Source organism: Rousettus aegyptiacus, unplaced genomic scaffold (assembly GCF_014176215.1).
Source record: "Rousettus aegyptiacus isolate mRouAeg1 unplaced genomic scaffold, mRouAeg1.p scaffold_m13_p_12, whole genome shotgun sequence".
Lineage (NCBI taxonomy): Eukaryota > Metazoa > Chordata > Mammalia > Chiroptera > Pteropodidae > Rousettus > Rousettus aegyptiacus.
In genome coordinates this window covers 70425187-70569365 of record NW_023416287.1, presented here as the reverse complement: position 1 = coordinate 70569365, position 144179 = coordinate 70425187, and positions in this window count along the sequence as shown.

Genomic DNA, 144179 nt, shown 5'->3' with positions numbered 1-144179 from the left:
CTGGGTATCTCCACGTATATTTTAGCCTCAGCACCATTAACAGATTGGGCACGAATACTTTTTAAACTTTTGATCATTTCAAGAGAGTAGGACGGGATAGGAGGAGTCTTTCATGCTGGAAATTCTTATGTCATTGTCCAATGTAATACATAACACACCTGTCATCTTCACAGGAAAAAGCCCAGTTGCCTTTTAAAAATTCAGCCCTAAGGGTCTCTCCTGTGATATGTGACCTAGAAGACAGATAACTAGGGGGATTCTTTGAGTAGAGGAATCCTGGGTTTTATTGCTTTTGGATGTAACCACCTCCAGAGCTGTGGAAGGAGTTGCTATTTAATTAGAGAGATTAAACCTGAAATGTACTTTTCTCCTAACAAAAGAAAAAGACTGAGGATCAGGGGAGTTCTGGGTGTCTATACCTTGCCCAGAAGAAAGGATTCACTTCTTAAAAATGACTCATCCATAGATCTGGATCTAGTCTCTCTATATTCACCTTGTTTTATTCATACTTATGAATAATGTTTCAGTATCCAGGAAACAGTGAGCACATTTACTGATCTGTCCTCAGTTATATAGTTCAGCTTATAATAAACATCTTCTAGATCACTCAGTAGAAAAACCATGATAGAAGTACTTGTTTATATAAACTAGGGTAGAAAAAAAATAACTACTTATTTTTGTGGGATGCAAGAAGAATTTCAATTTGCAAAATATATTTTCCCTTGATTCTTGTTTTTCCATCATTGAGAAGAGGAGTGATGAACAGATTTACGATTTACAGTGGCTGTAGGTGAGAATAAGACATAAAAAGTTTGAATGAGAACAGCTATGTAAAGGGGTTTGCAGTGTACTCAGCGGACTACAAAGACACTTTTGCACAAGAGATTGCCATACTTCAGCCTTTGTTTTTATAAAATAACAATGATACGATCTAAAGCAAAATATAATACAGTGGATCTGAGCATACTTCCATATCTTTAGTATATGAATGAGATCCTTATGCTGATTGAGAGTTTCATAATAGCCTAAATGGCAGCCAATATAGTTGCAAAGGCCACCATTTTACAAGATTAGACAAATTTAATCCCTATTCCTTGTGACTACAGCAGCTCCTAACCACGTATAAACTTTTCGACACTGTTTCAAATAAAAATCCAATGTTCATGATATTCGAGACCACTACCAGATAACCCCATCTTATTATCCCTTTAACCTCAGCTATTGCTCCTGCTCCTACTATATCTGATGGTCCAATTCTGATGAAATTTTTGCTGTTTTTTTAACTCACACGAATTTTTAAATTTCTAGGCCTTTGCACATGGCGTTCCCTTTGCTTAGAATTTCTTTTTTCCTCCTTCTTCTCTGATATCAAACTCCAACTTATCTTTAGGACACAGTTCAAATACTGCTTTCATTTTATTTTTATTTATTTAAATTAAATTTTTTAATTATAATTGACACACAATATTATATTAATTTTATGTGTATGTAGGGCCTCATTATTAGACATATATATATAACTTACATAGTGATCACCCCAATAAGTCTAGCACCCATCTGACACCATATATATAATCATTAACTGCTTCCATTTTAAAGAATACTTCTGACTCTCTCAATTAAGCTTAGTACTTCCACTTTTGCAAGGTCAGTTTGTGCCCCAATTTTAGCACTTCATTCATTTAACACATATTTGTTGAGCAACTACATGTGCCGGATACATTGTTATCAGTCACGATATCATGGTAAGCATGTTATAATACTCCAATTTTTTGGTATATAACCTCTTCACCAAACTTAGAATATCTTAATGATGGGCCTAATTATAATTATCTATATATCCCAAGGACCTAGCATAGTTCTTGTTTTTAATAAAGTGTTTAGTAGTTACCTGATTTATTGATTAATATGTATATTTTATATGAGCTTCCGATTATGAACACATTACCATCTTTTACATCCTTTAGTATCAAACTACTAACTTCTTAAGTACCTTACACTTCAGAAACTTTGTAAAATTATTCATTCATTGATGAAATAAACTGTGTACATAATCTAGATCTTTCCATTATTCTCTCATTTTCTCATAAAACTTTGCTTCTTCCTTGTCCTTTAGGGCTTGGCCATTTTCTTAGGGTTCAGCAAAAGTGAATAATTTTCCCCCCAGAGTATATGAAGTAGTAATAAGGGGTTAAAGAGGGCCTTTCAGAGATTACATATTTTTATTGTATTATGGAGCTATAAAAGGTGATGAATCATATGATAGGACATTTGTAGTTCAGGTTGGACTAATTGGAGTTTATAGAATTGAACAATTTTATATTTGAGGAGATTTTGCAGGTTACTTAATCCTACATCCTACCCACAGGCTTCTCTTTCATCCCTGATAAGGCTTCCAGGCTCTATTTGAATTCTTCCAACGAGAAAGACTGCACGGTGTCTTAAGGTACTTTAAACCATTTTAATGTTTTTAAAATTGTTTTTGTTGTTGTTTTATATCAATCCAAAGTCTGACTTCTTATAACTTCCTGGTGCTAGAAAGTCATTAGAAAAAGTAATAATTAACATGTCACAAGTTGCAAAATCTTTTAGGAAAATTCTTCCACTTTAGGAAAAGATCGTTGACGTGAACATCAAAGTAAAAGTGTCCAGGCTGGGCTCTTACCCAATTTTTGCTTCTCTGTGACCCAAGTAAAAGGCAAGGGCTAATAGTCCTTAAAGTAGTCAGTAACTGCAAGTTTCTTCTCTGTTGCATGACTAGAAGCTCTAACTCACCCCTTCTAGGTAGTTAACTTGCCTGTTGGATCTTGATCATTGTCACATTTTAGTTTCCTGGTTTGTGTCAGCTGATCAACACTTATAGAGTGCATACTGTGGCAGAACTTTGTTATAGGCTTAATGGAAACATTAACCAACAGTGGCCATGGCAGCCATGGCTCCTTTTTAGTAGGGGCTTGTATTAAAGAGAGAATATGGAACATAGCACTCTCAATTTATCATTCTTAGCCTTCTTTCTATTAACTCGGTGGAGCATCCTACTGAAGTCAACAGCATATCTCTTCTGTAAATCTCTAGGGCTTAGATTACAGATATTTTATTTAAGAATTCTTTATGATATAAGTATACTATTCTTTCCCATACTACACATGCTTATATGACTGAATGTTCTAGCTCTATAGAGAAAAAGCCAGATGTCTGACCATGTTGGCGTCAGACCCTGAATTTGTCACTCAGCATAGATCGGATCTGGCTGTATTGGAGTTCTTAAGCCAAGAACCACAGATCCATAGTGTGTCTGCAGTTGGGCTTTATGTTTTAACCTTCCCAGAAATTACATGCAAATTAGTGTATATAATTAACCTTTCAAGAGTAAGGGTGTCCGTGACTTTCATCAGAAAATAAATGCTAAGTAATATGAGCTACACAAAACCATGAGAAAAAGAAGATAAATATACATATACTCTATTTCCAATAATTCTTTATTTAGGTAACTAGTTCCTCCTTTTGTGGGTTTGTTTTCTCTCTAACCAAAATGCAGGAAACCAAAACAAGCAAAAAAAATTGAAAACAGCATAAACAACAAACATTTTTATAAAGCTACCTATTTAAAGTACTACAAAATATCAGAATCAAATAAAAAACAAAGTTATTCTGGTCTTTAATACATAAATAAATATTTATTTGAGATTAATTTCTAGATCACTATATATTGAGCATTGATCATGTGATGCCCTATCATTATTATTTACTAGTTGAATATAAATATAGATCTAAATGGAACAAAAAGTAGAAAAGAAAAAAAAAAGAGTCCTGGTTAAAGATAGTGACCAAATAGGTCAACTCTCAAAGCTTCGCTTGATAGATTTTTTTCTATGTTTCATTATTTCTGGGGCCTGTCAGTTGTTCTGAGGACAGAGAAACAGTGTGCTGTTATGAGTTTTCCTGAGGAGAAAAGGGGAAAAAAAAAAGCAGTTAAAAGGCTTTTTAAGTTCAACAAATGTGTCCTGAGAGCCAAATGGAACAGGGCGAAATCCTAACTAAAACCCGTGGGGAATAATTTGTTGTTAGCAGCATCTGGAAAGGAAGTGTGGCAACCGCTGCATAGTTTTGTTTAGAGAACAAATAGAAAAAAAAGGTGGCTTTAAAACTGTAGGTTTGAAAGCAGGAGTGGGAAGGGAGAAAGTGACAGAGGCCTTGAATGAGTTTGGGGATTTAGATGGGAGATTTAATAGGCTGAATAGCAGGTCACCGCTTAAGAAGTGAAAACCTGAGTGAGAGACATCAGTTAGAATGCATGGGCTGCGAACCTAAAAGCAAACTCTAATTAAATAGTTTATTATTCCTCCGGCTGTTACTACCAATATTGTGTTTTCCCTCAAGAACTGAATATTTTGAAAATCCATATTAATCATCAAGACCAGTGTTTGTACTTATCTGTGGGAAACGTATTGTCAAAGCTGACTTAATACTTGCCTCTTCTGCTTCTCCCAGTGAGCTGGAGAGAGACCGATGTCTGCGGGGCTGGACCAGTCCCAGGGGGCCTGCCTACCGCGACTGGTCAGTGACCACTGGGTTCATCCTGGGACAGACGTCACTGTTTTCATGGAGCCTGTTGCTATCATGTCCATTCATCTGGCTGGGTGGCACCCTGCCCTCAGTTCTTCTTTGCAGGACTAGGGGAATATAAAAGTCATAAATATCGAGCTAGAGAATTTTCTATTCTAAATCTAAATGGTGTAGTCCCACTGTTCCCAATTTATAGCCCTATTCAGAGCCTAAATTCTTACTAAATGTGTCCTGTAAAAAATGTGAACCTCTGAATGTTCAAAAGACAATTGGACAGTATGATATATTAAATGGTAGCTAAGCTTGTTGATGAATAAGGAAACCCAGAAGTTCTTGGACAAGGACATTCAAGACAATTTGATGAAACTTTGATACCGAATAAAAAGGGTACCATTATAGATTCAGAACCATGTTTTTTTCTTAATCTTCTGAAGCACCATTATCATCATTAGAGTCATGGACATCTTAACAATAACCTAATGAGTATTGCCCTTTATATATTTTTAAATAGCCTCGTTACAGTATCTAATTTCTCTTAATCTTTGAGACAATTAGTATTATTCCCATTTGAGACGTAAGGAAATTGAGACACAGAAAGGGTAAAGGACCTGTCAAACCTAGTGAAGATTTTGCCCTAATCTCTTGATGACTCACTCCATTTCCTTAACATTTATTTTGCTGCATTTCTGAGAAATACATACAATAACGACAACAACAACAACAACAACAGCAATAGCAGGCATTTCTCTCCCCTCTCTCTTCTACCAGTAACTCCTAGTTAGTGTCTGAGTTTTATAGTGCATATATATATAGGAGTCTGGGCAGAATAATAAAATAATAAAAATCTCCTTTAATTATTCTCATTTTTAATTTTAATGCTTTCATTTAGAAAATAGGCTTTGGTAATTACTCTGTACTAGCCAGAGTTTATTTACAGAAATGAATAGATATGACAGACATGGCCTCTGATCTCTAGGACTTGAAAATCCATAAGTAAAATACATGGAGGTACAAATCACAACGATACAATATTGTAATGGAGATGGTAAGCAGGCCTATGGAACTGCTAAGGAGGAACATGAATTCCATCTCAAATCTAGGGAGCCTTTAGAGAGGAGAGGATGTTAGATCTAGGACTTGGGGAATTACTGGCAATTCATCAGACAGAGGAGGATGTAAGGGCATGTAGGTGACATTAACAATGTGTGCAAAGAAAGGCTTAGGTGCATGATCATTACTCAGGTTATCTCTCCTGATTAGAAAGAGTTCATTGATATTTGTATCTGGAGTCACAGCCAAATCTATGTATTCCATTCGATAAAATGAATTGAGAAGAGTACAGGCCTACATATCAAGGAAATATCCAGTTCTACATTCCTGACTAGCTACTAAATGACTATGTCGCCTTAGGGGAGTCACTTTACTTTTTAGGAACCTCTGTTTCCTCATCTTTAAAACAAGAGACTTGGTCTAAGTCCTATGAAATCTTTTAGTTTCAGTGTAAAATCCTCCAAACCATTTTTCCCCTACCAAATTCTGCAGGTGAACATATGATCATTGGACCCAGGTGTTTTTGTAATTTTAATAAATTAAACAAATACATATTGCTCAGAGGCCTTCGAAATTTATGCCACCTGTGTGGCAGGGTGCCCTTCTATTAGTGGTAGAAAAACCACCTAGCCACTATGCTGACCCACATCTATTGCCTTAGGTATTTTAGACTGTAGAATTTTGTGAAACTATAGTAGGCTAGTAGATTTCTCAGAATAGAGAGTATATTATGAGAAATTTATTGGCCTACTAATATATGTATAGTAAGAATTATACATCTTTATTTCCTGTGGAATAATTAATTGCTTTAGGGTAAGGAGGATGAGATTAAGAAACAGAACTAACTTGAAATTTGCACAGCCCCTGTGGTAAGAGAGTCACTCATGCCAAGTGAAGGAAGTGAAGAGCCTCTGCTAGTTGAGGCAAATGAGATACCAAGAAAAAGTGCACCAGAAATAATTACTTATTCCATCTTAAATAGTAGATGTTGTTGCAATAACTGGCTAATTCAGTTCGTGGTAATTTACTGTCATTCTTCAGGGCTTACTTATTTTTATTCTAGCCACAGAGGAAAATAAATAGGAGAGTTTATTCATTTATTTGGCAATTATTTGTTGAGCATTTAATCTACACCAGTCATATCTTTTCCCATTACAGAACGCTTGTCTCTCGAGGTTGTCATGAAATAAAAATAGAGCCTCTAGATGAACGCTGAAGATATTAGTTACTTTAGGACAATACTGTGATAGCAGAAAGCCCGAAGGAAAAAGAAGTTTACTTTGAACTATAAAACTTCTTTCTCCAATTCTTTCTTCCCCTTCACCTCCATACCATTGCCATCACTAACACCACCATCACTCCTGTTTTGGCAAGAGCACTGGAAGAGACACATGCACAGAGAGGATAAGTATAAACAAACAAATGTGTCTTTCTCTGGATATTTGACCTTTACTGCTTATTCAAGAGAACACTCCTTTTTTAATTAAGCTGGGTAGTCCTCAATTTCCAAAACTAGATCTAAGCACTTAAAAGTAGACTTAAAAGTCTATACTTCATAATCCCAACCAAAACCTATACCCACACTGGAAATTTTATGACTGCAGTTGAAGAAAGTTGCATGTAGTCCATACTCATGGAAGAAAACAATCTAGAAAAAAAAGAAAAAGACGAAGAGACTTTGTGTAGAGTAAAGGGTACATGGAGGGTAAAGTAAGAGCAAAAATAGTAGAAGCCCACAAAATTTTTGAGTGAGAAGGAACATACAGAGTTTCACACCATGAAGATTAATATGGGAGCAAAGTGTTAGAAGATTAGCACTAGGCAGTGGTTAGAAGTACAGCTACCAGTCAGGAAGCCACTGAGAGGGTACAGTAAAGAAGTCGTGAATGCTACTCAGGCAGTTAAAATGGAAAGCAGCCAGTGATAGGAAGATGTTTTAGGAAGGCTGAAACTATTGAATTAGAAAGAAAATCATTTTAATGGACATGGAGAAGAAAAAAATCAAAATGATACAAAGATGAGAGTTTAGATCTGAGCTCCTGAGAATAGTATTGAGTCATTATAAAGAAAGGGAATGCACAAGCAGAAAAGGCTTGCAGGTAAAAGTATATATTCTCTCTTAAATGCATTTAGTTAAAAAAAAAAGTCTGTAGAGCTCCCCATTAAAAGTTCCTGCGAAATGTTAGAAACATAGAAATGTAGTTCAAGATAGAGCTTAGGGTTGCAGCATTTCTCATAGAAGTGATTTTAAATTTATAAGGATGGATTATATTTTTTATATAGTCAGTACAGAAGGACAAAAAGAGAGGCGGACAAATCTTTGCAAAACATATGTGTTAAAGTATAGGAAGCAACAGAAAAGAAAAAGAATCAACTAGAAATAAGAAAGTATCTCAGAGAGAGAAAGAAAGAAAAAATGTTAAGTTGGTAGATATTGAATGATGCAGACAAATTGAGGATACTGGAGAATTAGAGGAAAAAGAAAAATATACTTCACATCTAAGAGTAGTGTAAGCTTCTATAAATGCAGTGTGTGCTTGAATAGTGAGGGGAAAAATAGATTGTGAGGCATTAAGAGATATTGGGTCAGTAATCAATGCAATGCTTGATTTGATCAGTCCCTCTGCCTGCAAAGGGGCTAACTAACAGTCTGGAGATGAGGAATCTCCTATCACCAGTGGTTTGTGATTTTGTCCACTTTGTGCATTTCATTCAAACTGAGTTTAGGCCCATATTTTTCTAAAGTGATGAACTATAGTAATACACGACTGATTCCTAAAATACTTAAAATCTTAACTAAAATAGCATGGGCCATAGAATATTATGTGCCACAGTCTCTATCTATAAGATAGAAACATAAGGTTGATCACTGCTATTAGAACTTTGTGTTAGTTTATAAAACAAGACATTTATTAAGTATTAATGAGATAAAAAGAGTTGATTTTTTAAAGACATTCTGTTTTCAAAATATATTGCTCTTTTTCTTGCATACCTTATTTCAACATCTGATTCCAGCCAAATGCCAGCATCTATAGAACATTAATTGCAGAGCAGAGGTGATGAGGATATTGATAGTGATGGTGATAAATGCTATAATTTCAGGGGCACCTATCATGGTTCAAGTAGTTGACAAGATGATTTATGCATGTTATTCTCATCTCCTACTTGGAGAGAAGAAAAGATGTTATACTTATTCTATAAAGCTTTTATTTGATGAGACCATCTCTCTCTGAACTCATTAGACTTCAACAAGCATGACATTATAGTAATACTATTTAGCATTTCTTATCTTCAAAGTACTTGGCCAATATTAGCTAATTAGTTCTTCAAACACTCATGAGAGTTTTCTAACAATGTATTATTGTTCTTATTGCCTTGTCAAAAATGGAGGCCAGATATCTACATAACTTATCGAAAAAAGTGGAGGACACTATTGGAAAAGCCAAAGAATATAACTAAGAAATATTTAAGTTTTGATGCTATCTTCTGGCCTCAGGAACATGTGTCTCACTTTCTATGGAAAACATTTACTAATATTATGTGTTAGTCATGTGAACTTTAAAAAGTCTATATGAAAAATAATAACATAACCTTAATTTATTTCATAGGCACTTACAAAGTCCCCCACCTTTATCATACCTCCAGCAAACAAAATGAAAATTATATGTTGTGTGGTGACTTTCTAATCTTACTGATGGTTAAGCATTACTAAGACCTCATGCAGAAGAATGATCTCCTCATAAGAGGCCTTTGATGGTTTCTTCTTACTGTCGTCTCCTTACTGACTAGGTCGTGTCTCCACCACGCTTTACCTAGTTTTGATTGAGTAAAGGACTCAAGAAAGGGAAAATTTATAGTGAAGGGTACTGATTCCCTATCACTAATGAGCCTGATTCACTTTGATTCCAAAAATACATACATCGGCTTTTATATAACTTTATTTAACTTTCAAGCTGTAGATCTTTCCTTCTTTTACATATCTGGTCAAAATTAACTGTCTTCATAAATGTTTTAAAATTTTCACCCCCTTGTTAATTTTTTAAGCTTCTTTCTCAGTTTTTTTTTTGTGTCTCTTAGTTTGACATTAACCTCAATTCTTAGCATGACAACCCTTCTTCTCAACTTTCCTCTGTCTATGGCTGCATCTTTCTCCTGGTTTGCATTAAAAATGCTTTACCATATATTATATATAGCCCAACTGGAATAAACCTATGTTATTTTAACAGATAGAGGTGGAAGTAAGCTAGAAAAGAGTAGAACTGACTGACTTTCTGTGGAAGCTAATAAAAACTTCATGGATTATGTCAACTGGCAACTCCTCAGCTTCCATCATCTCTCCTGTATTGGAGGGTATTTTGGTGAGTAGGTCCCTAATCCAGTGATAGAGACTCCTAAACTACAGATGTAAAATAAAAAAAAAGAATAATAAAATAACCCAAACAAGCCACCACCACCTCACCAGAAACAAAAACATGGAATCAAAAACATGGAAGCTGCTGTTTTAGAAAATTCCCTAGTGGTATATTAGCAGGATCCAGCTCCTGAGAAAGGGGATTCTCCAGAGTCAGGGAGAGATGACAGTGAGGTATCTACTTATTGTAAATGGGAGTGGGTAGCTGGTTTTTATTATCCTTTCCATTAAATTTATATTTTTTAATGTTTTAATTGGTGACTGTCATTTTTTTATTATTATTATTTTGTTTTGTTTTATTTAAGGTTTGTGTAATTTGTTTAAACTAGATTTCAACTATTATTTTGTTTTTTTTTTCACTAAAGAATCTGATTCCATTGTGAAGTCTTGGTAGACCAGTCTGTCTAAGGTAACTGAATCCTATTTTATCAAAGACCCCATTGGAATTGAGGATTAATGGTTATAGCATTAATTCTCATCTCTCCAGATACAGAGAAGTGCCTGAAACTTGGCCAGCTATTTACTCACATCAGAACATTTTTTTATTTTTCTTTTTATTTCTGTATTTCTTTCCTTTGTCAGCTTCTTGTTTATTGATATTTTGTTGTAAAACAGCTCCAAGGAGAAAACGGCAGTTATTTGGGCAATCTACTTACATTGGTTGCTTTCTTGTTAATAGGGTGGTTGTATGTGTATCCATAAGCCTTTTATGTATTGCCCACGCTCTTATATAGCTTTGTTCTACTTTATTAGTTCAGTGTCAGCCATTGGAGTGTATGTTCTTCAAGAATGACAAGTTAGTGCAGAATTTAGCATACCATTCACGGTAAATGGACCTGGACAACATTACAGATTAGTAATAAATTCTTATAAAATGAATATGTGTCATTGTAGAGAAATCCGTTTTGTAACCCTCAATTTCTGCCTACTCCTATCCCCAGGAATCATAATAAAAATAATATATCAAACAAGTTCTTGTATTTAAGGAATGTTTGGGGAGAAAGAGAATATATATGTATATATATATAGATAGATAGATAGATATAGATATAAATCTATATATATAGATAGATAGATAGATAGATATCTATCTATATCTATATCTATATCTATATCTATATATATATTGGAAAATGCTAAATAATGCCTGGAAAATATCTTGGTTCTGTACAGTAAACTATCTACCTGAGCAGTTAATGAATTTAGAATATAGGAAAGGTCAGCGTGAGTGTTTTAGAGAACAAAATTAAGAGGATCCGAATAAAACATATGACCTAGGACATTTAAATACAAGTCTATTTCTTCTTACTCCTCCTCCCTATGATTGCATCTCCATAATATTTTGTATCTTCATATTAATCAGTTCAATATCTTCATAGGCATCCTATTGTATTGCTATTATATGTAGATATGTGTGTTTATAAATAGGTTGTAAATTATAGTCATTTCTTTAATACTAACCTAGAAGCAAAAAGGGCTGCTGTTATTGTAGGTTATTATTTCTGCCTAAGAGATGACAGGAGAGGCAGAAACTATTTGGAGCTCTGTCTGAATTGCAGTTTTAAGCACATCTGATGTAGTACATGTCTGGAGGTGGCTTTTCTCACCTTTTTATCAACTGGGTTCCATGGATCAGAATAAATGATAACAATAGCTCACTGCCTTCTGCTGGACAGATTTGCTACTTGAAAAAATGATCAGGGCCCTATTAAGAGAAGCCACACTGCCCTAATGGGGAGCAGATCACAGGCCAGGTCTCTCTGCAGCTGTATCTCTCTGTGTGAGGGACATGACCTTTCCTGTCTTTTTCTCTGGGATCAGTTGAATGATAGACTTCTTTTCTTTCCCTGAATTGTTACAGCAAGAGGAGAGGAAGGATTGCTGATTTTTTTTTTTCCTTCAGAAAAGAGAATGGCCCATTTTAACATCCCATTATCTATGTGTCTGTCCACAAAAGATCTATTTGAAAAGGAGCTGTGGTTTCACAAAGATGACAAGCCCTTTCTAATGCCACTCTCACGGTCAGGTCCACAGCATACCTGGTCTCCATTTTCATACTTGGAATGACAATTCATTTACTAACTGCCCCCAAACCTTCCTTTCTGACCCACCCCTCAGATTTTGTTCAGGTCTTTCCTTTCATGAATCATCCTATTCCTCCTTTTATGTCCACATATTGTAGTTCTCCTTCAAGACAAAATTCAAATTCTGTATCCTCTCTGAAGCAATTCTTACTCATTCTTATGCACAATACTATCTCCTTCCTTTGAACTACTGTATTTTATTCTTGAGACCCAGTGTAGACAATGAAACTTCTTATATCATGGTCATTTATTTATGGTGCAAGAATGGAATACCTGATCTTATTATATTTTATTCTAGTTTATCCCTTTCACCCTCTGATCTCTCTTTTATCTCCCCTATAATTACCTAATTTTATGTGTTTTATCTATAACCTTAAAAATGTATGTATCCATTAAATTTTTAGAATGTTGTTTTGTGGATACATGAGGGTTTTTTTTTTTTTTTTGGAAATATAGAAAGATGATATTGCACTATCTTTTTTCCATGTTATTCTACATTAAGTCAGTAGAAAAAATTTAGACAACTAGATGATAGGTAGGTAGATAATGATAGAAAGATAGATAGATATAGATAGATAGATAGACAGATAGATAGATAGATAGATAGATAGATAGATAGATAGATAGATATAGATAGCAAGAGAGAGTGAGAGAGAGATGGATAGATAGATGAGTAGACAGTAAAGAGCAGACAGATATTAAGTAGATAGATCAGGGAAAATCTTATTGACTCATTTCAAAGCTTCGCTGGGGTTAATATGAGAGGAGAAAGCAATCAAAACCAAACTCTTATTTACTATCTAGTCCTCATTTTAAACTTTAAACAAATAAATAAACAAATGAAAAATCTTTGGCCAGGAAAGGTCAAGTGTTTTCTGGAAAATTACATGATTCAAAAAAGAATGAATAAGTTATATTTTTGGTTCCATTCTTACTTAGAGAGAAGAACAATTTGACTATCTCAGAAATAACTCTTTTTACTTATGTGTTTGGAAAAATTGATAGGTGTGTCTGCCCAAACTCCAGGTATGAATGTGGAATATTCATATCTGACCCTTCCTCTATCCTAAGCTGGAGAAAAATGTTCAAGTTCTGAGAGATTCAGAAATGAGACTGCTTCAAATGTGTAAATAATTTTCATATAAAGTGAGGACAGGGTTATATTATGACTTTTGTGTGCTCTAAGCACTTCTGCCTTTGTGGACCTCTTCTCCATTTTATGAAAAAACAATTAGCCAACAATGCTTATTATATTAAATGACTGTTAGCATAAGATGAATATAAAAATCCAAGATGGTTTTATTATTATATAGTCATTATTATATTGTTTTCTCTTCTGATTTTAAAATAAATTACAATTAAACATTTTCCTGGTCCATTTTCTATGGACCTTAGGCACTGTGTCAACTGTGCCCAAAGGATAAGCCAGCCCTGAATAAGGAGAAGGAGATGGATTGTCTGTCACTCCAATGATATCAACAATTCACAGTAATACTTTAGAGTTTGTAAACCATTTAGACATTATCTTATTTGATACTTATAAAAACTCCATGCAATGGGTAGTAATTGCACCAGTTTTAGACATGCTGACACTAAAGTTTTGCCAGTTGCAGTGTCATCACAACTAGAAATCAGTAAGCAACTTAATGCCATAAGAACCTATGTCTTAGTTCTTAAAAGGCCAATGCAAATGTTTTACCCATTGTAAGATCAGTGCTAGATTCAGAGTTACCTCTGTTTTATGCTTTGCCATCTCAGCTTGTCAGTTAATTTCGCCTGATTGATATGAAATAGGCTTTTTCTCCTCCCTCATACTTGCTTGATCATATTCATACACACACACACACACACACACACACACACATACACATACTTATAAAATATATAAAGACAGACATAAAGAACACTTTATAAGCCTACCCTTTGATTCTTAACAACTACCACCCTACAAAAAAAAAAAAAAAAGGAAGGAAAAATTCTAACTTCCTTAGGGGAATTTATTTTTGAAAAATTGGATGTACCTTGAAGTTTCAAATAGTTATGGTATTGGGCTATTAACATTTTGTGCATATGGGGAAAAATAACTTATTTTTTAAAAAATATCTGAACTCCATAAGATTCATTCCTAAGTTTAATGTAGGTAATGCAAGTTTAAAAGTTTTTACGAGTGTGTGTAAATGTGAAGCCTTTTCTGCTGTCTGAGAGTAGTTCCTTTATTTTATGGAGGAAGCTATGTGTAGTACAGATTCTGGCCTTCTGTAGTGCCCAGCACCATTCATCTGTCAAGCTCTTTCATTTGAAAATAATGAGCAGCCAAGAGTTTGAAAAACTAAATCTATTAAGAATATTTATGCAGAAATACTATCACTAAACACCTCCATTCACTCATGTAATGAGATTGGCATCACAATAAAATTCTTGTCTTGTACAATAATGATCTTATGGCTTTTTCTGGCTCTTAAACCAAAGATAATTGGGTTAATCTCTGCGGGAAGTCCATCTGTTTCCAGTAAACCATTTTAATTGTGGATGACTTTATTTCAGAAATAGGGAAAAGGTCTTGCCACTCACTTCCTGATCTTGGGAGATACAAGAATAGATATCAAAATTCAAAATGTAGATGTGCGGAAAATGGGACCGCCACAGTGGATTTACCAGTCTGCAAATAGTGTGATACAAACAATATTTTATATTTGTTGAGTGCATTTTATTAAGGATTTAAATATTAAGTTTTTCACATAAATACCTGTGCAGCATTACTGGGATAAGGTCAGAGAAATGTATTAATGTTGCACAGGTAACATGATAATATACACAGGCAGTTATAAAACTAAGATCATACATTGTGTTTGCAAACCTTCTATAATTTAGCACCAGGCATGTGATGTTTGGTCTTATTATGTATTGTGGTGTGTTCTAACTGTTTCACATGTGAGAATCTAGTTTTTCTAACACTATTTTGTAAGCTCATTAAGGGTAGAGACAAGGTATAGGCCTCAGCCTAGCCCACAGTTGTAGACATATATGCTTAATACATTTTTCCCTGAACAACAGATTAATTTATAACTGAGTTAGATAAGCAAATTTTTTAAAAAAATTTAATAGATTTACATTCTATGTTAGAAAAAATTCTCAAACACATTTGCCTCATGTTATATTTTCTTCTCATATGTGCAATTGGAGAGAAAAAATATGTGGGATTGAGAAGATATTTAAGAAAGAACAATTTATCACTTCTAATGAGCTTACCATTTATTGATGGACATAAGACAAAGATACAGCATAATAATGCAAATTTATTATAATAATTTTAAGGGCTGTGAACAGATACACAGAAACAATAGGTATTAATTTGATAGAATTGTGACTAATAATTGGATAAGCAAAATATAGTTCAGATGGAAAAACTAAACATAAGTATATGCCAGAGAACAAGATAAGGCAGCATGATCGAAAGTAAAACCTTGGGATTCAGACATGACCCATAAAAGCTACAGAAGTTCTGATAAGAGAAAAATGAATGAAAGATGGAGTAACCAGAGAAAGCTTATGAAGGGGAAAGGACTAGCTGATGCTTATCAAGAGGGCAGATTTGGTTATGTACATGGAGGAAAAGGAAGAGCTTATCCCAGGAAAGATAAAATCAATGTTAAGAAAATGCCACCTTATTCCAAGGTGACAGTAAAACTTCAGAAATGAATGAGAACTTTCTTAGGGAAATAGAGACAATGCATCCCACACATATTTAGAAAATAATAAATAATGCAGGAGCATAAAATCAATTTAGTGAAAGACAATCTTTCTTTCAACTGAGCCTCGGTACATCCTAAAATGGTTGAGTTAGACACTCTTTTGCCCTGAAATGACTCCATGGGGATCAGCAGAAATCTTTTAATTTGGAACAGCATCCCCAGTTCAATGTGAAGATAAGTTCTCATTTCTAACTAAGTTTAATAATGTACTTGAAAGTCTAGAACAAATAGCCAGAAAACAAATGTTTTCTATAACATGCTGAAAAACTCAGATCTGGCTGTCAAGCAGCTGAATCTACTTCACACTGCCAGGAAAATTTCATTAGTATCTGAAGCAACTAATATCAGTAGGTGAAGGAGATAAGTAATGAGGCAGAAAAAGAACAAGAGGCAGACTGAATGTACAAAGCAATCCATGGTGAGGCAAGGTATTGATTTAAAATTACAGTTGATTACACTGGTAGGGGACAAAGAAGGCAGCATGTTCTCAGATGTGAACAAGTGACATTTCAAATCACTTTTCATGTGTTTGAACCCAGACCTCTCACTGGATCCATTGTCGGCACAGAGAGAGGAGAGATAGGTAATTGCATGAGGTCAGCTCATGTTTGTTTTGAAAAAGGCACATCTTAGAATCTCCGTGTGGGGCTTGAACAATGACAGATAAAAATATATTATCATAAGGCATAACATTTTTCTTTAACTTTAACTGCAAGTTTCTTGGTAACATTTTTGGCTTCATTTTTATGTAGGCTCCATCAATTAGTAAGTTATGTACTAATTATGTACTGGTACAAACAAATACTGGATCGGGCAAATTGCTGAGGCCACCTCCAGAAAGCTGAGCACAGAATATAGTATTATAAGTCAAATGAATGCTGGAAAACAAGAGTTGTGGGACTTAAAAAGCCACTGTGGACTGATGGGATCAGAGGTGTTATGGAACAGGTGGACCGTGAGCAGACTCTTGAAGGGTTAGTAATATTCTATCAGGTACAAGAGAAAAAATGTGCTTCAAGGAGGGGTATATAAGCAAGGAAAGATGAATGTCAGTGTTTCTGAGGGACAGGAAGAATAAGGGTTTTGCGGGGGGCGGGGGGGGGGTACCACACACTTATTTCAGGGAAATCCTGGCTTGGAAGAATAGAATGAGGCTCAGTGAAAGCAGTATTAACTCTCAGGCTAAAAAGAGAGTGCTAGTTTATCACATATAAGAGTATGGGGCCTCAGTAAATTTTGAGAAAGCTACAGATATAATAAAAGGTGGCATTTTAATAAGTTTGACTAATGAGAAAGGAGTATATTGGAAGACAAACTGAAGTCAAAGGGAAAAGGTTGAGATTCTCTAGCAGTGATTCAGGTGCGAAGGAGTGATAACCTGATTTATGGTAGGCCAAGTAGAGTTAGAGGAAGAGGCAAAGAGTGATCAGCTTTTCCTTCCCTGGTGGACCCAGGCCCTGACCTCAGACAAGATGGGCACAATAGCCTATAAGAGATCTGCTAAGGATTTCAGAATTAGAAAATAAAAGCCTGAGGGGACTGGTATAGGAAGTAAGAAAAAATAAAAAAATAAAAGGTGACTGCCTGAGCAGAACCTCTGGTGCTGCATAATTGAATGGTACTTCGGGAGTCATGCAAAGATGAGTCCCTGAAGACAGAGACCACAGAATGTAGGGAAGTCAGGGGTGTGGTTAGCAGGCCTTGGTTCATTCACTGGTGGCCAGAGAGAGTACAGCTGTGGTTAGATCGAGGTCAACAGTCACAGTAGTTCCTCGGGCCTTAAATTCTATCAGCAGAGGCTGGTTTCTCCAGGTTGCTTTCTCATGCGGGAATGTTATACCTCAGCAGCTCCTCTCCAGGAAGTTGTCTTTCATTATTTAAGTATATACCCAATTAAGGGTGTTGACTCCATAGAGATAGATTTTGCTATTTTAGGTAATTAAATTTTTTCTGAAAGATTGTGCTGGCTCTCAGAAGGTGGGCGTGGACATTCAAGGAGGATTCAAAATATTCTCAGCCTTCATTAAGCTTTAGAACCACTCACAGACTTTTAAAATATGATAGAAAGGTGGCTCCCCATGCCAGTTAAATCAGAATTTTGGGGTGAACAGTAGCTTACTTCTTAATTGCCCAGTTGATTTAAAGAAGCTATTTGTTTCAACGCAAATCACATCCATCTCATCTAGGGCAGATTCTTTTGATCTCTGTCAGTAGGCTCAGTTATCTGCATTTCTGAGAAGCACTGTATTTTGAAAACTAGTAGCTTAGACTGATGCAAATGCCCTTGAACATACCTAGTTGATGGGTTCTGAGTAAGTTCTAGAAGATGAGGCCTTAAAATGAAATGTTTCTCTGAGTCTTTACTTTGGGATTCTGAAATAGCAAAGATAGTTTTAAAACTCTTCTCTGAAAATATATAACGATATCACTGGGTCATGAGGTTATATCCTGAATAAAAGCTGGTTCCTTTAGCTGCAGAAGAGTTTTCCCTAAAGCTGTCACATCTTTTAAATTAATGATGACTGAAATCCTTGCAGTCCTGGAAATATTAGTAAACTTAATCCTAAAGAGTCATCTCTGACAGCATTGTCACCTACAGACATTTACTGAACATGTCCTTCATGTAGGGCAGAGAGCCGGCCCTGGAGATACTGCATGTGTGAAATACAACCATGTGCTAAGGGATGTTAGAGTTACATTAGGAAGCAAAGCCAAATACAGAAAAAGTAAAAATGTGCTTTTTCTAACTTTATATTTCAACATTTTAGATGTGGTTATCAAGATCAAGAATTTGGTTTATTTGGTTAGTTTTACTTTTTAATTTTTTTAAATCAGCCATGTTTGACTTATCACTTGATCGAATATCCTCTGCAAATATAACCTTTCTATGGTTAAGACAACAAAGCACATGTTTGAATAATTGTAGTTTTAAAAATATATACTTTTTATTGTAAATAAGAGGTCATAATTTAATGATTACGACCAGTAGATTCAACATTCCTACCTTTATTATTGTCAAAACATTGACCCAAAAATAGGTCTGTGATAAATTCCTTGCAATATTTTGAAATGTATTGGCTTTATCATATTTATATCATACATGTAATTTTTTCTTTCAAGATATCAAGTTTTTTATTCTCCCCCCCTTCTCCACTGTTTACATTCTGGGAATAAAATGCATTCCCTTATCGTTTTCTGTTCTCATTTTCTTTGCTTATACTTTTTTTAGCGTGCTTAAATCACCTTCCCTCCCTACGCAGTTAATAAACAATCTTCCACATAGATGAAGCCACTTAACGATCAAATATTTTATATTTACTGCCCACTGGAATCTAAATCATTATCATTATCATTAACCAACTGCTCTAAAGTATGAACCAGTCCAATGCATACATGGAGCAGAGAAATCAGTTTCTTGCCAGGGGCAGTGGACGGTGGCCAGATGAGCTCAGTGTAAAGGAGGAAAAGATGGTTGGTTACCAGAGCCATAGCTAAGAGGGAGTTGGTGTATGCTTTTTCTATTTGTGTCCCCAAAGAGTTGATATAAATCTAAGCGTAATGTTTATGCAGAACTTGGTTTAACACATTACCAGAAAACACTGCCAATCATTCAAGTTGATTTATCTAATCTAAAATGATTGCATAGCCCTGTCAACAAATTTACCAGTCAGATAAACTTCCTATCCCAGAAATAAATAGCATGTCAACTTCCATTGCTTGTTGTGAAATCTATTTATATTAAGTTATTAAGTGACCTAGATCAAAAATACCTATGTGTTTTGTTTGTTTCTTATTTTTTGTTTTGTTTGCTTTAGGATTGCTTCAGTTATTGCATGAATCTCTTTCACATAGGTAACTGAGAGGAAGAGGTTTGTATAAGTATTAGGCAAAACAAAACCACTACGAACTTTCCCATTCCCCCTTCCTTTTTTTTCTCTCTCTCTTCCTCCCTTCCTCTTGCTTGCTCTTTCTCTCCTTCTCCTCATTCCTCCCTCTGTTTTAATTCTGTAGCTTCCCGAAATAGAAATAAACACACACACACACACACACACACACACACACACACACACTACTTTACAGCTTTACAGGAAGGAACTTGTCTCCAATATAAATCTTTGTATAGGGTTTGTTTTTGTTTTCCACAAGACATCCTCATTCTGTTCAACAGAGACTTACTAAAACTTATGCTAAGCGCTGAGTTAGGTGATGAAGGTACTCGCATCCACAGGGGCTGGATGACATGAACACCTTATGAACAGAACACAAGTAACTCTATGACTTATTTTTTCTATATCATTTTCATATCAGACATCTTGTGTGCATCTTATACCTGACTTTCTATATTGACATTAGTGCTGAGAAAGCAATTCTATGTAATGGAAAGCTTGAGGACCAAAGACCAGAAAGTTATCTGTTTGATCTTAGGCAAGTCATGACTTCTGTCATTCTCAGTAGCCATGTGTGTTGAGTTCAATTGACATGTCAAAGTCATTAGGTTGTTGGTGAAGAGCCAAAAATAATAATAATAATAATAATAGGAACACATCAAATTATTTTCAAAAGAGATAGGTTATAAATAATACAAATAACACAAGTATAGATTAAATATCATTTAGTGACAAAAAGTAGAAAGAATGATTGTTGATAGAAACATTTTTGCAGTGGACAAGAGAGCAGTCTCAACCTCCATCCCCTGTGTCTTCGCTCTTATATACAAAGTGATTTTTATTACAATCAAAATTGAGACTATACCCAGAATGGCAGAAACATTTTCTATCTCGTAGCTCTTCAACTGATTGCTGATAGCTTCTGGGAATGCTGACCGAAAGATTCAGATGCCAAGTGTAAGTTCAAAGTGGGAGTGTCTGATGAGATGAGCAAGGAGCATCAGGATATGTTGAGCATATACTGATACCTAAAGACCTTGGTCCAAGGCATAGGCATTGATCAGTATCATACCAAGAAGCCCACATTTTGATTATTTTCCCCTTTTCCCCTAATTTCTACCATTCATTATATGATCCATTTCAAATAGAAGATCAAAAGGCTATTCTGATTATCCATTTAGCAGCTGGGTTACCTGTTACCTGAGGCATAGGATAAATACCTGGCTAATACTCTCAATTACCCACAATTTGAGTTCCAGCTTGCTAAAGAAAAATGAACTGGATGAAAATCATTCAGTCAGGTATTTAAAAGTAAAATTGAGTAGTCTGTAGGCATAGCCCTCATACTAGATACCGGAGAAGGTGTTGTAATCACTCTACATAGAGAGGATAAACAACGCAATTTTTTTTCAGATATTAAGACTGATGTCTTCAAACATACCTAAGAGATTAGGAAAAGTTTATACCTTAAATGAGACTTCCTGAGAAAACAAGAACAAGTCTCCCAGGCTGGTATAAAAGGCTGAGTGGAGCCGGAGTGAAGGTTCCCATGTGTGAGCAGGAGTTTACATGATTTGAATTTCCTGCTGGCACAAAGGGAGGGAGCACCTAGCCATTCTTATCAGTGTGTCCAGATGTAGGGTAGAATGAGGAAGAGAGAAAAGTGAGGCTTATAAACTGCTAGTAATCAAAGACCAAAAAAAATGGAGTCAGACTCTTTCATAGAAATTTAAGTCCTATGGCTAAGAAGTCGTAAATTGTAATTATCACTGTTAAGTCACAGTCAAAAATTTTAAATAGCAGACAAGAAGTGTAGTTAATGTCAACTAGTCATAATTTGATTAATTTTCAAAGCATGTTTCAGATAATAGACCATATAGAGACTTTGAAGATGGCCAAATTGTGAACTGCAGGGCTCAGGAAATATTCTACAAAATAGGTAAATTAGATAGGGTTTGAAACATGGTTAGGATTTATCTAGGCCAAGAGGATAGGGGGATATCATCCAGGCAAAATACCCTTCTCAATGTCTACTAAACATTTATTTTTTCCATGTCTTTTTTTATTTTTTTTTAAGATCTAATTGTTTACACACACATAGAAAAATATTTAGCTTTGAAAAAAGTTTATGACAGAATATATAGCCCACTGTGCATGGAAGGTTCAGAGACAAAGAAAAATATATTTTAACTTTTGAATTGGATAGTTATTATTTTTATGAGTACTTTCCTTTTTTCTTCATTCATTTTTCCTTTGCACATTTGTTTGGTGATTCCCGCAGATAGGTGGGAAGGTGGGTAGGCATAGATGTCCAAACCATAAAGCAGCTTTCCCTGGGGTCAAAGCAAATCACTGCATAAATCAACATACATGAGAATTTCACAGTCTCTCAGCCTCAAGAGGACTTTTGAAAACTGACATGCTGGAGCTTTTCAAGTCTCCTTTGTATAATTTGCAGGGTATTCTCAGCATTACTCCCTCACTACTTCCTACAGAATTGTTAGAAAACTTCAGACAGCAACTTTTCCCTTTGAAACTTTCGGTTATTTTTCTACCCATAGCTTTGTTTTTGAACCTCAGCTGCCACAAGCAGCCTTACAAACTGGATTGTGAGAGCCCAGGGAAAGTGCACCCCCGGTTGCCCAAATATGAAGAAAATTTAGCTGAAGAAATATCCTGGTAGGCTCTCCCTACTCTAAAATGAAGCTTTGTAAAGGACTCAAACTTTTTCCTCTCCTCTCAAAAACTGGGCGCAAAGGGCCTTGAACAATTTGTAAAATATACAAAAGGAAACAAGATAAAAAAAAAAATCTATGTACCTTCCAGCAGAGTTTTATTCATATACAATTTCAGTGGCTGTTGAGCTACAAGGAAATGTTTTTCTTGCTTTTGTTTGTGTGTTTATGTTTTCTTTCGTTTTGTTTTTAAAAGAGAAGCAGTTCCATTATTTAGGTGTTAAATAAAAAAAAAAGTATATTTTTAAAAATCCTAGTTTTGTTTATTTTAGCTCAGATCATCAGTGGGAGAACGAGGCAAAAGTAGTAATTGTGCTCAAGGAGAAAGCAGGATTAGAGATAATCAGCTTAGTACCATGTTGATGGAGAAAGTGCTTCATTTCCCAAGTGACAGGACTTATTCTTAGGGGTGGACAACACTGGAAGAGTGGCTATGGATTTGTTAAAGGTCAGTCAACGTATTTGTTTGTCACTTACTTTGTGCACTTACAAATTGAATAAAGCATATTGTTTTTTTTTGTTGTTTTGTTTTGTTTTGTTTTTAGTTTTTGTTTTTGGTCTTCAGGAAGCTCCAATCTGGTATGGAAAATGGATATATGAACAGATAATTGTACATAGTTTGACGAATACAATGATAAATCTGGATTGGTGTGTGTGTGGAGAGATGGGAGAGTCTACTAAGAAAAAAAATTTATGAGACTGATGTGTCATTCATGTAAGTCAGGTCAAGAGAATATTGCCGAAGAATTTACAAGACATGGTATCACTCCAAATGGTTTATTGACAAGGTGGATACAGACACACACTCCACACATATTTTAAAACAATGGACAATTAACTGAAAAAGTAGTCATGTTAGAAAATAATAACATATTTCTACAGTATTTTATTCTTTTAAAGTCCCTCTCAAAGACCTAATATGATATTGCAGTTATTGTTATTATTGTTTCATAAAAAAGTAATTGGACACAGTCATAAATTGTGATTTTAGAGTATTTTGATTTCCAATTTTATGACTTTTAATTGAATATTATCTTTTAATATATTTTGCTACAGCCAGGAAAGATTTTATTGGATTAGAGACAAAAGAAGGGCCAAGGTAGAAGCTACAGATATGAGACAGGGTCTGCTTAAAGAAGTGTAAATTTGAGCAATTTGATTAAGTAGAGAATTTAGAGCAAACTGTGGTCTAATCTTGACATCCTAGTGATGAGAATGTCAGAAATAGTTTCTAATCAAATGATAAAATATACCAACTACAAATAAACAATGAAAAAATAGTATGTAAAACAGTAATGTACAATAAAGTAAAATTTAGATCGTAAATTCTGAGCATACTAATAAAAAGATCCAGTGGATATGAAGAGATTTACAATGAATCACAAGGGGGAAATGTTTTAAAGGAAAAAGAAATGCACAAAGAAGTTGACTGTGGAAGTAGAAAAGTCATTTTTTTTCTTTGAAGTATCAGGAATGGAAAGAGTCAAAGGTAATACATGTGCTAAGATTTTTAAGTGGACAAGATGAAAATAAAGGAAACTTATTTTGAATGGTATAAATAGTCTCAGTAAATTTAGAAGTTGAGATATCTAACAGTAAATGTTTCAAAGATTTGATTTATGACTGAAAAGATTGGAGGAAATTTGAAATATCTAATATGAGAATGGGACAAAAAGAGATGAATAAAATGGTTGAGAAGTAGATAAAGGTCTGACTCAGGTTAGATAGCAAGGGTGAGCAATGGAACTCATCAGTGTATTGGATATTTACAATTATATACAGACTAGAAGCAGAGTATATGAGAATGGGAGATAAATGTCCTGGCTTGGAACATTGTTTTGGACAAATGTGAAAAATATCGGCTAGTATAGGAAGGATAATATTGAAATGAATTAATTTCTAAGAAGAAAATCTTAGCTATAAGATGAACTACGTAGTGTTGACAGAAAAAATAAATTATGATTTTTTTTTAGAAGTAAAGACAACGGAAGTTTAGGAATGAAAGTAATGTGTATATGTTATAATAACCTTAATATTTATAATGAAGACACTGAATAATATAGCCCAGACAAAATATCAATAAAATACAGGTGGCAAAATATCTTAGAAATGTAAGGAAAATTGATAGAACCATAATCATAGTGAAAAGTTTAATTCATTTCTATAAGAATTAAAAAGACTTAAGAGTAAAAACATAAATATGTGTATATAGAATTGCAGAACCAATGCACTCTATTAGCTGCAACTACTTTATAGTCAACAAATAAATAAAGATACATTACTTTGTATATATGAAAGATTTAAAAATGGTCATGTAATTGGTCAAATTGAAAATCTCAGTACATTCTTGAAGCTAGAGAACTGACAGTCTAAAGTCTCTGCCCATGATGTTGCACAGATAGAAATGAACAACAACCAAAAAACCACTCAATTACTTTAACCACTTCTTTCTTCAAAATTACCTATTTGTTAAGTATCAAAATTGAGAGATTTCACTAAAGGTTTAATCAGAGGAAAATGTGTACCTTCTAACTTGTTATGAAGTAAAAAAGATTGAAATTAAATATGTTAAATCTTCAATGTAAGGCACTATAAATAGAATAACTATATTAACTAAAATAAAATAATAAAATACTATTAGTACCAAAATTTTAAATTAATGAATTGAATAATGAAGTAAAAGTATATTTAATTAATAAAACTGGGTTTTCAAAGAGACAATATAAGTAGATTCCAAATATAAAAGATATATATGTATGTATGTGATTTATATATCTATCTAAAAAAATCATTTGAATTATAAAAGATTACATGTGAATTTATGTAAATTATAATTTATACTAATAGATTTATTAATAAAAATATAAATAAAGTGCCTCAAGAAGAGGTAAAAAACCTAAATAAATTTTTAAAAGAACTGTAGAAAAGTTTTATTAAATAATTGGCATTTTAATGACACTAAACCCAGAAAGATTTAGAATGAGTTCTAATTTTCTAAAATAATTTTCAAGCTATTTAAATTACTCTAGGGTGTAGACAAGATTACAAAGATCTCATCAATTCATTTCTGTAAGGTGACTCATGGCAGAATGGAAAGAAACAGCATTGACTGGTATTAATTTATCAGTATGGTCCTATAGTCTCCAGACTTTTCATAAATTGGAGTGGGAGGGAGTTTAAACTGTCTGTGGGTATGATGTGTTACTCCTTAGGTGAGAGTGTTGTGGGATGGCAAAATAAACATTCAGATCACTAATTAGAACCTTTTAGTGGTCGATTCAAAATATATTTATTACACACTCCCTATACATGTCATTATTTGCTATTAATTCATGAAACACAGAATTAAAATAATAATATTGGCTGAGCAAACTCTATTATGGTTCTGATAAGATAATAATGTCAAAGTATATTTAAAGAAAGAAGCACCTGTATTAATGAAAATAATTATTAGTGGAATTATTTTCCAGATAATCAAAGATAAATATGCCTAGAAATAGTAAATTTTTATTTGAAAATTATGTGGCTATAGTATTTTATTTTTTAATTTAGGGGATAAACTAACTACTATGAACAACATACTATCACTATCAAATCAATAGAAGATAATTATAAGAATAAAGAAAATATCATTGAACAAGCTATATATGTTTAACAAATATGAAAATAAATGAATGATTTCATTGTGGTTCACTAACAGTTTTTGTAGTTATTATTTTAATTTATTTTGCTTTCAGTTTCAGTCCAACAGGTAATTAATGTCTCCATGAAGAGTAGATGAGATAAGGGGACTAGAGGATGAGGGTAGAATTTAGACTAATTGCCAGCTAATGTGTCCATGTTGTTCAAAAAAAGTAGAAACCAATTTTAAGAAACCCTCATTCATGTCATATAGCACTAATTGGTGGAAAACAATCCACAGATGGAAATGAAATTAGAAATACACAGAGAATAACATTAAAGCTAAAATAAAAGAAAATTACATAAAAAACATTATTTACATTATGATATCAAATAAAGAAAAACAGTACAAGAAATTAAGCCACATGAGCAAAACGAAAAACAATGTTTGATTTCTATTTGTATGTCCAAACTCTTTTTACTTGATCCAAATCTGAAGACTAACATTTGACCCTTCCGAATTTCCTCATTTCTCCTTTCACATTAGTTTAATTGACTATATATTAAAGGCAAACATTTTTGTAAATAGTTTGATGAAAATAATTGTCTCATTATATAATTTTATGAATATCTTAATAGCATCCTCAGATAAGAAACAGTACGTTATAATAAGATCACAAGGCATAAAAAGGAAAGTGTAATATTTGTTGGCCAAAGGGATATTTAGAATATATATTTGGGTAAAATTTAAGCCTTGAAATTTTAAAATTTGAAGACTATAAAATTGTTCCCTTAGAAACTGATTCAGGTTTTTGTCTCTAAATAGTATAACAAACCTTGCCTGATGACAGGGGGATGTGCACTTCTGTTATCTTAACACCTGAAGCTAATGGCATATTTCTAAAATTGTTATTGTATAAAAAAAAACACCTTATATCTACATATCATTTGGTACAACAGAACACTTTTATGCATGTTATTTTTCATTTTCAAAGACATTTCTAAGCCTTACGAAAAATTATGAAATACACAAATTTAAAGTTAGTTTCCACAAACAAAATCAAGAAAATACCACAAACAATATAATAATAGTAATGCTTTCTCTATGCTTGAGGTTTTGTCCATAAATTGACTTACCCCTTTAGCTATGTTTTTTTCTGATTCTTTTATAATCATCATTGTTTTCCAGAAAATGTTTATTATTAATACCAATTAATTAAAAATATTTTGTATTATTAATGTTTCCCCAGTTCTATTTTTTAAAAAGAAATATAAGGAATATGCAGGTTATTCAAATCTTAGAAATATGGAAAGAATAAATTAAAAAAAAAATATTCCTCTTACCCACAGCTTACCGCAGGGGAAGAATTACATTTTAAAGTATCAATCAATTTACTCTTAGAATTTTATTTTTACTCATGTTTAAACACTGATTTAGGCAATGTTGAATATGTGAAGTTCTTTAAAAATAATATTTATTTGTCTTATAAAAGTTATCTGATATTCTTTTCACATTTTCAAAGTATAAACTAAAAAAAAAAAAATCAGGCTGAAAAGAAGATGTCTATCATCCTCTTCCTCCACATTTTACTTCTCTACTGAAGAATATATCTTAACAAGCCTAAACCTAATGGTAAAATTGAATTTGGTATCTATATTACATAAGGGATAATTCTTTGTTTGTTTACAACATGACTCTACATTTTTTGTCCATACTTTTTTTTCTGCATTCATTTTTTAAAAAAGTTTTGTTTACAAAATGGTGTTTTCTCATGCCCAGGGTGCCACAGCTAGCTCAGAGAGGCACCTTAGTTATTTCACATTTTTGAGGAAAATACAGTAACATTTATTAAGCAACGTCAGTTTGAGGTAGTTCACATTTTCAACATGAGATCGTGTACATATTTGTAAAACTTTTTTTGGGGGGAGATGCTGTGATAAAAAGCAAATATTACAAACAATTATGATTCTACTGAAAATAAGTCTTGTGGTATAGCCAGTCTGATTCCAATGTTTGAAAAGTTGCACAGTGCCCAACATGTGAAAACATACCATTAATAATCAATGGTGCTTATTTAATAGCGAAATAAAAATATTAGTATTTCTTTCAATTTCTGTGCATTATTTCTTCAAACACCTGTAAGTTTTAGAGCACAAATACTTAAATTATTTGAATCTTACCTATTAGGCATATATTTTGGTAAGGGCACTGTGAAAAATTACTGAGACAATAAGGTGTCATTACTGAGAAAGATTGGAAACTTATTACCTAGACCATGTATTCAAGTAATATTTTTAAAAATTATTAATGAGCGATGTGATGATTAAACATTTACACATTTAACATTATTTTTAGTGCCTTTACTCATTCAAGATAATTCAGCTGGATATAAAATTTTCTCTCTCAAAATACTATAGATTCATTTTCCCTATATTGAAACACTGAATAAAGAGGTATATTCATTAGTCAAAAGTATATTTAACTGAAAAATTATTTTGCGTGAGTAAAACAAGTATTGAATTTGAAGAAAAAGTTATTGGCAGAATGCAGACTATAAATAACCTTAATTCTAATATTAATAAAGTTTTCTCTATAAAATCTGCATTTTAACTTTGAATCTATGGATCTACTGAAATGGTGAATATTTTTCTATGACGTGCATTTTTCTTGAAAGGAGCCACAGCTTTCACTAGTTTTCCCGATGAGTTCCATCATCAACCCTGCCTTCCACTACCATTTTTTTCCCCGCCAAATTCATAGTATTACAGTTGCAAAATCAACAGGTATACATTTTATTTTACCAGAATCATTATATATTGAATAAACTTCATTTTATTTCTGCATATCCTGTATTGAAAACATTCTCTGTGTTATGTAAATTGAATAAAATCATGTAAATGTATTTTTTCGATCCTGATTTTCTTACTGAGTTGAGAGTTAATGTGGATAAAGAAACATAACAAAATAGTTTTCTCTGGTACATTTAAACATTGGTTCTCTTCACATGTGGTAAGGTAAGCAGCAATTCTGAAAATGAATGTTTTTGAACAAACTATTCAGTAGATATGACCGCAAATGAAAAGCTTGAATCACAGAATGTAAGGATCCTGTAGACATAGCTTGTTTTAGGAAAAGCAATTTGCTATCCTCCACCTTGATCTTTAAAACCAGTTGCAGTCCTAAGTAGGTTCTAAAGACTTTGTGGTTCTGTCAATGCTTATGCTGCTAAAACTCAGCCTGCTGCATTCATTGATATTCATTTAAATTACTCATTTGGGCTCCCAAGGGCCTGTACTTCAGTTTCATTTTGACTTTCAGGCATCACTGAACCAAAAATAAAAAGTAAAGAACAGCCAAAACCATAGCATCTCATTTCATTTTGAGATCGAATTTGGGAATGTGCAAGAAAAATGATCTTGACAGACAGGATACCCAGTATTATTGGGAATTCTTGTAAAAGCCAAGAACCTTTTCAGGAATTGGGCCCAATGATTTGGTTGATAACGTAGTAAAGAAACCAAGTAAATATCAGGTGATTATCACCTGGTTTGGAGTTTTGCTACAAACATTTTGTGGAGCTTTAACTGTGATGTGCATTAGTTACGCTACTGGAGCAGAAAATCAATAAAACGAGGTTCCAAAAATAAAATATTCTTTTGGAATGTTGCTCTGAACTAATTAGTAATGAGCCATTTAAAAGGACTTACCTGTCATTAGGGGAAGAAAAAAGTATTTACCAAAACCAGTTTTCTGACATTTTTTGAGATTGATGGGGAAAAAAAGATTAAAAACTTTGATTCACAAAGTGACTTTTATTTTGACAATAAAAAACACAGAAGTCACATTGTGAAATGAGAAACTTAATAATTTTTCTGTCATGTTATTTGTCAAAATAGAGAGGAAAAACTGATAACTCATAAATGAAAGGTAACTTTATTTCTTTTTTCTATTTGATAGGTAATATAAGAAATAAAAAAGCTTAATATGTTTATGATTTGAGATTACATACAAACAGGATGAAAACAGATCACAGTTGCTTCTGAATTACTTTTGAAGTTAATTTTTTTAATTTACTAAGCTCTTCGAGTAGATAGAATCATTTTTAATCAAATAATTGTATATACTCCATTTTGAGTAAATTTTAGCATTATATATATATAATCACATAGGGCAAGACATGTATTTCCAAATATATATATATATATATATATATTTGGATACATATTTAATTTATATACAGTTAATGAATTTAGCATTAAACATCACTTTAAATAATTTTTAAATCTGTTATATTTACTTCATCTGTTTTTTTTTCCATTTGAAGAGATTGTCTTTAAAATAGGAAATTTTCATAAGTCTTAGAACTAAAGAGACACGACATATTCACCTTTCAACATACCACTAATAGAAGGCATGAGGGCATAGATACACAAAATTTCTCATTGTTTTACTTAATCAGAATTGAAATTTAAATGCGCTTTATACCTGTATACAAATAATAGAAGTGCTTCTAATATTCTGAGAATTTGTAGCTTCTCAAAACAAAAATGACAACAGTTAGCAAGCAAACTGAGAAATCATGATTACTCAAGAAAGGTAAATATCTACCAGTTATTTTTTCCTAATCAATTGTTCTATCCTTCTCTATTCCCCATCAGGTTGCATCTTAAACTGACAAAAAAAATAAACATAAATTCTTTTTTCCATCTCCTCTTCTCCCATTTCTTCTCCCTCTCTCATTTTCCCTCTTTCTCTGATTATTCTTTCATTCATTTCTCCAGAGAGAGACTTCTGTTCTGATTCCTCTTTCCAGACACCTGGAGCCTGAACTCATTGACCCCAACATCTCCCCATCTCTACCATCACATTCAGTTTCACACATCCAGATCCTATGAGTCTGTGCACATTTGTCTGAAGGCCAGGACAGAGAAGACAAAGAGGGAAAATAAACAAAGAAGAGTTGAGGGCAGATGGGCAATAGAGCACAGCATAAAAAGGTAGAGAGAAGAGAAACTCTTGAATTCTGGATATATTTCTAATAAATAGAAATGAAATGGCTTCAAATTTAGACAGAAATTGTCAGGGACACTTATCAGGCCTGAATATCAGAGCAAGCATTTTTATTTTCCTGTTGAGAATTATTTAATTCAGAAAATAAGTAGGACAATGGACCATATTTAAAAATTGTTAGTTTACAGTAAAAACAAATAAACAAAAGAAAAAATGTGATATTAAAAGACTCACGGGCCTCTGGGAGAGTTGCTAAATTTGATCTCATATATTTTTAAATGTTTTCCTTGTGTACTGAAATCCCAGAGTGAAAAGGGCCATTAACCTGTTTGGATACAGTTAGCGGACTCGATTTTGCAAATCAGCTGCTATTAGAATGAAAGGAAATTTTTAGAAATTTCTTTTGCAAATCATTTTAAAAGAACCTTACACCTGAGAAATGACAAATTAAGAAATCACTATCCAATTTAATATAACAAAATGTAGCAAAGAATCAGAGCATGTGGAGGGAAAGGCAGAAATGATAATGTTATTATAATTATAAGCAAGGGGGAGATGAATATATGAAGCATAATTTCCATCAGATGAAGGGTCACAAAATGAACTGATGAAAAAGAGAAACGATATGAAATGTATTTGATTTTTAATTCATCATTTAATATAGGTTTTTATAAAAGTTTACTTACAAAGTAGTTTAAAGCCAGTCAGGATTTAAAAAAAAAAAAAAAAGTAATTTCAACCAAGAATTGATTGAGAAAGAAAAGACAGGCTAATGACAAATGGTAATATATACATTTGGGAAAGTTACCAGTGATAAATCCTGCCTTATTTAATATTTTAATGAATTAGAAATACAGGAGATTGTGGATCATATTAAGTTGAGGTGATTCTAATCCCACAAAGACTAGGCAAATCTTTTCTGCTTACCAATCTGAGCTTTATTTTTTCTTAATAATTGTGATTTCATTCTAAGTGGCTATGCCTAGAATGGAGGAGGACAAAGTCATGTGGAAGAAGGAACTTAGGAAGCTATATCACCATACATGAACTCCTTCAGGGCCCCCTTTCCTTAGTTGGTAATTAAACAAATCATTTAGATTGTCTGTATCACTGTTTTCTTGTGTAAAATGGCATGGAAAGTATCTTTTTTAATAAAGATTTTTGTTTTAAGGGTAAAATAAGTAAAGAAATGCCCAAGCACATTTCTAAAAAATTGTATCCAGGAAATAGTGAATACTGTTGTTCAATAAATATTAGTTTCTTTCTCTTCTTTTTAATGTATATGGTCTAACATGATCCTTTTTCAGGTAGGGAAAACACAACTCAAGGAAATGAAGACAACTGTTCAAGTAAACATTTGTAACTGGTTACAGAAGTTAAGTCAACAGAGTATAAACTATCCTAATTTGTAGTATAGCAATGTTTCTACCTTACCATTTAATCTTTTGCTTTTGCTTCTTTACTTCCCCCCACCCCTACAATTTTTGTCCTCCAAAAAGATCGTGGTGGTAAAAAAAACTTTGTGTTTTCTTCATCTCAGTCACTGTTAAGGTCCATGGGCAAAAGACTTTGTACTTCAGTTTTCTACTCCATCTTCCTGTAAGCCAAATCTACGTTAACGTTCTAAGATCAAAATTGTTGTTAGAAAATATATAAGAGATCTTTCCTTACAAGTTTTGATTGTCTCCCAAAACATCTATCATTGTGTATCTTAATTTTATTTTATCTAGAAGCGAATCCTTAGAGTTACTTGTAAATTCCTCTCTGCCTTTATCAACACATTTTTATGAAGTTTTTTCATATAGTTTTTATTTCATTCAGTATTTATAGACCCCATCACTCAATTCTAACTTCATCATATATTCATTTGTGTAGTGAAATATTTTGATACATTTAAATAGGTATATTTTTCAATGTCAATAATTTATTTTCATGTACAATTTTTCTTCCTAGTACCTCCATCTTTTAAAACAAATGCTATGATCCATCACTGTAGGAAACACAGACCACCACAGAACATCACAAAAATAAATGATCAATAAAGTTAATTTCTATCTATTGAGCTTTAAAACCAAAATTCTGAGGATAAATATTAGATTTCAAAGAAATTTGCTAAACAAGTTTTTATTTTGTTATTTTTTCCACCCTGAGAAATTGCACTTAATTCTCTAGAATAGAAGATGACATGATTCAAATACAAGAGAAATAGAGTTTGCTTTAAGTGTGGTAGAGGTCAGCTTTTAACAGACCACAGATGACAATTATAAATTCTGAATAATAGACAAAAAGAATTACCTGAGGTTCTGGAAAAGGAACAAAAACAGACTAATTTTGGTGATAATATGTACTTTAAAGACAAGGACATAATGAAATGAATTTTCTAGGCTCAGTATGACTAAAATTCTAATAGAAAACCTGTTGTCTTTATGGTGTAAAGCAGCAGTCTCCAACATTTTTGGCAAGAGAGACTGATGCTCCTATGAGAATCTAAGTCCTGAAGATCTGAGGTCAAGCTGAGGTGGAGATGCTAGCACTGAGGAGCAGCTGCAAATACAGATGGAGCTTCACTCCCTTGCCTGCCACTCACCTCCTGCTGTGCGACCTGGTTCCTAACAGGTCATGAACTGATACCATACCTGTCCACAGCCAAGGGTTTGGGAACCCCTGATTTAAAGAAACAGAGGACAGGTCCAGGGTCAACACAGCTACCAGAACTTTATGATTGGGTGAATATCTTAAAATAGAGAAGCAGAAAAGCAGAGCCCCAAAATCTGTGTATAAATTATGTTCAAAAACTGGCTATTCTCTGTATCGTGAATGAGCAAAGCAAGTTTAAAGCAACTTTCATATAATAGAATTCAACTGGTACTTGAGTTGCCTACTCTAGGTGAGGCAGATGTAGCCGTTTTAGCTAATTCAGTTAATTGCTTGGACATTTTTTTTAAAAAATCATCTGTGTTTAGAAGGATTAGAACAGAATACAGAATCTCTACAATTCAATAGTCACAATATCTAGAATATAATCTAAAATAATTCAAAATACAAGGAACTGAAAAACTACGACTCATTCTCAAGGGCAAAATCAACAGAGACCAACTGTGAGATAATGATAGAATCACCAGACAAGGAAGTAGGTATGAAAAAAGCTAAATGAAATAAAGAAAATACATAAGTAATGAATGAACATAGCAAAATCCCAGAATTCAAATATACTTTTAAAAGGAAAAAATATGAAATTACAAATCACCTAGGAAGGCTAAGTAACACAAGAAGAGAAAGGGGTCAGTGACCCTGAAGTTAGATTTTTAAAACTATTAAATCTGAAGAAAATTAGTGGAAAAAAGACTGAAAAAATGAATGGAACCCTCAGGGACCTATAACACAGTATAAAAATACCTCACATAGTTGAAGTCAGAGTTGCAGAAACAAATGAAAGGGGAATAGAACAGAAAAACTATTTGAAGAATGATTGATGAAAACTTCTCAGCTTTGGTTATAAACATAAATTTATAGATTAAAAATGCCAATCAAATCCAAACAGGATAAATAAAAATAAAGAAATATCTAATTCAGGCATAGTTAAATGTTTGAAAATCAATGATAAATGAAAAATTTTGAAATTAGCTTGGAAGGAAATGATATATCACCTACAAGGAATAAGAATTAAAATGACTATAGATTTCTCATCAGAAAACTGTAGAGCATAGGAAGACGGTGAAACATTAATTTTAAAGTTCTGAAAAAAATATATAGTTGTTAATTATGAATTCTATATTCAGAGAAAAAATCCTTTAATAATAGAAGCAAAATGAAGGTATTTGCAGGTGAAAGAAAACTAACACAATTTAGTGACAACAGACTGACTCAGAAGAAATGCTAAAAATATATTCCTTAGGGTGAAGGGAAATGGTACCAGAGGGAAAGTTGGATCTTCAGGAGGAAATAAAAATATTGGAATGAATATTATATATATATATGTATATATATATAAATTTTAATTTCTATAAAATATAAATGACTGTTAAAAGAAATGTCATCATCTGGTGCTGTCTACAGAAATAATACATATGACATATATAGCATACACAATACCAGATGGGGATTAAATGGACCTATGTGTTTCTAGACTAAAATAGTTTCTACATTTTAAACGAAGTGGTAAAATACTAACTCCAAATATTCCAGGAAATATTAAGGATGTATATTATAATCCCTAGAGCAATCACTAATAAAAATCATAAAAACAGAGCTAAAAATGCAAGAGCTGCATAAAAATAAAATTAAAAAATATTAGAATAATCTGAATGAAAGCAGGAAAAGGGAAACAAATGAACAACAAAAAAAGGCAACAAACTAAACAAATAAAAAATTAGAATGTTTAGCCCATAATATTTGATGTAATTATTAATACAGTTGGATTTAAGTCTAACTAAAAGGCAGCATTTCTAAATATGGAAAGGAAAAAAAGGCAACACCTAATGGTAAAGTTTCGATTAAGAGAGATGAAATGGGATGGGGAAGGAGTGATTATTGCTTAGGAAGTGGAAAGAGACCATTCCAAAGAAAGAGTGACTTGGCTACTTGGCACTGCACAGGTGAGATAACTCACTAAAAGTCACTCAACCCATTGGTTAGTTTTTAACTCATTAGATTCCTTCCTATGTGATGTTTTGAAATAAGATATAAAGAAACGGAGTCCCATTTGGGTAGTTGATTGAAATAAATTGTTAAAAAATAACAGAATAATAATTAAGAACTGAACTCTAGAGTTTGAAATTTCAACTTTTCCAAATTTTACTTTTCTCTATAAAATGGTAAAAATAACACTATGTATATTCAGTTTTATAAAAGTTTGAGTAAATAAAATGCTTATTAAATAAATATCAATATAGAACCAGTAAATAAGAATATTCAGTAAATATTTATCATCATCATTATCATAGTTCTCATCAATGACATCACCAAAATCATTGTCATCATCTTTGGGACCATGATCGATGTCACATGCAGTTTCTACTTTCAAATTTTCAGGTTTAGAGTCCGTTAGTATGATTAGTTTTTGTTCTTGGTTTCTGTAAGAATATCCTCTTCTCTTTTAAGAAAACCCCATTTTATTGAAAAAGTTTCAATGGACTTTGGTTTCTTGTAATCATATGATGTCTATATAAAAACTCATTTGTTTTTGAATATGTATCCTTAAGTAAAATCATTGAGTATCATTTACTTGTTCCCTGAAGATGTCATATTCATTCTGATGATTTCCTGTGCTTATTCTCTCCTGATGAACCACTGCACTCTCACTTTCTCTCAGTACAAATCCTACCCATGCTTACTTCAAGGCTAAATGAAATGCATTCACATTCATAAATCCACATCTAATCAGATCTATTTTCATGAATCAACTCTTTTATTGTAATATTTTGCCACTAAATATACCTGTACCATAACCTAGTCGTTGCACATGTACTTCCTTTTCATTGCTCTTTAGCTGTTGTCTCTTTGTCATGTCTTATAACCCAACAAGAAAGAAAATCTTTTGAAGGTCATAATCAAGCTTTTGAACTATCTTTCCTTATTTACAGTGCATCAAACAAGTCCAAGCTAAAGCTGTAGTTACCCAGTAGTTACTAACAGATTACATTGGCACTGCCTATTACCTCTGGAATGTCTCAATACGATATAAGATAGATACATTCATCAACCAGATAAAGCAATGATAGGAAAAAAATGCAGCCCAAGATGTATAGACTTCAAAGGGAATGACTAATTTGTTAATTTATCCCTTTGCCTTTGAAACGATAATTATTTAAATGTCTCCAAAAGCTGATTAAAATTAGTACTTTCCCATAGGTATATGTACCTATTCTTCTTGCTTATATTTTTGCTGTTTTTTTTTAAATAGATAAAAATGTAAAATGTTGGTTGGAGAGGAATCCTTGGGATTTATTTGTTTGTTTATTTATTAATTTGAAGCAATAAATTTAAAAGATCACTTTAGTTTAACTCAAAAGACCTAGATTTTATATAATCTTACTTGGCCATTGAATTATTATGTAAACTTAGACAAATCAATTAACCTCACAGGACCTCAGTTTTCACATCTGGTAAGGGAAAAAATGTTATAAAATCTACTTGAACACTTACTGTGCATTCCAAATACATGCACCAGAAAATGCAGTGAGAGTCTAAGATAAGGTCTTTTTCAGTTCAATTATTATATTTAAAAAACTAACATTTTCTTATTATTCGATGAAGGAAACATAATAGTTCTGCTATTAAATATTTTAAATCAATTTAATTTCTTAATTAGGAAACTTTTTCCACATCTAGAAGAACTTAAATTCAGTTCATTTGTAAAAATATAAATAACAAATATTTGCACTTCCATGACACAATCTAAGAAGTTGACACTATTCTGTGAGCCAATTAAAGAAAAAAAAAATCAAACGACACTTATTTAAAACATGATATGAAAATAAGAGGTAGATCCCAGGGTTGACAAATGGTGTTTCTTCATTTCACAATTAAAAGCCATTGACTTTTAAAATGTTGCCTTTCAATACTATGATTAATTCTACTATCAATGAAATCCAAAGTCCTCTTTTAGGAGTCTCATAGAGTAGTCCTGCCCAGGATTATCCATGCTTTCTCAATATGGACTAGCTTTTAGATTACAGATTTTTGTGATGGCTGGTGAATATGAGGTCTGTATACTACAGAGTCAAGTATATAAGGAGGTTGAATAACACATAATATTTTCAAACTAATAAACTTACCCTCTTTAGCACAATATGTCAGTCTATTTACAATAAGCTGCAGGCACTCCAGTATTTATACATGTATGCCATTATGAATATAGTTATTTCTATTTATGTGAACATACATAACTATCTTGTCCATACACATTAGAGATGGCTTTTTGAAAAGTAACACCATCATGACAGGTCACCAAATACAAAGTATTACTGCTTTCTATACACATCAATTAAGTACAAAATGAGTGTTGGCATATATATTTTTAAAAAGGCAATATGTCAATTTTACTTAGAAAAGCATTTTAACTAGATTATGTTACATGTATTCAACATATCTGGTGTAATCTAACATACCTAACATTCACTGTAATAGGTGCGACTCACTCAGTATACTTTAATATCCTTGCAAATTGGAGACTGATGGTTATTACATAGCAAGGATGGGTTATTTTTTTCCCTTGCTGTTACAATTACAGAACATGTATTCACTAGTTTTACCTAGTAGATGTTCATGATGCTATAACATGATTGACTAAAACATTTTTAGAATTAATATTTCTTGAGTCTGCAGGCCAAAAATCTTAGAGGTATCTTCAACTCTTTTTTTCCCTTGAAGGACACTTTAAAACATCAGCTAATGCTTTTAGCTATACCTTGAAGATTTATGTTAATTCTACCCACATGTGTTTATCTTTATTTCTACTACTCTAGTTCAAAATATCAACAGTATTTTTTGGAATTCAACATTAGCCTAATATTTGGTTTCCTTGGTTGTTATCAGTCTTCTCTCTCACAGGGTTTCAGTTGTGTTTTGTTTTATTTTTCATGTCTCAGTCATTGTAATCCTTTACAAAATATATTAGGAATGTTATTACTCTATTGACATCTTCCAATAATTTTTTATCATGATTAGAATAAACCACAAAATCCTCACTGCAGCCACTATGACCTAGTCATAGTATTTTCTATCATCTTTTCCTTCTTTCATTCCTCTTCAAACACAATGTCCTTATCATTGCTCAAAACAAGAATATCCCTAACTCTGGGTGCTCTCTCAATCTCTTTCTCTCCTCTCTGTCTCTCCCCACTCCTCCCTCCTATTCTTGCTATATTTCATTAAGGTTTTTGTTTAATTACTACCTCGCAGTGAGGCCTTGTGCCACGTCATATTAAAATAGTTTCTCCATTTCCTGCATCTGCTTTTCTTTATTTTTTTCATAGTAATTCTCACTCTCTGAAATAATATCTTGTTTGGTATATATCTGTCTATCTAACTATCTATCTATTCATCTATATCATCAATATTTCCTGTATGCTCCATAAGGTCAAGTAATGTCTGTTCTGTTCACCACTCTATCCTCATTACCTAATCAGTAGTACACAATATATATTTGTAGAATGAATAAAAGAATCAACTTATTTTCTCAGTGACATCTCTAAAGGAAAAAAAAATGAGTATATATATTCATATATATGCATATATTATTTATGACAATAATAAGCCAAACTATATAGTCATATAAACATTTATCATTTAATAAAATTTGATCCTGTGTCCTTCCAGTATTCAAGTTTGCAAAGTGAAAAATAAGGACTTATTTGATGTCACATTGTCCAAATATCTCTTAATCACTTATTGGCTTCTTTGTGAACTTTCTCAAACTCTTACTTTCTTGGTATATAACAGCCAGAACTTCATTCATTTTCTCAAATATGTCTTGTTTTAATTAAAGGAAAGGACAATGTTCTATGTTTCGTTTTTCGTAATACTATATTGAAGATTTTACAGGTTTGCTTGGATTTTGCCATTAGTCGTATATATGACTGAGGTTATCAGGTAACAACCTGACTCCTTTTTCATTTTCCAGGATTTATCCCCTATGTCAAAGCATCCTTACTTTGCATACTTCTTCTTCCCATTCAATCTGATAAAGAGAATATGGTGACTCTCTTTATTAGAAAGTTCTCCTAAACGATTCTCTTCATTGGATATTCTACATGTCCCTTCTGCCTTTGCTCTGGTAATGAGACCTATCACTTCTAAATATGCTGACATTTAAATCACTCTTTATCAGTATGACATGACATTTTGTTGCATCAGGAATTATTTATTTAAGTTAAAAATGACATTTGAATAATTTTGTCTGGTGCAGATGTTCTTAACTTCCTTTAAATGAAACAAAACAAAACAAAAACTGGGAAAGTGAATTAGATTGAGAAATTTAAAAATTTACATTACAGCTTAAATACATGCACTGGCAGACAACCTACTCCCAGAACTGGTGAATAAGAATTGAAAAACTAGATTAAGAAAATTGTTGAGGGCTACTTATGATACATTTCTGAAATAGTATGTATGTACACCAGTAAAAAGATATGGAGAAATTTATGTCTCAGAAAGTTTCTGTCCATAGTGGATAAAGGCAAGGTTTGTGCCAAAAAGAAAAATTGGCAGATGTTATTTCTGGTACTTGCTTTTCTGAGTGTACATTGTGCTGCTCTCCCCTTGTTGTCATTTTTTACTATTCAGAAGATGTAACTCCTTGAAAACCAGCATAGGTAGCAGTGAGGAAAAGGAAGATAGAATATATCATCCCAGGAAGCATATAGTCTCATAAATAGAGTTTTAAGTTAAAACAACCTGATGTTAGTGCAGATAAAAGATAGTATTTTTCTTTTGCGTAATTTATTGATTCAGACTATGATCTTTTATCATCTCAGTAGAACCACACAGTAGGTGAATGTTTTGTCATTACTTGAAAATCTGGTGAATAATTGTACACATCAACAGTTATGCCAGGTGTGAATTTAAAAAGAACTCAACCAGAATCTAATCATCAGTGAGGCATTAGAAACAGGGGGAAACCTGGGCTTCTGCTTCTGCCAGTCAGCAATGAGATGGTGTCCCTATTCCTCTATGAGACCAATGTCAGAGATACCCACCTAAAACAAAGGTTTAAATAAAACCCAGGGTCTTATAATATTATGCAAAATTTCCAGATGTCAACAAAAAATTATTGCTCATTATACAAAGAACAAGAAAGATCTCAAACTGAAGGGGGGGGCAATCAGTGGATTCTAATATCAAGATGACAGATGTCAGCATATCAGAAAAATATTTTAAAGTAGTCATGATAGAAGTACTTCAATGAACAATTATGAACATGCTTGAAATAAATGAAAAACAAAATAGACATCCACGGGAAGAAATGGAAGATATACAGAAAAAATAAGTGGAAATTTTGAATTGAAAAAAATGTAATAGTTTAAAAAATCTGAATGGATGGGCTCAACAGGAGAATGGAGGTAGGGAGATGAGAGAATAAATGAACTGAAAGAACAGTAGAAATTATTCAATCTGAATAACAAGGACAAAAATTAACTGAAAAAAATAGATTGAGTCTCTGTGGAAGTATTACAAAAGATACAATGTTCATAATAGTAGAGTTTCAGAAGATGAGAAGAGGGTGGAGCTAAAAAAGTTTGTGGTAAAATAACATATGAAAACTTCTCATATTTGGCAAGAAACATAAAACGACGAATTCAAGAAAATAAGTAAATCCCAAATGAAATAAACTCAAGGAAATCCAAGCCAAGATACATCATAATTAAACTTCTGAAAACTAAAGACAAAGAAAATATACTTGAAAGCAAGCAGAGAAAACAAATAATGGTATTTCTACCAATAGGAGAAAAAACAATTCAGCTGTAGTTGATTTTTTTATTAGAAACCATGGAGTCCTGAAAGAAGTGGCACAATAGTTTACAGGTGTAGAAAAATAAGTAGCCCTCTGTATGCTAGGGTTCTGCAACCAGGTATTCAGTCAATCTCAGATCTGCGGATGTGAAACCCATGAGTACAGAGGGCCGACTAAGGGACTTGAGAACCCTGGATTTTGGTATTTGAGAGTCTTGTAACTAATGTCCTGCAGATGCCAAGGGATGACTCTCAATTCAGAATCCCATAACAAGTACACTATCTTTCAGGAATGAAGGGGAAATCGAGATATTCTCAGATAAAGACAACCTTATCACCAGCAGATCTCTGGAAGAAAAAAAGCAGCATTGGAACATGAGAAAGGAAGAAAACATAGTAAACAAAAATGTGGGTAAATATAATTGATTTTTTTTCCTGAGTTCTACAAATTATGTTTGCTGGCTAAAGCACAAAACATTATGATGTCTAATGTGGTTCTAAATATATATAGAAGGAATATTTTGGACAATTCTATTTTAAACAGGGAAGGGTAAAGAGATATAAAAGAAGGTAAGATTTCTAAACTTCACTTGAACTGGTAAAATTATGTATATATAATGTAACACCTAGTGCAATCATTAAAAAGCTACACAGAGAGATGTACTCTAAAACACTATAGATAAATTAAAAAAACAATTCTAAAAATTATTTGTTGTCTGTAGGAAGGCAAGAAAAATAAAACAGAAACAAAAACCAGATAAAACAAAGAGAAAACAAAACTAAACAAAATGGCAAAATTAAACCATATCAGTAATTAGATTAAATGCAAATGGTCTAAATACACCAATTAAAAGACAGACAGATTGGCAAGAGTGGAGTGAAAAACAGAACCCGATTATATACTATTTATAGAAAACTCACTTAAAATATCAGAATATAAGCAAATTGAATGTAAAAGAAAGGAAAGAAGGTTTATTTTGCAAACATTAACCAAAAGAAAGCAGAAATGGCTATATTATCATCAGATAAAGTAGACTTGAATGAAATAAATTTATTAGCAAAAGAGAAGAAAAGATAGAAGTCCTAAATGTGTATATACCAATCAACATATATACATTATATGTGAAACTAAAACTAAAAGGACTGAAAAGGAAATTTTAAAAAGCTATAATTATATATATATGTATATATATGATTGTATATAATTTATGTATAAATATATTAAAATATGTTTATGTGTACATGTATATTTTAACATATTTATTTTCCATTACATTTATATAAAACAAATGTTTATCTATACATATATATAAAATATGTCTCTCAACAATTGAAAGAACAAGTGTATAAAAAATCAGCATAAATATAGAAGGAAACAACATCAACTCAGTATCAAATTGGCATTTGTAGACCACATCACCAAACAAATTCAAAATATAAATTCTTTTGAGGTGCCCACATGATAGACTACATTACAGGCCATTAAATAAAGCTCAATAAATTTAAATAGTCAACTTTGAATATATTTAAAGGTAAAATGTTTTAGTCAATGAATAAACTCATATATTTAAGTGAAAAGATAAAATATTATAAAGATAAAAATTCTTCCCAATTATTGAAAAGTGAAAGGAAATTGTAACCAATACTAATAAATTCTTTCACTTTGCTTTTTAAGAACTTCAATGCATCACTCTTAATTTTATCTGGAAAATAAGTGTATTCGTCATTTATGTATTCATAAAGAACATGAAATTTCTGTCAAAGGAGTTGGAGTCTAATTCTGACATCGCAACTTATTTCTGGTATATTTGGAGACACTAAGACTTTCTAGGTTTATTTTATAGAATTTATATAATTAACATATGTAATCATCTATAATTTACAGTGCAATTGTGATGGTAAACATCTAAAGAAAGCATTTAGCATAATGCCTGATATAGTTAGCACTAAATAAATGATAGAATTTATTCATGACTCTTCTTAAAGCTGTACAATAGCTACTGAGTTTTAAAAGGTACAAGAAATTCTTGCCCTTAAATTGAAGACTGAAATTTATATTTGGCCCAGCCACACCCTTCCTTTTTGGAAATGTGTATCATGGGGTTTTCAGTGCTCAAATGCAAAGCATGTAATAAAGATGTGACCTCTCACTTTTGCTTCAGAAAAAAAATCTTAAGTATACTATTTCTGTATATTTTTAGTAGAAATATGCTTCAGCACATTTAAAAAAAAGGTTTTCCTTTAATCAATCTTGTTTTAGATCACCCTATACCTGTAAGTGTGTATGTGTTGTGAATGTTTTTACAGAAAATGTGGAATGAAGATAAAGAGGATGATACATTATTTTACATAGATGGGAAAAAATAAAAAGTCCATGAATAAAAAATTTATTGAGTGGGTACAGTGTAGCCTGAGCTGAACTGTTTCTCACAAGTTGTGCTTTAAAATCTGACAACTTAGTTCTAAGTAACACACTGTCAGAGGTGGTCAGGTGAGATTTCCCTTGATTCTAGTGAAAAGGGTCGGTACTAGGCCAGGAGAGTTGGTGTTACAGAAGCAGGACTTAGGCAAGAGAGGAAAGAACTCTCAATTTGGTGAAATGCAGATGTGAAGAGACCTGGAAAATTTAGGAGGTTGACCACATGTGTTGGGGGCTACAGTGAAAGCAGAACAAGGACGAATCAGGAAACGGACCTGACAAGGATGTGGCCAGATCTACGTAGTGTTTGGTTATTCCCCTCCATTGGCGCAAAATCTTCTATAAAGTAACTGTTTCAATCAATTCTCAACTGGGTTGTATGAAATCAGAGGTGAGTATAATATACATCCTGCACTGGATCTGTTGAGACCATCTGTTGCTATTATTTGGAAAATGTTCCTTCCTCCATTAAACAAGTGGTTCTAACCGATGATATCAACTCCCTTGCCTTGCCCCAACTCTGCACACAGTTGATTAATGAAGGCGTGAGTACCTCAGGTGACTTGAGTTCTCTCCCTGCCCACAGATGATGGATAGCGGAAAGGGCAAATAAATTAAAGTGAGACAGCTGAAATTTATCTGCAAGTTGTTTGAACTTTAGCCCAATTCCCTTATGGCATTAGTCAATATTGGTATAACATAGGAATAGTCAGTGGGCAAGGTTATGTGACATAACCTAAACTGAGAACAAGAAATTCACACCACACCTCAAGGGGGTGAGAGCTTCTATCATATAGTCTGGGTCCTAAACCAACTTGGTAGGCCCTGATGTGGAATCTGAGTAGCCCATAAACTCTGTCCCTTGTTTTGAGATTTCATCTAACCAGAGTTAATAATCCGTTCATCCATCATGTTGAGTCTGATTACATTTACTTCTAGTTAGCAATAGATATAAAGTGACATAGGCTGGTCATACATGAATGACCCTAGTCTATAGCTGACGTATTCGCTGGGGGGGAACGTAAATAAATAAAACAATGGCTGCCTTCTGTTCAAAACAGGCTATCACTTCCTTGTGATGAACCATAAAGGACAAATATTAAAATAAATAGTTGTAGGGACACCTGTGCTGGGAAATTCATTTTATATCTAATAGTAACTAGAGATTAGTATTCTTTTCCTGTAGAAGTGGTGGCCCTGGCCTCAGGGTTCTTGCTTTACTTACACCAAAAAAACCGCTTAAGTCATAGCTGTACCGCCTAATATTGTCTTCTATGTATATAATAGAATGGTTATTCTTAACTACTTTCAAATATAGCTCCTTTGTTGAAATTATAAAAACATATATAAAATAATGTTTTGAACAAATGGAGAAACTTGGACATAACTTGTTATGGACAGAGTGAGCTGGAACTTAGGGGTCTTTAATCTTTAGTCTCTTCTAAAAACTCTTAACTGTCTTTTGATTGAAAACGAGAAAAAAAGCCAATGAAAAGTATAAGACCAAGATTTGTTCTCATTTGTTTCAAATTGAATAAAAATATATTATATTTATTTTTATCTTCTCCTAGGCCTGCCCATTCATTCTTGGAATAGAGTTATTTCTCCTCTCCCACCTTTTGCCTAGTTGCTAATGTAGGAGCTAGTACAAGCAAAGTTATCAGTAGTAATTCTGAACCGTGACACTTCTGTTTGTTCACTTAAGAGACACAAATGTATATAGCGGCATTAACCACCTCTGCCACAGCTGAGAAGAAAGCAACAAATATTTCCTACAAAATTGAACATTCTTTTAAGAGAGATTGTCTTAAAATACATAAAAAGTGTAAGGAAAATTTCTAAAAGTTATACGTACTTATCATACACTACTAATCCATAAGATTAACCGCAGAAAGGCCAAAAGGTAAGGAAGGAAATAAAATGAGAGAGAGAGAGAGAGAGAGAGAGAGATCTCAAAAAAATTCTTATTTTCTGCGGAAACAAATTAGAAGAGAGAAACCTTTTAAGCTATATTCAACAGCAATAATCAGGATTCAGAAAGCAGAAGGACTGTTGGTGGTTACAGAAAAGCTATTTCATAATGTGCTCTAAAATGGGCTCTAGCTTTGTTCTCTTTGCTTTCTTTTTTGATTCAGTACATTGTTTCTCTGCAGTGCTGCCACTAGGTTGATACATTTGACCAAGGGCACCCTGAGACGACTCTCAGCATTCTCTCTTTGGAGTCCATGGATTTGCGACTTGCTGTGACTCCTTTCTGTGACTCATTTAACATCTCTGTACCTTTTCTCACCTTCCTTAACTTGGACCCAATTAGGGGAACTTTTTCCTTGATACAAAAGAATTGGGCTTGTTCTGCAGCCCTGGTTTCTAAGTGCTGATAGGATTTTTTTTTTTTTTTATCATGTCTGACTAGTACAAAAAATAGAACTTTCTCCTCACATAGGTGTTAGGAGAATTAATTAATGTTTATGAAGCACCTCAGATCCTTAGATGAAAGGACCCTAAAGAATTCTCTCATTTGAATGTGGTATTATTATATCATCTGATCCTGTGGTGAAGCAGGAAGATAAAAATAGCTCTCTCAAGTACAGTAACCAGCTTTAACTCTGTGAGGGCAGTGTACTCTGTTCAATGTCTAGGAAAAGCATTCACTAAGTATTTTCAGAGAAAAGTTGATTCCATGCAAATTTTTAGATTTTGCAATTTTCTTTCACAAGAGGATTTCTCAATCCCACTCCCTTTCTTTCACTGGTGAAGACCTTATGTCGTCCCTAAATATAAGCACTAAGGGCATCGCTTTTTTTCACTTATCTATCAAAATTTGATAGAAGAAAAAGTTAGTAATTCATATATTAGTATAAATAATTGATAAAGCTTAAACCAGTACTCTTTGAACAAGTATTAATTCACATTAATCTCTATAACTCAAAGGGATAACCAGATAAATAGAGTAATTCTCAAATGAGGGGATTACACAGTATTTTGATTAGTTAGGGTAGTCTTCCACCCCTTCCTAAATTTAGAATACATTGTCTCACATTACCTAAAAAATGGGTCAGATAGAGTTAGTGGCAGAAAAAATAATTGGAACTTCAAATTTTTCTCTCTTTGAACAATTTTGGGGTACTCTAAGCTGGCTTTTATTTCAAATAGTAGTAACATCTGCTTTAGATTAGGAAACTTTATTTACTCACAATACTTTTGTAAAGTATTGAGTAATAATATAGGTGCGTTTATCAATAATAATAATTAAAATACTATTTATAAGCTAATTATATCTCAGGGACAATTCTAAGTTCTTCATCAATACTACCTCATTTAATTCTCATACTAACCTAAGAAGTAGCTGCTATTATTTTTACTACTTTGCAGGTAAGGAAATTAAGGCACAGAAAAGTGGAGTGACTTGCCAGAGATGACAGATGGGAACGTGTTGGAGGTCAGAGTTAAAGGCAGGCTGTTTGATCTCAGAGTCTCAATAGGTACAGAACCTCACTCTGAAACTTCTTGAAAGTCCATTGGATAATGAAGCCCTGAGTGTGAGGGATTCTAAGCACTTTGTAAAAAGATGATCCTTGAGAAGTACATATTTAAGCAAAATGTGAAAAAAAAAATATATATATATATATATATTATTTCCCTCCCTTTAGAGTGGTATACCTCTCTGCATTTGAAAAAAATATTGGTCTTCCTGAAGTAGGAGCATGGCTTTCTGCCAAATGAGAACTGTAGGGCTAACAGCAGGACAGACTGTGAGCCCGCAGACAAAAGAGGACTATTCATGCTTGTTTTCTATTTGGGCCTGTTCCATCTTAGCCAGACACAATTGTGTCCTTGGATCTCTATTTGAAGAACTCACAGTTGGCATTCTGTTATTGAGTGTCTGGAGAAGTTTGGTTATCTCTCCACAAGGAATCCTAGGGCTGGACTCATGACCTTGTCACAAAAACTAAGCCTTGTACTTCCCCTGAAAGAAAATAAACAGATGTGTCTCCCTTGGTTAAATGGGGTGTAAAACAGCACTTAGGCTTGTCACTGTTCCCCCCAGTATTCATCAGCATCTCACTACTAAATAGTGTGCTCCTAACTCAAGCAGCTGCCATCAAGGTAGGAGGTGACAGGCTCTTGGATGGCGAGGCGTGTTTTCAGATGTGCAGTAGTCAACGCGCCGACATGAGTAACCTGTGGGGGAATTTAGATATGACACTTTTATTTTCAGGGTAATGAGTCAAAGGGAAGGAATCACCTATGTCTATTGGCATCCAAGCATGAGGGCCAGCAGAGAGATTATGCCAAAATAAATATTTTCTTAAGAGATCTCATATATCTCATTATTAGATGATGATGAATCAGTAGTTAAGAATGCTTGTATGATGGTCATTGAATACATGGAGAGCAGGATCCATAAAGCAATTATCAGCAGAATGGGATGTTCAGCCTCGTGTAGTCTCACCCTCCTGGCTGTCTTCTCATAAGTTTCAGTGACTCTGCTTTGGACAGAAGCCCCACTGTACCCAGGGGACACTGCCCTCATTTTTAAGAGACTCTACCAGGCTCATAGAAGAGAGACCATGCTTTCTTTACTGTCCTTTACAAGTTTTGGGTTATGTAGGCCATCACAAAATAAAGTCCAGGAAGTTACATACAGGACATGATCGGTGAGAGCAAATTCTTCTCAAAATCCTTTGGCTTTCCTACTTTGAAACAAATTTTCTGAATATTTCTATTGATTGAATTTGTCAGAAAATTTAGATTTTTATTACAGTAAGTGCTGCATTGTGATAGGAGTAAAATGCTAACTAATGATAACATTTATTCAGTACATAACATGCCAAGGTTGAAATTTTAACATTCTCTGTAGGTATCAAACCCATGTTCAAGATTTCGCCAATCATAGATCAATTTTTTAAAATCTCTGTTCTCAGGCATGGTAGAAGTATAGAAGAGAATGAATACAAAATATGGTTGTTGAAATGTAGGAGCTTATAATGTACCTGAGAAGAAATTACTCAATAATATTTTAAAAATAAGAAAAGAAATGGAAACAGTATAAATAATATTGATTCCAGGCCATAGAATGTAACAGTTCAGGATTTGGACTCTAAAGTAGTATTAACCACATAGCAATTAAGGCTTGCCATTTGCTAGCCACGCATCCTTGTGCAAATTACTTTAAGCCACAAGTTTTTCATCTCATCTACTGTGAACAAAACAGCATCTATATCATGGGGTTAAATGTGAGCATTAAATGGAACAATGTAGGAAATTGTTTAACCAAGTACCTGGCACATAGCACATGTTCAACATGTATTAGATATTATTGGCACTGATGTTACTGTTATTATTTCTCTTTAGAGTAAATTATACATACTATGGTCTTGTAATACTAAGGACAAAATGATACTTGAAAATCCTACTGATTTTATTGATGGTATTTAAAACTCAGGTCATATGATAATAACAAAAAAATCTTTGCTAATTCTTCCTGCATACTTAATTCTAAGTCATGTCATATATTTCTATTTCATTCACAGATTCTAAAATAGATACCCACTGACACACCACACCCCGAGGAGTAAAACATGGAAATTTCCCTTTATTTTAGCTATTACCTACTTTTCCTACAATGAACATGTGTTAATATGTATTATTTATACAAAAAAAAATACTCTTGAATTATTTTTCTCTTCTCCAACCTTACTGCTAATGCCTTAGTTCATATTTGTTTGTTTCTTTTTGTGTTTGAAATCATTTTCCATCTACATTATTTTAGTATCTCCTTTGCTGACTATCTTTCCTGTGATTACTTTGGTGGGAACTCCCACTTGCAACTCTATATAATTCTATAGTCCTGGGGAACATAGGCCACATGGTGCTTACTTCATACAACCCCTCACACAACTTTAGCACATGATATTGTATCTGTCACTATCTCTGTCTCTTTCTCCTCTGTCGGCATGAAATAAATGAAAGAAAGTAGGAAGCATTTTCCATCAAGTTACAATAGTTTTAAAAAGACTATAAATTATAGGGCATATGTAAACCCATAGCCTTACATTTAAATAGAATTTCATTTTTGAAGTTTGCATTTTTTTATAGCTGAAAATGTCCACCCAAGAGAAAGTGTATGGTATTAATTTACTTTTTCTAACTATTATTAAAATCATTTGAAAATAAATGAAATCGAAAGAGCTTAAAAGAATTACATTTCATTAACTTTCACTGAAGAAGGAAATAAGCAAGATCACACTACTTTTTCCCTTATATAAACTCCCTGTTATACTGCAGAATGTCAGTGCCTGGCATGCCTTCCTGCCAAAATGCAGAACAGATGTAGGAGGGCACCTTGGGAACCATACATTATAAAGTGTGGCTGAAGAACTATTTTCACACCTCTTCCAGCCCTGTCTTCACCTGTTTATGCAGGAAACAGACCTGTGGATTTTAGTTGATCTGGTTTCATGCCAATGGATTCCCAGTGGCTCCAGACAACTGCCTTCTCATTTGAAGTTCTGTTCTTTTCCTCCCAGTTTTTGGCTGACAGTTGCTCAGTTTTGGCTGCTAGCAGGATGTCTGAAGCTTCTTTGCTACAGGTTGCTTCAGTTTAAGAAGTTGGGAAAAAAAACAGATTTCTAAGAATGAGAATAAAAAAATAAGGGTGGCATTATTTTAAAGAGGGAGGCTTGTATGTAGGCACCTTCGAAAGATAAGCAGATATTTGGTTTTCCTTGGTTCCCATAAACCTATGAACATGGGGAGGGGCAGCTTAGACATGGGAAGGGACAGCTTAAACTCTAGCATATGCCCATACCATCAATTAACAAAACCACACAGTGTAACAACATCTAAACAATGTCCTATAACTAATGATTTTAGTGTCATGTACTCAGCCAGGTAATCAAATACCCAACAACCTCGGATCATATGTGTTGTTATTATATTAGTTGTATTGAAGTCTAATAATTAAAAGAGAATTATCCATATACTCTTTTGAGGCAGGAAACAAACTTCGAAGTTTTGTGGGTTAGAATAAATAAAGGTTAACAATCCCCTGAACAAAAAAATACGTACCAAAATTCAGCATTTTTATTCCCTTCGTTTTCCTTGGCATTGGAAATATTGTAGCTGCTTTTCCTGGAGTGTGGCAGTTAGTGCCATAAGGGCTCTGATTATCTCACTTTTGGAATTTTATTCCAGAAAGGCTCACACGAGTGATGTGAACTTGGTTGAAAAAATGTCCTCATTCACTTTGAGACTAGCTTTGAATGAAGGGATCTGAATGATGTATTTCCTTTCTCTTTTTCCATCCCAGTGAAGTTAGAATGTCTCCAGGGAAAGAAACAAACAAACAAAAAAAATTAAATTGCTGCCAGATATTTATATATTAGGGCCTAGGTATAACTAGACTATGTGTAAATCTATCCTGTATGTACACATGCAGGCTTTAAGGGACATGGCATGGTGCGGGTTGAAAGAAATAAAGATGTCTTATAGAAGACCTGCCTCTTTTATTTTTTTTTAATGTTCCTGTATGGAGACAAGTTTGATGAAGTGTTAATAGCTTACAAGGACAGTATCAGATATCTTCTAGGACTAAAGGGAAAAATTATAAGCCATCTTCATAATGTTCTTCTGCCCTCCTTCCCTTTATCACATGGAGAGCCGACTCAGAGAAAGTGGCTTGAAAAGTTATACTGATATTGTCACTTCTAACAGTTTTGGAAACTACCCCTCTCCAATTTGAGCCAGGATTGGATTTAAAATTTTGCCATATTCCCTAAATATTGGAGGCAACCCTTCAGCATAATAAAATGTTTAATATCTTGTGGCTATGATGGTGTCTTCGGGAAATGGAGGTGTTTTAGGGCCTGGCTACCCTTAAAATGTGTTTTCAGAACATGTTGAGTGCCTAGGAGAAAAACATCACACTAGTCGTTGAAAGAATACCAAGCAGTCTAGACCAGTGATTAGCAAACTTTTTTCTGTAAAAAGCTAGGAAGTAAATATTTTAGGTTTTGTGGGCCAAATAGGCTCTAAACAGAACCTATTCAACTCTGCTCTTATAGCACAAAGGCAACCATAGATAATATGTAATGAATGACTGTGTCTGAATTTCAATAAAACTTTATTCACAAAAATAGATGACCAACTGGAATTGTCGTGTGGTCTATAGTTTGTAGATCCCTGGTCTAGACTTCTGCCTAGAGTAAGTTCACAGTCCTATTGGGCAGATGTTGAGGTATGTAAAGAGATAATTAAAGTTAGTAACATGAGAAAGAAAATCATCATTGGAAATTATATGATATGAAAAATTTCAGAGGAACAAGCAATACTTGGGAATAATAACTACATTTTACAAGAGCGATGGATAGGATCTCTGGTGTTTACTTTAATTCGGCAATCCTAAAATATACTGTCATTATGGGCTCTTCTCTTTTAAGTAGTTGCCTTTCCTAGTGAGTATTTCTCACTATCAGAAGGTACGTTTTTCTTTAGAAGAGGAAGACAAGTTCTAGAAAAGAGGAATAGAAAATCGAGGACTTCTGAAATGTAAGTTGATGATTAAATAGACTTGAAAGTACCATCATATGAAGTTTGTGCAATTGTCATCTTTATTTTATCCATCCCAGATCAGAGCTTGTGAGCCTTAGAGTTCCATGATTGTGCATTTAAGAAAAACATGTATGACAATTCTTAGAAAAATATTGGCTTTCTGTTTTCATTACGGGCAAATATGGAGCTTCTTTCAGACTAAAAAATCAAATGTATAACTCCAAGCAAATATTGTGGCCAGGCACATTTATTTTTTGATAAAAATGAATGTCAATTTAATTGCAAATGAGGCGCTCTCCTTAGACTCTTTGCAAATTGCAATCCTGGCCCTCAGTGCTGAAAGTTTGGGTTTTTCATGCTGGATTTTCCTGACCTGGTTTAGGAAATAATATTCTGAGTTTCACCCAGCAATATTTAAAAAGACATCCCGCGCAGATGGTTTTATGGAGATGTGAATGAAAATGAGTTGAAGATTTCTCAAAGCAGCTGTAGTCTCTCATTCAGAGCAACCAAAGACATCAGAGACACTGCATGAAAACAGAGGACTTGGCCATCTTCCTTATCAGGAAGCTAAATTTCCTGTCAATGAAAAGAGCTTCTTCCTTTTAATGTAATCAAGATAGGTCTCTCAGGGTTAAAGTTGAAGTACATTAGTGGAAAGATTAAAACCTACCTTCTGCTCATCTACATTTAACCTGACCACAAAAGATTAAGAAGATTTTAGACTCTGGTGAACTGACTCATTCTTATTCCCTTTTCTCTCTCTCTCTCTCATTCTCTCTCTCTCTTTCTCCCTTCATGAACACTGAATTTATCATTTAAATGTTAAAAAGGGAAACCAGATGCTATAGTTATTAACTTTTGGAATCAACTATAATCTTCCTATTAAATTCTTCCATCCAGGTATGGGCAATTATTTGCTTGATCTAAAGGTGCAGAAAATGCAGGCACACAGGGTTTCAGAAAGTCCGGTTTAATAAGACAGGTGGGTAACTAATAATGTGGAAAATTACCTGCAGATTGAGGATATTGGGAATGACTAATGGCCAAAACTAAGCGAGTAAATTAGTTGCAAAATGATACCATTTGCAATAGTTGTGCGAATGGGGGCCGGGAAAGCACAGTGGCATGTGGCAGTGAGCAGAGCAGAGCAGAGTTTGAATATGGCCCAGACTCAGGAAAGCATGCCATCAACTTATGCCTTTCCCCCACCCCCACCCTTGCCTTGCGGCTGCCTCAGGCCTTTATTTATTTATTTTTGTTCATCTGTGCTGTGAGTTTAAGGTTTAATAGTACTGGCTCTGGAGTCTAGGTTTGTGAAATCTAACACAAAGTCATTACCAAGGTCAAAATCATCAGTTACAAAACCCGAATGTGCTTTACAAATCAGTAGATCTCAGAGAATCAAATATGGTCAATATTTATAGAAAAAGACATGAAGTGAGCTTCGGGAAAATCAAACTTAAGTTTAACTGTTACTAACTGGTAACATGTTGGTATTATCCTTCTAGACAAGGTTGCTGAGCAAACATAACATGAAAAACCTTTGTTTAAAGATATTTTGGAAAGATAGGTAGTCTGAAAGAAGGCAGTGTCTTATAACTGATATATTTGTTTTATGTGTTGGTGTTTCTCTTTTTCTTAAAGAATTATTAATAAATTGATGATATGTCTTAAATTCTGTGATACCTTAAGATAGATAAGACACATATCTCACTGATATGAGATCCATTTAGAACAGACTTTCAGAGCTAGCTATTTTTCCTTCTCCTAGAACTTCTTTGAGATACCATCTAGTACTAGCAGTTTAAAGCTGATAGCCTATATTATCTCAAATCCATTGTCTAAGCTTGCCTCAGTGACAATCGAGTGACAGCTGAAGCAACTTTAATCAATAAAATATTATTATTAATATTATCTGTCTTATAAACTGTATAAATACAAGAAGTTCTCAGATCTAATGTTTTTGCTACTGAAGTGGTAATAATCACAAGATAGGTGCACTACTAATTCCATTTTCTCCGACAAACATTTGGCGAAAGCTTAGCGTGTCCTCTCCCACGGTGTTAGGGGAAAGGTACAAAGAGGTGTTTAAGAAAGTCACAAATTAAGTTGTCTGCCCTTCAATTACTTATAAAACTAAGATGCCCAGTTGTATAAACAGTGTCATTAAGTGATTTATTGTGTAAGATAGTCCCCTAAGTAACATGGTAGGAAATTTAAACTTTTTCTTCGTATTAAAGTGAAAATGTGAAATATATTATTACCTTCTTTATATCCTCTCTATTAAAGAACATGTTTGTAATAGTTCATGTGTACAAAATAAATTACCTTATATTCAGGGCACAGAATATATGTTCATTATATTTTGTCTAATCTAATTGATTTAACACTTCTTAATTTTGACTTTGCTTGTAGACACTGTCTTCCTCCAGGTCAATTGATCTATCTAACCAATAAAAGGGTCAAATAATTTTCTGAGTGTTTTGATGACTAACTAAATCAGTCATGAACTTCTGTTAAGTGGCATGAAAGAACTCACACCACAACTCTGAGAACTTATATGGGTTAATCCCCTTTTTCCTCATTTCTACAGTGGGTGGTGATGAAGACAGGCAAAGAGAAAGAGCTGACTTTTACAGAAATCTGTCCTTTGATAATTTTACAATTATAACATGAGTGATAGTCCTAGAGGAGCATAGCCTGAAAGGACAAAACCTACTAGTTCTGTTGGCATATAATCTGAATTGCGTAAGGCATTCTAACCATTTCGATGAGCATCATAAGAAGCAAAACTGCAAATTTTAGTAGTTACCAAATAGAATACAATGCCTAGTCCATCTAATTGTTATGAAGTTAAATCTTTTCCTTGTGCAGTATATACATTATACATTATACAGATGAGAAGATGCAAAAAATAACTCACATTTGTAGAAAGTTTTTAATGTGTTATAGGACTATGAAATCTTTATCTAATCAAATTTTCACTTCCAGTGGTTTCTTTTTTTTAAGACTTGCTATTAGTTGTTTTTTTTCTCTCTCAATTATGTATGTCCTGCATGTATGACATAGAGCAATACTCATTTCCAGTTTGAATTCATAATCTTCTATCCAAAGCAGTCCCTTCCCCTGCATTTCTTCCTTGTAGTTAGTCCTGCTTAAAACCTGAAGTCATCTTGATGAGTTATCAAGTTCTATTTATTCTATCTATACAGCACCTCTTACACCTGAAACTTTGTTTCCATTTTTATTATTGTTATTTTATATATTACCATAAAAATTTCCTGAATCTTCTTCCATTATTATCTACTCATTAAAAATATACATATATCTGAAGAGGATAGAATTCATCCACAGGAGGGTGATTTTTCTACTCTAAAACAATGCATCCCCATTGTCTACAAAATAAATTTTGTCAATCACTCAAAGTAGATAGAATTAACCTTTCAGAAATTATCTTTTTACCATTTTCTATTTGTATCATCTGATTCAGTGTTGAAACTGAATTTTAAAATAGATATACTATTTTCTATCTCCCTTTACTTGCTTCTCTCTTTCTGTAGCACCTATATTGTGGGACATTTTTATAGTTTCTGAAAACCTAATGACTGGCACTGAAAACAGCCTCTTCCTCTACCTGACATTGGCTAGTCTAAACATAGATCATTCTTCCAATTCCTAATAAGTAAAACAGGGTCAGGAGGTGGCAGTGTCTTGAATTGGCTGCTGCGCCTGTAACTTTGGTTGATATTGTAAGCCAAGTGGAACTAAGGGAAATGTAATCAGTTCCAATGGCATGTATCCTGCAAGTGTGACACAGAGTAGCACTCTGCCACTTTCCTAGATTTTTTACTTTCATTTCTTCACAATGGGAGGATAAGAGTTTGAACAATAAACCAAGAGATTCTATTATGACAATTGATTAGTTTGTGCCAGAAAGAAAGAAAGAAAGAAAGAAAGAAAGAAAGAAAGAAAGAAAGAAAGAAAGAAAGAAAGAAAGAAAGAAAGGAAGAAAGAAAGAAAAAGTTTTGTTTGCCTTGAAGAATGTGAGATCTTAGGACTTACTGGTTCAACGACAACGGACCTGGCATGATGAAACAGAGGCCCTGTGAAGACTAAATAGAAAGGGAGACAGGGAGGCCAACCAAAACAAGGATGAAGAGCCCAAGCACTCATGAAAAGAAATTCTGAATGAAATAAGAGGAGGCTGATGGAAATAGTAATAGATTTAAACTTTTTTTTTTTTTGCTTCATAATCTGTACTTTAAGAGATTCTGTACCAATTATGTTTCAAATAGGGTTTCCATTTCTTGACTGTGGGACTATTGTGACCATTTGGTATAAACAAACCACCACACAAAATTTGCCTTGGCTGTCTGGACTAATGACCACATACCCATATCCATACATACACATCACATGCACACCAAGAGAGTATGAAAATGTTTATTTTTCACATAATAAGTGTTTCTAGAGAGAACATGGTGAGTCCCAAGAAGATAAGAATATTGATTGAGAGATCAAAAAACAGAGTGTTTGGGGGTTTTATGTCATTTAAGGACTGTAGCTAGGTTGAGAATTTGCATGCATATGCGGAGAATTACATGGTTTTAACTTCCCAGCTGTGCCCAAGAAGGGAGCACATAGGCTTTCATATCAACTTTCCCAAATATGAGGCATACGAGGAAAAGGAAAGGGTAAGGCTTAATAGTTATCAGCGGGCAAACATCAAAAAAATGGAGTCAGACTCTTTGTTGCGGAGATATAACCGCCTGGCCATGGAATCTCAAAGATGGAAGGTTGGTGGTGAAAGTGGTCCACCCCAAAAGACAGAAGCATTTTATCACTGATATTGTTTAAGGTTGCTGGTGCATGGTAATAATAATAAAAAAAAATGTAATTTCTAATCAGGCTTTTATTATTTTTTAAAATTTTTCTAGAGAAAGAAGTACCTCCTTATAGTCTACACCCACATTATACTGCTCCCCAGCGTCCTCATTCCACCACCTTGCTATACTGTTGGTTGCTAGAGGAACACAGAGTCTCTGTTTCTTTCATTCCACAAAAAACATCTGTCCATTATGTCTAAAGCTGGACACTCTGAATAGATCCCTGAGGTGATCCGAGTTTGTGGAGTGGGGTGGCATAGGGGTGGGATAAACTTCCAGAATAGATACTACAGACTCCTACAGAAGTATTTATTTTCCATTAAAACAGAAGCAGTTTCCCTCCCTTCTACTGACAGAACTTTATTCGTACCCTGTGGCAATCGGCACACTGTAATATATTAGTTATTTTTATGCTTTTAATTTTTCTGTAAAATTTATTTGGGAATAATTTTAGATTTCTGGAAGACTTATGAAAATAGTACAGAAAGTTTCTATGTAACCCTCATCCAATTTCCTCTAATGCTATTTGACATTACCATGGTGCTTTGTCCAAACTAGGAAGGCATTATTGATTCATTGCTCTAAACTTTGAATTTCAGTTGATGTTATAATATTTTTATTAATGTTTTTTTTTAACTGTTTCAGGATTCAATCCATAATACTATATTGCATTTTTTTTTCTTATGGTTAGGCTGGCTTTATGAACTTTTGAGAGGAATACAATAGAAGTGAATCATATCAAACCAGGAAGCTAGTTTTGTTTGTTTGTTTGTTTTAATATCTTTTCTGCTGGACTATATGAAAGCTCTTTGAGATGATGAAGAGCGTCTTTTTTATTTTTGTATCTGTCCATCTTGGTTAATAAAATATTTTCCTCAACAGTAAATATTCAAACATGTTTAGCAAATTAATTTTAAGAATCTATGAGCCCTTATAATATTTTCTATTTAGAGGGAAAATAGGTTGTGTAATATTTTAAATTAGTGTCATGAAAAATGAAGCTCAAGTCATAAAGTTGGTAGTTAGCCCAGTTAGGACAAAAAAACAGGATTTTGAGACTTTCATATTTATGCTGGAATCAGCAAATCGAACTGCTTTCTATTGACATGTGGCATGTCTAGTCTAGCTCCTCAAATCCCAGACTTCACTTTTAGAAAGGAATTGATCAGTTTTCTATTCAGGGAAACCTCAAAAATCTAGGGAAGCTAATCCTCAGGGCAATTTTAAAAGCTAGGAAAATTAGTATGTCAGCTGGTGTGGTATATACTGCCTCAAATATATCTGGTTAAAACTGGCTTTATGATATAACATTAAGTGCAATTTCAAGATTCCTACTAGACCAGAAGGGGTAGAGATTTGTGACTCCCAAGTCTCTTAATGTCTGAGTTGTACATTATAAGTAGCTGCTTTATCTGCCTACATATTGTTTGCCCAGACTGAGAGTTAAAATTGAAGACATATATGGTCTCCTGAGGGATTCAAAATTTGGGGGTTCAACATTGACTTTGTTAGTCCTTAGCATTCTAATTTTCTCTGCCATCTAGACTTTTATATATGGAAATTCTCCAAACCTGTCTTGATATGAACCTGAAAACTAAAATAAATCTTCTCATTTGAGAAGCAGACACATGAACAAGAAATGCTGCCATGAACGTGCATTTCTTGAAACACTTGCTGTAATTCCCTGAAGTCTTATAACCTTCCCTGACGTTAGTGAAAATTATTAGTTTTGTTCTCTGCTATCGTGTATCATGGTTACCTCTAATTGAAATGGAGGTGTTCCGAATAGCACAATCAGTTAAGAATCTTGCCAAGTGCCTCATTTGGATAATTTATAGTAAGATTTGAGGCTGATGAGTTCAGAGCCCACGAGTCCCCAGAGTCCTTAATCTTTGATCATATTTTGTGGTGGGACAATCCTTGATGAGAGTGGAGTTTGAAGATAACTGCTCCCTGCAAATGTATTTATCAAATACCAATGTTCCCAGCAAAGTGATTTGAGACGAGGATTACCTATCACTGGAAATGAAGCACAAGGAGTATCTTAATTTGAAGAAAGTACAGGCTTTGTACTTTTTAATAAATTCTTGATATTGAATAAAATGTACCACAGCTCTCAAGTTTAAATGACTTTTTTCATTAGAGAAAAGTAGAAAGTGGGAAAAAGGCTGAAAAAGAAATGAAGGAATTAACATCTTTGGAAAAATTCTGAGAAGTGGCAATAGTAATAAAAAAAATTCTGTATCATGTCAAGGGCACATTCCAGTCCATTCCATGTGCTATGCCAGGAGTCTTCAAAGTAGGGTACACCAAAACCAGGAAATTTGCAACATAATCCATTAAATTAATGAAAATAAATTATTAAAATTTGTTAGTTTATATTTTTATCTCACCATATTTCTTGGGGATGTGTTGTATAATGTATATAATAGTTTATAGTAAGGTTTGTATAAACAAACAAACATATATTAGGATTTCATGTTGCAATTTTTAAAATTGAGATAGATGTGCGATGAGAAAATTTTGACAAATACTGTCAGACCATGTTAGCATGATTTGTGATAGTGTGAGACTGTTCTTTATAATGAAAATGTCTTTCTAAATATTTATGTTCTCTTTAATTTACCTATTGATGTTTACCATCTATGGATATACCTGAAAATTTTCTAAAACTGTATATTTAGCCAGTATTACTTCTTGCACTGAGCCACACGTGTTTATAAGACCCTGCAAAGTAGTATTTTTTTTTTTTATTTATCATATTTCTATTTCAAGATTTAGTGCTTATCCTCTCATTCTAGTACTCTGGTTTGATATAAATTGCTAAGTTTTTTTTATATTACTTTCATAATTAAACATGTGTTTAGTAGACCCTGAAAAATACTTCCATTATTTCTTATATTTTTATTTCAAGCATCAGTTTGATAATGTATGTCACTATTCATGTTTATGTAGTATGAAATTTATTTATTTATTCATGTATACATATATATTAACTGGTATATTCCTTAAATGTGCTAAGACATAATTATTGGCTTCATAAGGGATATAGGTTAATGAGAGAGAAATATGCCTTTCCTCTCATCAACTGTGATAAGAGCTATAAAACAGAGATACAAAGAGGAATGCTTGATTTAGTTAAGAGGTCAAGAAATGTTTCTAATTGAAAGTCTTAAACCTAGATGATGAAGATGCTGCTGCTCAAAATGATGATATATGATGATGAATATAATGATACTAATGCATATATATTTTTGAGTACTTCTGGATATCAAGCACTATTAAGAGCACTTTCTGTGAATTAATCCATTTACTCTTTATAATGGCCTTAAGAACTGGTTAGTATTATTATCTTTATACTAAAGTGAAGAGATTGAAGGACTAAAAGGTAACAATTTGTTCGTAGTTGTACAGATATCAAATAGTGAAGCTGAAATTTATATACTGTCTTCTTAATCTCAGACAAAATTTTAATTACTATGATAGCTGTACTGCCAAATAGAAAGATGATAGGGATAAGGACAGGTGTTGCAGGACCTGTGAACAACATGTAAACAGAGTTGAATAATGAAGAATGTAAAATATGTAATTAAGACATAAAAGAAGAATATAGGAACTGAAATATGGAGAAAATGTAAGAAAAGCAAGTGAAAAATGTGGGGAGTAGATTGTGAATTGACTTGTAATACATGTGAAGGATTGTGATTTATATTATAAAGATGATAGAAATTCATGTAAAGTTTTTGTGGTGTCCGAATATGTTTGTGGGTACATTCTTTGTTAGATTTTAAGGGACCTGGCATTCAAAAGATTATTCTGACTTTTATACCAGGAATGAATAGCCAGGGTCCTAAAATGCAAGTGGACCAATATAACTGGGAGATTGCAGTAGTCCTAAGAATGCACTTTAGTAACCTGGAATGGGATAGTGATGATGGAGATAAAAAGAAGAGAATCTATTTAGATATGTTTTTCAGGACCTAAAATCAATTAGATCAGTGATGTGTTAAATATGAGGAAAGAGGAAAATGGAAATGTGGAAGAAAATCTTACAGTTTCTGCTTTGTGTAGCTGGATGGACCATGTTTCCATTGCCAAGTTCAAAAACCACTGAAAGAATAATAAGATGTGGTGAATCCTAACAAAAGAAAGGACAGTAAACTGAGCCTTGAAGAATGCCAACTTCCTAGTTGAGAGTGGCAGAAAACTATATAATAGGGTCTAGGATGCAATAGTCAGGAAGATTATGAGAAAATCAGGAAGTGTAAACAATGAAAGTTAAGGGAAAAGTATCTTTTAAGAAGAAGGGAGTGGTAATGGTCTATTGATTGGATGCTGTTCAGAAGTCAAGAAAGATGGCAAGCAGACCTGGATTTAGTATCATAGATGTACTCATAAAACTTGTAGTCTTACTAATATTCTAAACTTCCTCTCAATCACTAAGATGTGTGAGATTAATATTCTGAAGATTTTAGTTTATTTACTTGTAAAATGAGCAAAACATAAGAGGAAAAGAGAACTAGAATGCAGTCTGAATTTCTTCGAGTTTAAAATTTTTGTGATAACAGTTAAACTGATTAAGATACAGAAAAAAAGAAAGCACAGATATCAAGAGAAATTTGTTACTCACTGAATGGTTCCTTTGAAATAGTGCCTACATTACTAGTAACCATTTTATAATAATAACCCTGATTACATCTAAGCACAGAAGATAAAAATGTCTGAATGTTCCAACTGGAAACCTGTGACATGAACAAACTACAGATGCTTGCAGAGATAGCTTTCTTTCAATGATTTAGAAGAAAACAGTGTGTAAAGAAGATTCCGTCCATTCTCATTTGAATCACCTGGAAAAACTGAACCTACAAGTGGTCTTATTGTAGTAACATAGCTTTTGGGGAGTTTTGTGGAAACAGTAATCTTTGGGGTGGAGAGAAGGTCTAAGAATGGTATTGCAAATTATGGTAAATATGTTTGTTACCAAAGTAATAAAAAATCTCAGACATTTTTATCGAGTCTACTATGAAGATAGGCAAAATTGGCAGCTTCAGAGTAGTCTGTCATTTCAAATGAGAAGTATTAATTTTGTTTGTAAGGTACACACTGCATTAGGAGATAAAGAATGATAATGAGACTCACAAAAGATATAGTATTAAGCCAGAATTAGTCCGTTGTAGGCCTGATTTTCCTGACCTGTACAATAGGGATATTTATGGATATACAATATAATTGTAACAACATTTTTGAGAATTTATTCAGTCAGACAAATTTGTTTCAATGCCTATTTTATGTTAAGTGTTCTGCTGAGCAGTAAAATCTTCCTTCTAGAACTTGCTTATCAGTAAAGGAGTTTTAAGTAAATACATGTTGTTACAGGGTTAGGGAGCCCTGCACAGGAGCCCTTATCTAGAGAAGGATTTTCCCAGAGGAAGTGATATTTAAGCTAGGTCTTAAGATGAATAATTAAGAATAGTATTTATGAGGGATAGAATGATCCAAGAAAAGGACATGAAATATTCAAAGGCCTAGAAGTGAGGAAAGTATGTTATGTCTGTAGTAGTTCATGCAAAATAGTTTGGGTGGGGAGTTGAGTGAGGTGAAGGGGCTAAGATCGAAGAGAAAATCAGCAACTCATTCTCATAGGGCTAGTGTATGCTATGGTAGTAGTAGGTTTTGGCAGAGGGTTGTCTTGATAAAATTTGAGTTTTCACTTTATGGAGTCATTCACATAGATAATTCTTTCTTACAGTTCTGGTGCTGGATGTTAGAGATCAAGGTGCTGTATGGTCGGGTTCTGGTGAGGGCCACTTTCCAGGTTGTAGACTTCCAATTTGTCGTTATATTCTCACATATTGAAGAACAGACTGGAGAAGCTACCTCTCTCATGGCACTTACAAGGGTACTATTCTCATTTAAGAGAGTTACACCCTGATCTAATCTTAATTACCTCCCAAAGTGTCACTTCCTAATACCATCACATTAAGAAAAGTAAAGGGAAGGTGTCAACATCTGAATTGAAGAGGGACGCAAACATTAATTCCATAACAGGTCAGGAAAACAAAGAATAGTGCTTTGTATGAAGACTAAGTAGAGTTTGAAGTGTGATGGAATATTCAAGTGGATCGATTCAGTTGGAAGTCGGTTACATATGTGATTGGACTTCGGAAGAGATATTTGGGCAATAACAAACATAACAATTGACTCAAAGGGAGTAGGGTTGAGGTTGTCCAGGAAAAGATGTAGACTAAGAGAAAAAAGTCCCTAAGTGATATAACATAAAACAACAAGTAGATGAATAAAGAAAAGGAAAGAACTTGAGAAGCAGAAGCCAGAGAGATAAAAGGAGAAAAATTAAGAACAGTTTGGAGTTATAGATGCTAAAGGAAGAAAAGTCTTTCAAGAAGAAAAAGTTGTTAACAGTGTCAAATGTAAAGAACACAATAAAGATAAATCTATTAGATTTACTAAAAATGAAGCCATTGAAAGATTTTGTGAAAGAAATTTTTTTGTATTTGAGGAGTTAAATGTCATATTTTGCTTTGATCACATGAGTGGGGTACTAGGCAAAGAGTAAGAAGAGCTGTATGAAGAAATTTGTCTGTGTTAGGTTGAGTTATTGTACTGTTGACAGTAAGTAGGTGCCTATATATAAGAAATTAAAGATAGAGTATAGATAACTACAAAAGGATTTCCTGAAGAAGAGTTAACTTCTTCAGGAGGAAGTTCCTTTTTTTTTTTTCCTACAGAAAAGTAAGAGATTCATATTTGGATAAATTATATCCTAATAATTGACTAGCTTAAATATTAAAGCAGTATTATTGCATGCTTGGTTTGGTTAGAAAGTAATCATTTCCTTGAACTGCCTCAATAACTCATTTCTGTAGGAGACAGCTTGAGGATCCATAGAGTATCAGAAAGAAAGTATAAAGGCTGATAAGGAGGTAACACACACACACACACACGAAAGATGAAATACCATTCACATAAACAAATGCACACTAGACCTGTAATCCTAAACTTTTCTGAGCAGATATATGAACTGAATATATAAACAATATGATCAAATATCCAACTACAGTACATTACTGCCCCTAACTTCAAGACAACCAATCTATTCAGTAAAAAAATCCATTAACCTGGATGTCTGGAAACTTAGAGACATAGACAAAGCTGTCTGCCAAACTTAGACTTTTTGCTATGCAAGTTGATGGGGTTGTTGTCCCATAGACTCAGATGAAAAGATTCATTTTATTAAACTGAAACTTTTTTCCAACCCCCATCATACAAATCTTCACATTTTAATTTTTCTCATGTTAAAAACCTTAAAAAAAAAAATCAGCTCCCAAAGTAAGGATGGTAGAAGCCATAAGGAAAGAGAATGTCTTTTGTTTCTTGTCATAAGTACCCTTTCTAATTCACAACAGTGTGTGAGCATGCGTACAGCATTTCCAATATAACATTAGAGTGTGAAAGAGAAAAGGCAGCAATCACCCTGAAAGAAATGCTGTTGAGAATAACTGGAAAAAAGTCATCTTCTTTATGGTAAGATTCACAAAGTAATTCCATGGCAGAAAAGTTAAGGTAAATATTTACTCCAAGTTTCTTAGAACCTGCAGGAGGCTAAAATCTTTAATGTTTCTATTTTAATATTTATCTCATGTTTTTGTAAATTAGTTTCATAAAAGTCATTTCTCAAAGGGTCGCTATTTGAGGAAATTGCTGCATTGGGATCATGCTCTAATGCTGATATAGAATAAACCTTTTTTTTTTTTTTAATAAGGAAAAAATAACCCCATTAGCCCTTTGTCATCTAGTTTTTCTGTACATGTCCCTGTGTCCTCATTCAGATTTAGTCACCCATATCACATAGGGAAATACTTGCTATTTAGCTATTTAGTTTGTGAAGAAATAGTAGGTGATCCCCTTGAGGAAAATTTCAGAATAAAGTTGCAGTGACTAAACCACTGAAGAAATAAACTTGAATATTGCAAAGTATTCAAGATCCAATGGCACAAAACTCTTGTAAGTGTTTGAAATCTTTTTCAGTATGGGTTGTAAAGAACTATGTGATTTTAGAAAAAAAAAAAATTGTTTTTGATTTCTATACTCTCTGCCACTGTACTCAGCTCCATAAACTTTATCTGAATCTATGACAATAGAAGCTAGACATTAGTATTTAGGTATTATTTTGAATTTTTACAAGGATACAAAATTGTCAAGCAATTATCAACCTAGAATTCAAACAATGATCGTATTTAGTATTAAATCAGGTATCTCTAAAATGTGTATGTGAGTGTGTGTGAGATATATGTAGAAGCTACTTTTCACCTTTCTAAAAATTCTTAAATCATTTAAGTTAGATGACAACCATGTTGTAGAAAGGAATAAATGGAGCAGGAAAGAGGAGTGGTTAGCTGTAGCCTTTTCTTTGTTAGAAATCAGAAAAGATTGCGGAGGAAAGAATTCCCAGAGACAGCTATAAGGCAGCAACAAAAAGACTTTAGTAATTTTTGATATAGTTGGTTACATCATAGTTTTGAGATACAAATTTAACATTACAGGTTATATAAAATCTGAGATTTGAATTGTGCCTCACCACTTAATATTAGTGTAATCTGGAGCAATTTACTTTATCTCAATGAACCATAGTTTCTTTATCAATAAAATTGAGATGACAATATCTACTTTATTGATTTGCCAAGAAGGTAAAATAAAATAAAGTCTGTGACAATCCTTAATAAATTATAAGAAGTTATACAAATATTAGGAATACTATGTGTTTAAAAATATTCAAATAGATATAATCTTAGATTCTTCCCACATTTTATTTATAAAAGAGATAATATAGATGACTCGATTTCTCAACTACTTTAATTGGGAGAAAGTCCAGTGTTTTCCTGTTGACCATCAAATGACACCTGGGGGAAATAATATGGGGGGCTATGTTTGATTTTCCCTTCATAATTGAGAAAGAGCTGAAGTCGGATCAGTTCATTGCATGCAGAATGTCTTGCTGTGACATCGCATTGCTGTTAAAAATTGGCCACCCACAGTCTTCAATGGCTTTGCAGGGAGGATAGTCTTACTCATGCTAACCTCAACCAAGAGCTCCAAATTAGTGTAATTGGTCTAATTTTACTTTTACAAAGTTTCTATTTCCATTTTCATGTCTTCCGGGGCACAAACAAGTCCTCGGGACTCCTTTCACTTTAGGTCCAGTATCACTACACCACAGACCCAGAAGAGCCACCTTTTTTTTTGTCCTGCCTATCAATTCATTATCTTAAGAAAAGCGAGATTTTCTTCTAAATTGCTGTACTAGTCGTATGTGCTTTCTTCTTTCTCCAGGAGGCTATCCCAAATAAATTTGAATTTGGGGTAATTTTCCGAGAATATTTCTAAAATCATTCTAATAAATTCTATCCCTACCTTTCAAGGAGAGCTACCTTTAGTCATCTCCAGAAGATTTTCTGCCACCTCTTTCATTTAAGAAGGAAAAACAAAGACAAAACAAACTAAAACTATGAAATTTAATTTCATACCTCCACTATGATATTTAGTGAATTCAATTTGCTGTAGATCAAGAATTTTAAAGATCCCATTTATTAGTTGGAGAATGCAAGATGCTATACAAAACAAACCCTCAAATTTTAGTAGTTTAACACAAGAGACATGTATTTCTTTATCATGTAACTGTCCAATAGGCTCCAGTAAATAGAAAAATAAGGAGCCTATGTTTTCTGCCAAAGGATTAGGACAGACAAAACATATTGGCTACTTACCTTGCTTCAGAAGTTATATTACCTATGCTCACATTTTATTGATGAAACTCACCCCCTCCTGAAAACAGAGAGTGGGAGTGAGGGGACTGGTAAATGTAGCCTAGGCTAGATAACTGCTAACTAGCAATAGTACAATATTATACCAGGGAAACACAAGACTTTCATAGATAGCAAATGTCTCTGCCACATATTTATGCTACTTCCTTCTGAGCTCTTTAAATCGTGTTCCAGAGTAAAGCCAACACCCAGACTTGCAACTCATCTGTGCTCCCTTTTTGATATTCTAAGAGAAGAGTCAAACCCCTCATTCCAAATATGGCTAGTAGAAGTTAATATATGCAGTGTAGCTTAAAGGGGACCCAGCCTCATATAAGACCTTAAAGGAAATCTGGCATTTGAATTTTAAATTGTAGGTTATATGACCTATGAAAGAAGGTGTTACTAAAAGGCCAAAAGTCAGAGAGAAACTGAAAAACGTTGAGGCTGCCCCAAATTTCTATGTTCCAATTCTGTGAGAAACATTAAAAGGTATTGCAAGTATTTTCAGTGCATTTATTTAAATTAGCATATATTTATTGATAAAATTAGTTACTTTAGAGTTTAAAAGTTTTTAGGCTTTAAGTGACCATTCTCTTCACTATGAATAGAATTGTATATATGATTTCAAAATCCACTTCCATTTTTTTACCTAACTAAATTTCTGATAGAAAGGCGAGCAGTATATACACTCCAACAGAATTCAGTGAAAGAATGCAGATAATAAACAAAGGACATTTTTACCTTCTGATGCTTTCATTGTAGTTCTTATTTTGTTAAGCAAGCGAGACACTTGATTCACTTGAACCATGGTAATGAAGGGGATCTCCATGGATACCCTGGACAACCAGAATGACGATCAAGTGGGTCCTAGAGCAAACTAAGCCTGAAACATTGCTGAAGGCAAAAGTGACAAAACTGAAGCTGTCCTACTTTGGGCACATCATGAGAAGCCAGAGTTCTTTGGAAAAGGCAGTAACGCTGGGAAAAATAGAAGGCAACAGGAAAAGAGGAAGACCAAGTATGAGATAGATTAACTCCAGGAAAGAAGCCTCAAGTATGAGTCTACAAGGACTGAGCAGAGCTGTTGAGACAAGACACTGTGGCATCACTTCTTCATAGAGTCAGTAAGAGTTGGAGACAAATCAACAGCATGTAATCCACAAGTACACACAATTTTTCCAAATTTCTCTGATACCATTCTCTCTTTTCCTCTTTATATATTCCACAGTTCTTCCACCAGGCTTCCAGGTTTTTTGCTAGCTATCCCCTCTGCTGAACCTTCTCTCTCCCTGCCTCTTGGCATAGCTGACTCTTCTCATCTTTTAAAAGCTTCAGATTTCAACTTCCTGATCCCACTATCTAAAGTCAAACTTCCCCAACCCCACTGTTTCTTTAGAACTATTCATCAATAGCATTCTATTTGTTTCCTTTTTGCATTTATATAAATATCTGAAATAACTTATACATTCATGAATCTCTAGTTATATATTCACATATTCAGTTCTAGAAATGCAGCTTTCTACTTTCTTTTTCTAAAATCGAACTGAATTCCTGTTAAGAAGATTCTAGGTCTCATTTTACTAGATGATGAGAACTTTATCTCAGTATGTATAGGGACACCTTTGACTCTTTTTCCTTCCTCACTGGACTCTGAATTGCAACTAAGTTTTAGGGGTTCACTGAATGATCCTGAATAGTTAATAGCATGTGGGGTGTGTGTTGGTGTGTGTGCGTGCGTGTGTGTGTGTGTGCATGTGTGTGTGTGGTTGAGGGGGAGGGATCTTATTATTTGTTCTCTCCTGTGACAGACACTAAATGAAGCTCGAGCTTCGTGACACATTCCATGGCCTTGTATCCAGTTTAGCATTTTTTTGTATTAAAAGGAAAATCCCCCAATTGTGTAGCTTTAGGTCCCATAAGATATGAATTTTTTCCTGATAATATTCTTAGGCCATAGAATTAAACATTGTATTTATACTCGTTAATCTATCTATACAAGTCTCATTTTCATTTGGGAGCTTCAAATTAAGAGCAATAGTGACAAATTGCTCTGACATCTTTGTAATTGGAGGGAAGTTTGACATTTCTACTGAGATGTTTATCCCAAAGGAAAGAGACCTATGTGACCACAATGGCTATGTTTCAAAAACTGATGGACACTCATGCAAAAGTGAGGTACAATATATTTTGGTAACTCCAAAAGAAGGAATTAAAGAAGGGAACAGGGAACGAAGCAGGGTTATTGAAAACTAAATATGTTCCAAGCACTTTAGATTTTCTCATTACTGCTTATGGGCAGAGAAATGCATGATAGATATTTATATCTCCTTAGAGAGTATAAGGCTTCAGAAGGATTGAATTTCCTTCCCAAAGTCACTTATCTAGTAAGTGGTCAAATAGACAAACCCAGTGCTTTATGATTCCAATTCTTTACAGGTATAATATTCTGTAGAAGATGACTCTTAGTGTGATGTACTTAAGGACAGCACTGTTATATAGCATAAACATTAAATTTATGTTTTTAATAATAAAACGATAGTCCTTAAATGTATGTGAATTGTGTATTCTAGACATATTCCAAAATCCTGTATGTTTTGACCACAGAAACCAAACAAATAGACAAATTAAAAGGAAATGCAAATAAGCAGATGTGCGCATATAAATTACCTTGTGTAGAAGAGGATGGGGGGAAAACTGTGTACATTACAATGCCACCTGTGGCCATAAGAGAACCATTCTGAAGAAAGATAGAGGAAATAAGGCGGGATTGTAGAATGTGGACGGGGATGGCAGGGTGGAAATCTTAGGACTAGAGAAAAAAGCTTTGGAAAGAGGGATAGAGGGAGCAATATAAAAAACAAACTCACAATGGAAAGAATCAAAATAAAATAAAATGAAGCTCTTCCATTACTTTGAGTCCCCTAAGGAGCATGCTAAACAAAAACTTGCTGTCAGAATGAAACTCTGAGTGTTCCCATCAGTACTAAGTTACATCAAACAGGAGCAGCTCTCCTGGTATTATGTTGCTGTCATTTCTTGGTAAATCCGTGTCATTAGCATTGATTTCTTGAGGAGAGATTAAAAGAGGTTTAGTTAGGAGAGTAAGGCAGGAGTGGATATTATCCAAGCCAATGCAGCTCTGGGTCTCAAAGATGACATTTTCCTCTCTGCTTCATTAACTTGCAGAGCTTGTTGAGCTTTGGCTGTTTCTAATTAATTCTTTTACTGGCTTTTTTGAATGTGTATCATTGCTGGCAAACCATATAAAATGAAGAAATCTCTCTAAGGTTTTACCCTTTTAATTATTATTTTTATTGCTTAAATGAAACTCCAGAATTGCAAATGTTGACATTTTGGTTTATTCTAGTCATTAGAGTTTTCAAAGCTGGGGGGGGGGGTGGGTTGGGGAAGAAAATGAAAGAAAGAGGGGGAGGGAACTGGTAAGGAGGAGAAGTGTTGTGGAGTCAAGGAAATGAGGTGAGGTTGGGTCTTGATTGGGCAGACAAACACTGAGAATGGAAAAACAAACAAGTTTGTTGAAAGCGACCTCTGTGATGGTTTTGCCCTTTTAAAAAAGAACAGGAAATGAAATATCATTAGAGGTAATTCCTCCTGGTCATTTACACCAGTCTGTACTCATTGCACAGGGCTTGCTGCTGCCATGCCGTTTGCTTTTATTTAAGCAACTCATTCCTAGCAAATATGACACACAGCTTTTCTCTCTGTGTGTGTGTTTTTTTAATTTGATATTAAAAATAAGAATAGCTTTGGGAAAAAGAAACTTCAGTCAAAACAAAATAGTTAACAAGTAAATTTGCTTTGGTGATTCAGAGCAATTTCTTAGAAAAGCCAGCTCTAAAAGGCCCAATAAGTCGGTTTCAACCAATATTAATTTAATTGAACACCTAAGTGAAAAATACTGTTTGTCATGTGCATAAATGTTGGAGGATGTGTGTAGGTGGGTGTTATAAAGAAGTTCCAGAGAAAGCTACCTTTTAATATTGTATATCAAGTTTGTAATGAGACATTCAAATAAAAGTATAATACTTGCTATTACCAATAGTTTCCATTTTACATATTGAAAAGAACTTTGATTTACAAGTTCATTTTTGAAGTTGAAAGGCATTTTTCCTGTAGAAATGTGTTTTTGACACGATGTTTTAGTTCCCAAGCCACTCACAAAAGCCTATTTAAGTTATAATGTAGCCGAACTACAGTAATGTCCTAAAAACACTATGGAAACTAAATACAAAGCATAGCAATGTTTCTGTGGGATAATGCATTCAGAATTTAAATTTGCATCTCCAGAAATGGATCTCTGCCTACAGTGGTGGGACGGAGTTATCTTAGCTTTAAGTCCTTACTGCCCCTTTCATTTGTACCCAGAGCTTCAACAGAGTAGGGTCTGTAGACAGGCAGAAGTAGTTGCTAAAGTGCAGTGGAGAGGTGTCAGAGTGTGATGGCGACAGCTGTGAAACTGAGGTTTCAGGTCTGTGTTAAAACTTGGGGACATAACTTGAACTGGCCAGCTCCTGGTGCCAAGTTAGTATTTATTTATGTACCACAAGAAATGAATGGGTTTCTCTTCTTGCTGTGTCCTAGAACTGGTCTCAAAACTTTTCTTTCCTTTTAGCCCATCCCTGAAGGAATTACATATTTCCTTTAAGAATTTTTAAAATTTCTTTTTTTAAAAAACTACTACGTGAAGGCAAGGAAGAAGTAGAAGAAAAGGCTTTTTACCATTCTACTTTTATACTCATCTCCTCTTCTCCAGTGCGTTTTTCACATTGTAGCTTAGACCCTAGGGAAAAAGCCAAAAATCTATGCTGAATATTTTACATTTCAAAGAACAAACAGGACTAGTCATGCCATTTATATCTAAGGAATGAGAGAAATGAGAGGTTAATACACTGATTAAAAATAAATAATATATTTACTGATTACATACAATGTGTTAAGTGGTGTTTTAGGTAATTTGCACGTATTAACTCATTTCATTTTCGAAATAACCCTAAAAAGGTAATCACAGTGATTAACTCTTAAGTATAGTTGAGAAAACTGAGGCACTGTCCAAGATCACAGTGCTTCATAGGTGATCAGATGATGACAGGTTATTTGAAAGGGATGAGTTTCAAGAATGCTGCTGAGACCACTGTTGAGATCAGGATACCCCAGAGTCACTGCACTAAGACAGACCTTGTTGATGGGAAGTTTTTTCTCTCCAACCTCCTTTTTGTTTTAATATCTGCCACAGTCAGTTCAGCACCTACAAGTCTGAACTGACTCTAGAATCTAGCAAGGTAGGATAGAGAGATAAATTTCAGAGTACTACCTCAGGTGTATAAAAAATACCCTTTTTCTTATTTTTCTGGAACTCAACTTTATTTCAAAATATGATTCCCCATTCCAGGTTTTATAAAGTTCAGTTGTTCTTGAAAATTCCCTATGGTGGTATAGGATTCTAGGATCTTATGCATAGCTTGAGGATTTGGGGAGATGCTAGCATTCCATTTTCTATCTATATAGATTACCTCAGAGGCATCCATTATTCCTGGGTACATGATCTGTTCAGGTCTCCAGGCTCTATGCTACCTTAGGTCCATGGTTGGGTCTCGGAAATTTTAATGAATACTAGAAATCCCGTGCCCAGAGCTCATATACTCTGCTGCCATTCCAGTTGGGAGATCCTGCCATTAACCAACAATGCTGCTTGGGTTCAAGTACCAGACCCTCACTGCTCCGGGATCTCCAGAACTTCCTTTCCCCACTTTCAAACCAGCTTTGGATAACTTTCTGTTATGAGGAAGGCTGCAAGTGGATTCAGTTTTCACATTTCTTTTTAGTTCTTCTTTCAGATCATAACCTTTTATCACTTGATCTTTGAAAATGTTCTACCTGTTCTGAAGGATTTAACCTTTTGAGAAAAAAAAAATTATTAATACCTGTAGTCTATTCTAACCTCCCCGCCCCCCCCCCCCCCCCCCCCCGCCACCCCGTGCCGCCGAGCATGATAACAATAGAATGAGAGAACTGGTTGAATGAAGGTAAGGAAAAAAGGAACAGTGAGGAAGATAAATAAAAGTTAATATTTTCTTAATATTTCAAAATGTTTTCCAATTACAGTGAGAAGGATGAAGGATTCCTAGGCAAAGGTAGAAAGGCAGGGAAAAGGAAGATATAAGGGAAGTCAACCTCTTGAAGCATGTGAGTAATGGGGATTTCTGCAACCATAGTTTCTATTAGACGGGCATAGTTAATTCCTTGTTATTAAGTGAAGAATGGCTGGAATGAAGAGATTGGTTGGTGGAACTATTAGAAGGATGTGCCGCTTTCTCTAAATCTTGAAGGTTTAGCATAATCTGGAAAAGAAGGAACGAGAAAGAAGATACGTTAGATCACAGACTATCTAGTGAAATAAAGCACTTGCAGATACAAGCATATAGTTAGGGTAAGTCAAGTACAGCCTACCAGAAGGAACAACAGAGTCAAACTAAGTACTGGCCGAACATGTAGCTCAGACTTATGTATCTGTCCTTTTTCTACCACCGATTGACCATGAGACCTTATTATGCATGGAGGTCAGATTTCTCTTGTTGAACACAGGATTGCATTTTTGGATTCATTTGCTTTTTTCTACTTCTGCCATTCTGTGTATGATACTGAAAAATTTGATCTACCATCTAGATATTGGGTATAGAAGTTGTCATTCTGCTTACCTGGAAATTATGAAATGACCAAATTGTGTACTCCGTCTTTCAAGGTGTTGATAGTATCAAGGTAAAAATTACTTTTAAAAGTAAACACTTAAGGAAGCAAAATATTGTTTTATTCACTTTTCTGGCTTGATTTCAAATGGTACTCTTCTCTTTTTTATTCCTAACATAAGCCACAAAACTTAGTTTCAGACTACACTTCTCTCATTTTCCCTCTTTCCCATCTCTGTGAAATTAGTCCCAGTGAGACCCCGGCCATGAACACAAGTGTATAGATGACCCAGTGAGGAGCTGGTACAGCTATATTAATGAAACAATTCTCTAAGAACAGAGGCTTTGGTGTAGAGTGTTTGCTATATTTCTATACGGCACACATTAATTTTCCAGGGTTACAGAGTGGTCCAACTCTAAAATGTTTGCTTTCATGTTCCTCAGATGCCAGGCTCCATTGTTTAGCTCCCCCTTAATAAAACACAAGAGTTCCAGGCTTCCACCTGTATCTACCCTTTTATTTGAAATTACATACAGTCTCCTTCAAGTATCTATAACTTTAAAAAAAAAAACACTCCCCTCTAATTTTTATTTTTAAGGAAATAACTAAATGATTCTGTGGGATTTGGCAAAAGGAGAGGAGTAGGAGTTTTTGGCATTAGTCAAAATTATTTCTTTTCAAGAGATCTTGAGATTTGTTTCATTATTTATTTATTTGTTTGTTTGTTTATATTTTTGCCTCCACTGGGAAACAGAGGAGAATGAGAAAAGAGGATGAGTCTGTTTGCACTTGGATTTGTCCTTACATAACCATCAGGTGTTCTGGCAAAGAACGATACTGAGTTTGAAGGAATGCTGGAAAGCAGTCATCCAGAAGAAAATAAATTGGAGATTTTTAAAGTCTGGTTTTATGCCATAGTGGTTTTTCAAGTCAAAACACCTTTGACTTTCATAAAGTTCATAATGAATAAATACAAAAATGATCCACTGTTTATGAGAGTTTTGGAGGAGGGAGACAGTGACGTAATAGAGGGAGTAAAATTTGCTGGTGAGTAAAACTTCTTCCAGGCAGGTGGCTAAATTTTGACAAACTGCCAAAGCACTTAACAGCAGTCACCGTTGCTCAAGGCACTCTTCCATGCTTTTAATTTTTTCCAGACTGAAATACCTTGAGCAAAAGAAGCTGCCAGCAACTGCCATCAAGGGGAGGTTGTATAAATGACAGAAAGAGAGGTTGAGTAAGTGTCTAAGCCAGGTGAGGCTCTAGGAGGGCCTTCTGGTGATGGAGAAATGGCAAGGAACAAGGTGAATGGGAGTAGCTGCATGAATGTGAATGTCTCAGGAGATGGTGGAATCTGTTTTTTGATATTCTTAGAGGACATAGAGAATGAAAGCCTAAGAATCTTGAGAACAGGGATCATGCCTGTTAGTTCACTGGTGTGACTCCACTCTCCAGCACATAGTTATACATATTAAATATTAAAGAGATGGAATAGGATGCAACTGGCATTAGAGTGGACTAGAGGGGCACATGTAACCTGAATTGAACTAGTGACAAGCTATAAGTAATAGTTCTAGTTTGTCTTGAAAGCCTGAGCACTGACCTGGAGGCCAGTCTTCTATTGCCACCTCTGCTCTATCTGGCCTTGTGACTTTGCATGGCCAGGTAACTTTGCTAGACCTTAATATTTTCATCTCTTAAAAATAACAACAAAAAATGATCAGATAATATTTAATGTCAATTCTAGCTCTAATACTGTATTACTATTATTATGTTCTAAGGGAGTCTTTCAACATGGCAGATGTTCAGGGAGGGAAGGCATAAGGAGTATATTAAAACATGATTAAAAATATTTCATAAAGGGAGTCATTGAAACTGGAAATTCCAACATCAATGAGGTTACCTGTCCATAGGGGGAGGTAAGCTATTACAAAATATATCCCTGACTCTTCTTTAACATTAACATGCTTGATAATTTATTTTTAAACTCAAGCAACATGCGATTTTGCCTGTAAATGTGCTTTGATGAAATAAAAACCTCAAGCAGAAGCAGCTTTGAGACAGCATAATAGCTATGGATGAGTTTAGTAGGACTTACAGCTTTATTAGTTTGTTTCTTTAGTACTTGGAAGGAAGATCACTTGTCAGGAGTATAACTCCCATGAGTCTCCCTCTTCTTCTTGCTTTATCTGCCCACTCAGGAAGCTTACATTTATCAGACACATATCCTCACAGACTAACTGAGGAAAATCTTAGTACATAGCTTGGAATAAAGATTCATTCAAAATAAAATAGTATCTTCTTTTGGAAGACTAAAATAGTATAGAGGAGACCAAATACATGGCTGGTAGGGTAGTATAGCTGTGCATTTTGCAGGAAAGGGTTCAGTCCTAGAATGTACTTTGTTTACTTTCTCAAAGAAACTGCTTTACAATGGGGCAAATATTTTCATTCCAACATCACATTTCAATAGCTCACATTCATTTTGGAATATAGATAAAGGATAGCCAAATATTATGTGAGGTTAATTTGAAGGGGGCGTGGTGAAGCAGTAGGTGCTGTCATAGAGTGGGTACTTAACGATTGCAGCTGCAGCAGCATCATCATAATTTTGTCACATACTGGTGCTAAAATACGAGTTCAATAGGAATTAGTGAGATAATGTATTTATTTTGTTTTGTTTCATTTCATTTCATTTCATTTTCTTTTACTTCTTTATTTTATTCAAAAGGATTTACATACAATCTTAGCAGAAAATACAAATCGACAGTGTGGTATAAAAGAAAAAGCATTGTTTCTGAATTAGGAGCTTTAAATTCGAGGCTTTTGACCTTGGACAATTCAATACCCCTGAGTTTCTGTTCTTTCATTTTGTTGTTTGTTGTTTTAATTGTTGTTGTTTGTTGATTTGTAAAATAAGAGGAGATAGGACAGAAATCTGCATGGGGCTTTACAATCCTAAATTTTTTACTGTCTATAATTAAGAATTAAATTGTATGGTATAACATTCTAGATTCAAAAGCAGCATCATATATGCACAGGATGCATGGGGACAGTGGAACATTTAATTTGAGATCATAGAAGATAAAGTTACTTAGGTAGGGTTTGGTCAACCTATGGATAACATTGAATACCAGGGTGGGAATTCTGACTTGGAGCATTTAATTTTACCCTCCACCAATAAGCATACAAGAGACTTATTGGGGAAGATAAATCTGAAAAACTAGAGACAATATTGATTATTTGAATAGTCACATTCTTTTTTTCTTTCTTTTTTTTTTTTTTTTACCAATCTGGTTCTAAATACCACCCCTTGAGATAGGACTCTCATTATAATTTCTACCTTACAGATAAAAAAAATATATATATAGGCCAAAGACTTAAGAGATCCCCTTCCAATATCTCAAAGCAAGTTAAGTGTCATAGTCAGAACTTGAACCCAAATCTCGCAATCACACAATTAAAGCTAAAGAGCCTTAAAAGTCATTTAGTGTAAGAAACTAAGTATAGCACTACTTTGAGAAAACATGTGATTCAAGAATCTTTTTCTTAAAATAAAGATAAATTTAGGAGAGATATTTTGCAACTATATAATTAAAATTTCCCTTTGTAAAATACCTATAGTATTTTTCTTTGTCCAGCATAACCTAGATAGAGCATTCTCTAGACAATCAATGACACTTTCAAAATTTGTATTCTTTGATCTCACTCCCAAATTTCCTTAACTATTGTCTTTCTTCCATAGTAAAAATTTTCTTTATATCAGGTTTTAATACCTATCAATTCTTTTCACTCTGTCTAACCAATAATCTGTACTTCACTGTACCTTACCTCTGGCTGGCATTTTGTAACTTTCATTTCTTATCATCCTAAGTTCCATAGAAGTAAATTCCACAAAAGCATTATTGGTCTGCTAGCCTTGCCATTTCACCATCTGCAACCTCGATTCAAATCCAGGTCTCCCCTTTTGTTGCAAGATCTCCAGACACATTATCGATACTTGCTGGTGCATTTGAACACTAATTTAATTTATATTCTAGATACTGCTGTATTATAACTAATTTTAAATTATGCCTTACATGTGTTCTAATACAACTTTCAGTTTTTAAGTCCCTTCTTATGCTTTGTGTGTAATTATAACCTATCCCCCTTCTTAATTGATAAATTTCTCTTCTGATGATATACTCTCATTTTTGCTCATAAGTTAGAATTGAAATATGAAGATATGAATAGATACTATTAAGAATGTGCATATCAATGCAGTAATGTTTGAGGTGTATATCCTTTTGACCCTTATAACACTCTTGTATATGTTTAAACTACTGTTTATCATATTATTTCCAGCTTATTTCTGTATTCTATTAAAGAGAATATGGCAGTGTCTATCTTCAAGAAATTTACTATTTCTGATTAGAAATGATAAATATCAATACACAAAAATAAGTTGTGGTAGATTAAAAATTACCAAATGTCACTTCCCCTGGAATCAGTGTAGCATCTGTGATTGCTTGACCAAAAGCATGTGATGGAAGTGACACTGTACCAGTTTATGGACATAGTTTTTAAGAGACTGGAGATTTCCTATCCCTTTAAATACTCAAACTTGTAACTTAGCCAACATTCTATGACAAAGCCCAATTAGCCCCATTGATAGGCTTATGTAGGAAAGAACTAAGGCTCCCAGATGAAACTGGTGCTTCCAGCACCAGTTCGCCAGCCACGTGAGTGAGCCATTTGGGAAGTGGATTTTCCAGTCCAAGTCAATTGCTTGAACTGACAGTGGTAGAGCACAGACAAGCCATTGTGACAAAGCCCTGCCCAAATAACAGATCTGTGAGTGAAAACAAAACAAAACAAAACAAAACAAAACAAAACACAAAAACACAAAAACACACACACACACAGACACACACACACACACAAATGGTATAAAATGTTAATCCTTTAAATTGAGAGAGAGTTTTTTAGATAGCAACACATAAATACAACACTAGGATTTGTTTGTTTTGTTTTGGTTTTTTTTGTTGGTCTTATTTTTTCTAAATGCTTCTTTCTCCCTGACTTCATTTGGGCTTCTCTCACAACTTAACTCCTCAGAAACAGCTTCCCTGACTATCTTGCCTAAAGTCACACATTATATCCCAACTCTTTCCCATAACCATGCTTTTTTTTTTTATCATAGCATACATTTTTACCTTGTTATATGAATTTATTTATTTATTTTCCACTGCCTCAGTGGAATGTACATCCATGAGTACAAGGACTTTCTGTTTATTGTTGTATTATCCCTATTTTCTAGATTAGTGCTTGACATATGGCCAATGCCGAATAACTATTTGTGAATAAATACATCATAAGTGAGAAGCAAAATGCCAGGGTTGCTCAGAGAAAGAAGAGATAACAGTGACTTCTCAGATTAAATAGCAAGGAGGAATTTGTTTACAAGCTGTACTGGGAAATATAAGAAGAATGTAGAGAATAGAGATGGAGAAAGGAGAAAAAAAGTAAAATAATTTTAGTTGAGAGAAATAAATAATAGTTTGTTTTTTTATTAAAAAAAGAAAAGTACTCAAGGGAAGTGGGAAGACTATTTGGAATGGAAAAATAATATGTGGTCATGTAGAATAACTTTTTTTTTGCTTTTACACTGAGCATCACTCACTTATTTAGACAGTCTCCTTTCCTGATGTGGCAGCTATCTTGCAAGATGGCCCTCTAGTATTTATGCTTTTCATAGTCCTACACTACACTGAATGGAGCCGACCTGTATAACTAATAGGATTGCTTAGAAATAATGATGTGTGACTTCTGAAACTAGGTCAAAATAACATTATAGCTTCTTCCCTGCTCTATTGGATCACTCACTCTAGGGAAATTCAGCTGTAATTTATGGAGAGGTCCACAAGGTAAGAAACTGAGGCTTTCTTGACAATAGCCATGTAAGTGACCATGTTGGAAGTAGATCCTTCAGCCTATTCAAGATTTCTGATGACTGCAATGCCAGATGATGTCTTGGCAACAACAAACATCACGAGAAGATCCAAAGCCAAAACCAACCAGCTAAGCTGCTCCCAAATTTCTGACTCCCAAATTTCTGATTGTCAGATAAATTCTTATTATTGTTTTAGACTAAGTTCTTGGGTTTTTGGTTTTTGTTTTCGTTTTTTGTTTTGTTTTTTGTTTTTTGTCTTTTTTGCAAAGCAATAGATAACCTATATACCTGGCTTTCTTAATAGCATTTTCTTATGATTGTCTTCCTTCTTCTCTGGATGCTCCTCAGTTTCTTTTATGTATTTTATTCCTCTCTGCATTTTTAGTGTCGATGCTTTGCAGGTCATTTTGGACCTTTCCTTTTTTTTTAAAAAAAAAAAATATTAATTATAAAATGTCTTAAGGAAATCTCTTCTACTCTTATGATTTCAGTTACCACCATTATGTTGATGTTTCCCAAATCTATATTTTTATCCATAATGTGTACTCTGGTTTATAAGTCATATACCTAGTTTCTCTTTGAATATATCCACTTAGGTACCTCCAATGAATGTTTAAGTTATTCTCTGTGAACACCTTCCCCTCCAAATATCCTTCTCATTTAGTATTCCTTATCTGCATGATTATTTTATCATTCGACCAGTCTTACCAATTAGAAATTGGAAATTAATCTCAAGTTCTACAACATGTATACTAGATATCAAGTCCTTTTTATATTTCTTGCTTATTATATTTTTCATATCCATTCTAAATTTTCCATTCTTGCAATTACTGAGGTATTTTAAACCTTTATATGTCTAGCCTTTATTATTAAACCACCCTCTTAACTGGTCTCCTTGACTCTTGTATTATTATTAATTATTATTATTTTTTCTAATTCAGTTTACTTTCTGTGGCTAGAATAATTGCACGAAAAGGAAAATCTGACCAAATCACTATCTTGCTTAAACAATCCCTACTACATTTATGCTAAACTCTACAATTATTGCCTAAGATCACAAACTTCTTTAGGACCTAGCCATCTTCCAGTCTGCACCAGTTATTTAGAGCTATAATGAAAACTACCGCACAATTTGGTGGCTTAAAACAAACTCATTTATTTTGCTCATAAAGTATAAATTTTTGTAGAACTGGACAGGGGCAGTTCGTCTCTGTCCTCTCGCTATGAATGAGGCAGCTCAAAGGGTGATGACTGGAAGCATTTGAGGGTAGATTCAGTTATGTGTCTGTTGATCCATGCTGGCTATTGGCTGGGAAGACTCACTCACACAGTTGGAGTGGTCAGTCAGAACATCTTTTCGTGGACTTTCCAAGTTTGTTTGGCTTTCTCACACCATGGTGGGAAGGTTTCAAGGGAAAAGAGAGAGCCAAGTAGAATCTGTAGTGTTTTTATGACCTAGGCTCAAAAGTCATTTATGATCACTCCCTCTACACTCTATTGGCTGGAGCAGTCACAAGCCCTCCCAGGTGTAAGGGGTGGGTGGGATATAGATTCTACTTCTCAGTGGGAGAATGGCAAGTTTCTGGAAGAGCACATGGGACCAGAAATATTGCTTTTGTTATTTTTGGAGAATCTAATCTGACATACAGTCCAATTGTTTGACCCCCATTATATATAATGTAATTGATGTTATAACCCTTCTGAGTTAATTGTAATTTCCAAAGTAAATAGCATGCTCGATATATTTTTCTCTGTACATTTTGATCTCTTTAGGTGGGATATATGCTAATCACCTTTTTTTTTTTTTAATCTCCTATTCATCCTTCAATATTTAGTTTGGCTGACGCTTCATCTTAAACTCTCTCCCTAAAGCCCTAGCCTCCATTAGGCTCCTTCCTCTGGGATTGTTTAACACTGTTTTCAATTGTATCTTCTATCTGTTTGCATTGACATTGCATTGTCCTCACTGGACTACTCATCTGTCTTCTCCACTGGACTCTAGGCAACTTGTAGCAACTGATAGAGATGCAGTATCTGCCAATTAAATATTTAATGAATGAGATTATAAAGATGCTTTGGGGTCCCATTGCCAAAGACCTTGAATGTCAAACTAGAGTTCAGAATGTATCCTTGTCTTCACCAGTTAATGAGTATTTATTTTCATAGCATTAATCAAAGAAAAATACAGAACTACTATAATAAGAGAATTATACATAATAAGTCAAGGGTAGAAGTAGAGTATTTTTCTGTTTATCCATCAAAAGATAACAACAACTGTATGTCTTATAAATGTTTACATGCAAGTTGAGGAAAAGACTCAAGCTTTAATATCTGTTGCAGTCCTATGATAGTAATAAGCATTCTGTCTAAAAGGCTGTTGCTACATTGTGAAGACTTAATTTCTAAACTAAGCAATTTCTGACCCAATATTCTAGAAGTTGTTGAGTCATGCACACATACTAGTGTGGGTCATTTGTAATGCACAGTGCTTGCCGCTTAAATTAGCGTGGCTTTTACAGATCCCTTAATATGCATAATCTGACATAATATTGAGATGGTCTTTAGAAAGATAGAGAGTTAAGGAGAAAAATATATATGAAGTGATTTTAGAAGATTTCCCAAGTGCTAGCAGACTAATTTTAAGGCCTTAACTGAATTCTGATCAGAACCTCTTCAAATCTCTCTGTCACACCTGGATTTGGCTATCTACCTCTTCCATTTTAATATTTCCCAACCATGACTTAACAATGAGGATGTCTGATTTGGGCTGAAAAATGACTTAACCCTTTTAAAAGATGTGAACAGTGAGATAAAAACTTGAGAAAAAGAGGGAGCGAGCTTGATTTATATCTGGCTTGATTGACATTTTTTTTATCAGGGAATTAGTGAAAACATCTCCTATGTATGCTTATGTGTGTAAAGAAATGATACTTTTATTCCAAATTGCTATTTGGCATTCATAACATATAGTATATTAATAATGAAAAGTAATATTAATTGGAACTCATTATGAATTAGATAATATAGAGATAGAGACATGGTTATTATTCTTTAGAGTCTAAAATGATTTGAAAAATGATACATAAGAAATAAGAATCCAAAGCAGTGCTTGATAATTATGTATAGCACTTATTGTGATCCTAAACTTGAAGACATTTTGGAGAACTAACACTATTTCATGCCAACCACTTACATATTTATTTCATCTAAAATTCACAATAATGTTTTAAGAGTCTTATTATTTTAAGGTATTAGCCCTATTTTCAGATGAGGAAATTAAAGTCATGCATTTGAACAGGACTCAAATTGGATCTTGGTTCAATTCCAAAGATATTTTTCTTTCCAATTTGTCATACTGACTCTAATTTATTTTTTAATGACAATATGAGTGACATAGAAAATAGACATTTGGCAATTTAAGAGAATTAATTTCTAAACAAACTGGAATTAGGTTGACTTCACACTAGAGGTAAGCAATTAACCTGGCTTTGAAGGATGGGTAGGTTTGGAGAGGTGAAATTGCGGATGGCTTAATGGGAGAAAGGCATGACTGAACATGAGAGGGGAAAGAAATGCAGATTGCAAAAAGGGGGGCAATGAGAATTCCCCAGCCAAATCAAGGATAAAGCAAATGAATTGTCTAGGGTAGTAGTAAGGTAAATAGTTAGGAAGGGAGGTGCTGCCCGTGAAGGGTCCTGACTTCAGGCCAAGGAGTTAGGACCTTAAAAATGTGTATATTTTTTCTTGACAATAGAAGACAGTTAATTTTTTTAGTAGTGGTTATTTGATAGTGTATGGTCTGGTAGACCTATAGAGTATATATCTAGATCAAGGGTACATGAACTGTAGACCAAGTACTACTTTTATAAATTAAAAAAATATAATGTTTTATATTTAATGATGGAAACAAGATGAAGAGCAAATAAAGATGCGGAAAAAAGTAAGAAGCAGAAATGACTGGATGTGTTTCTGCTTTCCATGAGAGCTAAGCCCATGCTTTGTAAGTCATGATAGAATGTATTCTTTCCCAAGCTATGCTTTTATGTCTCATTTTTGGAAAAGATTGTCATAGGGGGAAAAAAAGGGAAAAGCAAACTAAGACAAAAGTAACTCACTATAATATGGAATGAGGGGACAAAGGGGAAATGATTCCAAGTTTCCATTCTAGTTTCATCCCTAACCACCTCCTACCAAACTCCAAGTCCACAAGGCCCAGGATGAAGCTATACTAAAGCACCTGACATTTTATGTATTTATGTATTTGCATAAATACATAAGTCTCTTTGACCTTCATGGCACTTAGGTTTTTTCTCTCCTTTTCCATCAGGTAAACTAAACTCAGCTCAAACTTTATTTGCTTATGGAAACCTTATTCCCTTATTTTCCTACCTGGGCCCTTTCTAATGGTGCATACCTATTAAAGCCCTGATCATATTGTATAACATTCATTTGTTTCCACTAGAGTATGAGTTCTCTGGAGAAAGCTACTGTTGTTATGTTTCTTTGCCTCCTAAGTTTTCCACTGATATTTTAGAATATATATTCTTGAATGTGTGCATATCTCTATATTTTAAGTTATAATGATTCAAAGAATAACTTTAACAGATAAAATAAAGAAAATTTTTTTTTTATATATAAGATGACTTCTGAATAGAAGAAATCTTAAAGTGATTGACTTGAAACCTCGGGCCTTGAGACTTATTACAATTTTGCTGTATATATTAGGCCAAGTAAAAATGACAGCTGCTAGCCATATTTTTCCAATATTTGAGTATGGGAAGAAGGTAGTGGTAAAAGGAGAGAGAAGATGAAGGAAATTTTAGTATAAAACAACATATCTAGCTCAAGCAGAGACACTTCTTAAGCAAACGAAAAGTCCTAAATGTCCTGAGTATAAATTACCCGTAGGATAGTTGGATATATTCACAAGCCTTAAGGCAGTGCCAGAAGCCACAGAATGTCCCATAACAGCCCTTCAATATCACTGGAGGCACAGAGGGATCATTTTTATGTGACTTCTCTCAAGAAAGATTGTAAAGACACCTAAATATAACCAATTCCAACAAGTGGGATTGTATGCTCCCTCCTGGCTTCTATAACAAAAATGACCATTCAAGCAGCAGAAACTTAGGGTACGAAGCTGGTTTATAACAAATCTAAAATCAGCCAAGCTGACTTCCTTCAGTGCCTTCCCATCATTTCCATTTCCACACTATGTCACACTCCTGGAGCTCAGTAATTCCATCTGCTCATCTCTGGCCCTTAGATAAGGGGTGGTCCAGTGTCAGAAATCAGGATTCAGAAACTGATGCCCTCCCTTTTCTGCAAACTGACTAGATTCCTTGTTCAAACTTAGATATCTTTGGACTTGCACATTCTTAAAACCTGAATATTAAAAGATAGATATTGTATAAGAACTATAAAACTCTTTTAACTCTACTCTTCTAGTTTAGGATGTTATTAGAGTTAATGCTGAAGGTAGAGGTCTCAAGTTGAAGTCAAACTATCAGTTTTATATTGAACTTACTTTATTACTCTTCCTTTTCTTTCTCAACCACCATGCATTGTGTCTGAAGCTCACATCCACTTGTCCCAATTCTTGGTGCCCTCTCCATGGCTCGGTGCTTGGGAAGAACTAAGAGTCATTCAGCATCTAGAAGAAAGTGGTCAGAGGGTCTGGGTGACTCCAAGAACCTAATATGGTTAGTTCTCCTAAAAGGAGTTACAACCAAATAAGCTAGGCACTTAGGGCTATGATCAAAATTAAAAGCATTAAATAAGCAGTGACTCTTCATCGAGAAGGCCAGCAAATGGAGATGGAGTGAGGAGAAAAATGTGGGACGCTAAAACAATGTAGGTATCAGTCAAGGATTAGACAGGAAAAAAAAAAAAAAAAACAGAAAAGAGAGCTAAGGCAGCAACTGGTCTGTGATCAGCAACATTCAGGATTTTCACCCAGGATCTGGGGTTACTGCTGGAGAATTATTTCTCATAGTGAATTAATTATTTACCTTGTATGATGACACCTGGGCCCAGTTTTAAGGACAACTGTTGAGTATGTGCAGAAAAGTTTGGGTACCTATGGTCTTCTGGAGTAGATGTCCAACTCCAGCAATGGTGGGATCTCTGAGCCTTTCCTGAAGCCACCTCTTTGGGGTGAATAAAGACTCTGCCAGGTGTAAGATGGAACATGTAGTTTGCAGGTGTTACCGTTCATTTTCTCACTCTTTGCCTTCTCTTCTCCATTTTTCCTTTCTCTCAAAGTCAGCAGTGTGATGTTTTTGAGCCCAGGTTGGAATGGTGAAGTCAAGATTAGGTTACAGCAGAAGTAATTATCCTGATTACTCTCTTTTCCTACTTCACCTTTGATGGTTTACTTCCAATTGTCTGATTCTGGATGTCTAGATGGGCAGACAAGCCTGGAACTTAGAGATCAAGGTTTTTGTTTAATCCTTCTTTTTAAATGGACATAATGCTTAAGTCAGTAGTGATAATGCTAGTCTAGAAAAACAGAACATTTTTTTCTTTTTTGAGTAATTATCAGTTTGACTACCTTCATTGGAAAATAGGTCTTTAGTGACTCTCATGACAAGTGGAAACAGGATGCAAATGTTGTTTTGATGGTTCTGACCCAGGAAAACTCTTCATGTCATTACATCTGGCTTCAAGAGAACTGAGAATCTTAAATATTTTGGAAAGGAAATATGTTTTAGTTTTCTTTTTAATATAATTGACTTTATTTTTCACTTTTATATTTTACATGTAGATGCAGACTCAGATTAAGCAAGTTCTAGTTCCAAAAATGAGTTGTTCAGTTCTACTGATGTTTAGGACATTGGGTTCCACAGTAGGGTTGCCCACCTCTTATCTGGGGCACTGATAGAGAGATCAACACATTTTACACCAGTCATGTAAATGATGTTTCTTCCTGACCTTTTGATCAGAGAAGAATTGTGGATTAGAAAGATGACTAGGAAAGAAAAGGTGGTTTATTGCATTAATTACATCAAAGCAGGCTGAATCTCTTCCTGTTTGTGCTTTTAATTGTGCTAGGAAGATTAGTGGTCTCAGAAAAGTGCCCCTCTAGGCAACCATTCATTTGCTTTCTGTCATTATACATTAGTTTTATTGTTTAGAATTTTATAAAAATGAGATAATACACTGTGCATGTATTCCTTTTTGGCTTGGCTTCATTCAGTATAATTATTTTGAGATATATCTGAGCTGTCATGTATATCAAGAGTTTATTTTTATTGCTGATTAGTATTACATGAACATATCAAAATGTGTTTATTTATTCACTTCTTGAAAAGCATTTGAGTTGTTTCCAGTTTGGGGCTGTTAAAAATAAAGCTGCTATAAACATTCACATATGAATATTTTTATGAATCTGTGCTTTCTTTTTTTCTTTTGGTTAAAAATGTAGGAATGTAATGGCTGGATCAACATGGTGGGTATATACTTTATAGAAATCTGTCAAAGTGTTTTTCAAAGTTAATGTACCATTTTACATTCCTACCAGAAGATCAGAAGTAATATGAGCTCCAGTTCCACCACATCCTTGCCAAATTAGGTATAGTTAACTTTTGAAATTTTAGCTATTCTAATAAGTATGTAGTTATATCCCATTTTGGTTTTACTTTGCATTCTCCTAATGACTAATGACGGTAAGCATCTTTTCCTGTACTTTGTTATCATTAATATATATTCTCTGGTGACATATTTTGCCCATTTAAAAAACTGATTTATTTTCTAATTGAGTTTTGAGAGTTCTTTATATATATTCTCTATATATGTCTATATATATGTATTCTCTACATATTAGTATCTTCAAGCCTGTGAATAGTCTTTTACTTTTTTTAATAGCAGTTATTGAAAACATAGTCATTTTTTATATGGTGTAAGTTATTGATTATTAATGTTATTTTGTATATAAATGGTCAATTATTCCAATATTATTTGTTGATCTTGTGTTTTTGAATAAATTAAACTCACCAAATAAAATTGTTAAGTTCCATTACCGTTACATTTAATTACAGTATGTAAAATACTCTTACAACTGTTTTCTGAAGCAGCCAGTTAAAATAGTCATATAATATACATAAAACTTGCCTTGCCTTTTTTGTTATTAATCTAAAGTTAATAGCTTAATTTTACCCACAAGAAAATTATGTGTTCCTGAAGATAAGATAGAATTTTTAAATACTATACATATTTATTCTACTAAAAAATCAGTAGCACACTATTATGTACAAGGATATACCCACACTTCTGCTTTGAGACTGTTGGAATTTTGTGGTTTTCGTGCATGAGGTCTGAGCGTCCTATTTCCTCATGGTCAGGGTGTCTGTTATAATTCAAAAATAATTCGCTGTGCCTGTATTTAGCAGTTGCCTGAATTGTTCTTTTAAGTTTGAGATTTCAGATCCTCAGGTGTTCAACAGTAAAAAATATATGTGTGTGTGTGTGTGTGTGTGTGTGTGTGTGTTCAAATTTCAAATCATTGGTATTTAAGAGACAATACAAAGCTTTAATGCAGAATCTGCATGATGGCTATACTAAAAGGTTTAGTATTTTTTCTATTTTTTCAGTATTCAAGCAGTTTGTCTGCCCAAACCCTGACATCTGAGGAAAAGAAGTACTATTTTTTTACTTGCATTTTTTAAGGTTTTTATTAAAATATAGATAACATACAACATTGTATTAATTTTAGGTATAAACCATAGTCATTCAACATTTATATATCTAAAGAAGATATCACCATGATAAATCCAGCAATGACTTGATACTGTACAATGCTATCATAGAATTATTCACTATATTCACCACCGTCCCATGACTTGTTCATACCTGAAAGTTTGAACCTTTTATTCCCTGTCACCTTCTTACTTGTATTTTATAAAACAATTACGTACATTAGCCCAATTCAATATAAGTTATTATATATCATCCTATTTAATTTCTCCTACCACTCTGAGTGAGGCCTAATAATCACACTACAGCTAAAATATGCAACTATATCTTTAACTGTAAAGAATAAAGTCTAGTATTGTTTATGGAATCAGAAAGTTGAAACCATGTAGATGCTCATCAATAAATTGGGGTGTATGTACATCAGATCAATAAAGTAGAGTAGGAGTTGTTAACCTATGGTAAGAAATCAGATTGAATTCAGAGGGCCAATAAACTTAGATGGGAAAAAAAGAAAAATACATTCTCATATTCACAAATCTCAAACTGACATTTAGTATTTCATTTAATTAAAAATGGAAACAATAAACCATAGTTCTATTAGCAGTGCCTTGACTTTGTCACCAACAGCAGTCACATTTATTTTCAAATCACATTAAACTTGTTTCAGACATCTCAAAACATTTCATATGCTAGTCATCATAATGGAATGATTGTAGTTATTAAACTGGCCACTAGATTGTGTTATTTAATGTATTAATAAATAAGCACATATATTGCTATGCTATATATTTATTATTTTAGTATTTTGATATCTGTTTTTTCAGTATAATTGGTTTGTTTTGTAACTCAATGCATTTGATAATGTCGGCCACAAGTATTAAAGCATTATGGTCCATAGGGCTCCATAACAGATTATTCTGAGAAGGAATCTAAACTGCCAAAAGGGTCTGCAAAACAAAAATGTGTAAGAACTCCTAAAATAGAGTTATGTACAAGGTCAAAGATAGATATTAAAATATAGCATTGATTATTAAAATTCAAATTAGGTAGAGATCTGATACACAATACCACTTATATATTAAAAAATCAAAATAACATTATTTAAAAATATATATACACACAGACTTGCACACACACTATAGAGAAAAAAGTGAAGAGTAAGTGCATATGTGGACATGGAAGAAGGATTTATGCAGACAGATCAGAAATATGAGATACAAGTAACAAAATAAAGGCCCTGTAAAAATCAGTGATGGTAGGTGTCAGCGTATGAGGGCCAAAAAAGAAAAATAAAATGAAAATTGGGAAGTTATTTCCAGACTCATCATCTCCAATAAGCCACCATGCCTCTAAGAGAGTCCTTAAGAAAGTCCTACATCTCTGGATTCACAATTGTCAAACTCTACTTGTGTGGGATAAAAAGTATTCTCTCTCTAACAGGAAGAGGTCTAACATATGTGTTCTCTTAGAGTTTCTTATTTCTGCTCTTGTCAACAGAATCAAGATTTGAATTAGTATTTTTTCTTATCATCATCTGCCAGAAATATACCTTTTCATCCTGTGCATTTAATATTGGGGTGCCTTGAGCCACCTTCTTCATTTACTAGTTTGGTGGTCACTTTTTTCCTAAACTAAGTTGGTTACTCAGCTTATGAGTATTTACTTACATGAGGAGCAAGAAAGAGAATTTATAAGAACATTTTATCTTCTTCTACCTAAAAAACACAACCTTTAATCCACTATAATGTAAGTGCTGTGAGGATGGGGTTTTTACTCTTGTTCTCTTGTGTAACCCCATTAATTGGTCCCTATTAAATACTTGTTGAATTAATTATATCAGCAATAAAGAAAAAAATAAAGGAAAAAGTTTACATTTCTGTTTAGATTTCCTTGTAGTAGTCATCAAACTTTAGCCCTGACATGGGATGTCAAATGCAGAAGTTGTTATCTGAGAGAATGTAACCCTGATTATGACGTTCTTCTTTATGCTTATCTCTATTATTTCCAATTTCCCCTAATGGGAGTTTACCTTATTTTTTTTATTACAAAGTTAAAAAAAGAGTTAATTCGTCCCATCCCCTCAGTGGCTTTCTTGCTCTCAGCCTAGAGATTTTTGATAAAATATGGTGATTTTAAAACTTATTCAGAAGCTGGTAAAAGCACAATAGCAATACCATCTCTGTATTTTGTTTTAATTCTTTAGAAAAAAATGTATAAATTTATTATAATTGGCTACTTTAAATAATATACTATATAGTGCTTATTTAAAAATATATGTTAATTCCAGTGAGAAAAGATATAAATCTTCAATATCTTCTTCTGTCACTTAATTCTTTACTTAATTTTCAAACTCATGTGATGCCTATATGCTATACTTTAGTAATATTTTGTTCTCATGATGTTTCTCTATATAGTTATTGAAACTAAAAAAGAGATTTTATTCACTAATTTTAATTATACAGTATAGATCTAGATTTTCTCAATTATAAATCTAGATTTTCCCAATACATCTATTGGTTAGACAAGGTTTGTGTTCTTGTGACCACATTACCCACTTCTGAAGTTCTTCCTAGCAAGTGATTTAAGTAGAATGTATGGCTACTTAACTGTTGCAGTCAAAGTTATATAAATTCAATAAAGAAAAAATTTGTGGAAAAAATCTCTTAAGAACACTAAAGAAGATAAATCTACACATGGGTAAGGATTAAAAAAAGATATGTAATCAATTAAAAGAATTTGTGACTGTTAAGTTTAGTTATTCAAAAAGGAGGAGAAAATAGAATAGAAAATGAAAATGTATGTTCTAATAGACCAAAGAGATAATTAAATTAAGAAGATATTTTTTTTTTTTAAGTTTGGTTGTAAGAGGGACAAGAACAGTGGCATAGACCGATTTTAGCAGGTCAGCCTATTGCTTGCCATTCTTATTTAAACTTTATCACTTTCCAGATTGGAAAGGTGAGTTTCTAATTAGCTCCTTTTTCATCAGTTGAGGCGCAATCTCTCTAAACAATCTTGGGTAATGATCATATCCCCATTTTGATCAACCTCAGGGAAATTGCAGAGCCAAATATTAAACAGGTACTTATGAAATTATGCTCAACCACCTGTTCTCTTGACTTTTGGCTGACCCAGTTAACAAAGAACAGTGAACTTCAATTAGTGCAAGTGATACCAAATATAATAAACCCCTAATTAACACTAGGCACTTTCTCTCGATCTTGCAATCTGATTTTCTCAAATTAGTCTTCAGTATTTTATATCTCAATGAAAGATCACCAAAAACCTATAACTCAGCCCTGAAAAATGTATATATAATATTGATTATAATAATAGAACTATATAAACTTCTCCCACTCGTTTTACATATTAAATTAATTTGCTTATATTTATTTGCCTGAGGGCTAAAACAATTTTCTGTGTAGATTTGATAAAACATTTACCTTAAGTCAAAAAAATCTCAAATTTTAGTGTCCATAAGTATCTCTTGAGGATCAGTTAAAAAAGAATTCCAAATCCTAGATCCCAGGTCAGAACTGTGGAATGAGAATCTTCAAGGATGGAGCCTAGGTGTTTGTAGTTTTAAAAACTTCCCCAGGTGATTCAGATGTAGACCAACACGTGAGGGCCATAGAGATGAACTTGTATTTAGAGAACATTAATTTTGAACGAAGCATTACAACTCTGGGTTGAGTGTTCATTTCTGTTATGTAGTAATGGGACTATTTTCTAACAAAGAGGAATCCCAAGGAAAGTAAGTGAAAAGTGGGTAGGTGAAAATCTGGGCAGTTAAGCAGAGACAAGAATTACTCTTTACTTGTTATCTATGCCTGCCTTGAATTTCATTCTTAATGAAATACCAACTGTCTATCATTTTCCAGGAATATAACTATGTTGGGACATAGTCGGAAACAAGATAAATACTATCTCTACATTATGGAGTCAGACCGTTGCCATTGTTTCAGATGCAAGTTCTGGAGTCTGACAGCCTGGGTGTGCAAACCTGGCTCTGCTATGTAACAACTTGGGTAAGTACTTTTTCTAAACTACTTACTGCTTTTTCAACTGAAAAATGAGATTAGTGATGTACATTTAATAAGATTGACATAAAGATTAAATGTTTGGCTCAAAGATGTTGGTCCATATATGTTTGTTTACTGAGAAATAATACTATTCTCTCAAAAAAAAATTTTTTACTGATTATGCCATTATATTTTTGAGATTTACCTTTAAGTCTAGTGTTTTACTTTTTACTTCCTAGTATCATATCTTAAGTGCGCCATGTAAGTAAGCATTTCATTTTTAAAAAAGAAATGTTTTCTCTTTAAGGGTAGGTAATATTTCTTAATATATTTACTGTAGCTACTGGAGAGCCTAATGTTTAATGTCACACATGATCATTAAATACGTATTAAGCTGAATTATGTTACAAATCAAATATGTATGTCGATATGGAATATGTATACATTATCTACTGATGTACAACAAATTTCCACAATTAAACACTTAAAACAATACATGCAATTATTATCTCATCATTTTTGTGGATTAGGAAACTTGAGATAGTTTAGCCAGATCTTCTGTTTGAAGATCAATCACAGGTTGTAATCAGGTTTTGTACAGAGCAAGAGACTCATTTGAAAGCCAATTTGGGAAGGACTCATTCTAAGCTATTCATGTTGTTGTTGGCAGGATTCAGATCCTCCCACACTATTGAAATGAGGGCTTTAGCTTTTTGCTCATGATTGTTAATGGCTGCCCTCAGTTTCTTACCACATGTCACTCATCAGCTTGTTTCATCAAAACAAACAAACAATAAAAGCCAGGGAGAGGGTATCAGCAAGATGAAGTCAGGGTCTTTTGTACTCTCATGACCATATTCCATTTTAGGCAAATACTAGGTCCAGCTGATATACAAGAGGAGAGGATTATACAGGGGGAGAATGCCAAAAATTGGCATTCACTGGGAACCATGTCAGAAGTTGCTTACCACTATATATGTTGGTGAGGCATATATAATATTTTAAGTAACTAGGGATTGTTTAATAGGTCCATTCTTCTATAACCTTTCCAACTCTACCTTGCATTCAGAATCACCTGGAATCATCTCCAGCTTTTCTGATTCAGTAATTCTAGTATGGGATTTTATAATAAATACTCAGGTGATCTGTTGCTGCTGATTTGGGACCAAACTTTGAGAAACCTATTTTAAACTCTATCCGTGTCTTATTGCACAAGGATAACTAGGACTGCCCTCTTAGTGTAAGCTCTTCTGTCAGCTAATCTGGCAGTCCTTCTTTTCCCTGATGGGAGAGCTGCCTTCCGTGGCCATTTCTGAGAGACATTAGGTAAGAAGGTTTTCCCTATGCTGAGTGATTTTTTTCCTAGTTCTTTTATAGATGGATAGATAAATGGAAACCCAGTGATTATCTACAGTGCTAAAAAAATTATAGGCTACCTTTGTCTAGATTTATTAGGTAAGTTGACACTTAAGGTGAACCCTGAAGATAGAGGATTTTGAGAGACAGAAAGAGAGAATCAGTGAGTAACCAAAAAATTATTATCTTTTTATTCATTGTAGCACATTCTTTACCTACACAAACAGACACACACACACAAACAGACACACACACACACACACACACACACACACACGCAAAACTAAAAGACCAATTAACATCCTGGAAAGCACTTTGGAATTGCTTTCTAAACTTGGTGTAATGAAAACAAATGGACATTTTGATTAAATAGATATCATTAAGATGACATGTTATGATCTCAACCCCTGGTTTAATGATCTAATTAAGACCACAAAAATTCATTATGGACTCTCAGATCAAATAATTCATTTTACAGAGCCAAGGAAAAAGACTGTCTATTTGTTTAGGATAGGAAGACTGTCCAAGATGAATGAAGAAAATAAATTCAACCCTGAGAAGTTTATAACAATATTTCAAAGAAAGGAAAGACACGAGCAAATAAACTAGTACTGGAAAGTGCAAACTACCAGGAGAAAAAGGACCTAGGTCATGGATCACTTTTGCCTTCAGTGATCTCTTGCTATATTTTACTTAAGCTTGTCCATCACAGAAGGAGAAAGAGTTGAGTGATTAGGTGGATAAACTGAGATAACCACATCCTGTAGCTTTTTAGAGTGTGAGTGTTATGTCAAGGGGGCTAAGACAAAGTAAAAAGTTAGAAATCATGCAAAGGAATATAAAACATGGTGAATTACATATTGGAGGTCAGGAGAAGCAGTAAAAAGAAACAGAGATAATAGCATGAGAACCATGACAGCTTCATGTGTCAACTTGACTGAGCTAAGAGATATCCAGATAATTGGTAAACTATTTCTTGATTGTCAGTAAGAGTGTTTCTGGATGAGTTTACCATTTGAATCAACAGACTGAATTTAAGATTTGCCACCACCAATATGGGTGTAAATTGTTTCATTGGGGGACTGCATAGAACAAAATGCTGGAGAGTAAACTCTTATTCTTCTGCATACAGACATTGAAGACCCTGGTCCTCAGGTCTTTGAACTCCAGCACTTAGTCTCAGGTCTTCCCTATCAGGCTGGAAGTTATACCATTTGCCCCTAATTTTCAGACCTTTGAACTTGAGCCAAAAAATACCACTGGCATTTCTGGTTCTCAGGCTTGCAAAAGACATATCAAGGGACTTCTCAGCCTCCATAACTGAGTGAACAAATTCTCTAAAGAAATAAACTATTCATATATACATATATACATATGTGTATATACATGCATACATACATACATACATATATACATATACATATATAATCTATTGGTTTTGTTTCTCAGAAGAATTCTAACACAGAAACCAAAATACTAAAAGAAAAGAGAGGAAATGGAATGGACTAAAATTAAAGCATGAAGCAAAATACCCATTATATTCCTATGCCGCATGTAATTTCTTGGAGATAGTTTCCCTCCCACCAAAAAAGTTAAGTATCATTGAAACCTGTATTTTAAGGACTCATTATATTCACAAAGTCATTGTATGTCTCTTGTCTCAAGTCTTCATCCAAATATCTGAAGTACAAAACAAACAACAACTAGTAGACTATTGAGGAATTTTACCTTGAAACCTTAAAAACAAAAATTTAACAATATTTCCTGTGTCTTTACCAATGGCAATCTGTGTGTTATTTTTTATCAGTGGACTGCTGTCAGTCTTCCTTCTTGTCCCTTTTGAACACATTCAAGACAACCTATATAACCCTGTCTTGCTTGCTTAGGTTTGGCTGTCTGGAACATTAGGATTTCAACTATATGAGCAAAGATGGTAAGAGATGAAGGTTGAATTTGGCAGGATGATGAATGAGAAAATTAGTCTAGTTATAGATGTGGCCCCTTAAAGGTATCCGACTAGTGTGCAAATTTAATAAATCTTGCTTGATTAGATTAAATATTAATATCTGAGAAGGCTCAATACAGAGAGTGAAGTCTACATAGTAAATAAAGCTCAAACTCAAGCCAGTGGTGCAGCTGCAGGTTTTATTATGAACATAAACAATTGTTTTGTTCTGGGAGCTAGGCAAGATCAAATATAACCAGGGACTTATGAAAATTAATCAGAATGCCAAAAACCTCTACTCTTACAAGGATATACAAGACAACAAGGATAAAGCTAAATCAAAATAATTGGGATTTTACCTTCAGCACAGTGAACTAGTTCTAGAGTTCACCATTTAGAGAGTTGAGCTTGCTAATATCCTTTTTGTCCAGTTCCCACTAACTGAGATGGAAAAATCATCCATCAGTGTAGGTGGGTAGGCTGAGGACGACAGAACATCCTGCTACCCTTTAGAGGTCATTGCCTCTGCTTCTTTCTGCTGATGGAGCTGCCTGTCTGCTAGACTGGACAGACCCATATGTTGTACAATAACTTTTCTAGTCATCTGGATATAACCTTGTTACCACTTCCTTCACAACTAGAATGGAGGGGGATCTTATGTCTTTCTTGAAGACCAAACTTCGACATTTTCATGAGGCTTTGTGGTAGATAAAACACAACTTTTGAAGTCAGTCAGAAATAGAGTCAAATGCATAAATGCTATTTAATTCTTGTGTGTAACCTGAGAGTTAGTTTCTCATCTGTGAAACAATATGACATTGTCTACCTCATGGTATTACTGAAATGATTAAATGAGAAATAAATTTTAAATGCCTAGCTCATTTGCTGGCACTCAGTATTTGTGAACTTCCTCCACCCCATCCACTGTTATCTTTTCCTTTATCTTATTTAAGATTTAATGACACCTTCTGCCTGTTTGTGTACTCATCTTTGTGGCCCTCCATAGCATCTTATTTTCCATTTAAGTACAACTCATGTCATTGAGTTTATTTTACTTGCCTCCGGCCAGGTGTGTGCCACTTGTGGCTCATGGGGGAAAGAAATTCTGTTCAACCAAGGGTGTTATTACAAACCCAGATTGTTGAATATCTAAAATTAATTAAGCAGTTGTTGGGACAAGTAGGATTTAAAAGTCAGAAAGTTGACAGGTTAAGACAGCTTTGACAATGTGTATACACCTTGAAATTTTGTATATACCTTTGCAGGAGTAACATAAACTGTTCAGTTCTAATTGGAATATAAGTGAGAAAAAAAAGTCAAAGAAGTTAAGCCCTCAGTAGAGGGGGAATTCAGGAAGGATTATATTGTGAGATAATGGTGAAACATATAGCCATTTAATGAGGAAGGCTATTGGACTCTATACACCAAGGAAACTAGCTTCTCATGGTAATGGGCTTACAAAATAAACAGGAAGCTTTGGGGCAGGGATATCATTAAACTAGATAAATAAGTCAGCTCATACAGCAAGACTTCAGCATTCCCAGAATAGTATTCTGTTCTCTTTACTTTTGAAAGATGAACTACCTTTGGAGTGTGATATTGACTCAGGAAATCCTCAGAACTCTTCTAGATGGTGTCAACATTAAGCTTTCAGCAGGAGTGAGTCTCTGAAATTACAAGCATATAAGATGGGTTATATGGTAGTTTAGGAGTAAGGCTACAGGGATGATTTTAGGGTCCCTCTTTCATAAAAATTATAGGTTTTAAAAAAAAAATTTATCTATTAGCATAAAAGCTAAGTATTGACATAACTTTCCGAATATAATATGATATCAGTCCTCATATTGTATAGTGATGTATTGATAAGGAGGGAAATTATTATATATCTCTTTATGGAGTGGGTTGAGTGGTAAAGAATAAAGGAAGGGTGCCTTGTTCCAACAAAATATTTGGGTAATTCCTGGTAGTACATATACAATTTTCCTAAGGCAGCATTATCCAATAGAAATATACATAGCACATCTAAAATTTAAAATTTTCTAGTAGTCATATCAAAAGTTGAAAAAAGTAAAATTATTCTTCAATTAAATAATTTGGGATTCTAATAAATTCATATGCTTTGTAAGAAATAATATGTTGAGTTCCCTCTATTCTTTACCCTGTTTTCTCCATAGATAAATATTATAAAACTAGAGAACAATATCACAACCAGGACATTAACACTGATGCAATTTGTCAATCTTATTCTTATTTCTGCAGTTACTTGTGCTCATCTGTGTATATATGTGTGTATATATGTGTTTATATATGTGAATTTCATTTTTTTGCAATGTTATTACATGTGTCAGTTTATGTATCTACTACCACAGTCAAGACACAACAGTTTGATCTTCACCAGGGTCCTTCTACTGCCTTTTAACAATCAGAACCATCTCCCGTGACCTCCTGTTACCTAGGTTTCTAACCCCTTGCAATCACTATCTTTCATTTCTATAATTTTGCCTGGTAAAATTAGTTTTAATAACATTTTAAAAATATATCTAAAGTACTAACACTTTAATGTATAATCAGTATACAAATGTAAATGAGATATATTCTTCTCATAGATTTAAGTCTTTGAAATCTGTAGTGTTTTCATGCTTACAATACATAACAATTTGGTCTAGTGACATTTTGAGTATTCAGTAGCCACATGTATTTTGTGGCTACTGTATTACCTCAGGTCTAGGGCATGAATGTTTGCCTCTGGATAGCCTGTGTCATTTAATTTAGAGGTTTTAATTAAGAGAAACATAAAAAAAAATAAAAATCTGTGGTATATTGGACACTTGGAAACAACCTGAATATTTAGCATCAGAGGAATGGGTAAATAAAAGATTGTACAATACCTAAATGAGATACTACAGATATAAAAATTATGTTTATAAATAGGTTAACCAGGTGTAGGATAACCAATAATTTCAATTTTTCTGGAACTGAGGGATATTTTGAGACATGAGGCTTTAATTGCTAACCTAATGAGAATCTTTATTGATGAGAAAATTCTTACAATAGTAGAAGTGTGTGTGAAAATATGTACATGTATATATATATCAGATATGTGTATATATAATATGTGTAGCTACGTACAATTTATATATATAATGTACATATGAAGAGAGAAAATGACAACAATATTCATAGAAAAGCATTTTATAATCAAACACAATAGATAATAATTTTTAAACTAAAAGCTGAAGTATCCCATGAGCGAAGTTGAGCTTTGCAAAGCAGGGATATAACAGAAGGGAATTGAGGGAGCTTAGGTTTATTTAATTGTAAAATTACAAATGGGACCAGATAATATCTAACATCCCTTTTTGTTCTAAAATTTTACATTAATAATTCCATTAAACCATTGTACAGCCCAAAGTCACTAAAGAAAATCAAGAAATTATTTTAATATTCAGGAAAATAAAAGACATGAGACATAAATACGACTTTGAAAGATAAATGAATTTGATCTAAGTGAATGCAAGACAGGAAATAATACCAGGCAAATGAATAATAGTAAACTCAACAAGGCACAGTGACAAAACAATTGAGCTAAAGTTCTTATAGGTAACACATCAGGCATGGAAAATTATTTTCAAAGAATCTTATTGATCACCCTTAAAACATTTCTCTCTATGTTAATAACTAGGCACTTTACATTTGCCAAAGAGATTATAAACAGAAGTTTCGATATAAGAGACATGATCGGTTGCTTTAAAGCATTAATTTTATTTACATAATATATTATTTAAAACATTTATCTGATATAAACTATGTAATATCTTGTGATGCTGCTGGGCGTTGTGCAGAGGGGAAACTTGGCTTTTATCATGTCCATTTTACCACTTCCAGTATATAGCATTGTCTAATCATAACCCACGTCTGCCTCTAAAAAAAGCACTTGATACTCATAACAGTCACAACAAAAGATCCACTGATATGTGGGTAGTTACTATTTTGCAGTTTCTATGAATTAATGTTACTCAGTTACCTCTTTGAAAAAAATCAAAATGAGAGAGACAGAGAGAGAGAGACAGACAGGGAGACAGGGAGACAGGGAGACAGGGAGAGACTGCAACTGAGACTGACTGATGAGATCATTTAGCTGGTCTCTGAAATCTAAGTAGGAGATTCAGAGGAAGATGAGGAGCAGAACAATGAGCAATATTCCAAATCTGGAATAAGCTTGGAGTGTGGGATGATGAAAAGACTGGCTTCTCTACAAAGTTGGAAGTGTAGAGTAGGACCAGCCTAAGGAATGCCACATCAATCTGAATAGTTTGGAATTTATTTTACAAGTAACAGGAGAAACTTATACACGAAGTGATGTGTACGAAGTAGCATTTACCCTCAGGCTAGTTTAATGAACTGCTTATTTCTCAGTGCAGAGGGATTCTTCTCTTCATGACCCATTAGATTTTCCCAGAGAATTATGATTATAAAACAAGCTACTTTGGCTATCATTTTATCTTTGGTTGAGAATTCTATTCTCAATAAATGTCCCAGTTTTAGAATAAAATGGTTCCATTGACAGAAAAGTGTTTCATTTATTTCGCTTACACTATTTTGGCCAAGTCGAGCACTTTAAAGCATTGAAGTATGCTTTTAAATATACTGGGAAAGAATGTATTCTTGACTTTACAAAGTATAATTGATAGCAGGCAGCACAAATCCAAGTCATAATCATTTACAGAAAAAATGCATTCAAATACATTTGAAAATTTGATTAAATATCTTCATTAAAGTACAGATCATCAGTTGCCATTTGGAGGCAAAAGGTCAGGCTTTGAACCTCAGATACGAATAACAACAGCAACAACAAAATTGTACTGCATCTCTACACATTCAATATCTAAATGGAAACTTAAGTCAAAAATCCATAATTCTAATTATCTAGTTGTGAGGATTATTCCTTTTTCAACAAAACAAATTGAAAAAAGCAAAAATGAAAGTAGCACAGATTATCTTATGAAATAAAAGAAAAGTAAATGCAATTAAATTCAGAGAAGACAAAATAACAAAAATACATGGTTATTGCTGGGTCGAATAGCAACAAAAAAGACATTGTCTCTAATGTTCCATTTTGAAGAGGATATTCTTCTAATTTTCTAGCATAACATGGTTCAATGCCTGTATAAGCATATATACTCACTCAAGAATTATTAACTTATTTATTCAAATATTAATTAAATACTATGTCAGGCATTGGACAAGGTGTGGAGATATAAGGTTATAATACCATTTATCTGAACTTTGACAAATGTGTAAACTGAATAATTAAACCTTGTGGGAAGAAGTGTTTAGATTTAAATTAATGACTAGAAGAATTAATAAATTATACACACACACATACACACACACACACACACGCAGACACACATGCATATATGTGACTATTTTGGCCTTACTATAGAGAAGCAAGCAATTGAAATTTTATTTTTTGCTTATCTCACTACTTACTGACCATGCTTGAGAAAGAAGTAGCTGACCGCGATACCATTAAGATGCTTACCCAATACTCACAGTATTTCTTTGTGAACTACCCATTTCAAACCACAAAATAGCCACGTTTATAACACATTGCCATCCTTTCTTGGCCACATCTGATTAGGCTGAAGGACAACACCTAACATATGGAAAGCTAACCCTTTAAATAGGCTAAGCCAATCAGAGTCTCTCGTGTAGGAATTTCTATTGGGCCCGAGAAAAAGCTCAGACCTATGGCAATGGACTTATGAGAAGAGTAGACTTGAAAATGGAGTAATTGTGTTTGGATTATGGTGAAGTATAAGAGAAAATAGTTTGTAGGAAGAAATAACAAACAGAAGTGACTGAAAAGATATGTTTTCAAAACCACATTTTTGCTATTCAAAATGGCCCCTGGTTATTACAAAATTTGTCACATCAAGTATATAAAAAAGAGGTAATTAATAAATTCCTAAAAACATACAATCTTCCAAGACAGAATCAAGATAGAAAAAATCTAGACTGACTAATTACACTAGCAAAATCAAATGAGTAATCAAAGAACTCCCAACAAACAAAAGTCCTTTGTTCTAGTTCTGTGAAAATGCCATTGGTATTTTGAGAGAGATTGCATTGAATGTATAGATTGTTTTGGGTAGTATGGATGTTTTAACGATGTTAATTTTTTCTTTCCATGAGCACAGTATATGCTTCTATTTGTTTTCATCTTCAATTTCTTTCCTGATTAACTTATAATTTTCAGAGTAAATTTAATTAAGGGGGTAAAAGACCTGTACTCTGAAAATTATAAGTCATTGAAGAAAAAAATTGAAGAAGATGCAATAAATAGAACTAGACTAAATAATCCTAAAATTTATATGGTACCACAAAATACCCCCAAATAACCACAGCAACTTTGAGATAGAACAAAATTAGAGGTGTCACGCAACCAGATATCAAACTATACTACAAGTCTATAGTAATCAAAACAACATGGTACTGGTATAAAAACAGACACATAGATCAACAGAATGAAATAGCCCAGAAATAAACCTGCATTTATGTGATTAACCTATTACAAAGGAGGCAAGAATGTACAATGGGGTAAAGACAGTCTACTCAGTAAATGGTGTTATGAAAATTGACAGCAATAAAATGAAACTGGACCACCTTCTTATACCATATACAAGAATAAACTCAAAATAAATTAAAAACTTAAAGGTAAGATATGAAACCATAAAAATTCTAGGAAAAAAACATGGGCAGAAAAACTCTCTAACATTGCTCTTAATAATATTGTTTTCTGATCTATCTCCTTGGGCAAGGGAAACAAAAGAAAAATAAATAGGAGTACATCAAATTAAAAAGTTTTTGCACAGCAAAGGAAACCATCAACATAACAAAAAGACAACCAACTGAATAAGAGACATACCTTTGCTAATGACACATCTTTTAAAGAGTTAATATCCAAAATTCATAAAAAAAACTTATATAACTCAACGCCAAAAACAAACGAATAATTAAAACAATGGGCAGAGGATCTGAATAGACATTTCTCCAAAGAATACATACAGATGACCAATAGACATATGAACTGATGCTCAACATCACTAATTATCAGAGAAATGCAAATTAAGACCACAATGAGATAAATCTTACACCTGTCAGAATATCCATCATCTATAAATTAACAAACAAATATTAGCAAGAATGTGGAGAAAAGGGAACCCTCATGAGCTTTGAGCTTGCAAATAGGTGCAGCCATTATGGAAAACAGTATGGGAGTTCCTTAAACAATTAAAAAGAGAACTACCTTAAGACCCAGCAATTCTGCCTCTGGGTATTTATTGGAAGAAATCTAAAACACTTATTCAAAAGGGTATTTGCACCCTTATGTTTATTGGAGCATTATTTAAAATAGCCAAGATATGGAAGCAAACTAAGTGCCCATCACTAGGCTATTAAATAAAGAAAAAGTGGTACGTATATACAATGGAATATTACTCAGCCATAAAAGAATACCATCTTACCAAATCTTCTAGAGAAAAATACCATATGATCTCACATTTGGAATCTAAAACAAAATAAATGATCAAACAAAACAGAAACAGACTCATAGTTACAAAGAACAAACATGGTTGCCAGATGGAAGGAGGGTTTAGGAACTGAGTGAAAAAAAAAAAAAGTGTTAGTTACAAAATAGTCACAGGAATGTGAAGTACAGCATAAGGAATATAGTCAATACTATTGTAACAACTATGTATAGTGACAGATGGGTACTGAACTAATCAAGTAGATCACTTCCTAAATTATATAAATGTTTAACCACTATGCTGTATATCTGAAACTAATATAAAATAATATTGAAAGTTAACTCCAGTTGAAAATAAATCATTAATCTGAAAAGAAAGGGGTAGTTAAGTATGCAGCAGTATGGAAAGAAACTCTGGTATCAAATAATGTTAGTATAACATTGTCACCTGTAGCCATTAAATGTTGTTATTAATGAACTTAAGTGGGCTGTGGAAATAATACTTCTTTAAGCTTTTCCTTTTAATGAAGGATTACCCACAATATCTCTTTAGGACTGAATCTCTTAGTTTACAGTATTATTTCTTTTAGGTGACAAAGCCATACCTAGCAAACAAAGATTTCAAGCATGTACATGTTTGTCAAATAGGTTTTATGCAACTTTAGTAAGACAAGGAGAGAACGAAATTGTACTCATAAGCAAACATTAACTCTACATTTAGAATGCTTCAAGAGTGAAAATATAGGTCTTTGCTTTCTATAAGTGGAAGTTGCTCTTAAGCAACTTTAGGGTTCAAAAATCTAGGGTTTTCTTTGCATGGTATGTGGTACCATTTGCTCCAGGACCAAAGAATTATAACTCAAATAATTTATTTTCCACTTAAGGATGAAAGAGGGGGTGGTTTAAACGTATGTTGGGTAATGTGGTAACAGGCTAGGCATTGATTCCAATTCTTTCTGTGCCTGTGATTAAGAGGTTGATTTTGATGAGCTTACCAAAGAACATAGACACTACTCTTTTTCCAAACATCTGTGGGTGATCCATTCCCCCTACAAGTGATAGTATCTGTCTTTCTACTAGCTGGCTAGAGAGCTAGTGTATCAGATTCTCACAGCTATGGGGCACAGCTGACTATCCATCTTTGAAATGTACTACATGCTTGTCATTAGGATTGAGGTAGCATGGAAAAGTCACTTCTCAGGAAGAAAACTGTATCTAAGAGCTAATCTCCTCGTAAGGAGTATATTTCTCCTTTTTTGTCAACTTCTGCATATAAAAGGGGTATCAGATGAGAAGTTCTCTTCACAGGTAATGGTCTTGCCTTTGGGGACTCTTTCTATCAACTTCTAACAGCATGACTGAGTCATCTTCTGAGAGCTTTGGTGAGCATTCACTACTCTGAATAAAGGTCATTTTCATTTTCTAATACATATTGGCAGCTAAACATTTTCAAAATTAGAGTTATTTGCTATAAAAATTCTCCCCATTTTTGCTCACAGTCAAAACATGAAATAATAGAAATTTCCTTCTGCCAGTAAATAAATCTTAGATGTTCATTTATTTAATTTATTAATTGCTATTTCAAATTCTATGTTATATTTTAAGGAAAACTTCATATGCTTATATGTTTTAAATATTAATATAAATATGATTTAAATTTATTTCACAAAATGTGTCTTGAGGTATCTAACCAAATAGCAGAGATGTATCTGTGTATATCTATAGATTACATATAGACATACATACATATATACATATATGCACATATACACACATGTATAAAAACATACAATAAATATTTAGTCATATAGTGTGCAAATCCATACAGGCATATAAAGATACATGTGACTCTGTAACTATACACAAAACTAGTATTTTATTAAGTATTGTAACACTGAATGCTCTAATTATGATTTATCTGAAGGTTTTATATAGATCCATAATATCTCTGTACCCCATTTCTAGCATAGATAAGTGAATGCAGAGAGGCAAATAGCAAGACTCTGATGTGATTTTAATGCCTTTAAGTATGGCTGAGTTTATAAGATCGACAAATGCATTGATTGACAATTCTCTCATCTTGAGAAAATTAATGGATTACATCCAAGGAAGGTCAATTACTTTCCCACCCAACAAATGACCCTGTGAGTTAGAAGTGCTTTTTGATTTACTTAGTGACTATGGTTTCTGTGGTTCATATCTTGTATTATCTACAAATGGGTTTCTGGTGTCTAGTGCACATCTATCAATAGAATAAAAAATGTAATAAGACTTGCAATAAAATAAATATTTTATATTCTGATGTAGCTTTTTTTTTTTTTTTAATAATTAAAAGAGGCATTATGTATAAATTACTTAGCATACTTCCTGGCACAAAATAAGAGTTTGGTGAATGTTACTATTTTATTAATATTGAGGCACCACCACAGCCGTGTCAAAAAAGCCATATCTAAATGTTTTGCTTTCTTAGTGTTAGGAAAAATGAGAAGCAGGAGGACTGAGTGAGAACTGAGTGTGCTCCATAGAGGGACTTATCAAATGGCTCTATAAGGACTCAAAAGATTCATCCTGGAGTGTAAATTGGGAAAAACACCAGATTCTGGAAAATAGAGAAACAGGGAAATGTGTTATTGCTTTTTGTCCTCACCTAAACAGTATCATTGCTTTAGTGGTTGAATTAAAAAAAAAATAATAATAAACTTACAATTTATTTACTTTATATTTTGGAGTTTTGAATGAGAGATCATTTAGACAATTGTGCTGTTTAAAATATTTGAAAAGCACTAATCTAAAGACCAGTATGTATGTAACAATATAATTACTGTAATAGAAGTAGGTACACATAGTATGTGACATAAGACTAAGTCAAGGCAGAAGTAGATTGTATAATTTAAATAAACAGAACATTTACCTCTATATTTTTACACAGGTCAAGTTAATCAAATGTAAATTGAGAGAGATTATATCTCTCTCTCTTCATATATATATATTACATATATTACATATATACTATATATTACATATATTACAATATATATATTACACATATATATTCTTTCTCAGAATATATGTGTGTGTATGTGTGTGTGTATACACACACATACACACACATAGTAAGTGTAGGGCTGCTAAGACTAATCCATTGTAAGTATAGGGCTGCTAAGAATAATACTTTTGAGACTAGTTCTAGTTGATTTCCTAAGGACAGTAATTCTTTATATTCATGAATTCATAATGATATTTTAAAATAATTTCACATATTTTTGTTCTTCAAAAGAGCCCCATAATATGTAGAATATTTATAATTAAACGAATTTTAGATGGGCAAGTACAACTACAGGAAATATACATAGTTTACCAGAGTTTACAGAGTGAATTGCTTTTAAAAGAGATCTAAAAAATAGTCCTCAGTAGCTGGAAAGGGGCAGCTATCTCCCCAGGGTCATCTTCCCATCAGAAATGAAGAGTTCTGCTTTGCCCCAACCTTCATTGGCAATGCCTGATTAGTGTACTTTTTTTCCCTCTCCAGTCACTTTTCCAGATAGCATCTGTCAAAAGCGGGCTTGGAGAAAGCTCAGAAGGAAACATGTGTATGCAAATAATTTTCTTTGGAGAGGAGAAAAAGGGAGGGGAGATGTATGGCTTGGGTGTCTCCTTTCTCAGAATAACTCGGTTTTGAGCTCTCTGAACAATGAGGGATATGATCTAAAAGAAAGCTTTTCCCTCATCTGTTGACCTACAAAAACAGTCACTACAGCAAAGTCCCAGTGAAAGGAAACTGTCCTTTTCCTTTTGACTGATAAGAGTTCACAATATTTTCAGAGTAAGCGGTGCCTCTTTATTGTCTTTGTTAAGAGGATGATGAATGTACATAGGACAATAAGGAGTTGGATAAACAGAGGAGACGGGGACACAGGGACTTGCATAGGAGAGAAATGAGTTGCTGTTTGAGGAGGGGGAAAATGGTTACAAAAGACCTTTTCAGAAAGTGATCCTCTTTTAATATGTTGATAAACTTTACTATAAGAAAAGCTGCTTTGCCTCTTTAGCTGTTTATTTCCTATAATCATCTTTGATGGAGCAGTTGATTCACATAGTTACTGCAGGTATTATCTAAGTGGAGATTGAATTACTTCTATACTACCACCAAACGTAAAAAAAAAAAAAAAATTCAAAACCTTTATTTTCAACATCATTTTATTTCCTTATGCCTGTTTGGAATAGTAACTACTCTTTTTAATTCTGTTTAAACTGCTTTTCTTCAAATATACTAAATATAAGATTTAAACACTTAGAAAGAATTGGAAGATGCCATTGAGCAGAGCTGCGCTCATTATCTAACCAAAAGAAAAGAACTTTTGAAGAAAAAAAAAATCACAAATGGCAAGACTTTGAAAATCTACTTGTTATCTTTTCCACTCTGGTGATTTTAGACTTCCTCACCAAATTGAAACACTATTTCTGAACAATAATGTAATACATTTTTGACATCACAAAAGAATGCTTTTAAGGCATAAAAAAATGCATTTCCCTTATGTAATCAAAAACAAAAACCCTATAAATTATAATGCAATGAACAGTCCAATTCCTCTATTGAATATATTTAAACAATATGTGCTGATGAAGCTCTTAGTCATTTGTGTTAACTGTCTAGTGAAAGCTTTTTGAATCTGGTTTAACCCATATTAAATGCCCTAGTGGTGGCCCTGAAATGAAAAGAGAAGGGGAAAATTAATCCTAGCCTTTGTTCCCTTATATATTTTAATAAATGCTGCTGCACATTTCTAATACATTTATGTCTCACACAGAATGCCAAATGGTTTGACTCTTTCAATGGAAAAGCCAGGAACAAATTTATACATTAAAATGCAAAGCAATTCAACAATGCAAGCAGTGTTTTCCAGAAGATGATGTGTTTTCTCTGTTTTTTAATAACTCTTCGTAGTCGTTTCAGCTTTACATATAAGTAGGCTCTGCTAAAAGTTTCAGAGTTTCTTTTTTTTTTCCTTTGTTACCCTATATTACTGAGAGTGTTTTAGGACTCTCTTGTGCATTTATATATTGATAAACTCCACTTCTTTAACATAATAATTTGCAAATCACTTAGAAACCATCACAAAATCAGATCAACTGTTGTAGTATCACTGTGTTATGTTCAGGTAACCCTTATTTTACTTAATAATGGCCCCAAAAAGCAAGAGTAGTGATACTGGCAGTTTAGATATGCCAAAGAGAAGTCATAAAGTGCTACCTTTATGTGAAAAGTTATATATGTGTAGGAAAAAAATAACATATAGAAGTTTCAGTTCTATCCTTGGTTTCAGGCATCCACTAGGGATCTTGGGACACAGTCCCTTTGGATAAGGGGAGATTACAGTATAAGAGAACATTTTTTTTTTTTAAGTAAGAATGGAAGTATAAAAAATTAATGACATTTAATATAGATTAATGTGACCTATGCTCCTTTCCCTTTAAATTAATGGCTTGCTGGTGTGATAACACACAAGTAGTACCTTTAACTCCATTCATTGAACGTGTACTCTTTCTTTGGCACATGAGCTCTGAAGCTAGACCACCTGGATATGAATCTTTACTCTGCCATTTAGTGGTTTTCAGTTACTTATCTTCTCTGTGTCCTTTGTTCTAGTCAGAGTATGGATTGGTATGTGTGTATGTAAAAATAATAATACAGGTCTCATAGGGTGGTCAGAAATATTAAGTACTGTGATACTTGTAAACATTTAGCACTAGGCTTAGCACAAAAGTAATCTGTTATTCTCATTATCATTAAAATTAATATTATATAATCATCATGAATTATAATTAATGTTAAGTATAATCAATGCCAATTATATGATTTTATATTATTAATAATTATATTAAATATTATTAGTCATCTTCAATGACATTGTTATTATTTTTCCATTATTTGTGTTATTTACATCTTTCAGTTGTTTGCACATTTTGTGAATTTTTTATGCACTACTTATTTTACTGGTATTACTTTAATTTATATTCCCTTGAACTCTTTGAGTTAAATACTATTAAAATCCTCATTTTAGACATGAGACAATTGAGTCATAAAGAAATTAATTTGTGCAAGGTTACATAGAAAATTAATAATAACTCTCAGACCTACTCATTAATTCTCCTCTGTCTTGTCCCCTTTTTGAGCTGTCTCTGGTTAGTCTACTCCTCATATTTATACCTGCCACTTTGCCTTCACCTAGGACTGTGGACCACAATGGTGAACCTGTCTGATTTCCAGAACTAGGTTCTTTAACATCTGGTCTATCTAGTTTTGATGACCCTCATTCCTAAGGCATAGGAGAAGTAGTGTTAAGACGTCATTTCTTACCTTTCTTGGAGAAATATTAGATAGCTCTTTTTTTAACTCTTTCAGAAACTTATGCCTATAAGTTGCCACTACCTATAAAGAAATTCATAAGAAAGTATAGTATTTGTCCTTTTAGAAGATAATCCTTCACACACACACACACACACACACACACACACATACACACACACACATTTCAAGTTCTAATGGTAGATTTTTTTAGCCTCTGTATTAGGCTAAGATGGTAGAAAATTTGGGGTGAATATTTTCCCCAGATAGATGATCTATTTCATTCCTGAAAATGATAGATATTCCTGAATATTTATTAGGCAAGTTGAGATTATGTAAACTAACCACCATAGTCCCTGACAAATAGAAAGCTTTCAAAACAGTTTCTTTAAACTCTTCATCTTCAATATCTAAATGAAAATAAACAGCTATAACACTCTGCTTTTCTAAATTCTATGATTTATCGCATTAGGGTTGAGTGATAATGACTGATCTGATCACCTCTTCCCTTGTTCCTGGCTCAGAAAATGTGGGAAGACCTGACATTTTTGCAGCATTATCACTTATTTCTCTTCCACGTGCTCATAACCACTATGTTGTCATGAAAAATACACATTCCCCCATTCACACTATATGCTGCCACTGCACACTGCAGCCCTTTATCAAGACTTCTGAGATATGGATCTTCATATTTTTTATACTTCCATGAAACTCTTCTTCCTTATGTTGTTTTGTTTGTTCGCTTTAATGGTGATAAAACATACATAACATAAATTTTACCATTGTAACCATTTTAAAATTTCCTATTCAGTGGTATGTACATTTATACTGTGGTATAACCATCACCACCGTCCATCTCTAGAATGTTTTCATTTCCAAACTGAAACTGTATAGTAATTAAATAGTAATTCCCCATTCCTTCCCTCCTTCTAGCCCCTAGAAAACATCATTCTAATTTATCTCTATCAATTTGACCACTCCAGGTACCAGAGAATTATCAGAATTTTGCCTTTTGTGATTGACTTATTTCACTAAACAAGTTTCATCTGTGTCGTTGAATGTGTCTAAGGTTGAATAACATACTGTATGTATATACACATTCCCTTTATCCATTTATCAATTGACAAACATTTGGTTTGTTTGTATATTTTGGCTAATCCTTGTGTTTTAAGCATTCATCTAGGAGGATTATATTGATCATATGAATTAAAAATTATGGAGACTCTTCAAAAAGATAATTTTCTGCATAGACTTTCCTTATATCTCCTTTTTATAGAGACTTTATCATCATGATGTTTTATATAAAAATAATTATTAACAATAAAAGCAATAAAGAACATTAAATTTAATGCCATTTGATACACAAAGCTATTTTGAGGGAATGTCTCATTGAATCCTTATAAAAATCCTATGAGATGAATACTAATAATCATGAATGGATACCAATAAGGAGTAAACAGAATTATAGAGCAGTTAAGTTAGATGTTCAAGGTCATATAGCTATAGTGAATAGGAGAGTAACAACGTAAATTGTTTAAACTCCTTTTCGGATCAGTATACCATGATAAAATGATATGACCAAAAGTTTACACAAATGAGAAAATAGACGTTGAATGCTAGTAATTTCAAGGAAATGACAGGAAGATTTACAGTATGAAAAACAATGAAGAGGGCTTTGTTTCTACCCATTATGCAAATAATTTCTCTGACTTCAATAAATCACTTGATCTTTCAGGGCTTCTACTTCTCTTATGAAAAGATAATCATGTTGAACCATATAATTTTCAAAGATCATTTCAGATCTAAAATTGTGTGCCATATTTTAATACTTTCCCAGCTATTTCCTGCTTCTGTTAACTGTATTTTAATTTCTTATACAAAATTCATAGGATCTAGCAAGAAGACTTCATGAAAGTTATCAAGATGGAACTTGATGAATTTGTTCATAATTTTTAATAGCACATCCATTCACGGAGAATTTAAAAGTCTACTATATGTTTCTGTATTTAGGCAATTGCAACATTAAAAATTTAAGTCCCTCAAATTAAAGATGTGTAAATAGGTACAATAATTTATGCCAGTATATGAGGTCTGTTCTTTTTCTCTAGTTATAACATAGGCAACCCTCAAAAGTGCCATTGATTTCTGTATAATTCAGCTCTAGCATCCATATCTGCTCCAACCTAGAAATACTCTTGTTTGAAATCCTATCAGGCAGAAAAAGCCACACCTTTGAAGAGTACAATCTTAGTCAGCCCCAATGTGAATAAAACACAAATCAGAAAATGAGGAAGTTAGAAGTATACATGTATGTCAGTTCATCACTGATTAAAACCATGGTTTCATCTGAAATTTTCTAATGTGATTTTGATCATCCGTTAAAGCTGTTTGTTTGCTTGTTTCGTCTAAAATTTGCAACAATGAGAAAGGAATGAAACAAATATCAATGACAAAATCGATAATTTTCCAGACAGTTTAAAGGGAAAAACAACTGCAAATAGATTTGAAAAGTTTTAGTAAAGAATTTCAATGTGCTAGTCCCTCCTTATCTCTCTCTCTGCTTTCAAATATGTTCCTTCCAACTTTCTGCAACTGAAGCAAAGATAATCCTCCCAAGATTTATGAACACTAATGAAAAAGATAATTTCCATTTTTTGAGGGGATTTTGATTTTGCAGATAGATAGGCAGACAGAAGTATAAATAATGAAGAAAAAATCTATTCGGTTATAGTTCCTTCTGGGCACTCAGTCATTCACTTGCAACTCAACTTGGGAAAGTCAGATGTTTCCTTAGCAGTAAATTAAACAGTAATTGTTCAGCCCACTTCAGAAGCTGCTGTAAGTCTTAAATGACATTAGGTATATGAACAATTTGAATTACTTAAACTTTTTGGTTTCTGTTGTCAGCTTTAGAAATGGTTGTGTAAATTCCATTAAATAGCATTCAAAAAATGGTAAAAAAAAATAATAACAATAAAATGCTTTGTTAACATAACAGGAATTTTAGACTAGGAGAAAATAAACATCATGTTACCTTCAGTTCCATACCTGGGAGATTTTCTTTGAAATGATATTTAAAGTAGAGTGCCTCAGGGTTTTGCTTGCCCTCCAGTTTAAACATTCAAGTAGAGAGCAAGGACCATCTGCAAAATCCTACTGAGCCATGAGGAGACAATCATTGAATTTTAATACTTTCCCAGCTATTTCCTGAAAATTTCTTCATCATGACTCTTTCTATTTTTCTTATTATTTTTAGAATAAAATAATGACAACAAATCTTCAAATGTTCACTGTTTTCCAGGAAATCTAGTTCACCTGAATAACCTTTGAGCTCACCTCGAATGGGACAATATTGAGAAAAATTGTCAATGAAATTAGTATTAATGGTATAAACATTGATATAAACATTACCTTATTATAATAGGAAAAGCAGCATGGATACTACCTGAAGAAATATTACACAGTTAAAAAAAAACAATGTATAATAATCTTTATTTCCAAATCTGTTTTCATGTGAAATCTGTGTCCTGCATGTATTTTATAAAACGTTAACATTATTTATTTTGAATAATGCTTCTTTTATATATGTCTAGTCATGAAATGTCACAAATAATTATTTTACTCAAAACATGACTCAAAATTTGGAAATATAAGAAAAAATATTTAAGTCACTCTAGAAGTTTGCATCTCTAGTACTTAAAACATTCAATCAAAACTTTGAAAGCAAAATTTAAAAGCCTCTTGACCTTACATTTGGTGGTATCATTTTACTTGTCAATGTAAGCTACATTTAGAAATTTAATTGAAAATAAATTAAATTTATTAATTTAAAGGTGCCTTTTGGCTACCTTTAAATTATCTCTCCTGATAAAAAAGTAATACATATTTTATTATAGATAATGTAAATGATCATAAAGCAGATAAAACAGATCACTACTAATCTCATCACATAGAAATAAACACATTTTTGTGTGTATAGCAGTCTAAAAATTTTTCTACAGTTTTTATTTATTAAATTCATCTTTTAAAAATTTAATTTACTTTTATTGAGATATAATTGATATATAACATTTAATCATACAACATAATGATTTCATTTATGAATGTATTTCAAAATAATCACCTCAATAATTCTAGTTAGAGTTCATCGACGTATATAGTTACACATTTATTTTGTGATTAGATCTTTTAAAACCTATTCTCTTATCAACTTTCAAATATGTGCTACAGTATTAACTATAGTCACCAGGCTGTGACTATACATCTTCAAGACTTATTTATTTTATAACTAGAAATTTGTGCCTTTTGGCTACCTTTATCCATTTCACCCACCTCCTTCCCTTCCCCCACCTCCAGCAACCACCAATCTTTTCACTGTAGCTATGAGTTCAGTCTTCTGTTTTTAGATTCCACACATAGAAGAGATTATACAGCATATATCTTTTTTCTAGCTGACTTATTTTATTTAAATAAACGTCCTCAAGGTCCATGCATGTAGCACATTTCTTTAAGGTTCTCTCTATATAGTATCATGTCATCTGCAAATAATGAGAGTTTTACTCCCTTTTAAATTCGGATACCTTTGATTTCTCTTTCTTCTCTTATTACTGTGGCTAAGACTTCCAATACAATGTTGAACAAGAAGGGTGAAAGTGGGCATTTTTGTTTTTCCCATTGAGTATGATGTTAGTTCTAGGTTTGCCATATATGGCCTTTATTATGTTGAGGTATGCTCCCCCTATTCCTACTTTGCTGAGATTTTTTATCATAAATGGATACTGGATTTTGTTGAACATTTTTTCTGCATCTATTGATATGATTACATGATTTTTATCTTTCAATTTGTTAATGATGATCTTGCTTGATCATAGTGTATGATATATTTAATGTATTCCTAAATTTTGTTTGCTAATATTTTGTTGAAGATTTTTGCACCAATGTTCATAAGAGATGTTGGCCTATAGTTTTCTTTTTTTATAGTGTCTTTGTCTGGTTTTAGAATCAAAGTAATGATGGGCACATAAAAGGAGTTAGGGAGCTTTCTCTTTTCTTGAATTTTTTGTACTAGTTTGAGAAGAATAGGTGTTAATTCTTCTTTGAATATTTGGTAAAATTCATCTGTACAGCTATCTGGTCCAGGACCAGATATTTTTAGGGAATCTTTTGATTACTGATTCGATTTTGTTTGTGGTAATCAGTCAGTTCAGATCTTCTGTTTTAAGTTCACTCAGCCTTGGGAGATAGTCTCTTTTTCGGAATGTATACATTTCTTTCAGATTGTCCAATTTTTTAATGTATAATTGCTCATAGTATTTTCTTATGATCTTTTGTATTTCTTTGAAGTCCATAGTTATTACTCCTCTTTCATATCTGACTATCTGTTTGAGTTCTTTCTCTTTTTTCCTTGGTACATCTGGTTAAGGGTTTGTCAATTTTGTTTGTCTTTTCAAAGAATCAGCTTCTTGGTTTTATCGATCTTTTGTATTGTTTTTCTAGACATTATTTTGTTTATTTCTACTCTAATGTTTATTGTTTCCTTCCTTCTACTCACTTTGGGCTTTGTTGGCTGTTCTTTGCCTAGTTCTTCTAAGTGTAAGATTAGATGTTTGAGCTTCTTCTTTCTTCTTGTGGTAGGCCTGTATTGCTTTTGATTTTCCTCTTAGGACTTCTTTCTCTGTGTCTCATAGTTTTTGAGTCAGTGCGTTTTCATTTTCATTTATCTCTTGGTACCTTTTGATTTCTTCCTTGATCTCATTGTTAACCCATTCATTATTTAATAGCATGTTATTTAGCCTCCATATGTTTGTGTATTTTCCAATTTTTTTTCTTATAGTTGATCACTAGTTTCATATCATTGTGATTGTAGAAGATGGTTGATGTGATTTCAATCTTCTTAAATTTATTGATAACTTGTTTTTTGTCCTAAGATATGGTCTATCTTGAAAAATGTTTCATGAGCACTGGAGAAGAATGTATATTTGGCTCCTTTGGGTATTTTTATTTTTTATATAATTTATGAAGTGATCCCCTCGACTATTCTAGCACCAATTTGGCTCTATACCAGTAAACACACCATTACAATAATATTGACTATTATTATTAATATTGACAAATTGCAAGATTTGTTTTTAATGGCCAAATAATAATATATATATTGTGTGTGTGTATGTGTGTGTGTGTGTGTATACACACATACTACAACTTCATTTTGCATTCACCCACCAGTGGGCAGTTTCATTGTTTCCATGAGTTGGTAATCTAAATCATGTAGCAATTAACATAGAGTTCAAATAACTTATCAAGATAGTGATTTTGTTTCCTTTGAATTGCTGGATTGTATGGTAATTCTGTCTTATAATTTTGGGGGGATTCTTCATACTGTGTTTCATGGTGGCTGTTCTATTTACATTTCTACCAACAGTATATAGGAATTCCTTTTTCTCCACATCCTCATCAGTTTTGCCAGTTAGAGTATTGTTGGTTGGCTTCTTTTTTTTCTTTCAACACTTTGAATATATTGTGTTATTCCCTTCTTGCCTGCAGCTTCTGCTAAAAAAAAAATCTTCTAGTTTAATGCAGCTTCTCTCATATATATCAATTTGTTCTTGCCGCTTTTAAGATTTTCTTCTTGTCTTTAAATTTTGATAATTTAATTGTAATTTGTCTTGGTATGGATCTCTTTGGGTTGATTTTATTTGAAGCTCTTAAAGAGTCCTGGATTTAAATGTCTTTTCCTTTCTCCATTTTGAGAATTCTTTCAAAACTCTGCTCTTCATAAAATGTTATATCCCTTTCTCTTTCTTTTCATCATAGGGGACCCCTATCAAGTGAATATTGGTCCAGGGTTTTGTAATATCTATATTTCATTTTAAACACTGAAATAGCTATAATTTTCTTTAAAAGAATGTTAAAGATGTCCCTTCTCGCTTCTTCACCAGTACCAGGAAACCCATGTCCTCTGCCAATGGTATATCCAACAGTGATATCCTAGTCTATAATTTTTATATCAAAGCAACGGTTAGTCTTGACTTTTAAATAACATGGAAATAGTCCAACTTCATGCAGTAGATACTGAAATTCTATTTCATGGTAGCCAATCCTAGAATCCTTCACTATTTGTCTAATTGGATCTTGCTTAGTATTCAAATCTCATCTCATTTTTATTTTATCTCAGAGTACTTTCCCTATGTATTACTCAGTAGAAAGTGGGTTCTTTGTTATTGTGCCTCAGAATAGTCTATTGTTTTTTCTTTCTAATACTTACAAATACTCACTTGTCTGAATATACTGGTTATTTTTTCCTAAATTAAACTATAATTTCTGGGAGGGCAGTCCCATCACACTTGTTTTATGTTAGTACCCAAACCTAGTTATTAAATACATGGAATTAATGTGCATCTAATGCCTATAGGGAAAACATGCAGACCAGAAGCATCAATTCACCATAGTATAACAAATCTGAAAACAGACACTATTTCTTAAAGATGAGAGTTTTCTACAAATCAAATAATATTTCTCTTAACATAATGGAGCAAACTCCTATAATTATATTCAGAAAATGTGAATAGATTTAAAGTTATTTTGATAAATTAATGGCATAAAATAACAAGAAAATAAGATGCTTTAATGCTCTGTGTAATATTTGAGATTGGATCCTAAAAAAACAGCAATTCTCCCTATGATATTACCCTGAAGATGGGATAGAGGCTTAAGGGGGATAACTTTGTAGCTGGTGTGAATTTAAGAATTACTATACTAAATCAAAAAGGAAAAAAAAATTATAATAAAATATCAATTAACAGCATAAAGTAACACTCTATAAATTTTTAAAGAGGTCTACTAAAACTCAAATTTGGTACTATTTCACTAAATTATGACTACAGAATTAAGCTAAAGAATTAGTTTTCTTCAATGTCATGACATAGTTTAAGCAAATAAGACAACAGAATTCTGAATTTAAATTACTTGCTCTTTAAGAGTCTAATATTGTCAAAACAAATGGATATATTATATAAAATGAATATGTTGTTGGTGTTATGATGTGTACAGATGAGTAGTATGTGCTTCTAGATGACAATTATCCATTTTACTTATTAGCACCTTAGAGTTTCCTTAGATTTTGCATAATACCATCCAAATGGCAAATGATGGTGGTTCTTTTAGTAGACAATGTATATTTGCTACAATATGTCGCTTTGTTTTAGCTGGATATAGAATTCACCTTTTAGCATTTTGAATGTCTTTAAGCATTTTGTGTAATACCACTATAGTTTGACTTCCATGGTTTCTGATAAGCAAACAGCTAGTCATCTTACTAAGAATCTCTTGCAGGTGATAATTTACTTTTCTCTTATTGCTTTCTAGATTCTTTGTATTTGGCTTTATACATTATGTCTTTCCCAACTTTAATTATGGTGTGACTAGGTATGGTTAATTTTACGTGTCACCTTGATTGAGCCACAGGGTGCCCAGACATTTAATCAAACATTATTCTGGATATATCCGTGAAGGTGTTTTTAGATAAAATTAACATTTGAATGAGTACATGAGTAAAGCAGATTGTCTTCCCTAATGTGAGTGGCTCTCATCCAATCATTTGAGAACCCAAATGGAACAATATGATTGAATCATGGGGAACTTCTGCCTGACTGATTGAGCTGGGACATCTGTCTTCTCTTGCACTTGGACTAGAACTACACCATTGACTCTCCTGAGTTTCTACCTTGCTCTCTGTTGATATTGGGACTTCTCAGCTTCCATAATCAAGTGAGGCAATACTTTATTGAAAACACACACACACACACACACACACACACACACACACACACACACGAACAGAGGGAGAGTGTGTCCTCAAAATTCACACACTAAATTCTAACCCCTAAGGTGATACTAGGATGTATTAAGAGATAGGGCTTTGGGGAGGTGATTAGGTCATGAGGGTACAAACCTTCTGAATGGGATTAATGTCCTTATACTCTTCCACCACATGAGGTCACATAGAGGGTGCATCTATGAATCATGAAGTGGGCCTTCGCCAGCTGTCATACACAAACTGCTGGCCCTATAAGCCCCCAGAACTGTGAGAAATAAATTTCTCTTCTTTGTAAGCTATCCAGTCTATGTTGTTATAGGTCTGAATGGAGTAAAACCGAAAATTGGTATCTGGAATTGTAGGTACTTCTGTAACAAATACCTGAAAATGTGGAAGTCGCTTTGGAACTGGGTAATGAATAGAGGCTAAAAGAGTTAAAAAGTACATGTTAGAAAAAGCATTCTTGCCATGAATGGACCTTTAGAGACAATTCTGGTGAAAGAAAAGAGAGCTGTAAAGAGAGCCTTGATTTTCTTAGAGAATACCTAAGTGGCCACAACCAGAATGTTGGTAGAAATATGAACAATAAAGGCTATTCTGTTGAGGTCTCAGAGAGAAATGAGGAACATGTTGTTGGACAGTGGAGGTAAAGCCATCCTTGTTATAAAGTGGCAAACAACTTGGCTAAATTGTGTTTATATCCTAGTGTTTTGTGTATGGTAGACTTGTAAGCAATGAAAATGAATATTTGGCAAAGGAGATATCTAAGCAAATTATTCAAAATGTTGTTTGGCTTCTCTTGGATGTTTAAGTAAAATACAAGAAGAGAGAAATTACTTAAAGATAGAGTTTTAAAAAGAAAGTGGAACTTAAAAATGTGGAAAACTTTTTACCTATCTTTATTGAAAAAAAAAATGAGAAAGCTTATTCAAGGTAGAAAACTTGTTTGGGGCAGAAAGATTTCAAAAGGAAGACCAAAGCTGACCAGTACCAATATTGAAGGCTCCACCCACCAAATTCTGATGCCTTGCTCTTCAGATAACCCAGGTGCAGCTCCAGGGGTCCTGGTGCGGTGTTTTGCTTCATCTAGCAAAGCACAGGGGACTTAGCTACCTTCACCTAGATTTCAAAATATGCAACTTCCTGGAGCTATGGGTATACAACCCAGCCAGAAGGCTGCTGGAGGGGTAGGTCCAACATGCAGAGATCTCCCACTAGTAAAATACCCAGGAAAGCCATGGGCATGTGCCTTCCCCAAGTAAATCCAGATAGAAATGCAGTTTCAGCCAGAGAAAGCCATAGACATATGACTCCAACTCATGAGAGCTGCAGCATGGGCTATACTAAGTAATGCCATTGGGGTGGAGCCAGCTAAAGCTGTGGGTGCAGAACCACAGCCCCAGTGCAACCTGAAGGCAGGACCCCCACCCCAATGTGCCTTAATGTTTTGGACTTGCTCAAGTTCCCTTTCTTTTTTCTTATTTCTCCCTTTTGGAATAAAGATGTCTATCCTATGCTTGATCTACTATTTTATTTTAGAAGTACACATTAATTTGCTTTCACAGGCTCACAATTTGCCTCAGAACAATCATCTCACCCATATTTTATTTAGATGATACTTTGATGAGACTTTTGTCTTTGACTTTTAAGTTAATGCCAAAACAAGTTAAGAGTTTAGAGGCTATTGGGAAAAAATGAATGCATTTTTCATGCTGGAAAAACATGAATTTGTAGGGCTAGGGGTAGAATACTATTGTCTAAATGTTAATGTCTCCTTAAAATTTACACATTGGCATTCTACCCCCCAGTGTGTTAGTATTAGGAGGTGGGGCTTTGGGGAAATGATTAGGTTGTGAGGGTAGAGCCCCTGCGAATGGGATTAGTGCCCTTATAAAAGAGGATCTGGAGAGATCCCTCATTCTCTTCCATCACATGAGGAAGCAGTGAGAAGTCACAGTCTATGAACCAGAAAGCGAGTCCTCACTAGTCACCACATCAGTTCTGTCAGTGTTGTGATCTTGGACTTACCAGCCTCAGAACTATGAGAAATAAATTTCTGTTGTTCATAAGTCATTCAGGCTGTGGTGTTTTCTAATATCAGCCCAGATGGATTAAGACACACATACACAGATGCACAGGCATGCGTGCGTGTGCGTACACACACACACACACACACACACACGCACACCTTACTACTTCTGTTTCTCTGGAGAATCCTGACTAATACAGAGCTCTTTGAATTTATCCTACATGGGATTTGTTGAACTTCTTGGATATGTAGATTAGTGTTTTTCATCAAAATAGTTTTTTTCTCTCTCTCCCGTTATGCTTCTGTTGGTGAGCTTCATGGTATCCTAAAGCTCTCTGTTTAATTATCTTTATTCTTTTTCTTTCTATCCCTCAGACTAGGTAATCTTAATTGATTTATTTTTAGGTTTCCTGGTTCTTCTGCCTCTTCATCTATTGTTGAATCCTTCTCGTAAATTTTCACTCCAGTTGTATTTTTCAACTCTAGAATTTATTGATATTCTTTATTTGGTGAAATAGCATTTTTATATCTTCTTTAGTTCTTTAGGTATGGTTTTCTTTACTTGTTTGAACATGTTCAAAATAACTGGTTTAAAGTTTTTGTCTAGTAACTCTAATATCTGGGCTTCCTCAGAATAGTCTGTATTGACCTTTTTCCTTGTGTATAGGCCATACTTTTTATTTATTTACATGTCCCACATTTTATCATTGTTGCTATTGAATACTTGGCATTTTAAACAATATAATGTGACAAATCTGGAAAGCAGACCCCCTCATTCTTTTGTAGTTGCTGCTGTTTGTTTAGCAACTTTCCTGAACCAACTCTGTAAAGTCCATATTCTTTGCCATGTGTGGTCACTAAAGTCTCTGCTTGGCTAGCTTGGTGGTCAGCTAAAGATTAGACAGAAATTTTATTGAACATGTTGAACAGTAAATCTCCAAGTTTTGCTAAGAGACTCTGTGTACGTTGGGGCATACCTTCAATAGTCAAGCAGTTGACAACTCTGACTTAGCCTCCTTTTTCTTGTCTGTTCAGAGCCTCAGTAAAGCTAAAGGTCAGAGTCTAGGGCACTTTCAGGAATTTTCTAAGCATGTGAATAACTCTGAGCATACACTTAGACCTAAGTATGTGTATGACCCTCTGGATACCCAGAAATATGTTGGACCTTTCAAAATGAGTTACTTAGCTCTAATTGTTTTTGACAAATGCATGGAGAAAAGGCTTTTCACACTGGGAGAGCTCCATTTCAGGTTAAATAAAGACAATCTTGCAAGTTGGGTCTTTTAGGGAACCATCAGTCAGGTCAAATAATGATAATTTTCTGAGAGTGAAGCTTTGAAAGAGCTCCAGAACCATCCAACACCCCTGGTTGCTGCCAGGCTGCTGGTGTTCATCATGATTGCAAGTTATTGATTTTCTAAGTTACAGTGAACTGGATGTGGGGGAATGAAATAGGAAAAGGGCATGTTGAAATAACATAGAACTTGCTGTTTTTGAAAAGAATCAGTAGTTTTTCTTGAATGTTTTCCTTCATATTGTTGTAAGGCTTCGATTGATTTTCAGAATTCTTAGAAAGTTAATTCTGATTTGTTTTGGCCAATTTTCTCACTTTTTTTTGTAGAAGAAAGAATTTTCAAAGGTTCCCAACTAACCTTTTTCACTGTTGCCTTTTTAAAGATAAACATCCACCTTAACTTTAATATCAATAGACAGCTATCAAGAGTATAAAAATCAGCATTGGAAAAACAATCTGCCTTCAATATTTATCTAGGGGATTTTATTTTACTTCCATATATTAAAAAAGTTCAATACTTTCTAAAATATAATTATTTTTATTTAGATGCATGACATTACTCATAAGGTACTTTGCCTCAGTTCTTGGTTGGCTATGTTGGTGGTAATCACTATACGGAAATACCTGCACATTGATAGTCTCACAGAACCTTGCAGGACCAAAGAAATCATCTGCATAGAAAACCATAGCATAGAATAAGCAACATGTCTCAGCTAGAGAAGGGGAGCAAAGCTTATTAAAAAAAATCTACTGACAATGAGTAATGAACAATGGAAATTCTAAATTGGGTTGCATTCAGAGACAGAAACTGATAGTATTATAAAGTAGAGAATAACCAGATTCCAAGAAGAAATCATACAAATACATAGAACATAGAGGAGTTTTATTGTTTTTCCTTTTTAATAAATAAAGAAAATGCAATATCTATGTTGATTGGCAGAAATTTTATAGCTCTACTTTGGTTGGGGTGCTTCTTTATTTATTTATTTTTTGTAAAAAAAAAAGAACTTAGGAAAAGCCAATTTCATGTGCTGTTAATTTAATTCTTAACAATAAAACCTTGCTTCTGATGGAAAATGAAATTACCCTTTATATAACCTTTTTATCTGTCAATTAAATGCTGCTTTTTCCACCCCAAAATAAACCCTGCACATTATTTGGCATATATTTTCATCTCTCAGCAACATTAAAAATAGATAGGAAGGAATACACTTCAGTAAATCTAGCAAATCCTGTCACTTAAAGTTGTTGGGACAATGACCCTGAGAGTCATTGTATCAAGGTTCATACCACCAATGAGAAGATAATTTTTATAGAGATGTGTGGTGTCACTGCTATATTTAATGGTGTATGTAGAAGCATGATATTTTCTTGGTGATTATAAGTAGTAAAGACATTTACAGCATTTTAATCTAGTATTAGGTGAGTCTGTGTCACTTGTGCCCCATTTTCTTTAGCATTCTTGGCAGAAAAGACTCACTAAGCTTAGTTTGTGAAATGGAAAAAATCGTCTGAGGTATGTAACAGATAATACTGTATAGGAATAGTTTCTCTCCCATTGAGTTAAATTTTGACCAAATGATTTCAAAATACTCTAACTAAAGATGTACATTGTCTCTATGCTCACTAAAGAAAAAAAAAACACTCATATAATATTATCATTGAAATTCTAATGGTCTGGGCTTCTTGTTCTTCCTATAAGCTCCATATAGAAGTATATATAGAAATCCAGTGACCAAATCACAGATTAGGCCACAGGAACTGATTTTAAGATATTATTAAAAGTTTTATTTAAAATCATAAATTTATATATCCAGACATATAGACACATACGTGCGTGTAGACATTTAAAATGTAGATCTTTGCAAAAGAGCAATTCAATAGGTAAACCCTCCCTAGCCTACTTTCAGGAAAAAAAAAAAGAGAAAAAGAAAAACGTCAGACATAGTGTAATTTAAATGTAAACGGACATAAAACTAAAGTTATGAAAAAGATTCATACAATCATATAGCAATAACTTTGAAAACTTAAGGTGAATACTTTTCTAGAAACGTAAACATTAGCAAAATTAACTTCATAGAAATAGGTAACATATAGAACAATTACTTTAGAAGATACTGGAATGTTGATTCAATATGTCATTAAAATAGCCAAGGCCAGTTGGTTTCCCTATAAATTCTATCTAAGCTTTGATGAGTATACAATTCTAACAATATTTAAAATATTATAGGTGTTACAAAAAGATGGATATCTTGCCAAGTCATTTTATTAAGGTACTACAATTCTAATCCAAAAATATAATAAAAATAAAACCTTAAAACAAAAGCCTATAGAACAGTCTTAACTATAAGTATAGAAGGAATTATTTTTTATAAATTATTAACAAATATAATGCAATGATACATAAAATACTATATTTCAATGTTATTCCAAGAACACAAGCATAATTCAATATTAGGATATCAATCAGCATAGATAATACATAATAAATTCAAGGGAAAAAACATAATTGAATAGTATATACTGAAAGTATTTCCATGACATCCATTAGTCATTAGTCATTAAAACAACAATAAAAAGAAGAAGAAAAAATAAGCAAAGAGGGACAGAAGAAAATCATGTTGATTTATATAGATCATTTTTAATTATATCATTTAAACATTATTTTAAACAAAGGAATTCTACCATTTGCATTAAATCAGGAATGAAAAGGAGAGGCCCTTCATTTAATGATGATATTTATGTTGATATTTAATCATTGTGGTTTTAGCAATTCTAAGATCATTTATTCATTCAACAAATACTAATTGCATACTTGATACGTACCAGAGAATGAAGATACAGCAATAAACAAAGGATATAACCTCAGTTCTTGTAGAATTATCTCTTCTAGTGGGAGATACAAAAAATAAATAAGAAAGGATAGAGGATATAAGATGATGATAAGTATCATGGAGAATTTCAATACAGAAATGCTATCTTACAACATTTCTTTAAATTAATATACACACATTCTTCAACCTAGATATCTACTACTAGAAATCTATTTCCTAAAAACAAAAAATTCCATTTGTGGCAAAATATGTCCAACAAAATGAATGTTTATAAAAAAATTTTGAACAAATTTGGTAAGTTTTTTCTAGGAAGTATGATTTAATTATTTAAGTGAATGAATTAGAATTCAACTGGTCAACTTAAGAGAATAGTTTACATTTTCTTATTAAGAAAGAAAATAAAGATGAAAGTGGGAGATTCTATTTTGACAGAACAAACAATAACAAAGGAAAAAAAATGTGTGCATGTTAGTCTATCTGCATACCAAAATGCACATATAAAAATTATATAGAGAATATATTATAGTAAATAACAGTTACTGGCAGATGAAGATAATAACTATGAAGGTAAAAAACATAGCCAACCGATCTAAATAATAATGTATATAATAGTATCCTATTTATGAAGTTCATGAGGATGCGTGAAAGTGTGGTTATGAAAATGTTCATGATGACTCTCAATATGGTAGAATTATAGGTAGTTTTTATTCATTTATTATTAAGTATATTATTTTATTAAAAAATAATAAAAACACTAATCTGTGGAAATAGTACAAATGAGATTCTGATTTTGGTGTAGAGTTTCCCAGAATACAATTGTTACTTAAGAAGTCGTTATAAACAGTGAGCAAAAGAAAAGTCTATGCCGCCCAAGAGAACACTTCAAGAAACTCACATCTATTTTTTACATGCCTTGAACATACAATGAGATTGAAGTCTGGAACCTCAAATAGAGAGATGAGTGATTTTTATCTATACCTGATATCCTACCTTTTCTTCATCCTTTATTAAGACCAAATTAACCAACATAGCTTTTTAAGATGAAAAATCAATTTGCCTTTGCATTCCTTTAAGGCATTCTAAGCATGAATTTCAGTTACAGGATTTGTTACTCCAGAAATGGCTAAAGTAAATCATTCTGTTTAGGATGAAAAATGTAGCATGCACACTGCCATTGCTCTCCCCGCATCGCCTTCAGTTCTGATTTTTTTTCCCTCATCAAAATGCAAAATACAGTTTGAAAAATTAAGCTAGGCCCTGAGTGTTTATCATGAAGTTTATTTGTATTGTCAGCACTCGGATGCATTAGGCAGTTGGCCTAGTCTGGGCAGACATCTCAGTATGTATGGATTATCCACCACTTTGGTAGTGGATGGGAATGTGCCAACATTTCACAGGCAGAGAAGGTCTGTGAACACCCATAGCAATTTCCCACTCCTGAGTAATGTTAGGTGATTTCAAATCTTAAATGTAATGACAATGACCCACTACCATTTTGCACATCAGATTGGCTGGTGGTTCTTTCAGCCCTTCAATTCACCTATCCTGTTTTAGAGGGAGGGGCCATGAATATTACTATCTCAGATTCGACCCCAGGCATGTTTTCACTTTCACTTTAGATAAGAACTCTGAGTGAGAAAATACAATAGGATACAGTATAATACAATATGATACAATACAGTACAACACAACACAATATAACACATATTCCTAAGTTTAAAAAAGAAAAAAATTAACAACATAGCTTTTATTTTTACCTTATTTTTCTGCCATGTAACTATTTGTTAGGGGCAGTGAACTGTGGAAAAGTATCTTTAAAAACTATGTAGGGAGAAAAACTGAACAATGATGATGCCTTTGAGGATAATTAAAATAAAACTTTTTCTAAAAGTGGGGTTTTGTAATCTCAGGGCCGGCCCTGCACATAACTCTAAAGCAGGCTGCATTTGTTTTAGTCCCCTTTCATCTAGCTCCCTTCTCTGTCATGACATTACTCAGTCCATGTTTTCACTGCCCTCATGATAATGATAATAGTCTGGTAGAGTGGGAGTCCTCTCATTGTGGTTGTTCATCAATCACAAAAGATAGTTACAGCTAAAAATCTGTGTGTGTGTGTGTGTGTGCGTTAAACATTTGGATACATTTCTTCCACTTCTAAATTTTTAAGTCTCTAAACTTCAGTCTTTCTAAAAATTCTAATTAAAATTTTCTTATCAAACATATATTACATAACATTTAAATAAATTAATAAATTAGTGAGGGTACAGGTAATTTTGGAGACCAGCACAAATGAATACTTATAAGTGTAACACTCACCTGATGGGATCAGAAGGGCAGACAGTATTAGCAAGAAACCCACTGGCCACTGGAATTCTGCAGGTAATAAGCATTATTCTACAGGCTTGATGGAAATGAGAAGTGAAACATTGGTTAATTTAGAAGGTTGAATTCACTTATGAAAGCATCTACTGTAATAATAAAAGACTGTAGTAGCAGGTGATATTTGTCGAGCATATGGCATGTATTAGAAACTGTGCTAAGTTTTTATAGATATAAACTTTTTCTCTATCATTGAACCAACTCTGGGCAATTTTGCATCTACTCTTCATCCCCAGTAGCTTCCTTTGGTCTATACACTATTTACTACCACTACGTGAATTCATTTACATCCAATTATAAACATTGTTTTCCTATTAGTATTGAAAAATCTCATTTTTGTTTGCTTTAAATTCTAGTTATAATTTTAGTGGACAAGGTACTAGAGAATTAGACAGATTACATCTTCTCAATCAGCACAGTTAAAGAATGCTCTAAACCAGAAGTGGGTGCTGAGATTTGGAACAACAACAACAAAAAAAGATAAAACAAATTTCTGGAGAATGTTGACTGAGGAACAGGAATTTCTCAATTGAATTTAATTAACCATAAGCTCTGTTCTCCCACAGTAGGATGTCTTAAATATCCTTGATATTTCTTAAGTAAATATAAAACACCAAAATAAAGTTATTCTATTTTCTATAGAACTCACCAGAACTTTACCAGAAATGAACTTCTGGTAAAGCAGAAGCAATTTTGGCAGGAGGCAGAGAAAGGACTTGAGCTGAGAATTTAGGTAATCCTTGGGGAGAAGTTTAACAAGTAAAGTGCGTGTCACGAATGACACAAACCTCTTTGCCAATATAGTGTCCACATTCTAAACTTCCACCCCAAAATATTGCCAATGGATCTATAATACAGGTGCAGATAATAATATAAGAAGAATTAAAACCTAGTTAATATCAATCAGGCATCACAGCTATGTTCTCTATGGACTGCTGCTGCATGGTAAAGAAGACTGGCGAGTCTCAAGGAGGAGTGAGAAGGAGGAAGAAAATCCCCAAGGTGGAGGGTAATTAGGATTCCTGAGATGTGTCTTGGGGCTTTTGAGGTACCCTTATTTGAAGAGAATGCCAATTTTGAGGAGATCAATCCCTTACCATCTACTTTTAGCAGGACAACTCGTTTTCTTTTCCTTTTTGATATAGATAAGGATTTCTCTTATGATTGCATTAAAAAATAAAGAGGAAAAGCAAAACAAATCAAAACTACTACTTTAAAGAAGTGAAAACCATTCATTCGAATTGTCCCATCTATGAATCATTTAGAATGCAAGGGCAACACTTGGAGATTTGAGTTCATAGATCTGAGGTAGAGGTTGAAGAATCTGTTTTGTTTGTTCTTTTGTTTAAATAAGCTTTTGGGTTGATATGGATAAAGGTAGTCTCAGACTACACTTTGAGTAATACTTCTTTGGAAGATTTCTCTTTTTTCATATTGTTCTTTATACTTACCTTCAAAAATTTCCCACACATCTTATGTCCTAGAACTTCCCTTATTTGATGCAGATCTGCTTGTCTTCTTTGGACATGCAGAAACTTTGTTTTAGTCACTCTAAACTCAACATTGAATCTTCCTTTTTTACCAATATGAGAAATCTATCTCCTTGAAATTTGTTATTTGTATCATTATGATCTATAAGAGACTTCGCTTATGAATGTTTTAGAATTCTGAATCCGATTAATTAAGATTGAACCTATACCTTTTTTCAATGAATATATCATGTTTCATATGATCATATCCACATATCCACATTTTTATGATGATTTTGAAAGAATCAGTGGGGTTCTATGTTTCCAGTTGTACATTTGTCTAATGAAAGGCAGTGGTTTTAATATTTTTGTACAGAGTGATAATTTTAACACAAAATTTTGATGGGAACCTCAATATTTGAAACAATATATAAATTCCTTAGAGATTAATTTGGGGTTTTTGAAAGGAAAAAAATAGTTTTTATGGGTACACTCAAGCACCTACATTGGGCCCTAAGTTTCTGGGTAAGGAATTAGAAACAATTTCCTCTGATTGTATAGCTTCTATGTTCTATCTGAAAAATGGGTTTTCCTGGTGCCTTTTTTACACAGAGTTTTCAAGAACGTTTAATGGAGCTATGTATAAATGCCAAGAATTTCCAGTGAGCCTAGAAGAAGTAACAAATAAGCATTTCTTTTTTTAGTTAGTGTACATTATAAGCTGAAATTCTCTCTTGCTCACTCTGCTCACCCTTTTTTTGCTTTATTATGTCCACACGTGTGAGTTGGGAGAAACATATAAAGTGGACTCTTCATTAAGAAAAGAAAACTGCAGCCCTTAAATCATGAATTTATGCAATTTTTAACTGTTTTTAACAAGCACAAAATGGTTCACGGGAATTATGCAAGTATAGATCATTTTAATTTGAATCATTGTGGAATCATAAAAGACTCAGTCCTTTAATTCTGTGCCTTCAAGTCAGCTACTTTGATTAAAAAATAATAAAGCATGAGAGCCGTAGGGTCCTCACAGGTTCTCTGTGCTATCGAGGCTCCCTGATCTTCCGTGCTAATTCTCTTCATTAATATTAATAAAAGGCTGATAGGCCATTGCAAAGCATGATATGAAAAGCAGGCAATTAATTGCTTGTAGTATTTTTATGCTTATTTTGCACAATGAAAATAATGCCTTGGGACTATCAGCTAATCAATAATATCAACTGTGTTGAAAATGAGCACCTTCGGTTTCTTTTACATAAATCTCCCTTAAACTTAAGAAACATGAAAATTCAGTGAATGTCCTTGAAATTAACAGAATGAGAGAGAAATTGTTTTATTGTAGCTGGCACTTCTGTTTGAGGGGAGGGATACTGTGTGTGATACTGGCCCTTAAACAGTATGGGGGTTAGAGGCGCCAACCCCAGTGCAGTTGAAATTCTCTGTATGACTGCTGACCAGCCAAAATTTAGTTGTCTCTTGGTACCCGCATGGGCTTGATTCCAGGACCCCCAGAAGATACTCCGATCCAAAAATGCTCAAGTTGCCTCTATAAAATAGCATAGGTCAATGCATACAGTCAGCCCTCTGCATCCACGGATTTCCTATTGCAGATCAAAAATAGTACAGGTATTTATTGAAAGAAATCCACTTATAAATAGACACGTGCAGTTCAAACCCTGTTCAACTGTGTGTGAGTGTATTTGGGCATTTCAGATTGTCCTGTCATTTCAATTAGTACATTCTAGGTGTTTTTGCCTCTTTGTGGATGAAATTAAAATTTGGAATGTAAGCACATACTCTAAGTTAGATAAGCCATTTGGGGGATTCCGTATCAATCCTTTCGATTGATTCGATGAATCAACCGATTTTATTGATTTTTAAAATGTTTGTATTAATCAGTCTCGTGATATTTTAAGGCCAAATTTATTACTCCTGAGTCAAGTTTTAAAAGTTTAATTCAGGATAAAAAGTTCTAGATTTAGAGACTTCTCTTCTTACTGGAGACTGGAGAAGAATGCTTCTGATTCTAATGTTCCTGTGTTACTTGTAGAAATTATGTAAGCTCAACTATAATTTCATCATTAAAGCCATGTTACATTTATGAAATGATAAGTTTAATCTGACTTTGGCCCTAATATGGCCATGTTCATTTCCTCTGTGCTACCTATAGTACAGAGGACATTAATTTCTGTGCCTTACTAAATAAGGCCCATCATTAAGTGTTTAGTAAATCCAGTTGCCTATACATATGTAAACCTATAATTTAGGTGAAAATACATTTTATAAATTATTTTCATGGAAATGATACTTTCTAAGAAAACTAATTTTAAAAATATTTATGAATGCTTTAAAAATTTATCAAATAACAAATACTATAAAACATACAAATAACAAATACTATACAACTATACAACATAGTTTGCATAAATATGGTATTCAAAATAGTTTGATCTCCAATTCTGACAAATCAGTGGGTAGTAAAATAAAAATTGCAAGCCATATAATCTTTATGCCATGAAATTTCTTCAAGTCAGGCATATGTGAATATGGGTAATCACTTCCAAATAAAAAGTTGGTTACTGAATGAGTAGAATCTCTGTGTAGGTTGCAAGCCAAATTGCTGAATTAAAAAAAAAAAGACATAAGTTTAGCATGAGAACTGGAAATAGAGACTTGTCAGTTCCCTCTGTACAAGTTAATTTCAATTCTTAACCAAATAACCAACTAGAGTTACAGACTGGAGAGTAATGTAATGTGCTAAGGACTTTTTGGAAGGACCTGGGATTGTAGCAAATACCAAAATTTTCCATCAAAAAAATGCCCATCTAAAGATTATCTTCATTTTGAACTCTACACTTCTATCAGGAGAGTCATGGCATTTTAGATTTAGAGCTTTGACTTATTCATTGTGTCTTATAGATAAATCATTTTGAATCAGATAGTAGATTTAAGATCTTTTATGAAAACATAACTTTATTTGCACACTAGACAATTCATCTTGATGAAAAATGGTAAAATTTAGAAAAGTTGTAGAAAGCAACATTGGTGATGTGACAATTTTTAAATTCTTTTGTATAAGTATTATTAAACACTAATTATTCATTTATTTATATTTAGACATGTTTCCATAAACATTAAGATGCTTTAAAGTTAAATAATATAGAAAACTTATATATATATATATACACATACATATATATATATATGTACTTGTAATGAAAAATTTATCTCTGGAAGTAAAAGAAAACTCTCAAGAAGTGAATTCTTACTGTCACTGGAAGCTTCATTTTGCTATGAAATTTGTAGGATCTAATCTAATTTCTGAGTTTCTTAGAAACTAAAGTAAAAAGGAAAACACATTATGATACATAGCTTTCATTTTCTTATAAGGTACAATTTGCAAATTAGTCCCCAGAAATAAATTTTTCTCCCAGAAAGTGAACTCAACTAATCTTAGATTATACTACTTCTCAGAATGAATTTTAGAGGATGTAGAAAATATCTTGGCTTTGTTATAGACTAAAATGATTTTGAAGCTGAAAGTAATTTTAGAGTCCATCTATCTAAACCTGATATTTTATAAACAGTTGGGTTGAGTCTATGAAAAATAGATATTTTTTTTCTAAGAACACTCAACCGATTAGCAGTAACAGCTCATCTGGAAACCACTGGCCCCAGATATTCTACTTTATCCTCACTTATTTGGTCTTAAAACCCAACAGTACAGCTCAACCCCACTTCTGCCCAGCCCATTATAGTTAACAAATCTCTACAGATGCTTTTATCTATTTTGCTTATTAGATTGTGGAATAATTATCTTATCCCTCTATTAACCAGTCTCAAGTTTCCCACAGAAGCTATTAAAAAAAGTGTTTTTGTGATTTTAAAGCTTGCCTCTTTCTGTCTTATTTTAATTGTAGTAAAGCACAATGGCTAGATACCTGCCAGACAGCCCACCTGCACCAGATTCAGATTCTTTCATTGACCAATATCACCACTTTGGCTTTATCCAAGCCTCCTTAGTGAATAAGGGCCAGCCTAGATTAGGGATGCCTTACCTCTGTAGACAAGATGGTATCATACCTTTTTAAAAATGCAGTTTAAATGGAAATTTTAGGACATGTTAATAATATTGAATGGTCAAAACATTGCAGTCATCTTTTATTCTTTCTCAAATATGACACCAGTTGACACCTAGAGAATAGCCACATTGCTTTAGTCTTTGCCATGATAATTGTATATTTTAATTGTCTTAACAGACTCCGGCCCAAGTACCATAAGGTCAAAACTGCTCACTCAATCAGGCACATTACCTAGAAGTTGCCTTGACATAACTGAGCCTCTGCAAGGACCACCAGAGGAAGCAGTGGAGTCTGGGGAGAAGATGGAGACAGGAAAAGTGTTCTTGATTCTTGCATTATGTTCAAAGGAAATAGCTAATGATATACATTTTTATAGCTTGTTTTTTTCTAGATATTTAGTTTTTCTTCTTGATATTTATAAAAATTAACAGGCAATAAACCAAAATGCTAAGCAAGGAGACTTATAGCTGCTGCTTTGCAAATAAGTGTTCCTCTCCCTCCTGAGAGATACAGCCCTTCAGGAACAGCAGACAGTTAGTCCCACCTGCCTCAAAGGAGACCATGGAAGACAGCGGTTGCTGTGGTGTTAGGTGCCTAACACAATTTTTTTTTAAATTTTTCTCCTTAAAGATGTGTGTGTATGTGCGTGCACGTGTGTGCACATACACATACACACACACACATGCACAATTCCAGAGAAAGTTTTACTTCTCAGATATAGAGATACGAACTTTCACTATGTAGATATATTTACTTTAACTTATTCTCTTACTATATTCTTCCTTTAAACAAAATGGAATATTGGGGGTACCTTTTTGTACATTGGTTTCCTAAAACTTTCTTCATGATGAAGAAAGTTATCAGGAGAGTATACATGGGTAAATGAAAGTGTAGAAAGAACACAGAAGGGAAAAATTTTGATATATTTTCAACCCAGTCTCCCCATCTACTCTATGGAATGTTTTGTATATAAAACAAAACAGAGAATTTTTGTTCAAGAAATTCAATGAATCTTTTTTTGGAAAATGTTTTTTGCTGGTGGTGGTATGACCTGTTTAGACCAAAAAAAAAAAAAAAAAAAAGAGGGGTGAGAAGGGGGTCATAAGTTCCAAACAAAAGCACAAGTGCTTGTCTTTTAACAAAATGTGCTGTTGCCTTAATTCTACTCCCTTTAGTGACATTTGCTTGGAAAAGTCTTTGTGAATTTTGCTTACAGTGAGCTCTCCAACATGAGGGTTTTCCTGCATAGCTAACCTTCCCAAGATCTTCAGGCTGATCTTGATGTCATTCAGGTGACAACATCCATAAAAGAAAGGCTGTACATAACTACATAGTTAACTCATATTTAAGTTTGGCAGTGTCAGGTCTTAAAACATTACAGAGAAAAATATTCTAGATTTCATGCGTCTATCAAAAGTGGCTGGATTTTACATTTCTTTTCTACTTCAAGTCTAGTCCTGTTTAGGAGAAGTTATTGCAAAGAAAAAAACATTAAAATTTCCAAATGTTAAAATACAATATTTAAAAGAAAATTGACTATAAAGCATAAAATTTATTTTTAATGAGTCTCAACTTTTTAGCAGTAGTGAATGAAAAATATTATTCAGAGACCTCCCTATTTTTAAGATAACATAATACCGTATGTCATTTTAAGCTTGCTATGAATAAAAGAAAGATACCACAATGACAAAATCACCCGACCCAAAGATACAATAAGTCATTAATTATGATTTAGTGTATTCTACAACCTCCAATATGCTCAAGCTAATTATTTTGTGAGTAGTTTTTAATCCGGGAAAACTGTTGATTAATGTCAGCACTTTGCCCATAAGCTATAATACAGTGTGTACTTGGGAATAGCTATTACCTAAAAGAAAAAAATATATTACCACTCAATTTTCCACCGAATTGAAAAGAATATTTAGTTCATATAGGCAATATGTAATAGCACCCTGGTGCTACAATTACAACCCATGTCACTCGTGGCAAATCTCTTGGGCATTCCATCTGTTTGGCAATAGTACCTTTGAGGTAGGGCATTACAGTAAAGAACATAAAGCTTTTATGGTTCCATCATTACTGTAGGTCAGCAGGAAAAGTTCTTTGAACTTAGCTCTTAAAATTCAGTGGGGAAGGCATAGAGTATAAAGAGCCAAAGTCATCTGATTGGCTCTCATTTCTTGGAACAACTTGCTAGAGGCTTACAATTGCTTTGTAGAAGTCCAAATTAGCACCAGCATATTCACATGGAAGTAGGAAGGGCTTCAAATAACATACATGTTAAAACATCCTCTTAATGTAAGCTGCAAACGCACAAAAATTATAGGTTAAAATTGCAATAATATTTAAAGAAAGGCTGTCACTCTTGTTTTGTATCTGAGTGTGAGGTAGTATTTAAGACACAGCTTTGGAATGGCAGAGTTATTCAACTGGGATGGCTCAGGGAGGCCTCATGAAAAAGGTAAAATTTGATATATATTTCAGCTAACAGAAATGCCAATTACGTATCTGTGATACATGCATATGGTTGTATGGGAGATGAAGGGCATGCATTCTAAACAGTTGTTCTTGTGTGAACAAAGAATGGGGGTGGGATGGGGTAAGAGAGCTGGTATCTTTTGTGGAAAAGTAAATAGTCCAAACAAGCTTTGCCAGGTCCTTGATTATGATGAGAAGTAAGAGACTTAGAAAGTTACTTTGTAATGATGATGGAAGGCCAATTATTTGGGTGCATTCACATTATTTTTTTTTAATAAAAAGAAGTACTCTCACCAGCGCATTAGGAAGATTAATGGGTATGTTGACAAAAAAGGGAAGACAGGGCACTATTTCAGTCTTCTATAAATGAGACCATATTTAATTTACATCAAAGTTTTGGAAACAGAAATTGAAAAAATAAAGAGAAGAGAAAATGTTAAAGTAACAATGATTAGCCAACTATGGAAGGCATAAATAGAGATCAGATTTATGGACAGAGAAACTAAAGAAGTTGGAAAGCCCGCGTGGATAAACTTTACTTTTCTGGTGCACAGTTGAATTGTGGTTTAGAGAAGAATTAATAAGACAATATAAACATCTCTGTCTTGGGAAGTGAAAGTTTGAGGTGAATTATAAATTTTCCTGTCTTTGATATCCTTATTTTAACACTATAAAAATTGTGTACTGAGCAGAAAAACATTCTTTGAGATTGTTTGTTTATTATATGGGAACATGCTCAATTCAGGATTTCACTGTGTTACTGCAATTTAAGAAAGTATATCTTCAGCATTAAGAAATCTCCTAATAACAGTAAGATCCGGGCAATTTATAAGAGTCCTAATTAAGGCAATTAGAAGATCAGATTGAAGAACTGGCTATGTGCATGAAGATGGAACAGATTGATGAGTATTATAATAAACATTTTGAATTTGCAATGCCTTGAGTTATTTAGATAAAAATGTGTTCTATCATATTGAATATAGATTTTAATTCTATTATTGCATTTTTAATTTCCTTGCAATTCTCTCTTATCCATTTTTGATTACATCTAATCTTATAGTATTTTTTAAAATCTTTTTCTTTGCTGTTTCCAAAAGCAGCACGAGGTCTGGAATTCTTAACTTGGAATCAATAGGACCCCTAGAGTCCCACCATTAGCTTCACGGTACATATGAAATCTGTAAAATATTGTCTGAGTGTTCAGTTTTCTGGGTAGAGGTTTCTAAAGACTATTAAAACACTCTTCAGTGTTTTGTATTAATGCATATTTGTCCAAATACAAAATAAAAATAGGTTTTAACTTTTCTATGTGGTAGGCAGTGAGATTGCTTTTGCGAATAGTTAAATATTATTGGTAATAAATTCTACTATGTCCCTGTAAGGGGTACAGCTAACTCAACCCTTAAGGTCCACCTTTAACTTTTCCCATTCTAAATGTAGGTCCAATCCTGCACACAGAGTTGGTGACTGTCCTCTTGTATAACATTGTCTCTTCCAAATCTCTCTCCTTCTATCTGGCTCATTGTGTTAAGAACCCAGTGAATTAGAAAAGTCAGGCAGAAGTAAAGGAGATCCTCATAAAAAATGCCTATGGCTTACGTGGAAAAGGTATGCTCTTGTCCCTCTGGGTGATTTCCACAGAGACGTCTACCATTTACATTTGAACATAACTAAAAAATAAATTCCACAAGAGCAGGCAAGTTTATACACTTTGTTCACTACTGTATTCCCAACACTTAGTGCTCAACACATAGTACATATTCAGAATATTCATTGAAAGAATGAATAAATATCTGTGTATTTGAGGACCTTTGCTCTGATGAGAAAGAACAGTCACTTTCAGATGGATTTCCTCCTTTCACTAAGCTTTTGCCTCTGCTTCTGCCTTTCCTCCTTAGCATCAAACACTCCCATTATTTCCTGGAGCTTTTCTCTCTCCCTCTTTGCCAACTTTTTACCATAAGCATTTACATGTCCTCAGGTCTCACACTTAAAAATACAGAAATATCACATTTCTCTCTTGACTCATACATTTCCCCTTAAGATTCTTTTTCATCTCCCCTTTAAAGCCAAAAGTCCTATCTGTGGCCACGCCACCCTGAACAAGCCTGGTCCTATCTGATCTTGGAAGCTAAGCAGCATCAGGCCTGGTTAGTATTTGGATGGGAGACCACCTAGGAAGACCAGGTGGTGTAGGCACAAAAAATAAAATTAAAAAATAAGAGATTGTGAACTGACAAGGGCCTTGCAATCTGTGAGGTTAACCAAGGGTTGCTTCTGCTAAATAAATAAAAATTAAAAATTAAAAAATAAACACACACATACAAAGTCCTGAGTTGTCAAAAATTGTCCTCTCTACTTCCTATATATATTTACACTGCCACTACATAGTTTAACCCCTTTACCCTGTGTACCTCCCCCCTCCCCCTTTCTCCCTACCCTTCGATAACCAATAGTCTATTGTCTGTGGCCATGAGTCATTTTTTGTTTGTCCTGGTCATTTGTTGCTTTTAGTTTTATATCCCACATATAAGTGATATCATGTGATTTTCAACTTTTTCTGCCTAAGTTATTTTACTTAGCGTGATTATCTCAAGGTTCATCCATGTTGTCACAAATGGCAATATTTCATCTCTTCTTATGGCTGAGTAATATTCCATTTCATCTTTCCATTGAAATTTTACTCTGTTCTCACTATCCTAATAAGTCTATCCTTTCTAAGATCACCAGGTACCTCTGTGCTGCTAAATTATGTGGACAACGGATTTCAGTTCTATTATTACTTGATTTCTGGGTAGTGTTAGCATTGTTGGCCCTCTTCTCCTTTTTCGAATATTTTCCTCCTTTAGCTCTGTGTCATGTCTTATTTCTCTACTACTATTATATATGACCAATCATCCTCAATCTCATTTGTAAGCAACTCTTCCTCCCGATACTCTTAAAATAGTTTTATTCTTCAAGGTTAAGCCCTGGATACACCTTTCTTTTCACTTTGCATACTTTCCTTTGTCATTTTCAACAATATTAAAACTGTGCTCCAAACACACATACCTAATGCATACCCAATTCCAAATTAAACTCATCTTCCATCTCCACAAACTTGCCCCTCCTCTTATATTTCTTATTTCAGTAAATAAAACAGTTTAGTAAATAATATAACTTCCCTAAGTTTACCCCCGCTGCCACCTTTCTAACTTCCTTGTTTCACAGCCTTTTTTATTTTTATTTTTATTTTTTTTGTGGAGTACTGCAAGAGACTTCAACTTGGGTCAATCCTTCCAGTTTCGCCTCACTTCTGTCTTTTTATCTACACAGAATTTGAATGATCTTTCTCTAAAATGCAAGTATGGTCCTATCACTTCTATGATTAAAAGCCTGTATTGTCTCAGTTTTAAGTTTAAATCAATCATGATGTCTAAAACCATTACTGGTGTGGCCCTCCCTTACCTCTTCCAGCCTCATCTCTTACTCCAGCCACTTTGAACCAGAGGGCTTAACTATATCAATATTTGACTGCCTCATCTCTACACCGTCTCTGTACATTTCACAAGATTGTAACTCTTACTGGGCCACTACCTAATTTTTCCTTTTCTCTTCGACTAAGTAATCAAATATCCTTCTCATACTTTATATTACAGCTTTAATTTTATCTTCTCAGGGAAGCCTATCTGTCTGTCTGTCTGTCTGTTGGATTCCTGTGTCTCTGAGAGAACTAAGTGGTTCCTCTATCACTATATCCAGGTACTTAGAACATATCACCCTACATACTAATTGCCTATGTACTTCTTAATATCCCCTAACAGTGTCCAAGTTCAATTTGTTTTATCTTGTTTCTCTCTGTATTTACAGCCCCTAATACAATGCCCGGAATATAATGTGTGCTCACTCAATATCATGAAATAGGATTGTGTTGTTTTCTGTCATTGTATATATAATACTTAGTGTGAACTTGATTATCCTCTAATTCTCATTCCAACTTCTTGAATGACATGAGATCTGAAGAAAGTTCACTGCTTAGGAAATAAATTATGTTGTTATCATGCCCTCCCACCCCAAGTCATTCATAATTCTTCTGGGCATTATGTTATCACAAATAAATGTATTTAATTAAATACCTTCTGCCCATGAGACACAGCTAGTCAATATGTGGTAAACACCTTTGTTTCAATATAAAGTAAGGACACTGTGTTTTAGAGAAAAACATTGATCTCAAATGGCAGAGTTAGTCTTATTTTGTGAGAAGAATCTTTCAAATAAAGCTACTTGAGTGTTTGAAGGTGTCAACACTTTGATGTTTCAAAGCCTCAATTATTCAGGTACCACAGAGCTGAGCATTGTACGTCTGCGAATGTCACATTTAAAAAGCTCAGATGGCTAAGATGCCATGTTCTGTTCAAGGCTTCTGATATTTGAAATGAAGAGTGGAGCCCTTTCATTTCAGCAGCTCCTAAGGCTCACCCAGTCTTCATGCTGTTGCTCTGAAACTCGGCATTCATTAAATCCTTGCTTGCAATTTGAGTACATTGTTAATGGAGTAGACAGCTTCTGAGGTTGAAAGTTCAATTTATTCTCTAGGGCAGGGGGAAATTTTTGATATTTCTGATTGAGATTGGTTATTGAATCAAGGGCCTGGTTTGGAGCCAGAGATGTATTAGATAAATTATCTGAGAGGACTGAATAAAATGCTTTTATCTTGTGCAGCATCTGCCCAAGCTACAACCGTATTACAGCATATGGCATTCAAAGAATCTGTTGTCTTTCTCCCAGATGGATTTGAGAAGCATTTCTCAAGGAATCAAGTGTAAACACTGTGATTTTCTACCAACATATAAATACTACTTTATACCATTCCTGTGACATAAAACTTCACTGGCTCCGAAGTCACAACTATAAGCCCCATGGCCATATCACCTTTTGTTTGTCACATAAATGCTTGCATTTAAATGTCTAGTGCAATTTACTTCAAAGGTAGACTTCCTCAGCCTAAGAAATCTGTCATCTGCATTGCTATGCAATTCTCTGAAAATGCAATTTGGAATCAATAATCCTTTTGGTAAAAATTAATTTTTAATATTTGAGAGAAATAATGTATGAAACACTAAGAGTTATCACTGATAATACTGACGAAGTTACAACCTTTATTTTTCCCATCCAGTTCATGCAAAATCCATCTTCTTATAAGTACTTACTCAGTAGGTACTTGTTTAACCAAGAAGGGAAAAGAAGTGCCCATCCTATACGTTACTCTCAGATGATTCCTCCTAAAGCACAATTTTCAAAACTGGCTAAATAAAATATTCAAACTACTCAACCACACTACCGGTTTCTTTGTAATACCACATTGATCTTTTCTACACTCTCAGGATGTACTCTCCTACCTTTAGGCGTCTGCTCAGTCTAATGCCCAGCCCCACAGCAGCCTTGCCTAAAGTCAGCTGATCTACCCTTTAAGACTCTGCTAAATTGGCTGTTCTGTGAACAATTTTCTTACTATTCCAACCTAGGATAATCTCTCCTGTCTTATATTTATATTACTTACCATCTGCCCCATTTATTTGGCATTAAGGCATCCATTGCCTTGTGACATCTGTTCTATTTTTGGCTGATATTGCTATTGACCTTTTTATGTACATATCTTGTCTCCTTAACTGGATGGAATGCTCCTTGAGGACAGAGTCATGAACTGAATCAGATTTTTACACCTAGAAGAAACTTTAGATATCAAATCGTCTAACACCTCATTTTATAATTGAGAAGAAGAGAGTGTGGTAGAAGTTAAGTAACTGATTTAAGGTCAGACAGTAATTTAGTTAGAAGGGCAGAAATAAGAGTTTCTGGCTTGAAAAACACTGCTCTTCCCAGGGTGCTCCACTGTAACTTTCATAACATATTAGAGTTAAAATGGGCATTAGTACTTCAACCTCCTGAATTTATAGAGTGGGAAACTAAAGCCCAGAGAAGCTGGGAAATCGTTGCCAATGTCATATATTGAGTTAATTATAACAGTCCTGGGACTACAACTCAGATTCCCTGACTGTTAACATAATGCTTTACCCACCTACCTAAACTCCCTTCAACTTTCTATATTCTACAATGTTCTGTGTATAGAGTAAATACCTATTAAGCATCTGTTAAGCTTTATACATAAGAAAATATAAATGTCTCCAGTACAGAATCCCAAAATCTTACATTTCAATGGAAATTGAGAAATAATAAATGTCAGAGTTTAACTGTGGCCTCCTCCCATTAGTCTTTCTCTGTATACTACTCTATTTCATCTAAGGAGACCCAAGTTATGCATAAAAATTGATATATTTAGAGATGCAACTATTCATAGAAAAAAGTGTGCCCTCTGCCCTGTAAGGTTTTCTGGAGTTACATCCTCACTTCTTTTTTTTAATGTCAGATCTATTTTTACAGAACTCTCAATGTGTTTTGGGGTGAGTTGGGGTTTTAATTTATCTTCACCCAATTGTTTCTCCTAAGTGTGAAGAATTCTTATTTTCTGTATTTCATATGCAGAAAAATCCTGTACATGAAATGTTATAATCTTTTGCCCGGTGAAGTACATAGAAGATCTTCAGTTATCTTTAGCATGTCAATTGCTTTCACAATCAGAACACCTAAGCTTTTCAGGGTTTTCTATATTTACACAATAATATGAAAGCTCAATTTCTATAACTCCCAAAAGTCTAGAGATCTTATTATAACTCGATTCATGATTTTTACTTTTGTTGATCACTTTTGCCTAATAAAACTAAATGCTGGATTCAGCAACTTACTGTGATCCTGAGAAGAAACTGTATCGTCGGGGACAAAGCCCTGCCAATGATTAACTATGGGGTTTTAACCAAGTCTTGCTTGTCCCTGGGATTGTTTGTTTATCTGGCAAAAGCAAACAAACAAACAAAAACGAAAGTATCTGACTAACTGATTTTTGCTTGTTTCTCTTTTTTGATAAGTGAACCAAGTTGTTCGAAATAGGAATCTGCCTTCCCAACTGCTGAAATCCTTGATGATTATAGAAAAGCTATATTATCAATTTAACTTTCCAGGAATGAAAGTTACCACCAAAGTGCCAGAAGATTTTAGGAGTTCTTGGAGGATACAAGATAACATTTGTTAAAGACTTACAATGTGCTATGAACTTCATCAATATTGATTACTTATTCTGCACCATAATTCTATGTGGTAAGCACTGTTATTATCTTCATTTTATAGGTGACAAATCTGAAGCACTAGGCCTAAAGTAATGTGTCCCAGAATGAACAGTTAGTCACAGGCTGTGCTTTGCAACCAAATTCAGGTTCAAGAGCCTGTGGTCTCAAACCATTGCTTTCTAGTGTCTTTCAGGGACAGTCACCAGAGAACCCATGTGTTCATGTTAGAGAAAGAGATCAGAGAGATCAATAAACTTCCATACCCACAGGAAAAAAAAAAAAAAAACTGCAATATAAAATATATCCAGACTGACAAATAAAAAGAACTAGAAGGTGAGTTGAAGAGAGAAGGTTGTAATACACTGTTAGGGTAAAAATCAATGTAATTGATTAAGACAACAGCAAAAAATTCTACTCAAAACATAAGGACACTACACAGGAGCCTGATGTTTACTTTCAGTGAGCATGTCCGTCCTCCTATTCTCTTTCCAACTGACATTTGTTTCCTGTTCACTACATCCTGGCACCATTTTCACCTGTCTCTTGGTGTTCTCTATATTCCCTTAAATCATTTACAGAAGAGAAACTGAGAATTCCTTTGTATGCCCGTCACTGTACTTGCTACTAGTGATAACAAATGCAAAATAAATAAAAGATAAATACTTAAGAAACTCACAAATTTTATGACTTATTTATTGGAGACAACTGAATTATGAAATAAGTTCTATGATTATAAAAGTGACACAAATGACATCTAGTCTTGTCTCTGAAGTTAATATACATCTCATTGTCTGAGGCTCAATTACTTTATTTGAGGAATGAGAGAGTTAAATTAGTTCATTTCTTAAGATCTCTTCCTAGTATATACTTTCATACCTTCCAGTTTGGGTTAGATCTTGGAGGTGCCTTTTTTATTTCTCATCTTCAGTTATATTACTTATATAGCTATGGTGAGTGATGTTTAAATATTCTTGGTAAGGTATTTGATATTCCTCAAAGAAATTTAGAGAAAAATGGTCTAGCATTTTATGGCTGAAATTAATCTTTTCTAATTACTTAGGGGAAAAGGTCAGCATTCTGCTTTTCTTTCAAGTGGTCTTTGTCCAGTCAGTGAAACCTATAATCCTTGGGATAAATTAGTAGAAGTTGAGAGCTTATCCTCTTTAAAGTAAATGCCAGCATCAATGGTTGTCCCATCTGAAGACTGAGCTCTATCTTGGCTATTTTTAGTCCCCATTATAGTCATATTTTATCTATTTCATTTTAACTCCAAATGTCTTATTCCTTGGTTTCCTTATCTTGATTTCTGCTGCCTTTCTTTTTCGAGGTACATATAAACAGGTTTGTTTGTTTTTTTTTTTTTGAGGTATTTTAAGAATGACTTTAGTTATTTCTATGACATTGCTCAAAAGAAAAACCTGAGCAGAATTCTGATTTTTCATATTTTAATTGTCTTTGCTCAAAGGACCTGCTACATTTTCCTCAAATATTTATTTTCTTTATATATGTATTGTTATTTTTTAAATGACTGATCTTGGATTCTTAGTTTTAACATTATAGGTTTTAATTTTGAGGTTCATGTATTAAGTGCTTACCTTCTATTGCTTTGAATGTAAACACATGAACATGACATTGTTCGCTATAACTATGCATGTGCTTCAATGTTTAAAGACCTGATGAAGATAATTTTGTTCAATTATGTTTATTTGGAATGATAGAAAAGAGATATTTGAAATGAAACTTCCAGCTCAAAACTATGAAATAAATCCCTAGAAATCATGATTATTAAGTATATTTCTGCAAAAATCGAGTAGCTCAACCAGCCACTGAGAGATTCACCGAATAGTCTGTGGCTAG